At 39.8% G+C, this 144,179-nt stretch overlaps 4 protein-coding genes across 8 annotated transcripts; 3 read left to right on the top strand and 1 right to left on the bottom strand.

The window, feature by feature from the left end:
- The first annotated feature begins 69,856 nt into the window (after nucleotides 1-69,856).
- Nucleotides 69,857-74,174, top strand: LOC121192860 (aquaporin-4-like). Of its 2 annotated transcripts, none has more exons than XM_041054796.1 (5): nucleotides 69,857-69,933; nucleotides 70,567-70,984; nucleotides 71,070-71,234; nucleotides 72,142-72,222; nucleotides 73,074-74,174. In XM_041054796.1, the coding sequence occupies exons 1-5, from the start codon at nucleotides 69,860-69,862 to the stop codon at nucleotides 73,323-73,325; spliced, it is 990 nt and encodes a 329-aa protein (XP_040910730.1). In that variant the 5' UTR covers nucleotides 69,857-69,859; the 3' UTR covers nucleotides 73,326-74,174. The 2 variants fall into 2 exon arrangements, with proteins under 2 accessions (XP_040910730.1, XP_040910731.1); XM_041054797.1 differs by lacking the exon at nucleotides 69,857-69,933 and adding an exon at nucleotides 69,951-70,085.
- A 7,801-nt stretch (nucleotides 74,175-81,975) lies between these two features.
- Nucleotides 81,976-94,398, top strand: kctd1 (potassium channel tetramerization domain containing 1). Of its 2 annotated transcripts, none has more exons than XM_041054795.1 (5): nucleotides 81,976-82,246; nucleotides 88,065-88,243; nucleotides 89,293-89,437; nucleotides 90,610-90,915; nucleotides 93,221-94,398. In XM_041054795.1, exons 1-5 carry the CDS (start codon nucleotides 82,238-82,240, stop codon nucleotides 93,380-93,382), a joined length of 801 nt encoding a protein of 266 aa, XP_040910729.1. In that variant the 5' UTR covers nucleotides 81,976-82,237; the 3' UTR covers nucleotides 93,383-94,398. The 2 variants fall into 2 exon arrangements, with proteins under 2 accessions (XP_040910729.1, XP_040910728.1); XM_041054794.1 differs by lacking the exon at nucleotides 81,976-82,246 and adding an exon at nucleotides 86,396-87,211.
- A 20,742-nt stretch (nucleotides 94,399-115,140) lies between these two features.
- psma8 (proteasome 20S subunit alpha 8) lies at nucleotides 115,141-119,035 on the bottom strand. Its single transcript, XM_041054798.1, has 7 exons — nucleotides 118,830-119,035; nucleotides 117,228-117,354; nucleotides 116,871-116,995; nucleotides 116,555-116,677; nucleotides 116,328-116,447; nucleotides 115,709-115,771; nucleotides 115,141-115,624 (listed from the first exon to the last, which is right to left on the bottom strand). The coding sequence occupies exons 1-7, from the start codon at nucleotides 118,929-118,931 to the stop codon at nucleotides 115,529-115,531; spliced, it is 756 nt and encodes a 251-aa protein (XP_040910732.1). The 5' UTR covers nucleotides 118,932-119,035; the 3' UTR covers nucleotides 115,141-115,528.
- A 630-nt stretch (nucleotides 119,036-119,665) lies between these two features.
- ss18 (SS18 subunit of BAF chromatin remodeling complex) lies at nucleotides 119,666-129,102 on the top strand. 3 transcript variants are annotated; one of them, XM_041054789.1, is made up of 11 exons: nucleotides 119,666-119,828; nucleotides 120,342-120,418; nucleotides 120,513-120,597; nucleotides 121,168-121,324; nucleotides 121,969-122,199; nucleotides 122,321-122,491; nucleotides 122,809-122,886; nucleotides 124,470-124,592; nucleotides 126,660-126,790; nucleotides 127,241-127,303; nucleotides 128,123-128,259. In XM_041054789.1, exons 1-10 carry the CDS (start codon nucleotides 119,760-119,762, stop codon nucleotides 127,256-127,258), a joined length of 1,140 nt encoding a protein of 379 aa, XP_040910723.1. In that variant the 5' UTR covers nucleotides 119,666-119,759; the 3' UTR covers nucleotides 127,259-127,303; nucleotides 128,123-128,259. The 3 variants fall into 3 exon arrangements, with proteins under 3 accessions (XP_040910723.1, XP_040910722.1, XP_040910724.1); XM_041054788.1 differs by lacking the exon at nucleotides 127,241-127,303 and having other exon boundaries at nucleotides 128,123-129,102; XM_041054790.1 differs by lacking the exons at nucleotides 122,809-122,886; nucleotides 127,241-127,303 and having other exon boundaries at nucleotides 128,123-129,102.
- The last annotated feature ends 15,077 nt before the right edge of the window (nucleotides 129,103-144,179 follow it).

Raw genomic sequence — 144,179 nt, 5'->3', positions numbered from 1 at the left:
ATCATCATTGCTGGACTATTGGGCGCAACCTTATCAAGGACGACATTCATGTTTACACATTGGAAATTACCTCAGATGAATATCTGATATGGCTTTCTCTGGTGCATTACTCCATACGCTTCACTGATAATAAAGTGTTGCTGCTATAGATTACATCAGAGCACAGTTTCTTAAACATGTGACACAATGTCATGAGGAGAAAAGAGCATAGTGCATCATTTAAAATGATTTTAGTTATGACTGCATGTGAAAGCATACAAGATTTACTCAGTAAGATGGACTGTGCCAGGGACTTTGGCTGGAGCGTTAACTATCAGATGCATGCTGAGCTGAGATTCTTCTCAAAAAACATGCTTTTATATAGACTTTTTACATGCACCTTTTTCTTGCATGTGAGGGCTCTGCTTTGCTTAAAAATCTGAAAATTAGTTTGTTATTATTATTATTGTTGCCCCATTGTTGCTGTGATGTTTGAAAAGATCTGTAAATCTACTGATTGCGGTTTAGCTGGCTACAGTGCAATGCAAAGTAAGTTAGCTATAACTTTTCAGGGCTACAGCCCCCACTGTCCAGCTCAGGTGTTGCCCAGAGATTGTGTGTCTTCCACGTTAGTGTTGAAGTATCGCCATATGGTTTTCAATTGACCATATGGAGACACCCACACACTTTCAATGGAATGAAGTCTATCATGACAGGTCACTTATGTTGTTGATGCTAATGATGGCATACCATCAGGAACAAAGGGATCGTTTCAGCATATTTTAGACTGCCTTCAATTATGACTGTATAATAAGAATATGGCAGCAGCATTTAGTTGTTTGAATGGTTCAGGAAAACTTTAGTGTCCCTGTTGCTCTAGCTACAAAAGCTAACTGGCTAAATTTGGAACCAGTTGTTGAGCTTGCTGACTAAAAAGTAGACACCCCTGTCATCAAAAGCAAAATTATTGAATAAAAAAGCTACATTATGAGAAGTGACATTGTGAAATAAATTGTTTCTTGAACTGAAAAACTCACTCAAATTAATCAATTAAGTAAAAACGAACCCAAATGAAAATGATAAAATAACACTTTGTGATACAGAATTGACAGAAATGATAAGTGATTACTGAAATAATATCACAAGTTATTGGTTCATTTATACATTTTATGCAATTCAAACATTTATTTATTTCATATTAATTTCTTTATTTAGTGTTGAACACTTTGTTTGGGGCTCCATAAGAAGCATCAAGCATGACTGGACATGAAGCACCGGATACAGTCTATTTATCTAAATGGTGTAATTGATGTGAGAATATGACTGGCTACATTCTGCCTGTAACCCTGTAGTGTTTGGCAGGAAAAAGCCATTGTCTTCCAAGCACTTGACTTGAATCTTCCTCTGAGGTTTGATCATCCACCATATGAAGGAATGAGGCAGACTGGGGGGCCTTAAGCTGAGGCGGTTTTCTCTTTCTGCCAATACCAACACTCTGCATCTCTCAGCACCCAGGGACAGTATTAAGGTGAACATGTTTCTTTTGTGTTTCAGACACTGTGAGGGCTGGCAGGATTTGGAGGGACTGACTGGCAAAGAGAGGGGAACCTTTGGATGTGTGTGGGTAGGATACAGTGGGAAAACCAATAGGAGCTCCTTTTTCTTGAGAGGACACCCACAGACTCCAGTGGGAGATATTCTGACTGAGCTGCCTACAAAGCTGGAGGTGGAGAGAAGAAAAAAAAACAGCAAAGGAAAAAAAAATGTAAATTATTTGCCCAATCTACAGAGGACAAACTGTGGGATACTGGGTGTTAAAGAATCTGCTTATACCCTGCTTAGCGTTCTCAAAATAACCCAATTTAGATGATATTATACAGCATGAGGGAATTAGCTGTTCCCAGGGCCCTGCGGGCAAATTAGTGGGACACTTGTACCTGAATGGCAATGCTTGGAGGGATACAGCTCAGCATTTAGAGCACAGGGAAACGCATTAAACAAGTTAACAATTTGTGACATTGGTATAACTGCCAGTTTTTATACTTTGACGCAGCTTTCTTTATAACAAATGAAAAAAAGCCCTTTTTTTTGTCTGATTCATGAATATATTTCCTCGTTCTACTAATTATAAATTGCTCCTGGGTATGATATAATGCTCAAAATGTTTTATAATTTAATGCAGTGATAATTAGCAGCAATCATGGCACAATGTAATAAATATATAAACATTCCCAGGATTTAATATTGTAGATGCTTTAAACAATCATGTTGTGCTGTTAACACCTTGTTTATAGCCACAGAGAAAGACAACATAAACTATAAGGTTTATTATTTCCCGTACAAAAACAAAATATATACCTACTTTTCTGGTAGGATGTGTTAGAAAAGAGGGTCTCTCCTGCTTTATGAGGGCATTAATATTGCAGGTCTCTCTAAACCCGTATGTTTTTCTACAGGTGAGCAGAGAGGTGAAGAAGTCACTGACCCATTTCAGTAATGAGGAACGGTGAGATCCAACCAATAGCAAGCAAGGAAGGGGTTTGACCATCCCCCGTGCACAGTCTATATTTTATTCATATGGATATTAACACTGTGCTGGGGTGGAGATAAAGACAGTGATTAATATCAATATCTTGAAAAAGGAAGTGTCTCTAAAATGGTTGGCCAATTTGTGCTCTTCAGAAACACGTTTATAGAAAAGACAAAAAGCCGGGTGATTAGTTAGGGCTCATTGGTCTCGGAACTTGGAAACAAATTAGTTATGCTTTATACACCCTGTCCCCTTGTAAGCCCCCAACCCCACCACATACACACACCTTTCCATCCCACCCAAGAAGTGGTACCAGCGATTAGAGTGTCATTAGTTGAGCACAGGGGAGTTTCAGCTCTGGACTGCACCAGATTTATGATGGCGGGAGCCCACGCACCAGTGACCCTCTTCAAGCTGGCCCTTTGTAAGGTTCCACCATAGATACAGTTAATGGATGCACACAATGAGCCTCAATGGCCCTGCAGTGATGGATCTGGGGCATTGTGAAAAGCTCTACAGACAAACCAGGTATTGCAGATGCCTGTCACCCAAACTTAGAAGTGGGAGGAGTGGGAACAAAGCGCACACTGCAGAAATGTTGCTGGGAACATTTCGAGAAATATAATTGGGAAAGAGTACAGTATTCCTAAGCAGCATTTTAATTGTACATAGAGGGACCAGATTGGATTAAAATCTTGCCAAGGAACTGACCCAGAAGTGTCCATTGAATATGAACTTATATGCATACATGTAAAGACTGGTACACAGAATACACACACAGACACACACACACACACACACACACACACACACACACATTTTGAACAAGGGTGCATAATGTAGATTCAAGATACAGTACACTATTCTCAGTTACATTTAGACTTTGTCAGTGAGTGAAATACAGAAACAAACAGAAACAAAATGATTAATCTTTAAGTCATAGACACAATGCTGTTGTAGGATTAAATGTTTTATGAATTTTATGAATATGAATCATAATCAGGCTCATGTCATGATGTGATTTCTTAATTTGTGATGTTATTCATTGATTGATTTCAAGCTGGTGACTCCCTTCTTCAAAAAGCAGATAAGGTTTGTCCAAAAAGTTGCTAGATTTGTGCTTTTGTGGGCAAAAAGGGTCACTAAAAGGGTCTGAAAAGTCAGTAAATTTAGCAGCAAATGTGCTAAGTTGCCAGCACTGCCTCTAAACAAACCCCCATTTCCAATGATGTATTAGAAATTGTTTGTGCCAATTCATTTTGAAAGAGCAGTGGCCAATGGGGAAACATTTAGTGCCAATAAGAGAAATGATCAGAATTACTTGCTGTCTCGTGTCAATGCGGTTACAGAGCTGTTAATCAATTTTGGAGTAACAGCAAGCATCCATTGCTGTGTTTTTTATTTATTTTTCATTTGATTCAATATTGTTTTGCCTATAACATAACCATATAAGTCCAAACCCCAAATCAATGTGAGAGAAAAATATAGCACCAAAACATACTGTGGCTTGTGTAATGATCAGAAGAGCCTCGAGCTACAGTATTATGAGCAAGAAAGATGTCATCAGATAGTAGGATTGAAATCAGTGAGCATTATTTACAGCTTTACAGCACTATTTGGCTGACTCTAAATCACACCCACCTCACTACCTCCATTTAATTCTGCCACCCCATTACTCGTTTTTACTTGCCCTGTCCCCAGTCAGCTTCTCATCCCAATGGGCAGCCATTAAGCCTAATACAGGAGTCGTCTGCTGAACTTTGCCTCCACTCAGAGTCTAATGACAGTGCTTGGTGGGTATGGATATCACATGTCTTTCTCCCTCTACAGGGATGCAGCTCCTACCGGCAATGCTCTCTGCAGGGAAGAGATGTGGTAATTATGTGCAAGTAGGCAGATCGTGAACATGATACAGAATGGAGGTTGTTACCTTGTCAGTTTGATTACAATGTATGGTGATGACCGGACCTCACACTCCGACATGTGTTTTGTTGTTATTGTTGCTGCCTGTTGTCACACCTCAGGTAATACTATGATAACTGAAGAAGCAAAGGCTTCTCTTTAATTATGTGCAGTTACAGCTATCACGTCCTGGCTTGCTGTCAGTTTACACTGTGAGTCAGTGTATAGGCTGCAAAGCTATTGCTTGACATTAATATGGTGGTTATGATTAATGGATTGTAACTGCACCCCAATTCCATCCCCCGAACTGCAGTGTCAGAGAAACTTTGTGTTGAGGTGATCTGTTTCACTACAGTGCCCTCCCCCTGCCCCTCTCCAATCATTGTACACAGTGTTCTCTTCCACTCAGCAGCTTTGATCATGCTGAGATTGTTTGCTCAAGCCTGTCACTGCTCTCTTTTTTTTCCTTCCAATCATTCTCAACGCCAACAGTGTTGTCCCGAACTCTGGTGACATGGAGAAAAAGGAAATCAACAATGGGCCTCATTTGCCAAACAAGAGACACAGAAATGTGTACTGAGAGCCCTGCTAATAATGTGCAATCAAAAATAATTAAACTGCCAGTTAGACTGTGGCTAATCTTTACAAACATTTGGCAAGATGTTTTTGTGCTATGAATCTGTTTTGGCTTTGGATTCTGATGCCCGTCAAGGAACTGAACAAATGTTTGTCTTCCAAAACATTATGTAAACATAGATAAACTGGGTGCTGTAAAACAGTCTGAGTATCATTACATTACCTTGGGTATTACATTATTTATCATTTTTTGTTTCTGATCATTTAAAGCATGAGCTGTGAGACTTTCCAGAGAAACAATTTTAGCATGAATCAAATTTTGTCTTATCTGCTCTACATTTATTACATTTAGGGATGACAGGCTAAAGCAAAGAAATACTTCAAAAACTATATCCACATTTTCCAAACTGTAACTGCTCTCATATGCATGAGCAATGATAAGTGTATTTTTTAATTAGGTTAAGTAAACACCGGCAGCAATCAGCTCCTTCCTAGAAGCGTTTTCCAAATGTGCCAGTCCAAGACCGGATCAAGACACACTTTCTCTTTTGAGATTGCTCTTGTTTTTTGTCATCGAACACGAACGCTGCTGCTGCCAAGGACCTTTCCTAATCCAAGTTCATGGTCACTCTGTGCACACAGTCTGGGAAAAATACCAAAGCTTGGTACAACCGATAGTGAGATTCAAAGAGGAATGACAGACAGAAAGGTCACATTGACTCCACAGCTAATCTCCATCCTCTCCAGTCAAGTATACATAGTGACAGACAAATGAGCTCCTCTCTAATACATTAACACCATAAATAAATCCGCCATTATGCATCCCATTTCAACTCTCAGGTGCCACTGTAACCTCGTACGACAATATCTCTCCTTTGTATCCCACTGGGCAATCTCTCCATTAGCCCTGTGATTTGGAGTCTGATGAGTCTATCACAGGTGACAGTGACAAGGAGGTCCCTCATTATGTTTCATATACAACTGATATGAGCACAGCTGTGCATTTCAAAAGAATTCCTGGATGTCCTTTTTGCTGCTTTCAGTCACTTTATCATCCAGACACAATGACACCATGTGGCCAATGAATTACAAGCCAAGGCAGATAATATAAAAGTGTGTCTCATGAATTATTCTTCACATATATTTAGCCTAAAGAGGAGAAATTGTTCCATTTAACAAGGAAAATATTCCCTTCTTATCTTATGGGCCAAGGGAACTGGCTGCCAGAAACCAGAAAACAAAAATGGAATTTGTAATGTCAGAACAATTAAGTACCTGGAGCTAATGCAGATTCATAAGCTACACATGTCAACTTTAACATCTAGATGACCTTGAAATTGATGTAAGACCATTTTAAATGAGTGAAAAGCAAACCCTATTTTCCCTCCACATCACACAGCAGGTTTGCCTGCTGAAATTAAAACTACAGAGCACAGTGGATGTTCATATTTAAAAGCAGGAAATCAATCACATTTCCCCTAAATAACTGTGAGCGTGTGTGTGTGAGTTTGTGTGTCGAGTTGTGTTTGTATAACAAGAAGGATCTGGCACAGAACATATGGTTGCTCTGCCAGTCCTACTTTCACAGTTTGGTAGATGCCAGAGTAGTCAAACTGATTTCTAACACGCCATGTGTTCCAATTGTTCTCAATTTGCAGATAGTGAAACACAATGAGGAAAGTGAAAAGCAGGAAAAAAAAATATGTGGCCAGAATATTATCCTGTTCATCTATCTTTGCCTCACTCAGATTTGTTTAGCTAAGCAGCTTAAATTGCACGTAGGGAAAACGTGTCCGACAGCATGAGCTGTTTGGTACTGAGGTACTCTGACAATCCATCTCTCCCTCTCTCTCCATTTGGCTGCAGCATTGTGCTGACCTGATGCCTCTCCCTGTTGCATAGAGACCCAGTAGAGACAAACAGTAATTCTCTTCCAGTTCACTGGACCCACACTTAAATTAAACGGCTAATGTTTAAAAGAACTCAGTGGAGTTTCTGCCCTGCGGGGATCTTGAGAAACTCGTCGGCTCAACTTAACTTCTGTCAAGTCTATTGCTTTTTTTTTTGGGATTGATTTTTGTACCAGTGAGACACGGCTTCTGCCCTTTCCCCATATGACAAGTACTCCATTTTCAGTTATGTGTGTGAGACAGAGTGGTCTGTGAGCAAAGCAAAGTATAAAGCTGCACCGCGACAGAAGCGACGGGCGGCGGGCATTATGGGTGTTCTCAGGTGTGTGTGTATAAAGTATAAAGCTGCACCGCGACAGAAGCGACGGGCGGCGGGCATTGTGGGTGTTCTGAGGTGTGTGTGTATAAAGTATAAAGCTGCACCGCGACAGAAGGGACGGGCGGCGGGCATTGTGGGTGTTCTGAGGTGTGTGTGTATAAAGTATAAAGCTGCACCGCGACAGAAGGGACGGGCGGCGGGCATATTATTCTTTTATTTTCTTTATTATTCTAAAGTAATAAAATTAAATTGTTTTTATTTTATATTATTGTTATTCTCTTCTGTTGTTATGTGTGATTGTGTATATTTTTTATGTATATAGAGTATATTATATATATATAATTTCTGATAACTTTAATTTCTACCTTGTTTTGGTAGTGTTGGAGCTGGAGATTGTTATTATATAAATATTGTTACAACATGGCTGCTAAAGTTTGCCAGTGGACAATATGCTTATTTGCTTTCTTGCTGAGACCTAGATGAGAAGATTGATACCACTCATGGAGTGTATGGTGAAACTGAAAATATCAGCAGAGAGCCAGTTATCATAGATTAGCACAAAGACTAGGAACAGGGCGAAGCAGCTAGCATGGCTCGAACGCATGAGAATCTCTATAACTCACTTTTGAACACATTATATTTTCTTTATGTAGCTTGTACAAAAACTGAACTGTAAAAGCAACATGATTATTTAAGGGGTTTTGTACTAGACATATAAGCTGGGAAGCAGTAACTTCCTGGACTACTGATTTCAGTGCAACCTTAAGGTAACTGCTAGATTTTGTTACCTATGCACAGAACCAGGTTAAGTGTCCTTATTTTTAGTCTTTGTTCTAAGCTAAGTTAACCAGCTGTCGTTTCATAGTTACTGTGCAGACGTGCGTTTGCAGTCAGCAAGAAAGCAAGTGGGTGTTTTTCCTAAAATGTCTAAAGCTACTCTTTTGATGAGACTAATTCAAAGTTTTCTTTCCAAGCAGGAAACATATCACACAACTGGTTCATTTGACAATGAACTGTGTAAAAAATAATGACAAAGCTAATCTCAAGTGTACCCAATGTCAGCTCAGCTTCAAGAAGTTTTGAAGTGGTTTTTAGAGATGTGTGAAGCCAGCACATTGCTGCAGTGTGATAATACGGGAGTGCAGGCTAAGACCAGAGGATCACTGGCTGAGCGCTACGAGTGGCTATACTGTCTCTCTAGAAAGTGGTTGTGTGTGCACAGAATGACATTTTCCAGAAAATGAATGTGTATACAAAGGATAGTCAGGTCATATGAGAGTATTGCTGTACAGAGAGTTTCTATGTGTGCGTGAAAACAGTATTTGTGAGCTCCTTTGCGTGTCTATATAGTAGTTAGTGTATAGGTGCTTTTGCACAGAGGGGTATGCATAATGATCCTCTGTTTTTCGCTCTCTCTCTCCGGCTGCTCAGCGGAGATCAGCGGGGTGTCACAGGGGAAATAAACAGCAGCAGCTCAGCAGGATGGACCTAATTAAACACAACGCTTTAGCACGGCAGCCAGCAGACTACTGCAGCATGGACCAGTCTAGACATGACTGGCCCCGCCAAAGACCCAGCGTTGCCATGATCACCTGCTGCCACTGCAAGTCAATGCCGGGGAGGAGTAAGAGAAAGAGGAAGTGGACGGCACCTCTGAACCTCAGAACTTTGCTTTTTCATCATTTACGAATGGAAAAGAATCATTAAAAGTAGAAAGATAACTGATTTTTGGGTTGAGGAACATGACATGAGGCTTTGCCAAGTCTTTTAAAACTTATAGAACAGTTCTACTTTTTTAAAGCTGAAGAAATACAGTGATCACAGTGTTACAATGAACCATTTTTTTTTTTTTTACAATTTGTTATACTTTGTTAATATTTAGATGTTTTACTTAATCCCTTAAACCTACAAACTCACGTTGAAAAGCCAAATATTGTTCAAACGCACAGTGCTTTATATTAAATTCTATTGGAGATGACCCAGTTTCCAAAAATACCAAACACGTCAGGATGAATTTTGGAGAGATTTTTGACGCACAAAATCCATTCCAAAATGGATGATTGTGCCGCTTTTTACATGCTCTATATACTTTAGTTAATTTATTCTCTAGCAGTAAAACATATTTAATGACCTGATAAGTCTGCATGAGAAAAATTGATCAGCAAATTAACTTGTAATTGTAACTGTTACATAAATGTAAAAAACTATTTAGTAGCATAAAGTGAAAATCATCAAAGTACAGGTTCCTCAAAAATACAAGACCTTAGTAATTGTACTTCTGCTTTTGTGTAATACCTTTGAAATCAGGGGATTCTTTTTTATATCCACTACTTTAACAAGTAAAAAGCTATTATATCTGACAAAATGTTACATGGTGTAAGTCCCTCTTGTAGCACAGCACAAAGTTTGTGTAATACGTCATGAAACTGGAAGAGATGTTTCACAGACTACTTCCTCCCACTGGTCGATGAGCAGAGAAATGTTGAGCAAAAAATGAAATATCAGAGCTGCCCTCATGTGATTTACAGCACCAGCCTGCAGTGAGAGCTGTTCCTGACTGTGTTTTTTAAGATCTCACAGGAAATTACGACAAGCTTTTGTGAATGTTTGTGAGAAGGTGTGAATTGGATGGTTGAGAGTAAGCCAAGTCTTAGCTTAGTCCTAATGCAGCGTTTCTGTTGCAGAACTCAAAGAGCTGACTCAGGTTTCGGTTCTTCGCTGTTTCCCTGTTTCCCCCCTCCTTTATTGCACAGTACATAATAGAGGATGACAGCAGAGATGTTGGTGAGACAGAATAACATGCGGCATAGCTTTTGAATCAGAGCAAAACCCACAACATATCCTGGCATATACCTCAGTCATCTGATCCACTCAGCACCATATTTGTCAGTTCTAACCTTGTATATTTCATTTGACCTTTTGACTCTCATGGTGTCACTTAAAATAAGCAGCTCCATCTCTATTGCTATTCTTAAACCACTTATACAGCCAGAGAGGAGAGGGGGAGAAGGAGGAAGCTCATTCCCAGTGTGATGTTTATCTGACATTTTCCACTGGCCCGTGACTCAGTGTGCTGTGATTGCTAGCAGAACACATTGGGCTGGCAGGGGCTCTCCCAGCGTTAGCTACAGGGCACCACTTACCGGACGCTGCATTCCTGCATCCTCGCTCACTCAAGAGCCAGAAATGACAAAATGTTCAACCAGGATTCGGGCAATATCTTTGACCCATTAATGGTAGTTATTTCCTGCATCTGTGTTATTGTGTGTCTGTTTGTTTTGAGGACATTCATATGCATCTGTACTTTTATTGTCCTATTGAGAGCAATGTGAATGCTGTGGTATCTAAATCCAGGGCCAAAATGGTTGCTTTTCTGTTAATTAATAATCCCACATCGTCAACATCATCAAATGACTTTTTCTCCCCCCCAAAAAAGCTCTCTCTGAGTATCAGACAGTGATTAACATGCTGAAAAGATTATAGGAATCAGTAAATAATGAGGTGGTCATACAGTCCATCTATCTCCTCCACAGTAACCTGCCCTTGTGTGGAGAGATGCAGACAAGTCTGAGCTTCCACTGCGGAAACTTTAAAGTTACAGAACGATGATAATTATTCCAAGATTTTAGCTTTCATTCTAACTCTTCTGATCCTCTCACTGCCTGTCTGTTTAATGATGGGTAGTGAGAAGCTGTACAGCTCCCCTGAGATGATTCTTAATCAAACAAAATGTATAAAACTCTATTTTCCTTTTTTTTTTTTAAATTTTCAGCTACTGACTTGTGTTTCAATACAAAAAAAGAAGCATCTCCTCCTGTGCTGTATAATGAACATATCTCTGAAAATGGATTCTGGAGAATGTTATGTGCTTTATACTTAGTGCCTTAGTGATCTTAAATGGGAAATGAAGATATTCAGTCTGCAAGGACAGGTAAAGCACAGAAGCTGCCTTGAAGAAACTTGTTTGAGTAGCAGCAATGTGGCAGCGTAATGGCCAGGTGTCCTGAAACAGCAGGCACGGATGGCACTCCTCCATATTCATATTTCACATTCATTCATGTTTCACAGTGGAAGAGTGATTAGCATAGATATCGTGTCACCTCCACCTGCCAATTTATTTCAAGTTTTATAGTGCACAGGTTACTTTAATGACTCTTTCACCAAACCCTGAAAAAGTGAAATTTATTGATTCCAGATGTTGCACACTAATGTATTCAGTAACTGTATATCCTGTGTGGGTTTCAGAGCATCTTGATGACCATATTAAGATATATTAGAGCAGGCAGCACAGCAAATGCAAAATAAACATTTAGGGAAGGATATTCCCCTGTCCCTGATTCAGAACAGCTTTTAAGCAGTTAGGGTCATTGCTTTTCAAAACCACAAGGCCTCTTATAATCAGAGCCACATGTTTACCGCGGGCAGAGTCTGGTCACCAAAATCAGCAGTGTTAACAGCCCAAAGCATTAGCCTTGACACTTTTTCCATCAGCTTGCTCTAATTTTGTTTGTCTGCTTTCATAAGAATGTTCTCAGATGATTTTTCACAGCAACGAACAGAACACCCCCCACCATTCATTTCTATGGCTTGCTCTCTGTGGACGCAAATTACCTGACCACATCCGCACAGGGCTTCCTGCATGTACTCTGCGTCTGTGAATGTAAATTGTAGTGTGAGTCGATGATGAATAGACAATACAAATAACACGCTATATAGCTTATCTCTGCCGCAAAGAGTATACCAGCGGGTATGATCGAAAAGTAGTTGTGGACGCAGAATGGCCCGACCAGATGACAACAAAGAAATAATCACTTGCAAAAGTGAAGTAAGTGCTGAGGCTATTTTTATTTGAGAACATGATGAAACCACCAAAAAAGCTAAACATCTCTACAATCTGTAACTCAAGGAAAAAACTTGTTTATTACTAATTCTAATAATTCTGGTAATAAATTTATTTTGTTAGTCCTTTGATATGATATCACTTCCAGCACTGAATTCTCGTCCCTTCATCATCTAAATGAAACTAAACCACTTGTCATACATCTTTATATCCATTCTCAGTTCATTCACAAGCATTTTTCAGTCTCTGAGAAGCCATTTCAGTTTTGCAAATATAAATTGCATTTTTCTTTAAACCAGAAGAACAAAAGGTAAAATTAGTGAGCTTGAATTCCATTGATTAGTGCAATACCAGCTGCCTCTTGCTGCTCTCTCCATTAGCACAATTATCTAGGATTATTGCTGTCTGAATTTTTTTCTGTCACTTGCTTCTCAGGTCTAAGAGCATGCTCCTGTATGGACATTTTCAACCAACTCAATGCACTGAATGAGAAGCTTTTACTGTATAACTGCCTTTCATTGGTGATTTTCTGCCATTATCTTGAGCTGCTAGTATAAAAGGAAAATAATCAGCACACTTTCAAACTTTAGAAACAAATTAAACTGCTGAATGACACAAGTGTTTGCAGGTCTGCATTATTGTGTGTTTTTCAATGGTCTTTAAGACCTCATGTAATCTTTCTTCAGTGTCACTTGATCTGTCAGGATCCTTCTTTCAATAATATAACAAATTTCATCTAACATCAGTACTGTGTTTTCACTGAGTGTTGGGCTGCATTGCTTTCTAGCATCAAACTGTAAAATATGAGGAAGAGTATAAAGTGTCAAGTTTCATGACAGCAGCCTCGGTCTATGCTTTTAATGGATTAAACTAATAATTTATAGTTAGTAAAAGCAAGCATGAGCTCATAAAGCAGTGAAAAATTATGTATTTATTTAGTTTTCAATTATTGATGTTTGAGAAAATATAAGCTGAACATAAAGACGAGTGACAAATTAAAGAAAAACATGAATAAGTGAGTGAAGAAACATCATGAAAAGAAAAGTGAATAAAGCGACATCTGCATTCTACAGCTGTGGGAAAGACGCCAGTAAACAAGAAAGGTCGGAAATTGTGGTTGACAGCAGACATTTGATGACCATGATGCTCCTGCACTTGACAGTTTAGTGGTGCACAAACCACAGGCACTGGTTTACAGAGATGTGGGAAAAAAGTGATATAGTCAGATGAGTCATCTTTCACCATATTCTCCACAAGTGGGCGAGTGCATGTGTGGCATCCACCAAGAGAACAAGTACAGGCCTGAATACTTGACCCCAACGGTGAGGGGATCCGGTGGCTCTGTTGTGCTGTGAGGGACATTTTGCTGGCATGGTTTGGCATTGTTCTCCTATGACATTTGTTATCTCATCTTCTATGTTTAATTCAGTAAGAAGCAATGTGACCTGCCCATAGCTGAACCTCCACCACGACTTTTGTGGTGAATTTACATTTATTCATTCATCTGTTTGACACAGATTCACCTGTGGTCTTACTCTGCCTGGAATCTAATATCCAAATCATGAAAAATATGTTTTAGTAATTTCTTTGGATGTTGTAAAGCCATCTAGATTGGTAGAACTGATGTTATTTTGAGTTGCCATGTCATTGTAGAAGACACTAATGACATAAGACACGTTCAAGTGCCAAGTGCAGGAGACTCCACAAATTCAAAGTGTCCATTGTTGTGGACTGTTGTGGACATCTCAACAAACTGTACTCAGTTTCCTCCCATGCTGCCGAATGGTGTTCACAGTGTTATTATATTTTCATTTTCAGCTTTATTGATTTATTTGTTTTGGAGGCCACAATGACAGAAATTATCTGATATGATCAAAAAAGCACAGGGAAGTCCTGGCTCTTGCAGCATTAATCATAGTGGTGAGGGAGGTTTTTTTTTTTTTCTTTTTTTTGATTGCCTTTGTCCCCGGCTCTGGTGTAATCAAAGGGTCAGGCCTTGCTGTTCACAGTCTGACACAGCATTTAATGAGGATGTTGTGTACTGGCTCCCTCAGACACACTAACACTGTGCTGATTACAGACTTTTAGTTTCCAGTTTTCACAGACCTTTGATAGTAAGACCTCTTGTTGTTAGATGGCTAATTCCAAATATCTGAACATTTCTCACATGATGCAAGAGCGGGTATTTCAAAATGACTGTTAGTAAGTTTATGCTATATATACAACTTTATAACAAGAAAACTGAAAAATGTCCAAAATGTTAAACCTCTTGTGAATAAAGTGACCATTTTTTAAATAAAACCAGTAATTCAGAATCTTCTAGATCACAGCTTCTTGGTAAAGATACGTGTCTCGACTGTGGACAACATAAGGCTAACTGACAGACTGCAGAACATGATTGTGACTCATGGGAAATAAATATGCCTATAGCCACAGTAAATTGGTATTTTTCCAGAGTTGGAACAATTCCCATTCCTTCATGTTTTTTATATCAGTTGAAAAAAAGCCAGTTCAGGCAGACAACTTAAATTGCACACTGCTAGATGACTTACTCTACTGACTGAAATATACATCCAAAGCACCTTTTTGTATAGTGTGGTTTATTCCAGGTTTCAGGTAAAAGACTATTGGAACACTTGCCTCTACCATTACACCTCGTGTGGCTTTTCATTAAAAACCTTACCAGCTAAGAGCTCAATCATGTCGCTTCAGGGTAGCTTTGAGGAGAAATAACAGTGTTTGCACCTTGTTTGCCACTGCTGCTGTGTGGAGTTCCTCGACTGCATAGTGTTTGTTGTTCTTTCTATCGCTTCTCGACCTCAAAGATGCACTTCAAGCCGGAAGACGGTTTCCTCTCTGTGGTGTGGCAGTTTGAGATCAAATTCAACTACCAGATGGTTCTCTGCTGAGATGGCAGGGATCACTACTTCACCATCACCAAGCACATTTCAATTCACCAAACTGTCTCCTGCTTGTACTAACATGCATGTGTCATTGTCTTGGCTCCGTTCCAGTGTATGTGCTTGGCAATTATCAGTAACACACAAGGCTGCTGACACTGCTGACCGTGCTATGTACTGTAGGTCTGCTCCTAGGCGATGTCTCTGTGTATCCCAGCCTCTAGTTCTAGTTTCTACTTATATTGTACTCACGGCTACCTGCTTCTATTAACTACTAAATCCTACTAAAGTTAGGCTCCAAACTAGACAGCAGTTCTTCCTCTAAAATCCTTCAAAACAAACATTCCCACACTGAAAAAAATGTTTTGTTGAATTTACTCAATTTTAATATTGAAAGTGGTTGCATGCAATACATTCATCTAAATCTACACATATTTTTTTAAGTTGACTGTACTGGTAATTTCAAATAAGCACAGCTCCTGAACACAGCTCCAGATTGCAGCTCCTACCGTGGGCCCAAACTTTAAGGGTATAGCCAGAAAGGCAGTTTAGAGTGAATTCTTTTGTTGTGTATTATTTTGATTCTTCTTGAGAAGTGCTCTTGAGAATTTTTTTGTTCCCCTTTTTTGCTTACTTTTGTTTTTCTGGTTGGCCCAGTGTGCATTTTATACTGTGAAGTTTTTGAACAAGACTCTAATTTTGTCAAAAAAAATGGAATTGGGAATTGCTCCAGTCTGCCACAACTCATTGCTGTAGACCGGGTTTCTTAGCCACCCCCACATCTACATATGCATTTTGATTGTTTTAAATGAAATTGGGAATTGAATTAACATATGCAGAATAAAACAATTTCATTTAAAACACAATAACAAATTAGTTAACCACAATATATGAATTACATAATGAATTTAAGTAAATTAAACATGGGTTTAGTTAGAATTACTAAGGAAATCAGAGTAACAAATACTCAGAATTTTTGTGCTGAAACTGCTTACATAATTTATTTAAAATTACTCAAAAATATTAAGGACAGTCAGCTTAAAAAATATCTCTAGATTTAGATGAGTGTATTGCGTGAAACCACTTTCAACATTAAAATTGAGTAAATTCAACAAAACATTTTTTTCAGTGCACTTAATGTTTGAATACTGCCTGTCATTCTCATAACGGAAAGTGTCCATCCTCTTACCAGACTCCACTGCATCCACCCATCCATTCATTTTCTATACCAGGTTATCCTGTTTAGGGTACTAATAGGGGTGAATCCTGTCCCAGAATGCATTGGCCAAGAGTAGCGTATTCCCTGGAGAGGTCTGTCACAAGGCTCTAAAAATATACTGGTGAAAATGCAAAGTAAAACAGGACAACCAAAGTTCATCAAACAACAGCCATGGAAGTCTGACATACATACAGTGGGGCAAAAAAGTATTTAGTCAGCCATCGATTGTGCAAGTTCTCCTGCTTAAAATGATGACAGAGGTCTGTAATTTTCATCATAGGTACACTTCAACTGTGAGAGACAGAATGTGGAAAAAAAATCCAGGAAATCACATTGTAGGATTTTTAAAGAATTTATTTATAAATTCCTGCGTAAAATAAGTATTTGGTCACCTACAAGAAGCTCTTCTGTCCTCCACTCGTTACCTGTATTAATGGCACCTGTTTGAACTCGTTATCTGTATAAAAGACACCTGACCACAGTGTCAAACAGTTAAACTCCAAACTCCACCATGGCCAAGACCAAAGAGGTGTCGAAGGACACCAGGAACAAAATTGTAGACCTGCACATGGCTGGGAAGAGTGAATCTACAATAGGCAAGCAGCAGAGTGAATAAATCAACTGTGGGAGCAATTATTAGAAAATGGAAGACATACAAGGTCATTGATAATCTCCCTCGATCTGGGGCTCCACGCAAGATCTCATCCCGTGGGGTCAAACTGATCATGAGAACGGTGAACAAGAATCCCAGAACTACACGGGGGGGACCTGGTGAATGACCTGCAGAGAGCTGGGACCAAAGCAACAAAGGTTACCATCAGTAACACAGTACGCCGACAGGGAATCAAACCTCCTTCCATCAGCGAGAGCATTGAAGATGAGATGTGGCTGGGTCTTCCAGCATGACAATGATCCCAAACACACCGCCCGGTCAACGAAGGAATGGCTGCGTAAGAAGCATTTCAAGGTCCTGGAGTGGCCTAGCCAGTCTCCAGACCTCAACCCAATAGAAAATCTGTGGAGGGAGTTGAAAGTCTGTGTTGCCCAGCGACAGCCCCAAAGCTTCACTGCTCTAGAGGAGATCTGCATGGAAGAATGGGCCAAAATACCAGCTACAGTGTGTGCAAACCTGGTGAAGGCCTACAGGAAACATTTGACCTCTGTCATTGTCAACAAAGGTTATATTACAAAGTATTGAGTTGAACCTAGTTGTTATTGACCAAATACTTATTTTACGCAGGAATTTATAAATAAATTCTTCAAAAATCCTACAATGTGATTTCCTGGATTTTTTTTTTCCACATTCTGTCTCTCACAGTTGAAGTGTACCTATGATGAAAACTACAGACCTCTGTCATCACTTTAAGCGGGAGAACTTGCACAATCGGTGGCTGACTAAATACTTTTTTGCCCCACTGTACACTGACATTAACAATATGGCAAGCATACAGATTTTACATTATCCTGTTACACTTGGGCCACAGAGAGAGCTGCATTTATAGTTTTTGACATGCTTTTTTTGTTAAAGTAGTGATTTCCTTCCAGTGTGTTTTTTTTTTGTTTGTTTTTTTTGTTTTTTTTTGTTTTGCCTCTTGGCATTGGCAAATATTTCTGCAGATCCACTGAGTGATAGTAGTTGCTCTTCACTGTGTGTTGACCTTGCCATGTTAGATTAAAACCTAAGCCGTGGTACATTCAAAACAAGCTGTTGTTTGGACTGAGTAGCGGAAAAGGTGGTTTGTGGAGTAACCTTCCCCTGCTAAGAAAGTGGAAATTTTCTCATTTAAAGCTTGAAAAAAGAAGAAAACATCTTATCAGTAGGAGTTGCTCAAACTTTCACATTTCCATTCTGAAACACTCACCCATGACATTCCTTATGTGAACCATGACGATAATACAGAAATGCTGTGTTCAACTATTATAAGATACAGATTTATTGTTTACAATCACAACATGGGAAACGGATGACATGGCTTATTGCCTTGTGCAGGAATTAATGTGAATAACATACATTCCTTCAGGCATGGTCAGATAAACAATTATTTTAGATTTATGTGAAGTTGTTTTAAATTTATTTTTTCCATATCATTAAATGCACCATATGTTCACATGTGCATTTCATCCTGGACATCCTGGACAGGATGTAGGAGAAGATATTAAAGCTAATGAGTGTAATTATGATTGTAACGGCCTCACTATTGTACAGTATTATTAAAGGTTCAGTGTTCTATTAATTCTGACCTCTATTGCTCTCCGTCTTCCTTATTTCCTCTCTCTAAATCACCTCCTTCTGTTGCAGTCTGTGCAGACTGTGCACACACATACATGTTTCAGTAATGAACTTGTGCATACATATGTGTAGGTGGTTGGTGGGTGGATATGTAATCATTCCCAAGTTATACCCCTGGTGACCTGTCTTACTAATATGGCCATTAAGGAGAGTTATTGTGACCACATGACAGTGTAATGATTCGTGTGGAATGCAAATGTGTAATAAAGTAAGTGAGCAGCATCTTGAGTAAGACGTGGAAAATATTTCTTACACATTCAGACACACAAAACAATGCAAAGAAAAAAAACCAATAATCATCAGTGGCTTTAACACCACAACTGTTTAATTCAAGGGAATATAAATTGCAAATGATTAAACATTATAGACCATTTGAAGCTCTGTAAAGTGATATTTTTGATTACACTGATTCAAATGACTTTGCGCCTGTAATGTGAAGGGGTGGTTTGTACTACTGATCGCCTTAAAGTTAAAATCCAGGAACTGATGAAACATCGGGTGGCTTTTATTATGAAACATCCACAAGAAACACTCTCAGTTAAATCTGACTGTTATCTGTCATCTAAAATGTGTCTACAAAACTAGACAAAGGTTGTTTTTGTCATTTGTTTGGCTAAAAAACATTACAAGAATGAGAAGGGGCAGCCACAGCGATGAAGGGCTGCAGGCGATGCAGCCCTTCATCGCATCCAAACTCGACAGCAAGGTAACTCACTCTACTGTGCCGTGCTGTTGTGTGGAAAACCACTGGCTCTGTGTGCAGTGTTGCAATTATTATTGACTGACTTCTTCATTAAAACAATGTGAGTTTATTTGGTCTCACTGTAAGCAGACAAACCAGTTCTTCTGTTGTATTTCTGACAAAGCAGCTTCTCAAGGTGTGTGTTTGCTGCCCACAGAATTCTGTGACCTGTTGTATTAAACCGCTCATGCTAATACCAGAGTGACCACAGGTACCACCAAACTGATCTTGCCTGAAATCTTGAGGATAACAACTTTGAAAATCAACACCTGGCTCTCTAGCTTTTTGTAGCTTTCAATCATTTTATATCTAAGCATGTAGAAAGCCTAAGAAATCCACCTGTATTTTTTTTTTCTCAGGGGTTCATGGATCAAAATAGGTCTGAAATGTGAGAGAGTATAGGCTTACATTTGACAGGTAGACAGAAAAAAAAACTCCAGTGGGATGTCTGTGTTGCTCTGAGTTTGTTGGATGTGTAAGCAGCCATTTTCTATGAATACTTTAGCCCTAAGCACTTGATAAGCTGATGGTATAGAGCTCTGTTACTCTGCTGCTGAATATGTTTTCTTCTCTCTGGTGGTAAACACTTAATGCAGGCTTAAGGGACATTCATTAGCGTATGACGACTCATGACAGACTTTCCTGAGGGACATCTTATATGTACTCTTAAATTTCATGTTTAATTTATCGTTAGACTGGAGGCATTTTGCAAAAGCACTACTTCAACAGAATACTGTAACTATAAACAGATAAAATTGTAAGCAAAATTGTGTCATGTTCCTGAGAGCACTGCCGAAATCAAAACAGAGAAAAATGAAAACGCACCAAATGTTGGCTTTTATAAAGTGCACAAAAAATTCACGTGTCAGGACTCTTATGATTTATGAAGCCTTCACTGTATTGGTCCAGTATAGTTCATGACAGCTGACAAAGCCATTAATCATATGATGTGTATCTTGCACTTCCCATGGGGCTGATCTACTGTCATTGATCATTTTTATGTCAACAGCATCGGGCCTGAGACACAGCCTGGAGATATTAAACTTTAAATAAAGATGATGGGGACATTTCCTATCATGACTTAGTGGGACTGTTATGACTAATATGACTTGTGGCTTGGCCATCCTGTAACTCCACAGGCCCCTCTGAAGCTGAGTCACCTTAACTGTGAGTTTACTTCATGAGTGGTCACTCTCAGTCAGTGGAGATAATCCCTTCTTGGATTAACCTGGATGTTCACTGATGTAGTAAATATAAAAAGGCATCAGTTTGTGCTTTCATCTTAATTAAAGATGGGTGTTCTGATTTCAGGCAGATTAGATGGAGGTGACTCTTTGGAACACATCACATTTGTCACGTCCTTCTCCTCAGGTAACTTACTCGTATGTAGGACCTAGCAACTGACAGCACTGAGAAAAAAATATGATAAATACAAACAAATACAAAAAATAAAAACATGGTAAAAAGGCAGGCATAATAATAATAAGAACAATAATTGCTGCTGTTTGATGTGTTTATCAGTTTGTGGACAAGACTAACAATGTCATGCTTTGCAAACGGCACCACAGGTCTACATGTCCAAACCAAATATTAAATCCTTCTACATAGATGGGCACTTTGCAGCTCATGCATACATCAGTACTAATAATTATCAACATGCATAAATACATTGATCGCTTAATATCTTATGCAGTAAATAACCAAAAAAAGAGCTTCACCAAGACACAACACACTGTGTAGAACTCTCATATAGTGGTTTGTTACACACTGCAGTCATGTTTTTATTCAAAGGGGTTTTTCATTTTTCAAACTACATGCTCCAAATTTCACAGTTTTTCTTTCAGTGGTTGTACATACATGCATGTACCTGCTGGCTGCACAGTCCCATTGTGGGTGTGTTTAATTTGGGTCACTTAGGATGCTGGATGGTGCATGAAAGGTTAAGCAAGTTAAAGTACTGTAATAATAAGTAATGTAATCCTTTTTTCTTTTTTTTTTGATTCGTATGCGGAGGAATAATTTATAGTGCCAACCCTACTCAAATTAAATCATCCTCAATGTTGTCGGAACATTTTATTTTGTACACAAACTGCTCGTGACTGTCCTCCACCTCGACAGACCAGGTTCGTACAGCCTGACCGTGATTGAACTGAACATTTTGAGAACTGAATCTGTCGCCACAGACTGTTGCAGAACTCCTCACCGCCCTGCTAAAGTTCAAAGAATATCAATAACTCGGAGAAACATGGTAATCAAGTTTCACACTCTCACACAGTATAGACTGCAACCAATTTTCAGAGGAGATTGTGAGTAAAGCCTGCAGCGCTCGATGGCAATAGTGTTTTAATCACTCTGTCACAGACTTGAGGCCAGTTTTAAGAGCACAGTGAGACATGATGAATGATGGCTGTGGCCCTGCACAACTAGTGCAGTCTGCAGCATTGCTATGATGCTGCGATGGAAAAGGCTGATTAGCGGCATCTGGGGGGATGATTAATTGATGCAAACACATTTCAATTTAACGGCTCTTTGATCAATTATTAATGAACAGATCCTTCTATCCCCCCCCACCACCCCCACCCTTTACTCCCTCCTTCTTTTATTATGTACAACTTCAATTAACAGGTCCTCTGCTTTGACCTACCACTGACCTCTCCAGCAATTCTCAAACACTGGAACTCTGCAAGCAAGTATGTTTCAATGAGCAAAAACTTCATGCACATTTATACGTGAGAGAATAATCCTCTTACACATTGAGAGGACTTAAGATTGAAGGAGGATGACTGTAAATGAAGACTTTAGAACATGTACAGTACATTGCTGAGGGAGAGGAAGAGTCATCGAGTGCTGGTCAATTTCGCCCCTGTAATCTTTCCATGAAGCTGACGGCTTCTCCTCCAAATTAATGAAATGTAGCAAAGAGCTTGATTCCTCATTTCAGGACACTTATTTCTCACATTCTTTCCGAAGCTGTAAATTGGAGCACACATTTCTCTGAGGACTCCTAGGTGAGAGAGTGCTCATGAATGTGCTGCCGGTAAGTTGGAAATTGTTCCCCTCAAGGCATCGCTGCCTTCTTTCTTGTAATCTCGCTTGTCTTGCGGACTGATGGTGAAAAAAAAGAGAAAATCAAAAAAACACCTATTGAGGACTGTCCCTGGGGCCTTGCTGTTAAAATGCTTCCAGTAAAGTAAGGTTTTTGATTGGTGTTTTCCGATTGCCAGGTTGTCATGGCACTCATCTGAAACTGGGAGAAACCTGAAACCAGAGGAGCAATTTAATGACTATGTTTGCACTTACTCTACCATCGAGGTCAAACTGCATTAGAAAATGGAATATTTAAGAGGATTGAATCAATACAGTTTATGCAGCAGGCAGGATTATTACAGTTAAGATCAATCGTTTGGGCATCGTAAATTAATTGTGAGGGAGTTTGTAACAAAGGATCTTGCAATTCTTTTTGTTTAAGGTATCTACAGTTTCAGTCAGACCTCATGTGTTCTCCGAGAATCATGCTGCTCAAGAATTTGTCTGTTTTTGAAGTTCAAAAGTCATGTGCAACCTATAATACTTTGAAAGCCATTTTGGTAAAAGGGCAAATGATGCCTTCCATATCATTTTATTGCAGTCATCTCTCCTTTTACTGGTATGTTTACTCTGAGGGAAATGCTCTCTACCCCCTTCACTCTCCCCACTATAAATAATTCATTAAGGACCCAGGGATAACAAGGGTATAAAGAAAAATATATGTATTGGTAGGGATCTGGGAAAGAAGCCAAAGGATATATCAGACACAATTATGGGGAAAGGGGAGAATAATTCCTTCCATGTACTCTTTGGCCCCCACTTGTCCCTTTGGCTCTGTTCTCAGCTCCTCTAGCCAGTGTGGATGGGTACATTAAGACACACAGGTGGACTGATAGAGGTTGAAAGTGACCCTCTGCTCTCAACACCAGCGCAGAGCTGCAGAGCATCAGGCTAAGCCACTTTGACTCTCCCAGCTCTCTTAATTGCTCAGTGAACCTGGCTGCAGCATTGAGCTGCCTGACTTACTAGTCCCCTGGGAGTGTATTAGGAGTGCTCTGTCCAACTAATCGCCCCCTTTGTCCCCCATCATCCCCACACAGTTTGTCCACATGTAGTGACAGGCCAGTCATGATGATAGTAGCACCATCACCTCCTTCTTCTGCTCCCCAGGCCCCCAATCACTATCTTATTTCCTCAGTACACCATCACATGCAGATACAGCAGAGTGCAACCGATGAAAGGAAATTGTTTTTTCTCTTTTCTAAACTAATAAAAATATATCCTGCATGGATTCCTGTTGCAAATAAACACTTAAAGAACTCACTCACACTGGCAGTTTTTGCATTTATATGACATTCTTTCTTCTCTGTAAAAGCTACCATCAACATTCAAGGACACTGGGTAATTTGATTTATAAAGGCTTCTGTTGGTCAAAGTGCTTGTGTACAATATAAAGAGGATTCCATCTAAAAGGTGTGCTACATTTTTTTTTCTGTAACTTTACACAGCCTTTGGAAAAGAGATACACAGCGATGAATGCTCTAAAAGCAACTGAAATCAGAGAATGTGACAAATTGGAGCAAATGTTAATAACTTTAGGTGGTGAGAGCCAAAATGTCTCCACATTGTCATAAATATTTAAATGTTATCCCTTGATTCAAATCAAAATGCACAAGGTTGAAAATGGTTGTTTTCTGTTAGGTAGAATTCCGTCCTTTATTTACACAGCCGTCTTTCATTAAATTGTCTCTGATTCTGCAAAAGCGTCATGATAAAATAAACAAAATATCGATTGTTCAAGCTCCAACTGTTACAGTAAAATTTAGAGCGAAAACATACATAAATCAGTCACTCAAAGAAAAAAAAGCTACACCGCAAGAGCTAAAATCCAAACAAGACTAGGGGCAATGTTTTTGAAGTTATGATAAAACAATATTTTACAGTATGTTAAGCTGACTTTGCAAACTGAGCTTTTACATCCACAACAAGGAGGAGTAGAAAACACATATCCATTGAATATAGTTACACTTCATTGTCAATAAACCTTTCCATGGAGTGACCTCTGTTTGCTGTTTTATAATGGGATTATACTGTAGATTTGTATCCTTGCTTTAATGTTTTGTAAAATATTTTTTCATGTACTAATTCTGAAAAGAACTGTTTAATATTACAGTGATTTGAACCCTCTGGTTTGGATTAATCTTTAAAGAATCTGGTGGTGAAAAGGCAAAAAACCAGATCTGTGTTGTATGTGAGCTTTTGTTGTCCGTGTGGTTTTGTGTATGCAAACCCAACTGTAACAGCAAACATTCAGTACTAAATCGTTTTCTTAAGATGTAAATGTTTAGAGGGTTTAAATATTTATAGGACTCTTAATTATTTCTTCTGAAACATAAGAAGTGACTTGGTTGGATCAACAACTGACCTTTCACTAAACCCCTTCTCCAAACAGCTACTGTCCAGTCATAGCTTTGCAGCTGTAAGCTATTCATGCCTGTCAAGTACCGGACTTACTGAACTTAGTAAACAGTCATTTTTTTTAAAATTAGGACTAATAAATACTGTACAAAGCTGTGAGTTGAAATAGTTTATAATTCAAATCGGCTAGTTCCTTGAGCGTATACAGTATCACTCACTTTCTGCTTCAGGCAGAGTGAATCACCTCCAAGTGTCATTTCAAAGGCGATAACAGCAACATTTAAGTTAAAGTTACAGTTTGACAGTCTGTGTGAGACTGTTTACCTCTCTGTGTTGTACAAAGCACTATGGTAGAATGAAAAGCTTAAGAGCTGTGAATTATTTAAACAATTAAATAATCAGTGAACAAACAAGAACATATTTCACAGATTTCCCATGAATATGGATCATGCCTAGCATGAATAACATTTTACTGGTGGAACTCTAGAGTGAGAGAACCAAAGAATAAATAAAGTGCTTTGTTGTGTGTTGCAGATGAAAATGTAACTCAAATGTTTTGCTGGAATCAGGCTATGACCTGCTGCTAGCCACTGATCCACAGCGATGATGTATAGATGGATACAGATAAGATGCATGGATGGTTGGAAGATTACAGAACAGATAGTGCAAGGATGAAAGCTCCTCTGTGCAAATGACCTTAGCTGGGGCTTTATTCAAGAACATCTGCCCTTTTGTATGAGCTATGAATCAGTATTTGGGACATGACCTTTAAAAACAATGGGAAATTTACCCAAAGGAAGGTGTTGGCATATTATCACTGGTGAAGCAATGAAAATATCTCCATACAGTATTAGATTGACTGAGGGCATTACGAGGAGGATAATGATCATCTTTAAATGGTTAAATCTGATAATTATGATGCAAAGCCACCATGAAAAATTCTCATCTCTTGCTCTTTTATCTTTTCTCTATACATCAATAACTTTCTAGCCGTATCTCTCCTTACTGTGGATGTTTATGTGCACATAATTTATTCATCTGTGTTTATTCGGTTTAAAAAACGACCCCTCCCCCACTCAGACAAACACCCACCAAAAATACCACATTGACTGCGCCGACAGTAAAGAGCTGAAATTTTGCTTTTAATTGAACACGTTGTCAATGAAGGACAATGTTGTTAAAGATGAAATTGGGGAGCGATTACTGGCAGCTTTTATTTTACAATACGTGGTTGCCTCCTTTCATTCCCGCCTTTGTCTCGCTAAGAGCACTGTTGATAATGTCTGCCAATGTAAAGTGCTCTTTGTGCTTTTGAATGGGGCTGTGCTTTGTATCAACAGTGTTAATGAAGACTCTTTCCTGCACATTGCCACACATCAGTAATACATGGTTATGAGGGATTTGCCTCTCCCATCCTTGTGTGGCTTTCTGTCTGTCTCTTTGTGTTTCGTTCTTTCGTCTTTTCCCTCCCTTCCCCTCTCTTCCTCTCTCCTCCTCCTCCTCCTCCTCTCTCTCTCACCTCATCTTCCCCTCTTCCTCTTGTGCTCTCTCTCCCTCCGCTGGCATCAAAGAGATGCGTAACCTGAAATGAATGCATGTGTTAATCACCATCTCCTAAGAATTAAATGATCTCCAACCACTCTGACAATTCATGTGCAAAGGAGAGCTCTCAGAATTCATAAGCCCTGTGCTGAGCATTTACATGGATAACAGTGTCAAAACATTAAGTAGGAGGTTCAGAGAAAATGGCTCTTGCAGTAGATCAAAACCCTTCAGTGTTCTGCGTGAACTGGTTTCCCCCCATGTCTCTGTTGCAGTCTAGAAATGCATTTTGAAACCGAGATATGTTCATAAAAATGTACTGCTTATGTGAGTTTTTCAAATTGATTGTCTTTTCTTCTGCTTTTCTCAATCCAGTTACCTTGTATGAGTGACTCACAACAAACACTGACATCAAACATTAAAGATGATAACATTCACAACCTGAAGTGTTAAGAAGCTCAGAACAAAAATGCGTGGGCCTGCAAAAAACAAAATACCCCAAATGCGATCAGAACTTTAAAATTGCAATAAGTAATTGCTTGGGCACTTGGCAACAGCACTATTACCACTTTATAAGTTGTTAGCAAAATAAGGCACTCTTACACTGAAAACAGCAGCCTTCTGCTTCCAAAAACAACAATATGCAAGTGGTGAAAGTGAACCAAAACGTTACAGTTGCAGGCCCCAAAAACCAAAATAATATGCTGAAAGATGCCATTAAGCACTGAGAGCTTAATAGCAAGTTGTTAAACCTTTTTGAAATAATTTTTGTTAAACCTTTGCTTGTAGCTTCTTCAAGGTCTTCATCAAACCTTTATAATTTATTTTCAACTTAATGCTAAATTTGACTTTTTAAAGAATATGTTTTATTTTGCAATAAAAAGATTTGCTCATGGAGTAGCCTATTTAGCCTATTTAGCATGAGGAGGACATTAACATTATTTCTTTTGTTTTGATCTCCTTGTGAAATGATAGTGCTGCCCCAGACTTAGTACTTTTGGATATCCTGTGATCTGTAAGACAGAGAATCTTCACTGACTGTCATCTTGCTGTGTGCAGAGATACAAGGATGAATAAGTAAAGTCCTTAGAGTCATTTCTGTCTTTCTTTTTTGGAGGGGCTCAGGAGGAGATTCCCACCACAGGCGAAACTTGTGATCACAGAGTTATAATACAAAGCAATGAAACAGGTAACAAGTAAAAAATGGATAATGGGGATGTTCTTGCTGCTGGGTTTATACGTTCTTAGAAAGGCACATCATCTAGCAGTAGCAACAGTTGGTAAATGAGGAGGAAGTATTTTTCTGATTTATGTAAATAGTGTTGTGGAAAAAGCACATGTAACTGTGAAACAGTGAAAATGTTTGTACTTGTATGCTTTCAAATATTCAAAAGTATTTTGAACCCAAGAAACCCCAAAAATAATGTCTGTTGCAGATGAGTGTTCACGAGTGATTGAAAACATCATGTCAGTTCATGATTTAACATTAAGTCATCCTCTCTACATGGCTGAAGTGGTTTTATTTAGTCAAGGCAAGGATTTTTGTTATTGATAATTTTGTTCTTAAAAGGAGCAACAGCATCAAGAGAACTCAAGCAAGAGCCGTTAAAGCAATCAACATACTCTTCAGAACTGAGTGGAAGCACTGAAGTAGAGTTGGAAGAGAAAAAGGGCTCAAAAAGCTTCACTAAATTTGCTGGCAGATGCAAAGCTGGCACTAGAAGTTGCAGTACTGACTACTGACAAAAAAAAAAGCAATGAAGCATGAGTAGTTCTACGACACACTGGAAAGGAAACAGTAAAACTTCAAGGAGAGAGATGATAAGTGTAGGTGGATGTTGAAGACAGCAGAGCTCCTTTTAATTAGTGTGGAGGTAATTTAAGAATATGAAGCAAAGAAAGAGCAATGCCATACCCAACAAAGAGTGTTTAATAATTATACCAGTCATCATTTAAAGTCCATTTACCCTTTACTTTTGAAAGAGAGAGTGCAGATCCTAATGATTTTTGTCTCTGTATTTGAGGGTTTTCCTCTCATAATAGTAATAGCCATTTAACCTGTTTCTGTTCTAAAGCTAATCAGTATGCATTCTTGTTTTTCTTAAGATAACGATTCTCTCAAACTTCAAACATCCAAAGATGTGCACAAGACCTGAAAGGAAAGCATATACCATCATCCCACTATCCAAATCCGTTTTTTTAGATACAGACCAGACAGGTCTTACGTCTACTTATTGGCAGAACTTGTTTTGACCACCATTTTCCACAGGATGTCACCAAACCTACCAAACCAAACAAACAAAAAACAGAGTTTTTTAATGGGAAACAAAAACTCTTCATTGTGGCATGAAAGCTAGCTGTTAGACATGATTCATTAGTGGGCTGCAAACCCTCTAAGAGTTCTCCAAAAAGGCAGAAAACCTCAAATATCTATATAAAACATCTGTAGTATAATCCATTTCTTCTTGTTACTGTATGTCAGACTTGTCCAAACACTATCCATATTTTCCAAAAACTTCCATCATGACTACTGCATCATCAGCATATAACTCTCAAGGCAACCCTGCAGGAAAGCACAACAAGGGCAGCAAAAAAAAAAGGATATCAGTCTTGAAAACTATGGACATTCTTTTAATATCACCACAGCAGCCAATGGTCTATTATTCAAAAACTGGCCATGAAAAGGCTTCCTGAAAAACACCAAAAACATCAAGCAGATGTCTGTTGCGATGACAACGGAAAGGACTACTTGCAAAGAGCTGAACCAAATCCCACCATCAAATTAAAGAGCAGGAAACACCCTTTCATAACAGGTTTAGCATCTTAAATACGGATTTTATTTACATCATTAAAACACAGTGTCATCAAGAGTTAATCTAATTGCTATTCACATTTCTTTTCACATTTATTCCATCAAGTATTTTATTCTTAATATTTTTGACTTCTCCAGCAGTTTCACCCATTTCGAAGTAGAAATGGGTGAAATGACTGAAAAGGCTCACCCAGACTTCAGCATTGTTCTACTGTTACAAATGAGATGCATTTACACAGCTGTATTGCAGCTGCAGACAGAGACTGTTTTCAAAACTCTCCCTGGCGGGTGCATTCAAGGACTCTTCACTACTCAAGAAGAGGCTGTTGTCTGCCGAAAAACATTGCACTGATGAGCTATATTGTCAGAAAATCATCATCAATTTCAAAGTCCAAACAAGCAAACTCCAAACTGTTGTGAAAAATATGATGCGAATTTGGCTGTTTTTTTTTTTTTTTTTTTTTTTTTTTTTTTTGTTGTTGTTTTATGTCAAAAGATTTATGTTGAGCAGCTGACTTGGAAGACCGTAATATCAGTGCATCCTTCAACATATTAACAAGTAGAGCTGTCTGAACTGTTTCTGGTCCCTTCTGAAAAAAAAAAAAAAATTCATTACAATGGAGCAAAGCAAGTTTAAAATTTCTGAAACCCCATTTTCATGATTTAGTACAAAGTCAATCTCAAAACTGATATTTTTGGAAAATGGCTGGCAGTAATGTAAAACAAACAATTTTTAATTTTTGTAAAGAAATTCAAGGTTCAAAGACTCATTCATCACGTACTGTCATTTTCCTGTGAGATATTGTAATTGTAGTTGTCTACTACAGTTTTTACTACAGTAGTTTCTGAATAATGGGCGGCAAAATTTCACACAGCATCAGGCTCCTGAGGCAGTGTGTCTGTTTATTTCCCAGAGTGCAGTTTGTAAAGGAAATTGGTTTATACTTATGAGCCATTGATCCACAGAGAACAGTACAGTTTGTCATTCAGCAGGTCTCTCGGACAGAGGATGGAGAGATAAGCGAGAGTCCGGGGAGAGATAGATCCAGATAAGTTACTTCCGCCATCGCTATCAGCATAGTCTAGGAGGACATGCTGTTAGAGGGGATATGAATGGGTCACTGCTAAAAAGATTTACCAGCAATGCTAAATACATTGGTTTGGATGCTCCAAGGTCAGGGTCTTAACTACTTAGCAGACCAGACAGGCAGCAGGACATAGCTCTTTAAAAATTTTTTAGCAGCTTTTATTTGTCTAGATTGAGGATGACGAAAAAAAAAAGTAGGTTGTATTTTTTGCTGTAGACTCAGCAGTCCAGAATCAGACGTTACGAAGGCCTTTTGCATTTACAAAATGCCTCTGATGTAAATTTTATGAAAAGCTTTTGAAGCTCACTAGTTATGCAGATGAAGCCATTTAAAAGTTAGGCTCTTCTCTGCACACTTGCTGAACAAACGATTTTTCTGCACAAAAGAATTATTTAGCCATAAATATTAAAAAGCATGTTCTTACGACTGCTTTTGCTAAAAGACATTAGAAAACACTGTTTTGATGTGAAACACTCAGGTTTTACTTCATACCAGCCAGCAAAGGGGATATTTTGATGAAGCCATGATTATTTGGAGCATACTGAGCTCACTGATGGACAGTGGAGAATTGTACGATGCTGTAGGGGAGCTTTGAGACGATTATGTAACCTTTTTTTGATATATTTTCCACCGGAAAAACCTAGAAGCTATTGTAACGGATATAACGGACGTGAATTCAAGTTCACCATAACTGATCCTTAAAGGCAGAAACAACAAACTTTTTACTGCTGCCTTACTCGCCCACAAAGGGGTAAATATTTGATATTAAAAAGAGAGATTTTGGGCAGAGTAACTCTTTAAAACAAAAATAAATGTCACTATCCAAATCAAACTCTTCAAGGGCATCAAATTTCTGAAATTATGAATATAGAAAGAAAAGGACCGCCTGATGTGTTAGTCCTTCCTATAGAAAATCAAATACCACAACACCCAGTGGAGGCACAACATCTTGGCCAATACTGTATATAAATACATCAGTGATTAAAACAGAATGAACGTGAATATCTTTTCATGCTTGTAGAAGAGGCAGCTAGGAAATTGTATCCACCACTGCCTACATTTTCCCAAAAGGACAGTGGGATGTCTGCAGATATATTAGATTTTTGTGCTCTGATACTGATGAACTAACTCGATAAATGCATTATTTGCAGAGAGGCAGTGAAGCCTTTTGTCAGAGAAGATTGCAGAGCTTGTGATGCCCATGCGCCACTATCTGCATTCACAATATGTCATTACATACTCAAGCTTCACAAGAGCAATTCATGCTAATGGAAGTAATTACACAGAAATTATAACCTGTCTGAGTGAAAGACTACAAATGAACAGGCATGTGACTAAAATAGGCTCTTCTCATGCAATCAACACGTCTATCTGTGTATGACACACTTAACCACTGTGCTCTCTGTGTCAGTGTTCTTAACCACAGAGTTGAGAGGAAGGGAGAAGACTGACATTTCCATAATCTTACATGAACGCTGACTTTGACCTTGTGTTACTTAATACCCAGCACCGCTCAACACTTGAAAGAACTCTTATCTCCATTTTGATGAAGTTCAGAGGGGGGAAGTGGATTCATCCCTTTCTCCCTGTGGAAATCCTGAAGGTTAAAATCCACTCACTCGATATTTAATGTATGATAGTGAATTTGATGTCAGTGATAATAAAGCTATCCTTTTTGTAGTATTACTGAGCTCAGTCCATGTTTGAGGTAACAGAATTTGCTCCAGTGGTGCTGCATTAGTAAGGCTGAAATGATTACCCAAAGATTTTTCATTTAAAATCTAAAATTCTCTGCTTTAAATCTCTATTTCAGCCTGGAGCAGTTCTACAGTACATGGGCTGACACTGTATTGATTGTGTAAGCTGAAAACTGAGAGGGGGCAGAAAGAGGGAAGAGGAAAAAAAAAGAAGAGACAGGCAGTGAAGTGAAAAAAACAAAACAACAACAACACAAGAAACTGTCAAGGTTTTGGGAGCATTATGTGTTTAACGCATCTGTGGTGCTGCACAAGCAGCCACAGCGCTTGCTACATAAAACGGGCATTTGTCAGGGAAATACAAGTGCCGTGCCATTTATAAGAGGCGTTCTGTTACGCTTGTGGAACAGCAGCGACCAATAACTTTTTCTGGAGTAAATGACAAATATAGATGTCTATTATTGCTTCTAAAAGGACAGCATCATTTGTCAGGGTCTTTCAAAATGTGACTGTTTTCTGGTCTGTCACAGGTAAGCTTACTACTGTTAGTACTGTTAACTGTATTTGTACTGTATTTGAATTGGCTATTATATTTGCAATGAAACCAATAATTTTCACTGAAATGCAGCTGTGTCTCTACTTGCTGATTGACACTTTCACATATTCATACTTGATTACATGAATAATTATCAGGAAAACCTTAGTGATCTGAACAGATTTGCATGAAACTTAGTGGAGCAAATGGGGCAAGGGCCAGGGAAGACCCCAGTCAATTTTGGTTTTTTAATTTATTTATTTTTTAAATATTTGGCAATTTCCAAGGAAATGTTTTTTGGAAATGTTTGGATCTTGATGTAAAAAATCAGACACATTTATGGTGTTGAGATCTATGAGTTTGTACAGTTTGGAGCAGATCCTGATAATAATCCAAGTCTGGTGGAAGAACATACTCATCAGTTTTATTTACCATGTTTTATGCCAAATAAATAATTTCTGAAACTTTTTATTTTCCTATTATGAGAACCAGACAGACGTGTAGGATTGTTTGGCCCTGATGGCAGAATGTGCTCTACTGAGGGCCATTCTGACTCTTTTTATATCTGTTTGCACAAAAGCAATTAAGTCCCAACCAAATGTCTTTTGTTTCTATGTATGAAACAAGCAACAAATGAACAACAGCCTTCAAGATGAACATATATGTGTTTGTGTTTGTGTGTGTGTGTGTGTGTGTGTGTGTGTGTGTGTGTGTGTGTGTGTGTGTGTGTGTGTGTGTGTAAACCAGACTACACAGAAATGATTCCTGTGCCACCCAAATTTATTCATTTTAGTCCTTTGAATATTTGACAGGTTACTGTTTTAGGTCGTGAGGGGTTTTGGTATTTATACTGAGCACAAAAGACATATATCCATGTGGGATTTACCCATGCACAGAACTCATTATAATAAAGACAGATGCTTTCAATGCAATGTATATATCATGGCTAATTGGAGCTGAGGATACCTTTACTGTCAGTGGTTTCAACTGTGACCCTGGCATTTTCAAAGCGAACAATCTCTGAACTTAATCCTGGACCTTTTTGGTGGGGTTATGCTGCGTTTTAAAGAGCTTCATAATGAGTGGTTGGGTTTAAAAGCTGAGGGACCAGGGTACCACTGAACCCCCAACCCTGACTGATATAACACAGTTAAATTATTCATTTGAAGTAATAGTCTTGCTGATGAAATATTCATCATTCTGTAATGAGGGATGTATTGATTTAAATAGAAGCACTTTGTTGAAAGCCCCAGCTTTAGCCAAGGAAAAAAAACAGAGAGAATGAAAGGTATTCTGCAGATCATCTTTTTGTATTTTATCAGCACTGAGCACTTGTACTGATTACTAATTAGGCACTCTTGTGTGGAAACTATGTAGAGAAAATCACAGCACCTTCATACAGCAGATTAGGTATCAGCAGTTACTGATAATGAAAACACTGTTACTCTTAATTGCATCATTTTTATTGTGAACTTCATTTGCCCCAAGCATAAAATTGTGCAGACTACTCAATGACCACTTGTTGCAGTGAGTCTGTGTTATATTTTAAAATTAGGATTTTTTAATAATCACTTCAGAATAATTCATTGCTTAAAAGACGTATTTTTAAATTGTGACCAAGATGTTTCACTTGGGTTAAAAACGAAAGTGGTTATTTATATTTAGGTAAAATTACAGAACCATATATAGACTGATATTACAGCTAAATGTTTGGCCACGTTAATCTTCCATCCTGTTAATATTTGCTCTGTCTCTGGTTCACTTCAGCTGCATCCCATAAAACAGATTAATTCAAGCATGAGTTTCCTGTTTCGGTGGGAGTTCACTTCCGTTAAACTTTTAACAAAATGGTGAAGCCATTATTGTGGCAGTGTGCACACTGTAAAATATTTGTAAAATATTACACCAGACAAGAAACTGCAGCTTTGTTTTTACACTCTATTTACATTTTGTGCTCTTTTCAGTATTTACCAATTTCCAACACTGAAACCATGATAGAACATTCTAATGTCACCGTATAAAAGTTTTGATTTAGAAACTGAGAGGCAACGTGGAGATGAAGGACCCGGTAGAACATATTCAGTTCTGTTTATTATATGTTTGAGTTACAAACTCTCCTTGCCCTTTATTGTTTAAAATGTTATTTACCTGTGTGTGAATTCAGCGGTGAGGATGGGATAATTGCGTAATGAGCTGCACCTTGGGACAATTTGATGTTTCTAATCCAACCCAAGAGTAATCAGTGTTCTCTACCTTTAGAAGATAGCTCCCCTTTAAAACAGTTGTCTGTGGCATCAAACCAGTGTCTGGGACCTGGAGTCTTTTCTTGAGATTTTTAAAATGTAATACAAACAAAAGGAGATTTCTATCCACTGTTTTGGGGATCATATCATGATGGGTGCAGTTCAAGACTCGCCTGTTAAAAATGCTTTGTTTAGTGCTTGCATGTCTTGCTTTTTCATATCCCACTGTCTTGGTGACATTGTTGATATTTTGTTTTCTTTCTTTACCCTTTTCTGTAAGTGCGGGGCATTTCTGACATCTGCTCTTGAAAGGTGCAGTATAAGTAAATGTCTTGAGCGCCACATGGCTCTCTCCTTCCTGCTGAGAGACAGTCAAAATCAGCCAAGTCACACAACGTGTAGGTCTGCAGAGTCTGCAGCTTCTCCATGCACTTGAAGAAAATGGAGAAAATATAGGAAGATGGTGAGTAGTAGTAAGAGGAGAATGAGGATCTGTCCCCACACTTAGACGAACAAACTGCAGTAATCTGTGACAAAATCAAAAAATCCAAATATTGATAGAATACAAAATGTTGATCTAAAAATGAATGAAAATCTGTGTAATATAATCTACATGTATTGTTAAAAAAAAAAAAGGGATGCCATATGTGTCTCTAAAGCATGATGATGGTGCCTCTGTTAAACAGAGGACAAAAGGGTTTGATGAGACAATGAAAGGTTTGTCAGGAGACTCTCAACCGATGCACCTGAAAGTGTCCCTCTTGGGGAAACGGTCCACAGGGAATAAAAGAAGGAACAGAAAAACAATCATGAAGTGTGTGACTTGAAATCACAGTCTATTCAACTCACTAAATTCACTTACTTAGTCCTCAGCTTTTAATAGCATCACAGGTAAAATACAAAATATAAGAGATACATCTGTTGTCATTATAAAGAACCATTTTTTTTCCCCTACGAGGGAAAAGTAATAAACATCTCTCAATGAAACACACAACATGAAAAGCTTTTTCAGGTGCAGGAGCATAAACAGTGTTACTGTGAACTGAAGTCCTGATAGTAGCTTTGATCTTTATGCAGTATGGCTGTCATTGTAAGCAAGTCCTGTCAAGAAATTGCTGTTTGTGTGAAACATGAAATCGGACAGATTTTCATACACTTTATGGCAGGGAACAAATGCCTTAGGATAATTTTGTTTACGGCAGTGGAAAACATGGAACAGCATAGAGTGGCAGCCTTGTGTGCCAGACTTAAAGGATGTCATTTAAGGATGTAGGAGAGGTACCATTTGTCTTAGGTAAGCACCAGCCTACATCTTTTTCATGGCATAAACTGCTGATTAAACATGACATACTGAGGAGGTTAAACAGGGCTTTTGAGAATTATGGCACAATCATAAACAAGTAAGAAAACGTGTCCCTGCTGGCTAGAATTAATTAAAACACAATGCTGCTGCATTTCTTTTGTCAGCTGAATAGTGGACAAATTCCTAGTTGTATGCTTTTACAGGAGCAGGTGATAAAATATAATTATGGTGGGCTTAAATGCAGACGTGTGACCTTAACATTTGTATTTATTATCCTGGTCTCCCTTTTAAGTAAACTGAACTTCTTATAAAGTAGGATATCAGCAGTGAATGAAATAGCAAGTTTCTACCTTTACCAAAAATTATGCCAAAACGAACCAGGACTAAAAAAAAAAACAAAAAAAAAAAACAAAAAACTGAGAGCTCACTCGGTTTGTAACAAAGTACGAAAAGAAATCTGGCAGATAAAGGATACTTATTAACAGGAACCTATTTTTCATAGTTCACAGTTGGAGACAGATGCTGAATAAAAGTCAAGAGATGTACTCATTTTTAAATGCTGGTAAATGTTTTGAATGTAGTCCAACCTGACCCTCAGCTCTGGTAAATATAATGTTAAATCTACTTCACAACTATGCACGTGACTGTTTTGTGTGTACTGACCTGTGCCCCATCAGATGCCTATGCTTAACATGCAGCTTTAACTGTCGTAGTATACCATGGAAATAAAATGATAAATGCAATCACGCGAAATATAAGTGGATATTCATTTTGCTTTGCACCTCCTGTTTGAATGGAGGCTCCTCTTGAACCTACAATTCTACCACCACACAATTGGAAGAGAATACAGCAGACCCATCCACAACTGAGGCCCTTTACCTTCTGATTGGGAGAGAGCGTTTTACACAGTGAACATTTACTATGATAACCTGTGGTTCATGTCTTCCTCCCATGGCCATTACAGCAAGCTCAGGAAAATTATACTTCAGGAGGTGAAAAATTGGCTATTATATATTCCCTTCTCATACACCAATGAAAATGAAAGTTTAGAGAATTAGTATATCATGTCTTGGCATATTTCTTTTCCCTTCAGCTGACTGGAAATGCATGAGATTCAGTTTTGACCATGAGCATACGTAGCCAAAAAAAAAGTCAAACAGTAAAAATGTTATGTCTAGCCCTTAAGTCTGGTCTGATGACTATTTCCTTGTGTTGCCTTTTATGTTTGGTTCATGTCTTATTTTGAAATCTTTTCCTGCCTGTTTAGTTCTAGATTAATTTCCTGCCCTCAGGTGTTTTCCCTCCAATTCTGATTACCTGCACCGCCTTTATGGTTTTCACCTGTGTTTAATTGTTCTGCCCGCCCCCTAGTTTATTTAAGTCTTGCCTGCCCCTTTGTCTGTGCCAGATCGTCTTAGTCCATAGAGTCAAGCTTTCCAGCATTTGTTTTCCTTGTGTTACTCCTTGTGTGTTTTCAACCTAGTTTGTTCTTCTTACGGTTTTGCCTTTTGCCTCTCGATTTGGTTACCTCTGCCTGATTTTTGGACTGCCTTCTCGTGTACCAACACTGTTTGTATTAAAGACTAAGCCTTTGCCTTTTATCCCTGTGGTCTGGAGCCATGCATTTGAGTTCTTTTCTGAGCCTTCTCCCTGAAAAAAAGAGTCACAGGAAAAATAATTTCTAATTTTAGAAAGATAACCTTTTTTTGATATATTACATATGGCTACAACATTTTTGTTTTCAGGAACACTCATGCCTTTTTGAAAATAGAGGTGTCAGTGCACTCTGACATGGTAGTATTGTTCCACTTTTTGGGATGCTCCCTGCTGCTGCAACATAGCAAAGCAAGTAGCAAAACAGCAACAAAATGAAATATATGTGGAGGGCACTGCAAAAATCCACAAATGATAATAAACTTAGAAATAAAGAGACACCATACATGCATACAAAGGCTGGGATGGAGGAGGCTTCTGCCAATAGCATCTATTTGGACTTTTAAACAGGCACACCTTTGACATTAACAGCTTGTCAGGACCTTTATTGATGGCCAGTGGTGTAGTTGTGAAGTTGTTTTGTCTTGCACAGTTGTTCGCTCCATGTGGTAGAAGTGCCAGGGCTGAGAGTGTTTCTGTTTGCAAGTGATGCACGCAGATAGTCTGACTGCTAATTTGGTTGACATTTCAGCCAAAGTCTGTGGGGTGACTCGGGAACGGTTAAGGAGGAGAACAATCAGTTGATTGCTTGTGCGAAAGTAGAGGAGGCTGAGTTGAAGAGCCAAATGATGAAGCGTGCTGCGGACCAATTGATTGATATTCTGCAGTTAGAGATAATGTGGTTGCAGGACAGGACAGAAAAATAGCAGAGCAAATACAAGTCTCAGTAAGAGGGATGGGGGAGTGTACCAGGAGAGGCTGGTGTTTGGAGGGTTTAGCAGAACAAAGAGCTGATCCAGTTTTTTTATATTAGCACTAATGCCCCCCACCCCTCTATGAAGAGATATGTTTTAAAAGGTTATTATTTATGCCTGAATAGGTAACACAGTTACAGTTACAGTGAAAGACAAGTTACACTTGCTGAAAGGAACCGTAACTTAACAGTTCAAAATTAAATTAGTTGCATAGTGTATACAGTATATGGAGGCACTGAAGTGTGATGTGCAAGAAAAAAAATGAACAGAAAGAGATGTTATTCCTAACTGTTCTAGCATGAAATGAACCCTTCGCTGATTGTTCAGAGCTAAAAACAGAACAGATCTGTATGACCGACTCATTAATGAGTGCTGAAGGTAGCATCTCTTTTGAAGGTATGCAGCTGAGCCTCGATTCCAGTAAATCACATCATTTAATTTGTGAAAATGCCCAGTACCATAGAAAGATTATGAAACTTTTGAAAGAAATTCACCTTTTTATATATGAAAAGTAAAATTTGCAGTCATAAATTCTCCCTTCCTAAGTTCAGTTCACACAATGGTTTTGCAACCATCTGTCTTAACCAGTAGCTCATGTTGCCTATTATTAGCAAAATCTACTTTTAGCAAAGTTTAGATGTGCAGATATTGCTCTGTGAGGTACATAGTAAGTTGGCTGACATAATGCTTTTACATTTATGCAAAGGCCTTTTAGATAGATATACATAGAATGCCCTTTCTGAATTGCTAAATATCACCTTCTGATTGTTTTATACAAAATAATCTACTTTCACCCATGGCCATCTTTAATGATTTAAATATTTACTATGATATGCTAGTAAGTGAGTTCATTCAACATATGTATTTAAATATTCTGAAGAAAAGTGTCCTTGGAATGGAACAGTGTTTGGAATGATGCACTCTCTTATTTAAGCACTTGGGTTGTTGTATCTCTTCTGGAGCTTGATGACGAACACCAAGCAAAAGGTTTTGCTCATGTCAACAATCGTCAGCGATCCTTGATCATATATATTTTTACAGGTTGAGTGTGTAATTACCGTGTCTTATTCATGGCTTATGTTGTATGTTGTACATGTCTTGCAATTACCAACCACTCCTGGTACCATGGTATATGCAGTGCACAAAGCTCTTCTTTTTCTCACTAAATGTAATGTCATTCAGTGTGGATTAAAGATGCAAAACTCAAAACTCTTCTTTTATTTTTTTAATTTTTACATTTGGTCAATTAGAACTAACATTTGCTCATACCATAACAAATAAAACTCTGGGGCATTTGAAATAATATTTTCTGACCATGTATACAAGGTGCACATATTCTCTTCCAAAAGCAAAACAAAAGCAGGTCTGGTTGGAACCATGATAATTTATGCAGTGACTGAGGAGGTGCTGCAGACTGTGGCATGTATTCAGTGATACAACGTGGGTGGCTGTATCAAAAAAAAAAAAATTTACATTTGCTCTGTCCAGATGATTTACTAAGCTTAATATATCAGTTGAAACTGAGGTTTTGACTGTGGCTTGTTAGTTTGCTACATGCAGTAAATATAGAGACATTCAAATCCCCTTCCTAACATTCAAACCAAGACAAGTGTTTATTTTAAATCTTTTTTTTTTCCATCTCTAATACAGTACTGTCTTGGAAGCAGCTCTGTGTGGGCAGAGGACACAGCAGAAGTGCAAAATAGCATTTCATCTTTTTAACTGCTTGTGAAAAGTGAGGTGTTATCTAATGAAATCTAATGAAAATGAGAAACACTGTTCCCCCTGCAGAGTCTCTGCCAGAAGAATGTCAGAGCAACCGAGCTCTTGCCCCCACTTCCTTCTTTCATAATGAATTTAACAGGCTTCCATAACGAGGCTATTATAGACTCCAGCCTCCCAGCCGAACAGAGAATTAGATAAGAGGGCACCTGGACACTTCAGCAGCCATCAAAATAGATGCCAATCAAATTAGCTAAGGTCTGTGCTTCTCCCTTGTTTTTCTCTCGAAAGACAAGACTATACAATCGTCCCCAGAAGGTTTCTTCACCCTCTGATTTACTGTTTTCTGTTTTCATTTCTTTCATACAATATGCCTGTATTCAAACTGACCATGTTGTATTAGCACTTGTGCTGCTAATACAACAAGATACAGCAAGATTAATAAAAACATGGTCTCTACCCAGCTTAAGAGTCTGCAGCCATGGTAGCATCTCTGGGAGGCTGTACTTAGATCTACATGTTAATGCTGCCCTGGCAGCACGCTAACAATGACAATGCTAACATGCTGATGCTGAAAATCATAAATATCAGCTTCATGTTGGCGCTAGTGGAAAAGTCTGGGAATCATGAATGACATGTTAAGTCAGTGGATAGTTGATGAGAAATCACATTGCCATGCCTTTAGCATTGCCCCCTGATTAATCTATTCTTTACTACCTGCCCCCAGAAACAAATACTGAAAATTAGTAGGAGGAGGCAAATGAGGATTTGACTTTTCACCCAAAGGCTTTTGAGGTTAGAGAAGGAGAGTGAAAGAAAGAAAGGCGCCAATGTAAGATTTTGCCAGTAGGACAGTACAGGATCCTATAGTACAGTCAACAACAAACTGTCAAGTTTTAGACTTTCAGTTATAGGAAGTATAGATGGAAGACAGAGAGAAGCAGAAAAAAGGGAAAAGAGATAAGTAATAGAAGTACACCTCTTGACCTGGTTTGACACCGTATATTATTAAACACTGCTGTGATTCACTCTGTAATTAAGAAAGGAAATGGTCCACATGATAGCATGGTGCTTTGAAATGCCATTTCTAAGCCTACAACTCTCTGAACAGTATCTTATAGGGAATTGTTTCCTAAAGATTTAAGTCTGGCTGTGGTATTAAGTGGGCTTTATCTAAATGTCACTGCTAAAGTGATTGTTGATTATGTTGCCTGTATTGATCCCATATCTTACCTCTTCTTTGGGGTCCTTCACCGTTTGTCCTCACAAGCCCTGTATAGCCTCTGTATAGCCACCACCCACAGCTTAGTCAGAATCTCTGCAGCCTCTTTCATTTTTTTTCTATGTTCAGGAGGACTTGATTTCCTTCCTTAATGCTTTATAACCCTGCCACTGTCTCCAGGCAACTCAAAGGCTGTTGAGCTCGTTAAGTCTCTATCCCCTGAAGAGGCTGAGTTCCTTTAAGATTTTATGCAGTTCCAGAACCTCTGCATGTTTCTGTTGAAGATCAGATCATATTCACACACCAAGCACTTTGAGAATAATTAGAGCAGTAATAGTGTTAGGCAGCCCAAGCCCTCATTAAATTGCTGTTAATGTGGATATTTGAAGCAGTTGGTTTTGACTCTACTGTGATGTGTCAAAGAGACAAGAAGCAAGTGCAAGTGTATGACTGTTGAAAGCCACAGCCTTATATCCTTTTATATATTTAATATTTCTAAAAGAATATACTTTGAAGGGACATGTAAAGCCACCTGGAATAGGCATTCATTTTTCTCAAACACATGGTATCTTGTGTAGAACATTCATGCGGAACAAGTCCTCAGAATGTTAACTGCTCGGGTTTTTCAATATTTCATGTCCACTCATGGCAACCAAACCGTGGTTACGGTATGGCTGAGAGATCAGACAGATAACTCAACTGAAGCTTGTGGTGACGAACTAAAGCACAGTATGTAAAGATGGCTTTGATTAGGAGTCTAACAGTTTTTGGTTAAAGCTGCAAGAAGGTCAAAACAATAAACAACATAAATGCCATCTATATTTGTCATCCTACATTTTCACAAAATAATTTTCATCATACAGTGAATCAAAAATTCTGAACAACTGTGTGTCAACATAAATCTTAGGTTTGAAAACAAATAACCTGCGGAAACAGGCCCATTACTTGGTTAGTCATTTTCCAGTTGTGGTTAAAATAGAAACTTATCTGTTCCGGTCAGACGAATTTCAGCTAACCAATTGCAAAATGAGGCTAAAATGCGTCTTGTGTAGAGAACATGTAAAAAAACCCCATCAAATATTCAATCACTGCACTCAGAGCAGAGACAGTTATTTACAGGGAAGAGAAGATGCATCTATTTCAGAGGTAAGATGTAGTTGTATGTTGTGATCGTTTTCTGCCATTTACTGTAAAAAATTTTAAACAATTGATAACTTCTGGCAGTGTCTCCAGGCCAGTAGTTTTCATCCATCGAAGACTGGGAAGCAGTATAGGCTGCCCTTTAGCTGTAAAGCCCAGTTTCAAGCTCCAATGACAGCAAACATCCACCAGTGGAAGTGTCCTTGAGCTGGACCTGAATCTCTCTACTCAAGAGACTGTTGTTTACACTGTTTCCTGACCTCCCACTGGACAGGGGCAGGTCATAATTGAATTCTTAGGGGATCAATGCAGTGTAAAAAGAAAAAAAGTCAAGCACTATGGCTGCATGACTGTGGGAAATTGATAACAGAAGTGAGTGAACAGTGGCTAAATGCTTCCTCTTGCAGATACAGACAAATCGTAAGATTGAACGCTGAATAGTTACTCAAAGACAGAATAAACAAACACAGCCACTGTGAACAAGAATGTCATGCAAAACCGTCATGACAGAAATGTGATATGTTACTCAAGCTACCTACACACATTTATACATATCACAAAGATACTTTGAATTTAAGCTGATAGCTAGAAACAAATAATAATATGGTTAAAACAGTTAAAAGTTACCTCATTCCTAGCTTGTAATATTGTATCTAATTTTCATTCAGGAATTGAGGAGTTTGACAGTTCTCATGGGCCATTGTGAGTTGCCAAAATAATGGCGGAACGAGCTATGCTGGTATTTGGAAATATGTCACACATGTTTCACAAAAGATATTCATGTGCATGCTTTGATAGCTCAAATTACAAGTTTAATAAGCCACAAACCAGGGATCCTGGAATTGTTCTTCTTCTTCTTCTTTTTTTTATAAGATTCTAGGTTTCTTTTCAAAAGAAAATGTTCCATGGCATCTTTGAATAAATAATGAAACAGGCTGCTATTTTGATGTGGAGTGAATAATACTCAGCATTCAAAACCATGGACTGTGTCTGCCAATCCTCCATGTAAGCAAAGAAAATATGAAGCAAATGTTTCAGTTCTGTGGTCACTGACAAATAAAATGTGGTGCTATAAGCAGGATTAGGTCAACACCATGTCACTGCCAGGAGATTGGCACATTAATTAATGCTGTTGAGCATCACAGAATGAAACCATGGAAATCTGTTTTCTGAAAAGCAGCAACTGATCACAACCTTCCTTGAGTTACATTCCAAAAAATATTTGACTCTTTTCTTATCTTAGACACAGTCATCAGCATCTGTCAATAAAACAAATGAAACCCATTCAGTATTCATCTCGCCATGCATTGCAGGGTGAAAACTGAGCAGCTTCTAAAATCTCTTCACTTCTATACTGTATAAATTTGTATTGCAAAGGTTATGAGTACCAAAAGTAAAGTTTATACTTCATACTGCCCATATTTCTAGTAGAAAGCAACACTTTCGCTCATCTGGGACACATTATAGAACGATTCGACAATGTTTTCATGCATGTTTGACACATCCATTTTCATAAATAGAACTCCTCATTCTCACCTTAACAGCTGTGTCAGTTTTTGCTTTGTACTTACCAACATGGAATTTAAACATTCTCCGTCATAACCCTTCCTTTAATCTCACACAACAATGACAACAAAGTCACTTAGAATGCACTGTATATTTTTTAAAGTAGTATCCTTGTAGTTTTTCTGATGTTTGCCTGTTCAGTTTGTGTGCCGCTCCTGCAACATTACACAGAACATCAAATACTTCTGTGAGAGTCTATGGCCCACATTTGTTTACACAACTGAAAGAAATACAATAAAAAATATAAAAAAAAACTCATGGCAACACAAATGTCTCTGGCGGCTTCTGACAGCTCCAAAAAAAATCAAAGTTCATCCCAGATCATTCATATCAGAGATGTGTGAGTGGCATTGCTACTGAGATAATATACAATTTCACATAAAATTATTTTCCAAGCTAGACAGTCTACATCTGTTTCCCCAGAAGCGGTTGCATATTGTTCTGCATTTCAGTATCAGAATACAAGCCATTAGACAAGGGCAATTGAGTGGAGTTGTCATATTCAAGAAGATCTATGGTGTTCATGGAGACAGGTGCTTGGTGCTATTCCCAAAAGACGTAAGGAAGAAGCTAATCTGTTTCCTGCTTTACCCCTACAGCTTGGCGGTATTGGCAAGATATTATTTTAACAGTTTTGGTGATAACACAAAAGTGTGGGAATTAAACTTAATACTTCCAGATTTTCAGTATCTTCCCCTATAATCAATCACTTGTGACAGCAGAGAGTTTTGAGCAAACTTTTGCATTAACATTGAGAATAAAAATATGAGTCACTGCAGTGTTGTTATGTGGCCATATCTGAATTAACAGATATGCAAGTGATGCAGAATATACGTGGGGATGTCTTGAGATTGCACACGCATTGTTATTATTAAAGACATAACATGCAATCATTGTGGCTACATTGTCAGGGGACTGCTGGCATGGATCTTTTGTGACAACCTCACCAGTGCAATTCTGTTTGATTGCTTTCTATTCACATTCTAAATGTGCGCATTCAGAACTTATAGTGAAATGCATCTATTATGAAAAAATTGAAGATTATGATGAATTCAAACTACGAACAACACTCGATTCAGACTTTGATTATTAACCCTAATTAGATCATCAAATTCCCATGTCATGCAGAAAAAAGATTACTTGAGGGTCTTTCCCACAGCTTGGAAATGTTTTGAACACTTTCATATTTTATCACTAACACCAGAGTTAGAAACCCTCCTCAGGCAACTTGATGTGATTTTACAGCAAGCTTCTACTGTGTCAAACATATTTCTTTATAAAAAGCTGTCTGTCCCACACCTTTCCCAGGGCTGTGCAGTCTGTCACCCAAACGGAGCGTGTCCATCTGTCCCTTCCCATTTACGCTCTGTTGTTCTCACCGCGGCTGCGCCCGTCATGTAACGCAGGGATGGTTGACAGCTGTTTGTTGATTCAATGCCACGGCTTATTTCCTCTGTCTGTTTGTTTTGATGTCAGCATTCAATGGGATCAGTGGGTGAGTCAGCGTGCTTCTGTTTCAAGGCCTACTTCTGACATCAGGACACAGACACCACAAAGTAGTTGGTCTTTTTCTGGCATGTCAGACCAAGTTGAGATGACCATCATAGTAAATGAACAGGACTGCCTGTATGAGGTTATCATCGGGTTGATCAAAATCACTTTTAACATGGATGTTACAATAGCTAAATAGGGCTGGGAGGGTTTGCTAAATTTATGTAGCATCAAAACAGGCCATGCGATGACGTCTGTATGTGGGCAGATTTTTCTGGTACGTTTATCTTTAAATGTCTAGTGTTCTTGAGGAATGAAATAAGACAAGGAAGACACTTGCAGCTCTGTGAGGCAGCACCATAGCATCTACATGCATCAGCAACAGCAAGCTAAAATGCTGACAGTGAATACTAACATACTGATGTTTAGCAGGCACATTGTTAACCATATTCACCATCTTAGTAAGCATTCTAACAGCATTTTCTAATGAGCTCTAAATACAAACAGATGAACCTGAGGGCAACGTAATTAGTTTTGCAGGTATTTGGTCATGAACCACAGTACTGTTGAAATGTTGATGGTCCTGTCAAGGGTTTACCAAGTTAGAAAGATAAACACTGAATACTTGTATTTTCTGCCAGTTGATGTTGGAAATGTTGAGATATTCTTCTGGCTAAATAAAAACTTTGACCTGCTAATAGCAACTGGATTATTTTGATATCTGTAAGATATGTAAAAAAAAAAATGTTTTCATTGCTTATTTTGAACCTTTCAAGCTTAAAATCAAAATCTTTTTATTCAGCTTTTAATTTTGTAAGTCGACTCTGACATCAAAGACTAACAGAACTCCCAGATAATTTAAACATTTAAAAAGGTGGAGGCCCAAGGTAGCATTTTATTTATTTATTTATGATTGTTGTTCTCGGAAAGGATCTACCGCACACTTGCTATCCACTTTATTAAGTACACATTCTCATTTACACAAACAGCTTGCCCCTCCAGACAGTGAGTCATACTGTATATAAATAATGCATGAGTGTAAAGCATGCAAACAGGATTGGGAGGTTCAGTCACTGTTGGACTAAATGGTAGAATGAGCAGGATGTGATCTAAGCAACTTTGAATGGGGTATGATGTTTGATCCCAGATGTGCTAATGCCAACATAAACACATTCACTGTTTTGAGACATTCATTCACTACAGAGCCTTCAGTTTATTCGTAATGGTGCCATTAGCAAAAAATATGAGTCAGAGTCAGAGACAGGTCTGTGGACAAAAGCACCTTGTTTCCGGAGGATGTCACAGCAGAGCAACAAGCTTTGTTCAATCTGACAGTTGGCCCACAAAACTCTAAGTAACAGCCCAGAATCACAGGGATGTGCAGGAGGGCATCTTAAATCAGACAACTCGTCAAAACTTATAATGGGTGGACTACAGCAGCAAAACACCATGCCACGTTCCACTCTGTCAGGTCAAAACAAATGAGAAGAAGCCATAGTGGGAATGTCATCACGACTGCACAGTGGGAAGCTGTGGTTGGTCCAAAGGGATCAAGGTTTATGTTGCAACATGGTCACGGCAGGGAGACAATTTAGCATAAACTGCATGAATCACTGGGTCCATCCTGTTGGGAGGGTGCACAGGCTGCTCCTAGTGGTGTAAGATTTTTGTTGCACATCAGCTCCCTTAATGCCAACTGAGCATCATTTTAATGACACAGCATACCTAAACATTTCTGACAAAATAAGTCTTTCCATGTCCACAGCCTAACCCAACCTTTTTTTAGATGAATTCTTCCAGCAGGATAATGTGTCATATCATCTTAAGACAGTTCCACAAACATCACAGTGTTGCCAGTTCGGTCCCCAGATCTCAACCCAATAAACCATCTTTGGCGTGAGGTGAAATGGAATGTTTACAGCATGAATATTCCACAAAATTGTTTGTGTATTCAGACAGAACTGAAAACCCATCCAGTTTGAAGACGATCAAACTGTCAAACACAGATATAGATGAGAGTGTGCCTCAGTATAATGATTCAATCCTGCTGTAGTCCATCAAAATTCTATCACTTAATCCTGCCTTGTAAATACCTAATGTTTTACAACATATGCTGCGCATGTTGCATTTACAACTGGCTAAACTGTTTGTTTTTATAGACATTAATCGCAATGCTATGAAACCAATTCATTCTATGTTCTAAGACCATTAATTCGCCACTAACACTTGTTGATGTGGTTGTAAAAGAGCTTTTGTTTTGGGTTTCATCAGCGCAAAGAGCTTTAATTAAAAGGCTGTGGTTTGTGTGGTGACTCTTTGAAATTGTGGATATCCTCCTGAGACCCGGCAATTCATTTTTGTCCTCTGTGGGGGACATGAGTCTGAGACCCCTGGGTCAAAATATCATTTATAGAATCTGTCTGAATCATACTGTCCTTTTAAATGGACATCCTGGACATCCTGGACTTTCTTGTGATGCCTCAGTTGTGGGGTTGTGGCCAACACAGTAAATGGACTGTCTTTTCAAAGTGGCAGGAATTCCAACTTCCACATTTTATGGTAACAAGAGAGATGAGTCATTGATTTTTTTTTTGCAGATATTATGTTTCTGTTGCAAAAAACAAGTTTTTTCTTTAATATCAAATATATATATATATATATATATATATATATATATATATATATATATATATATATATATATATATATATATATATATGTGTGTGTGTATATATATATATATATATATATATATATATATCAAATAGATATATATCACATTGCTTGGGGTGTGCCACGACCCCCTCGACTCAGGCCTCCCCGAGAGGCCTGAGTGCTCTTATTCTACTGCATTCACAGTCAACAGCCACAAATTAAAAAAAAAAAAAAAAAACAGTGCCCTTTGGTCACGGGCCTGCTTTATCCAGTTATACACATAATGCAACGTGCCCTTCGGTCACGGGCCACCTTTATCCAGCTATACACATAATGCAACGGGCCCCTCGGTCAGGGGCCACCTTTATCCAGTGATACACATAATGCAACGTGCCCTTCGGTCACGGGCCACCTTTATCCAGCTATACACATAATGCAACGTGCCCTTCGGTCACGGGCCACGTCCACAGAACTTTTTGTTGTTGTTGTTTGCTATGCATAGAAAAGTTTCTTCTGGTTGATTTACTGTATTTTTCTTTTTATAAGACAATATATTTAGCTAGCTAGTTTGCTGACCTTGTTTTATTGAGTATTTCTTTTCAAAAATTCAAGAACAGTGTTGCAAAGAGAAAAAAGGCTTAGGCTCAAGTGGGTTGTATTTCAGGGTAATCTTCTATTCAGGTTGACATAGTTCTCCTCCACTTTATTAAATAGGGTAGGTACAGTATGTTCATTACTGAGGGATGAGATGTGTAGTCTTTGTAATTGTACAATTTCTTTTTTTCACTTTACGCTTCTAACATCTGTATTGCAGATACATACACCTTATATAACTGGAAGTAGGAAAAAAAGGCACTGTTCTCAAACTTCCTCCTTGCAGTGTTCGAAGTCATCCACATTCTAAAGAGATAGGTCAGTTATACCAGATGGAGGCCTCTTAAGTGCAGCCAAGAAGATTGCTTTGATTTCACTCCTCTCACAAATGGGGAGGGATCCTTTGGATCCACCAGCAATTCTGTGGACAATGTCTTAAAACCTATTGAGCTCAGGTCTTTTTCATTCCAAAGTGGTGGAGAGTAGGCTATAACTGGACAGATGGACAGAGAAACTGAACAAATGGAAGCAGACATGTAATGTAAGGAGAGACAAGAAAATAGATCCGTCAGTTTTTAATGGAATCTGTTCTCTGTGCAGATTAAATTACTGAAAAATCTATTCGTTACATTATACAAATAACCCCTTTTTTATTCTTAATCATGCGGCGCATTTGAAATATATAGTGCTAAGTGCTGTCTTAATTAAGTCATTACTTGTCCTTATGCTTCAAAGCCATTTGATTTACTGTCTTTTTACATATTACTCCAGTGCGTTTAGCTTCTTGTAATATTAATATGAATTTTATCAATGTTCTTTCTGTTACTCGGCTCATAAAGGCTATTGTATCCTGGTACCGTATCCTCACAAGCACAAAATGCTTGTAAATTACCTTATAGCCAATGACATGAGCACTGCATGTTAGCAGTATGACCTTCTCAATAAAAGCAGATCTTTAAATGTTCATATATGTTTAAAACTGGATGACTTCACAACCCCACTGTCAGAGAGTCTACATAGAGTCGGTTATGCAAAATTCATGCTAATGACATTCAAGTCAGTTCAACGCATGACAAAATGGTGCATGGATAGGATTGCTTAAAAGTGAAACATGAGCATGAGAGACATGAGCCAATGATGCACTTCTGAGAGAAGTATATGTTAAACTTTTATAAGACAAAGATGTAATGCAGACAGAAAGGCTGGTTTTTCAAAACATTTTTAATCTATGAGGAATGTAGATGGATTTCCTGTGGGTGGATTATGTCAGGGTTACGTAAGGCTAAGCAAGGGGACAAACATAATTAGATCACATGAATGTGAAAATCATTCCATCACGTGGGGACAGAAATATTTTGAAGAAATCGCAATAACCTGCAATGAAACCAGTTTCACCAATACATATGCCGCTTTATAACAAGCCAGCCATGGTGACAGTCATGAGCTGGAGGAGGATGAGGGTGCAGGCTGGAACTCAGGCTCTCAAAAGCTCTCTCTGAAGCTTCAAAACTGTCCATCATACAGTATGTCACGCCTGAAGAGGGAGGGAGTCCCAGGAGAACAGCAATGTGAAGCATAAAGATGGGATGAGTACTGGCCACTGCCATTGTCTGGGTTATATTTTGTTTTGAACTGCAATTATAGAACTGCTCTTGTGTCAATAGAATGCAGGAGTGGGATGAATCAACACCATGGTTCATCAGTCAGTTCAGGGATGCCCTGAACTGATGAGGGGTGCACAAAAACTAAATCACACACAAAGAGTTCCTCTTGGATTAATGACATTTTGGATTTTTGGGGGTTTTTAAGTGCCAGTGCCGTGTGATTAGAATGTCAAGGACTTGAGTAATGTCTCTGCCTAAACTCAAGAAGAAATATTACACACTCAGGTTGCACAAGGTATTTACTTTAGATAGAGTTCCAGAGGGCCTCTTACTGCTTGTATAGTACAACTTGGTGGTAAATGTCAATTTTGATGCCAAACCATTTTCTAAAAAGATATTAGTTATACCACAGTGCAAAAAATATAATACAAATTTGTGAACTCCACATGTTTCTGTCTATTTGTGTATTGGCAATATCAAGAGCAAATCTATACCTGCACTACAGGCTTGTGAAATATGTACTATTGTAATAAAATATCTATTAACATATTATTGAGTGGCATCTATACAGTATCTATCTAAACACAGTTAGCTTGTGTCTATTTAAGATAATCTATGTAGGTTTAAGCAGTTCTGGCATTGTTGCTGGACTTTTTGCAAACCTTATTGATTCACTTCACAGCCTGGGGGAAACCTCCACTTTTATGTGATTAAAATACCATATAATCGTATAATTTCACCTGCTCATTGCAGACAAAAATGAATTACTGATTTGTAGTACATAATATGCCAAGTACAATCTGTAGCCACTGGCCATTGTTGTGCATGAAGCAGAAAGAGCGCCATGATGCACATATTGATTTTGCTGTAAAGTACACACTCAGAGGGAGTATTCAAACAAAAGGTCAGGAAAAATGAGATGGAACTTTCATATTATAATACTGACAATCCCCATTACTTTCAGAATCATGAACTGAAGCCTTAGTCACCACTACTCCCTAGAGAGTAATGCAACACTTTCAGTTCATAAGTGCTTGTTGCTGAAGGACACTCTATCCTACTCACTTGTGAACTGAGGTTGTTATTGCTACAATTACAATATGATCATACAATGTACCAGGTGGGAAACTCAAATGGATAGGTATGAATACAAGGTGAGAGAAGCTCTGCCTTATAGTTTAAAAGCAGAAAAAGTTGTAAAGATAAAAGAAGTTATTGGTGCCTGCTTAGTGAGACTGCATTTAGGAATATAAATACAGAATATGCTCTTCCCTTGATGAGGATAATTATACTGCTTTTTCTTCAGTCAGCTTTCCAGTTCAGCATGGGACCCATGAGTCTAACTTGGATAAATTTTTCAAAGCCTTTCAACATCATTCGGTTCCAGCCAGTGGGAAACTGACATAAGAGGAACAGGATACTTAGCTAACCCAAATAAACAGCATCTCTGTGCACAACCCAACAGGAGGACAGAGTATATGATGTGGCTCTCTGATACTGGAGACAGGATCCCTACTCTAACCATTTGGTGCCATGGCAACACGTCTGCTTGCTTCATTTGTGATCCTTTTTTCCTCTTCTCTCACTCTGCTATCTGTTAACAAGTTGTCAAATTACCTGAGGAAAGAGTGAAATTAGTTACTAGATGCTGCTACAGCCAAACGGGAGAAAAGTAAAACTCCACCTTGAAATTCTTCAGCTCTCTCTGACACTGTCAGTATACGTTCCCAGAAACACCACGTGCAAACTATTTAAAGTTACAAAATATATTTACAGGTGAGTCACTATGGACTACAATACCAGGAAAAAAACTGCACTATTAAACTGATAATAGCATCTTCAGTGGAAGAGGGTTTTTTTTTTCCACGGTCACATAATGCTTCAACATTCAACAGCAATCCATCAAAATAGATGCAGACACTATGAACCACTGAAACGTAAGACAGTACATACAGGTCAAACTGCCACAGTGGGGAATACCATCCACTGAGCTCCATAGATTTGGCATTAGTAGTCAGTGGATTTGCAAAACTGAAAAAAGGCCCAAAAGCTCTTTGTAAGGTCAGGTGTGCAATACAAAGACTTGTCAGCCATGTCAAATTTCAAACTGGCAGACCCTATTGCTTTTTCCACCTCAAGAAAGTGGCTACATGATAGCAGCTAACTTGGAAGTAAGCTAACGTAATTTCAGGAGATAATTGGGGATTTTCATCTTACATTTGCATCACTTTGTTATCAATATCTAAACTAAGAAAAACACTTGGCATTAAGTTAACCCTCACTTCCACTGTGTGGGATCCATTTTTAAAGTACTGTGCCGAGTTTTAAATGTTCAGTTTGTTGATGCAGACTATTGAAAAAATCCTGAAATTCACGCTAGCAAAATAGTGTAAGCTATGTGTGATACTGAGAAAACTGTGATACAAAAAAGTAATTAAAACTCATCGCAAACATGGGTATTTAACATTACAGCTTGGTCAGATGTGTAGATTTTGTATGGTATGAGTCAAAGGTATGATGATAATGAGAACATGCTATTAATCAGGGTTTGTGCACTGAATTCACATTGGATAATAGTAACTTTAACAAATAAATGGTAAAAAAAAAAAAACATGCACATGAATTTTCCATGTATATTTTGTAGGGTACATTAAAAAGTCTTAAAACACAATTTTTCCTTCAGTATTAATTTACTCATCTAAGCAAGCAACATGTCTTACATAGGATGTTTCTCATCATCAGCACACGTTATACTTATTGTTTAATGGAACTTTCTGTTTTTGTTTGAAGTGTGGTCTATTTCATTTTGTTGTAACAAAAAAAAGGTTTATCAGACCACTGCGCACAACGACTGTCATTTGTTTTGACATTATTCCTTGTACTATGTATAGAACTGAGAGTGTTGCCATAATGTGTTGCCATGTGGGAAGCGTCATAAAGCCAGGGGCTAACAGTGAAGCCAGTCAAAGCCAAAGTCAGAGCCATGTCCGCCCTTCACATGCACTCCCCAATACACACATTAACAAGCCTACAGTACATTTCATCCACTGATTTTCATTGCAAATGACTGTTCTCTGAATGTTTCCAGGCTACGTACATTCCTCACAGAAAAAGGGGTTTACATCATGTATTTTACAGATTTATTAAAAGTACTGAAAGCTGTGATCTATATGCTCATCATTCCCTCTCTGTTTTTTGCCAGAGAAGCAGGTTTTAGCCCATAAATTTGAGTCTATATACAGTAGCTTATGCCTATGGTGCATGAAGAGGAGGGTTTACTCCTACAGGGACCAGCCCTTGGCAGGCACACTAATGGGATATGGTCCACAGCTCCACCTGTTCCAATGAATTTCTCTCCTTGGATCAGCTAGACAGCATCACGTGAGAGGCTGCAATAGGGAGGTAATGGGGAGGTAGTGGTTTGAGAGACAGCAATGATCATCCCTGATTTCATGGATATTATTCCAGCAGCCATTTAAAAATCAAACATCACCACTACTCTCTCCGGAGGGAGGAAGCAAGAAGTTGAAAAATGACAAAAGGCTTCAAGGACAAGAACCAAGCAAAAGAGCTCTGACAGCCCAACTTGTCGTGGTTTTCCAGAGGATGCAGAAGTGTCAAATATGATTTTTTTTTTTTTTTGACCGCAACAGAGTGACAGTGTGGAAAATTTCTCTGGCTATTCTATTCCAGAAGGGTATCTCAGCACATTAAGTAACCTATATTATGTATAAACAGTGTTTGACAGGTAATTATTTTAGACAATAAAATGGAAAGGAAAAGTTGCATGCATGCAAGCGCAAAGGCCGAGTCAAGCCTGCAGTGTGCCTTTCACCCCCGGTTGACGCTCATTTGGAACATAGATCATTTTTATTTCAACAGCGATCTCCCCTTATCTTTTCAAATACACTGTGCATTCATGGCAGTGTGTATGATTTAGTGCAAATCCATCTTGATAATTGTCATATGCCAAATGGAGTGTGGACAGAGTGAAACATGGTCACGCATCACCTAACATCTATTAAGAAGAAAGTTTTGTGTCATCTGCATTCACAACCTCTGTGTACTGTAAATCATGTAAAATGAAAATGTGCTCTTTTGAGCAATGATATTGCAGACTGTAGTGACAATAATCTAGAGAATGGGATCATTAAAATGAGCATTAATATTGAATGGGACTGTCAATCTACTCTTGTCTTATCCTTCACCATATTTATTGTCTTCCTCCTCTCCATTTACGGCTTCTTTCATTCATTCGCATATTGATTTTGTGTGTGCGTGTGTGTGTGCGTGTATTTGTGTTTGACTGTGCATGAATACGTGTGTGTGTGTGTGTATGTGTGTTACCCCGGGGTGCTTGTTCGCTAATAGAGTTCTTTAGTCACAGATCTGTGTGACAGGTGGCCCTGCTGGCCTCTAGTGTGTGCTCAGTACAAGTGCTCTCCTGGGTGAGAAGCTGTCACATCCACTTTCACAAGGGAACAATACCTCAGTCTCCATTCCTTTAAACACAACTACCTTCTATCTTCCAAAAACACCCCACTTTTACAGTTTTGCCATTTCAAATTCAAAATTCAGCCTCTCCCCCATCTCGGAGCAGCATGCAAGTACATACACCACAGTCTACTGTGTCCACGAATATCCCCAACAAAATATCAATACCCTGTAAAGTTCACTGGGGAGTCTGCTACTGGAGAGTATTGAAATTTGCTAAAAAAAAAAATAACTGTCAAAGATGGGTGTCTCCATGTTGGAGTCTGGTGGATATTTTGGCTTTTACCATTTGACCAAAATACACACACACCGAGTAGCCTACAATACACTATATGCATGTCTATGTTGTAGAAAACTGTTTGAAGACCTTTCTGTGTTATGGTCCATGCTGCGAGAGCTGCCTCAGCAGAGAAAAGTTCTTTTCTGTGCTTTATACTTGGCAGTTGAATCATGTGGGGAAGAAAATGTCATTTTTGTTCTGCATCAAATATATGTCACCATAGGGAAATATTCCTCCTATGCATGCTTTCCAAACTCTCACTGTAGGCTACCAATTATGCAGTTTGAAGTCAGGCATAAAGGGGAAAAGACCCATTTGAATTTATGAGTTTCTGTAGCCAAATACAGTATTACGTCGCATGATTAAACACAAGAAAAACATTTTATTTAAGGAATAGTGGTAGCGGTGCCTATATTGAACAGAAATTTTCACAGTTGTTTCAATGACATTAAAAGATTAGTTTGACATTCTGCAAAATACGCTCATTTGCTTTCTTAGCATTAGATTAGAAAATTTATACCACCCTTATGTCTGTACAGTAAGTATGAAGCTACCGCTAGCAGATGGTAACCTTCGCTTAGTACTAAGACTGGAAACAGAGAGAGAGAGAAACAGCTAGCCTGGCGGTATCTCTATCCAAAGATAAGAAAATCCACCTAGCAGCACTCCTAAAGCTCACAAATTATTTACATCTCATTTGTTTAGTCCTTGGGCAAAGAAAAACAGAAATATGAAAAAAAACATGTGCGTCATTTGGGGGTTATGCTCTGGATTACTTCTTGGCCAGATATAGCCCAATAACACCACAATGTGGCATTTTAGGCCACTTTTGTTACCTTTGTACAGAGCCAGGCTAGCTATTTCCCCTTGTGTTCAGTCTTTGTACTAAGCTAACTAGCTGTTGGCTTTGGCTTTATACTTTCCCTACAGACGTGGGACTGGTATTGATCTTCAAATATAGAAGAAAGCTAATGTGTATTTCACAAAATGTTAAACTACTTCTTTAATGCAGCCTGTACTTTATTCACCACGGTGTGATGGTGCTTGTTTGCCCAGTGCTAAAACTATTTGGCTTGCAACAAACTGTGTTGGCCTTGGATGGATGGTGAAAGGAAAAGTTGATTTCAATTTTAATGCTTTCCAGTTAGCTGCCTGACAATGCCCCCAAACCAGCTGCTTGTTAGATTAACACTGAGCTGACTTTTTTTTTTTTAAAGCAATCATGTGGGTTTAGATTGAATGTACACTAAGGCCAAAGACATGTTTGGAGACTGTGCTATGCAATTAGTACATGGATGCATACCCATGTTACTTCTCAAGCCAAGGTTTTATGCCCATAATTTGTGTATACATCAACCATGTCAAATTGCACAAGAAGAGACTTTGACACAACTGCAAAGCTGCTGCAGTAATTTCATAAGCAAGCTTTTTTTTTTCTTTTACTAAGCTATCATCCTGTTAATAGAGGGATAAGACTGATAGAAATATGAATAGCCACAGAAGGTTGGCAGGGAGCTCATACTGTGACAGTACATCCACTATTAAGTTAATATTATATAATGCCACTAGGGTTGTCACTCAGAATGTAGAAATGTGGGTCTGTGAGGAATCTGTAGGTGGCAGACGTCTCTGCGTTTCAAAGCACACTGGCACCATCCTGAGGAACCACACAGCACCTGCATCATTAAAAAAAAAAAAAGACTACCCGGGTTATTCTTCAGGCATCTTGTAGACTGAAAGGGGTGGGGGTGGGTGGATGGATGTTCAAACGTTTAGATGGGAGCTAATTAAAACACCTCATTTGTGTTACACTCGTTGATTATTCTGATATATTATCATTTGAACATAGTCTACAGTTATTCCATTCATACTGGCTCTGTATGTGAGATTATTTAACTGTTCTCTGATTGAATTCTACAGCCAATGCCAAGGTATTTGTAATATATGTAATAAATGATTTTGAAAGCTTTGTCTCATGTATCACGTAGTTTGTGTTTTTATCTCATTATGAATAAGTATTTAATCCTGGTTTTAAGGCATTCCTCTTGGCATTTTTTTCCAGGCATGGCCTTTATTTAAACATTATTATCATCGAGGCAGATAGATTAAAAAAACTTGGCTTGTATCTTTGTATATTTGTATTTTGTATATTTTTTTGTTTGTTTGTTTTTTTAAGAATGTGTGGTGAGAAACTTCACACATACTGCAGACCATGTGCACAGTTTTCTTAAGTGTAATATAGTGAGGTGGAAATGAAGAATAAGGTGATACATGAATTCTAAAATTCTCAATTTTTTGTGAGCCAGCTTAACTGTGTCTGTGTATTTTTTAACACCATTTATACACAAACTATACATCTATTTATAGTGTCCAGAATTGTACTTACTGTATAGCTACACATTATTTTAAAAGACTACTCCAATATTTTAGGTTTGCGCGTCCATAAAGATGGAAAGATGAGGGACAAAGTGATCAAAAACGTAGCAGAAGTCAACCTATCCTTAATTTTAAGTCACATGTATGGGTCAAGTTCTAAAATCCCCGGGTCCTACACAACTGCTTACACAAATTCAGCACTCTGCCCTCTGATGAGTAAACTAATCTTTGTGTGTAAAATTGGTGGAATGCCGCTTTGATGATGTTTCAACTTTCTTAAACTTTTTGTTTAGTTCTGCTTTTGCTTTCTGTTGCTTCACCATTGGTTTGACTGTTTGGGACCCAGGACATCAGTTGCTCCTTGGGCAGTCTGTACATAGACTTTAATCTGCTTGTCTCGGCCTGGCTGCACTTTTAGACCACCAGGCGGCTCTCCGTTCTGTCAACAAGTTAAGAGATGAAATGAGTAAGTGATATGTTTCTTTCTGTAGGCACAACTCCAGCGCCAGTCTGTTTTTGGAAAATGAAGAGGTATACAATGTTTCCAGGACTGAGCTGGTGGGTGAGTGTCCATCTAAGAGTGGGTGTGCAAACAGAGTGCAATGAAAAGGACGTGCTTGGCACTGAGGCCAAAGAGGCAACGTTCAATTGCTCTCCACCAGAGGCTAATTTATTAGTGGAACTAGACTAACAAAGGGCTGCATCAATGAATATTATGCACAGTGAATCCAAATGTTTCATTTAATTAGTGGGAACAGGGACTACCAGACAAGTAAAAATGTGCTCTACACCCGTCTTGTTTGGGAGACATTATGATGAAATACAGACAGGAGAACCACCTTTAAAGCAAAAGCAGCACAATGAAGACAAAAGCCTCCATCACTGAAAACACATTGTCTGGAGCACATGGCCTTTTTATTGCCCTTCAACCTGTTCTGATTTTCATTTTTCCTGATCATGCTATCACTTTTTCTGATTTTTCTCAACCTGCTCCTAGGAGCTGCCCTTCTTGGAAACCCAGTAACAAGCCAATAACTAACTAAATAAATAAATAAAATAAAATTAATTTATGAATTAGCTCTCAAACAAGAAGCCAATGTTTTTTTTTTTTTTTAAAGGGGTTCCCTTTACCCCAGTGACCATCCCAGCAGGACAGAGCAGAGAGGGTGGATGATACTAAAGGGTGTTTGACGTTTCCTCTGTCTGCTGGCTTTGGTAATCTAAGAGCTAGTGTGACATTTCAGACTCAAAGTCGGTGAAGAGGAATAAAGGAAGTCTTTGGGGCTCTGGCAGAGTGCTATCTCCCAACACTCCTGCTGTAAATAAATGATTCTATTCCTTCTTTGCTTTGATGTCTTAAAGATGTTTTGCACAGCGACAAGTTTTAGAGTTTCACTTGCTACTCGCACTCTGATGAGGGCAGCGTGCTGTAGAGTTAAATATTAAGTACATGTGAAATGTGTTATGAATATACTGTATTATAAACATTGCTAATATCTAGTTGGTTGACATGTTAAACTTTGGGTGATTTATTATGATTCATGCTTCTGAATAATCATTAGCTTGACCTGAACACACAACTCTTGCTTTTCTATTGCCACATCTCCACATTATTCACAGTCATTTGTATGTGATTCATTGGCTGACCTTGGTCTAAACAAGAGCATCTTGACATCTGGATCAATATTCATAGTGAGGCAAGCTCTATAGCACATGATAATAACATATTGATCATAGTGGTCAATGAAGGAGTTGTCAGTGGAAGTCTTGGTGGAATTCCCTCTCTCTCATACTCTTTACTTTTACAATAAATGTAGCACAGATGATGGTTTTTTTTCATCAATGATGAATAGCGGCAATGCAAACTGTTAGCTGGGCTATTGAGACATTGAAATTTCTTGCTCTGAGTTCAGCCATATTAGTGAGATAGTTAAATCTCTCCACTGACAGCACTGACAGCAGATTGTAAACTCAAACTGAACCCAATGGACTAACACCTTGTGGAAGACTTGGTTTATAATCAAAAATTCAGTTTGAATGCTTTCCCCGTAAATATTTTCTTTTCCCTCTAATGCTGATGCTAGCAGACATCCTATTTTCTTCGCTTTGGGAGTTAAGGCTGATGGTTTGCAGCATCTGCAGTAGGATCCTGTGGGTTTCAACTTGACAGCTTGTCTCCATGAAGGCTTGGTAATGAGAAAGACTGTGTTCATTCTGTCTACATGTGTCAGAATGACACATACACAAGTGTTTGGAGCTTGTGTACACTGTGGTTTTCCTTTAACATTGCTTGACAAGTATAGCAACCAAACACCAGTAACGACATTCAGACATTTATCTACACCATCTATTTGTCTAAGTTTGAAGTTATGATCGGCAGCTTTTTGAGTGTTTCTGGTGTAGGTTCCATCCACATGTGACAAACGTGTAGTAGAAATGCTAAGCAACAACTCTTTTGGGGGCTGTTTTCCAATTCTGTTTTCACACTCCCCAGAGCTGGTCCTAGATTAAAGTTAAAGGCAGAAAATACAGTGATGGTGAGCTATGCATGTGGAGAACCAAGAAATTTTAAAGGTCGACTTTGTTCATTAAAACTTGCACTGATTGTTTTTTTTTTTTTTGCTCACTTGGTGGCAACAGAACAGCCTGTAAACATAATACTTATTTATTACCACCTTATTCAACTCATTAAAACTGATATGGAGAGCATCTTGGCAAACAGATGCCTACAGTAGTTATTCATGCAAAAGACATGGAGAAATATCAGAATTCATTTGGAGCCATGATTCTGTCCACCTGGTGACAGAAAGTTGAGTTAACATACTCTTTTTTTGTTTTGGTCTTCGCCAACTCCTGAGAGAAATATTTTTCTGTAGCAACCAAATGTTCACCCGCTAATTTTGTCACGTCATGTCATGTCATCATCTGCCGCTTATCTGGGTCCAATCCCAGGTCGCGGGGGCAACAGTACAGAGAATTATTTTTCACAATTTAGTGTAACAAAGTTCTATTTAGCATCAGTTTGTAAGTCATTACTGATTTCAATGTCAGACAGGAATAGAGTATGTAGAAGAATAGGCGACATGAGGCAAATTCTATATTTTCTTGATGTTTGAAGTGAAAAGAAGTAAACACCACCAGTGCAGCAAACACACATAAATATGCCTCTCTTCAAATGTTAATGCTCTGTTACTTTTTATCTAATTAATCTAAAGCAACAGAAAAAGAATTAAAAAGTAATTGTGCCATTTACCAAAGTTTGGACACCACACTAAATCAATATTCCTAATATTAGTATTATCTGAAAGTTGGGCTTCCAGATCTTGTCTTGACTTCTACAGCTCCCCTTAAGTGCCATTTCTTCATGTCATTTTGAACAGTGATAATCTCAAACTGGAAGCAGTTTGACATCTTTTTTTATAGCCTCCCCTGATTTGTAGGCATCAGTTAGCTTCATTTTGACATTTGGTGCCCAAACTTTTGACATAAAATTGTCAAACTTTGCTTTTTTAAGTTCATGAAATAAAAATAATAATAATAATTGTAACAGAAATAATAACACTAACATTAAATAATAACATTTGAAGAAACAATTTTTTAATGTCTATGCGCTGCAGGGGTTGTATTTACATCAAATATGTAATTTAACGAAGGTATCCAAACTTTTGCAAACAACCTTGTAGGTTTTTTTTTTACAGGCCTTGACATGAAGGACAAAAAAAAAAAACAGTTGAGATGTGATGGCACAGACTACAGAATTTGGACAGGCAGGCAGGACTGGTACAAATAGCTTGAGGTTGTGTGGCAAGAAATTCTGCAAAGTGTGTTTGCAAGCACAAAAAGCAGCAGATTTTTTTGTTGTTGTGGTTGAGCTTGTCACTCAGAACTATAGCCACAGGTCTTTATGTGACTTCCACAGTGCCTCTCTACTACAATTTTCTTTAGCAGTTTTTCTGTCAAAACTACATTTTGTGTTGGTTTTTTGAAAATCTGAAAAAAAAAGTTTGTTTGTTTTTGCCATCAGTAACCAAAAAAAAAAAAAAAAAAAGTGTTAGCATCCTCATATACCAAGCTATATTTAAGTGGTCTAATTATGACACCTGAAAATTGTGAACCCAATGATGAAACATGGACTTAATGTCACCAGTTGTGACATGTTGTATTTCAGTAATAAACATCAATCATAGTAAGTGTCAGACTGGAAGCTTAGAAGCTCAAATTCCTCGGTGGGATGTAACAAGAGGCTGGAAGCTCTATGATACCGTCTCTGAGACTGTCTGTGGACACTGTCTGAAAGCCCTACAGTATCAGTGTTTACTCACACTGGCCCTCCCACAACACAGAACAATTTGTTCCCCTCTAATGCACTTGCCCTAGACTGATATCATAAAAGGGAAAGATGCAGACAAAGTCACTCAACAGTTCTAAGTTGCTGTGAAAGCAAGATATTTATGATCTTTGCTCACTGGGTGGGGAGATCACAAACTGATCTTGAGAGAACAGGGACATGCTTGGTGAGACTGGTTTTTCCAGGAAGAGCAGGGGCCAAACGGCACTCTCACTTCACAGGTGCACTGGAATGAAGACTGATGTAGACAGATCATCCTTCAGTTTAAAATGACTCTGGAATGCAAGTCTGTCAGACAGGGTATTAAAAACTTTGAATGCTGCTGTGTGTGTTTGTCACATCTTGTGAAATATGCAACACAGGAGTGAAACTCAGAGTGAAAGTGTGTGAATTTGTGTGTGTGTGTGTGTGTGTGTGTGTGTGTGTGTGTGTGTGTGTGTGTGTGTGTGTGTGTGTGTGTGTGTGTGTGTGTGTTAGAGAGACAGCTTTGTTTGCCATTTTCCAAATGAGTGATCATGCTGAAATATTGCTGTGCTTCTGAGTGGTTGGAGATCTGTTGATGATTTTCACATATTTGTAGCCTTTCATTTGTTGTCTTAATGTTTATATGCATGTTTTCTTTCTGTTACTCTATAACAGTATTAGCCATGGAAAATTCTTATCGAGCCACTGAATCTCTTTGAAGTGAACAGAATTGAGTGAGACAGAAAGTGAGACAGTGAGAGAAAGAGAAAGAGAAAGGGGGTCTTAAAATTAAATCCCCAGCAGGTGATGATGACTTATGCTGAAGATGATGCGATTTTTCCTGTAAAGGCCCCTCATGGCATGAGGAGGCATAGTCACATGACATGAGTGTGGATTGTGTCCAGGTTGAGTGATTTGTCAGATGAATGCCATGACTGAGAATCCCAAAAAAATATTTAATACTTTGGATCTTATTTTCCCTAGATGCACTTGGTTCTGCTTCACTTATATTGCAGTTCCTAAAATTATACCTCAGCTGAATTCCACCAGGGACATTGTGTAATTTTGTATCAAGCTAAAACATTTCCTGTCCTGCATATCCACTAAGACGCTGGACAGATGACGGTAGTTATCTGTTCTCTGTAGCATTGTGATTACAGTCAGAGCCCCCTAAGCCATCCATAGTAGCATGTGCATGTGAAGTTTGCATGCTGATAGTCTGAAAATGAGGTTGAGCCTGTCACGTCAAGGCTTAAATTTGATTCAATTTAAGCCTTTTTGTTGTGATCCTGTTTTATTGTGTAGCTCTAACCCTCTGTCTCGTTTCAGATTTACTTCTTGTCCACCTGTGTTTCCCATCTGCTTGATTACCTGGCTCCACCCTAATGTGTTGCACCTGTTTCCCATTGTCTCTCCACCCCCTCATGTATTTAAGTTGTCTTCCCCTTTGTTCTCTGCCAGTTTGTCTTTGTCCTTTGAGTCAAGTGTTCTAGCAGTTTTCCCTAGTGTGTTTTTCTTTTGATAATTGATCTAGCTTTCCCCTTGTGTTTTCTCAAGTTTGCCTATCAATTTGGATACCTTTGCCTGATTCTGCTGACAACAGTGTACCGACCCTTGCCTGATATTAAACCTCCCTTTACTTACCTGAGTTTGCGTTGAGTTGTGCATTTGAGTCCCTGGTCCGAGCCCCTGGTACCATATGATGGCCTCCCCTATCAAACGGTACAATGGTCACAGTGTTTCTCATCTGCTAAGAATTAAGTGATCAGTGAGTGGCAGGAAGATTTAGGAACAGGGTCGTTCACTATGGGGGACTTCCTAGCACTGTGGTGAAGTCACAGATGGCAAAATTGGTGCCCTCGCTTAAAGGAAAACCAATATATGTGTTTTTTTTTTAAGGTTAAAAAAAAAACAAAAAAACACTAGACTGGACTAAAACAAAAAGATACATTGGTTTTTAGCTCTACATTTCTACCCGAGCAATGTTGCCTTTTGCTCAAGTTAGCCCAAGTAGAAAATGTGAGTATACTCTCTGGATGATTGAATAGGAGTAATGAAGCTTACATGGAATGTGCCCTCTCCCCACAGCAGAAAACACTGGGATCTTGTCAAGTTGTTTTTGTCCAACAGCACCATAATCTCAAGGTCCTTTGAGTGCTTGTGAGAGAGACAGAGAGAAAGAGAAAGAGAAAGGGGAGAGGCAAAAAAACAGAAAAGGAGGAGAAAATGTGTGTGTTTATCAGACCATAGGATTTATACAGACGGCCAGCAGCTGGAACTAATTACAGTTTGGTCAACCGACACAGATGGGAAAGTTTTATTGATATGTGAAAATGAATAAGTGCAGTTAATGTTTAGCACGTCATCACTTCCTGCAGCATACTATCTAAGCCTGTGCACAGGGGTATTGGGAGTGACTATAACAAAATCTTCCCCCACAGGGAAACTAGAATCAGAGCCTGGAGGTGGGGTTGATTAAATACTAGGCAGCAGCAACGATGATGCAGTGATGCTTACAGTGTGCAGTGTAGCTGCAGCAGCATAGGCAGAGAAAAAGAGTGTGCAGAGCCTTAAAGAGATTAATACCTTATTTCAAAGAAGGCATTGATTATGTGTTACAGTGAGTTGTTTCTCTCTCATGTGAGTGTCGCAAGTAAGGTTTTCTTAATGAACCGGTTCCCACGTTTTGCTGCATCACCTTCAATCGCAGTTTTTCAATTGAAAAAAGAGAAACAAAAACCATAATCACTCTCTCACAAAAGGTCATAAACTGCCATACAGTTTGTTTGTTTGTTTTCCAGAAAATCCACTGGAAATTGATTGTGGGCTACAGTGATTTTGATAAAGCACTGTAAGATCCCAGTGGGACTAATTAATGTTCTTCTGCCTTTCCCTGCTATAAGATGAAAATTATTTATTTATTATTAAGATTTATTTTGTTTGTAACTTTGTTAACTTCCCCCACTGATGTTCCCTGTAATGACAGAGACAGCTGAGGGAATGGTACCGCATAGTTTAATAATGTGTGTGATTTTGTGTTTTGGTGGGAATATGTACAAAACATGATACATTGCATTTTGCTGTTAGTAATAAGTTATCTTTTTTAGTGATTAGAAATTCATTTAGCTCAGCAAAGTGATGTGCTATAAGAGAGAACAGTGTGATGTATTACATCTTCTGTCAGTTATGTTTTCTATTTTCTTTTACCCTACATTCAGCCCATACACAGGATGTGAAAAACTTAATGAAAACTTAACACACTTGAGGTGAGCATATCACCTCTGTGCACAAATATGAGAGTTACATAAATGGTGCAACTCTAGTTTTATAACCAAGCATGAAGACCTTTAATTGGACTGTATAAGCCATGGATCCATATACTTACACATTGCATGTATATGTATCATGAGCCCATTCAGACCAACGGTTCTGCTATTAGAGAAGGACAGCAACAACCCTTTTAAATCTGCAGTGACTACACTGTTATGGCCGAGTGACTCACTTTAACATATTCCAGGGGAGGTAAGAGAAGGAACAGCCAGAGTGAACTGGATAAAAGAGGGGATACAGACAATGGGAACTTTATTGCAGTTTAATCACTGGTTCACTCCCTGTGCATTGCAGGAAAGAAACCATCCCTTGGAAAGCCAATTTAGTTGCTGGATGCATGCAAGCTGTACCATCCTCTTGCATGAATGCATGATTACCAGACCTTACAGTTAACAGCTTGTTTTTCTCTCTGTGTCAAAGGTCAAGCGAACTTTCACAGGCAGATTGTGCCTATTTGCTTCATTTAGTTCAATAAGAATCAACCCTTTGACAAGTGCTGTCTTTCAAGAAGAGGTCACTGATTTGGCTCCCTGTCAAGCCTATAGATTATATAACAGTGTTAGGATTCTCTTCACTGTGGTATGTAGAAAACTTGGCATGGTGCAGTGCTAACAAAAGCGGTAGCTTGTGTCTAATGAAGCATGGCAGTATTACTCAGCAAGGAAAACATGTTTGTTACCAGAGACAGTGTGCTTGTGCTGCCTTTGTTAAATCTCTAGGGTTGCAGCTGAGACTGAATATTGAAAAAATAGTATACTTGATAACCTGGGTGTGGATTAGAGCTGTATTGTTTGAACATTTGTCATGATTAATTTACATTTTTATATGTTATAAAACCTAGTGATAAACTGATAGCCTCCCACAATGGCTCTAAAAAGGTGAGCAGTGCGAAATGAACACATTACTCATTAAGAATTCCCTTTTAACAAATTACTTCACTTTAAACTAAACAACCTAATCTGGAGGACAGTTCATTAATCAAACAGAACTCATACAGTATCAACAAACATTAATTGACTCAACTGTAATTTAAACACATGCAAAACTGAAGAATTAAGGCAAGCTTTTAATTAGTAAAGAAGAGGCTCCTCTGATGTGTGTGAAAATGCCTGGAGGAAGTATAGAAACAGGATCCAGGAAAAGAACTCCACACGACACTGAGTAACTGTTTAATAACGATTTATGTAGATCATTAATATTCATGTTTGTATAGCGTGCAGATTTAAATTTCAGTGTAAAGTGAGCAAGCCTAGTGGCCATATTTACTATTGTAAATAAAACTGTACTGCATGCATAATTGTCACATTATGCATATGGCACAGGTTGTATTTAATTGTATGGTAAATGCAAGGTGCTAGTGTTAGCTGTCTTCGCCATGGTGTTGAATTTTTTTTTTTTCTTAATTGGAAATTCAAATTTTTTTCAAGAGAAATTTTCGGTCTGAGTTTCTGATTTGTGTGAAATAAACTTTTTACTTTTCAAGTTGTGTCCAAAAGTGAAGAAGAATTATTGAAGATGGCTTTTTTTTTTTTTTTTTAGGGTAGCAAAAAAAGAGATCCTCCTGTCATGAAAACTGTGCCACTCTACACGCTTGTTTTTGACTTGACATGCAAGAGGATACGAGTTGGCATTGGTGAAGAGTGAAGAGTGAAGACGATATATATCTTCCTCCTCTTCCACAGTAGCATGTCTTTACTTCCAAATTGAGACTGCAGAATCTCTTCTGTAAGTGGCAAAAATATTTCACTTCTGTAATTTATGGTGTCACTGGATGGATCATGTTACTCTGACACTGATGTGCAGTTGTTTGCAGTATGCATCCATGATATCCTCACAGCACCTCTACATGTTGAAATTCAAGAAGTTACCATCTATGACCTTCATGCCCATGCCATGTGTCGAGACCAAAGGGTAAGTATTGGCCAACTTTTGGTCTCGCACCATAGCAAATCAGTCATCCGTTTGTTCAAAAATTGCAATTAAGATTTTCCTCATTATTGCATACATGTTTGATGTGTGTGTGTGTGTGTAGGTGTGTGTGAGTATTTTTGTACTTACATGGAGGACAAATGTAGGTCACCATATTTTATTCACGTCACTATATTCAACTTCTGACTTCAAACTAGAGACTGGTACCTCAATGTCATGTTAACACAGATAAGGAAGGAAGGAAGGAAGAAAGAAAAAGAAAGAAAGAAAGAAAGAAAGGCTCTCCCTTTTAGATAAAAGAGATGTCATTTCAACAAAAGGGTGTCTTGACTTAATAAATAATGTGAGATATGTCGACAAAAGCCCAGTTGGGGCATTTTTCTTTTCTTTCTTTTAAATTTTGTTTTCATGTTACACTTGGCCTCATGTTATCTCAAAATCGACTTCACCTTCCTCTTGACCTTCCTGTTGCTTGATGGGGAGCATAACTGTTGGGTTGGCCTAAGGGAGCATGAAGGATCCTTAAAATAAATATTAACACATGAGATATATTAACGCATGAAAAGTCCAGAGAAATGTCCTTTCAGAGTAAAGTCACTTACGTGGTCAGTGAATGCATCATTAAGTTTGGTCACACAAAATTACCATAAGTTACATGTATCATTTGTATTTGTGAATCATTGCACATGTGCAGTCATGGTCACTGACTATTTACATGTAAACAGGGTTTAAAGGATCACATACATTTACATGTATTTTGTCAGTATCACAGGCATCTGGTGTGCAAATGAGACCAAAACATATCCTAGACCATTATGAGGTAGGATTTTAGATTTGTCATGAGTCATCTTTTGTTTTTTTCTTACTCAATGATTTTATTTATTTAAAGTGCCCTGTTTGCACCACAGTAAGTAATCCAGAACTCTATCTTATATTTGAGAAAGATGAAGATGTGTTAAATGTTCAGCACTATTTTGATTTTAATGTGGTGCGATCTACTAGATAATCAATTTTATGATAAACGAAATACCACTTTTTGACAGCCGTAACACACAGCACTAAGTCTTCTGATGATAACTTTAATGTCATTTTTTTTTTTTTTTAATCACAACAAGATGCCAAAACAATAAACATTCAGCATGTCCTCTGAGTGTCCAGTACATACTGTGTTTATTATTTCAGGAAATTGTTTAGTCTGTGTTCATGTAAATCAAGCAAGTCATCATAAGTCCAGCTTTCAAAGAATCTCTTGGTCAGATTATCTGATTAAAAAAAAACAACGAATCAGTTCACTTGGTGTTTTTTTTTCTTTGATTCTTGATTGGAAGAAAAAGCTACAGCACAATGTTACCATGGGTTTTACCAGTTATGAAACTTTCAATGTAGATTTGGCCAGACAAAATATCCTCTGCGCTGCTTATTTGTTGTTGTGACAAATATCTGCAGACAAAGAAGATTAAAGTAGGATTATAACTAGAAACTGAACGAAATAAAACAACAATATTTATGTAATTTTAGGTATAGTGGATATAATGTATTTTCTCATCTATTTTTACAAACACTGCTCAATTTATGATGTGAGAATGCAACAGAAATGCCAGACTCCTAAAGGACGTCACAGTAAGCTCAAAAGGAATGCAGGTGAAAACTCGTAAATGTTACACAGAAAGGAGTGTCTTTACTCACAGTGATCTCTGTATCCATCCTACAAGGATACTGTAAGCTTGATCACAGTGAAGATAACATGTTTATCTTTCCATTCATTCCAAAAAGTCCCTGTTTCTTACTGGAAGCTTATCATGGAACAAATGATGAAGAAAAAATCATGTGTGCACATGTGTATGCGCGTGTGTTTGCTAACCCTGAAGTACCTGATCCAGATAAAACAGAAATGTGGAATTCTCTTTCTTAACACAGAAGTACACTCATGGTTTATATTTGTTTCAGAGCTGTTACGCATCTCCTAAACCTGAAACCATGGATGACTCCATATCAATAAATTGCTAAACCAGGTCTTTGTTGAGGCAGATAATTATAATATTATTGCCAGTAGTAGAAGAAGATCCTATTCTTATGTAAAAACAGCAGTATCGCAATTCATTTAACATTTTACATGAGTAAAAAGTTTAGGAACAAAACTTAGATCATAAGAAGTGAAAGTAGTCGCTATGCAGCATCGTCCCTTTAAGAAGTTTATGTTATTATATATTAAATTATCACATTGTCATTGTTGATAGATTAACATCAAGTAGCATCTTAATGTTGCAGCTGGTCGAGCTGGAGCAACTGTTCACTTCTGTAACAATGCATCATTATTTATAAGACAATAATATGTTTTGTGGGAAAATTTGTAAAAAATGTATTTGTAAAGTGTGTCAAATAAATGCCATCAAATGAAAAAGTACAATATTTCCCTCTGAAATGTAGAGGTGCATTGGTACCATAATATGGAAACTTTCCACCACTGATTTTTAGCACATCTTATGTTTCATGTCCTATAATAACACATAATACTCTGTTGTTCTAAAAAATAAATTATGAGTAGGGCAAGTTGAAATGCTCAGTAACTTTTTACACTGGCAAATAAGTTCACTGACATGATGATAATTTAATGTGTAATCTTCCAAATATGAGTGGTTTTGTGAATATTGTGCTTACTCCAGCATGTTTTCAAAGCTCTGATATGGGTAAGATGCTGAGGCTGACTCAGTCTCTGTGCGGTTGCATTTGTGCAAAAGTGCTACTGTTTGCTCAGCAAGCAAATCTCATGACTCCTCCCCTCCCAGAGCAGGCTGTTTAATTCCTGTGAGGTGATGCCCGCTTGGTAACGTAATAAAGTTGCTGGATGCAATCCCAGAGGCACAATGTGTGGATCATGTTCATCTGACAGACCTGCTCTCTGCTCCACTCCTGCGCTCACACAGCCTGCTGCTCTTCTGTAAGTACTGCAGGTCACAGCCATCTCAGCTTTTAGATGTGATGAAGGGAGAGATGTCTCTGCTGGTTGAATAACTCACCAGGACTTATGAATGAAAACACATCACACACAACATCGGGGACAGGGAGAGGGAGAGCATGTTATTGCATTTGGTAAGTTTTCGCCCTTTAATCTGGGAAAAGAGACGACTGAAGTTATCACACTGCAGCTGTGTTGCCTTCAAGGTCTGCTGAACACTGTGTGATGATATTTAATTTGAATTTTCAACAATTTTTAAAAATGTACAGTAACTTACATGTTTTAATTAATGTAGCTCATGTTCTCTTCAGCATTAGTAGTCAAAAGAGACACATTTGTTCTGCATTGGTTCTGGTTAAGGTTCAGTGAGTGACAACAATTAAACATTGTATGCTTTGACTTTAGGTGTGATAATTTGCCCCTATACACAATGTTTAAAGAATGCTCTGTATGGCATTTTGTGATGGAAAGTCACTAGCTTAAATCCCTAGTGGAGTTATAAATGTTGTGCCCAGAGGCAGCCATCCTGATAGGGTTCAGTACTTTTTCAGCCACATGCACGCACCAGGAATACATAAGTAGGCTAATCATTTTGCTCATTATTCTTTTTGCCAGGAGGTTCCTGTCCTGGTGTAACTGTCAGAACATAATGGTGGCATTTAAAGGGATCTGGACCAAGGACTTCTGGAGGGCTGTGTCTGGAGAGTACCTGGCCACTCTCATCTTTGTCCTTCTCGGTCTGGGCTCCACCATCAACTGGGCTGCAGGGGAGGAGAAGCCTCCCCCAGCCGACCTAGTCCTTATCTCGCTGTGCTTTGGCCTCAGCATCGCCACCATGGTGCAATGTTTCGGCCACATCAGCGGTGGACACATAAACCCAGCTGTCACTGCAGCTATGGTTGTAACTAGAAAGCTGAGCCTGGCAAAGGCGTTGTTCTATGTGGTGGCTCAGTGCCTGGGGGCTATTACAGGAGCCGGGATTCTCTACCTAGTCACACCTGCTGCTGTTAGAGGGTCCCTCGGTGTGACCACAGTAAGAATCAGACCATAGTCATTTACAGTTGTCTGTTTGATGAGTTTTCTTGCAGTTTTGTAAGGGAAAATCTTGTGTTTCCAAGGTGAACTCCAACATCTCCCTTGGACATGCTCTTCTTGTGGAGCTTCTTATCACATTTGAACTGGTCTTCACCGTCTTCGCCACCTGTGATCCCAAACGTACAGACCTGGGCGGCTCTTCTGGCTTGGCCATTGGCTTTGCTGTAGCAATTGGTCACTTATTTGCAGTAAGTACCTTCCTTTAAGATAGGTAAGAGATAGATTTGAAATGACAGGAGAATATTTATGGCAGGGAGTTCTCTGAAGAAGCCTCTTGGGCAAGAGTTGAAATGTTTTCAAGACCTACAACCAAGTCCAGTAGCCCTCAAGTCAACTTATCTTGGACAGCCATGACCAAGATGACTGAGAATCTTTACAGACCTGTTTCGCTGTTGTTATTTTCTAAAATTCTCATGACTCCAGCAACAAGGTGGTCAACTAGATTATGTAGAAAGAATGGTGTATTTACAGTAAATATGTATTTAGACATTTATATACAAAGTCTAAATACAACACAACAACCTCAGGAATATTTTACAACTCCATCTTCATATCAGCTGACTCCTTCTGTGCCAGCTTCAACAGTGAAACAGTAATTTAAAGATTAATCTCAAAATCATATTAAATTTAACACGCCCCATGAAAGAATTGCAAACCTCTTTAGCATGTACTGAAGGCTGGAGCAGTGATATGTCTTGAGAAAAAGCAGGTGCATCAAAGCATCTATTGTTCAATGTGTAATATTGTACACTTTTTAATGATTCACACCCACGTGCCCATCTTTATTGGAGGCTGCCATCGCATGGCAACCAGTCTCTGGGGGCTCCTTGAACCCTGCAGAGCAAATGAATGCACTGGGAAATAGATGGTACCTCTCGCACTGCTCAACTGATTTCTCCCTTGTCCTATTTTAGCAAATGCACAAATACATTTACTGTATTACGTACATATTTTGACTTGTATAAGATATGTTCTTCAGAATAAGACATATTCTGTCAGTCAAACAGACAGCCTTATACCTAAAACATATCTCAGATGATAACTATGATGTTTCATGATTTAGACTAAAAGCGATGCTTTTGCGTGTGTTTCTAGATTCCTTATACAGGAGCCAGCATGAACCCCGCTCGTTCCTTTGGCCCTGCAATGGTCACGCTTAACTTCGAGAACCACTGGGTAAGAGATACTTCCCTAAGAGGATAATCTTTCTTTGAGGAGTTTGCATGGCCAAAGTATTACCCTGACTCCAGTTAATGAACATGTGCCACTCACTTCTGTGTAAATAATAATGCTTAAGAGTCTGTTTCAAGTATTCTGCGGTGGTGTCATGTCAAAATGCTCTGAAATAATTTGAAGTAGTTAGTGATGATTATATTTTACTGTCCTGAAGAGGGCAAGCTCAAACGACAGTAGGCCAGAATGGCATGTTGAAACCTGGTAAGGTCACAATTTCAGCACTATTGCCAGGACAGTAAAAACAGGTGTGACCTAAAGACAAAATCAAAGACCAGTCTTCCACTCATATCTGTAAATGCCAACAGAAAGCTATAGAAGTGAGCTGGTTTTTCAATGCTTACTAAAAACCTTACACATGACCCTTTCTTCAAAACTTCATCCAACAAAAGAATCACAAATTTGCAGCTTTTCACCTCTAGCTACATAATGAGATGTCACTGAACGAGGTGTAAAATAACATTAGCTCTGAATTTATGTATCCAGGAAATTATTTCCACTGAGCTATTTGCAGACAGCATGGCGTCATGTTGTGTGTGTGTGTGTGTGTGTACTGGGTGATGCACAGATTGTCAGAGTTGCTGGTGTCATATTCACAAGTGTCTTCTCTTGGTTGCACATGCTTGATATCACACACGCTGAGCTACCTGCCTCTGAGGTTGACCCTCTTTTCCAAACAGTTTTCATATCAATGTCAGTGCTACATTGTGTTGACAGTAAAAAAAAACATCTCTGACAGATTATTTGATTAGCCAGGTGGCTAAGAAAGGTGTTTCTCTTATTGTTTATGGTAGGTGTACTGGGTGGGACCCATTCTTGGGGGCATACTGGCTGCTGGCCTGTATGAGTACCTGTACTGCCCTGACCCTGAGGTAAAGAAGAGGCTCAAACAGGTCTTTCAGAAGGACCAATCAGGGAAATACAGGGAGGTGGAGACAGAGGACATTGCCATCAAGCCAGGTACCATTGGCACCATCGACCTGGGGAAAACTGAGAAAAAAGATCCTTTCCAGGACTCGACGGGAGAACCATTGTCCTCTGTATGACTATCACGTGCACTGGAAATGGAGACCAATCTGTAGACTAGACTGACAATCAAACTTTGGAGTATTAATCTTGAGTCTGCCCCCCTGCCCAAAAGACTTTGTCCCCAGTAGCAGAATTCTGTCCATGAAACTTTACAGCAGGGCTGAATCACTTTCATTGTCATAAAGCTAATATGATGTTATGGCTCAATCCCACAAATGTCTACAGCCTGTATAATACTACTCCTGAGGCCCTGAATGATTTTGTAGCAGTGGCATGTGGTGCACCTTGCACACTGCAGAATAACAGCCAGCAATACATTGTGTCAAAGAGATACAGTATGTGTAGGGTCAGCCAGTTAGGTTGGGTCATCACGCTGAACTGGAGAAGTGAAGAAGAAAATGCGGCCTTGTTATTTTTGGATTAGTGTCACATTTGGTCCATGTACCGTATATATAATAACAGGAGAGATTTTCCTTGTGATCATTAAGCACATTACAGGTCCCAAGTAATGTAAGACAGCTCTGACAAGCTTTATTATCAGAGTTATATTACAGTGCTCTCTATTTTCAGTGCATTAGTCAGGGAAACAACCAGTTCATCCTTATGGAGACAATCTTTTTCTGTAAAGATTTATCCCAACAAAACTAGATGTTTATCATCATCATCATCATTTGTCTATTGTGATATAATGATTTGATTTTGTTTCTATTTTCATAAAATTGTCATTCTTAGATGTTTTTATTTTGTAGATCTAGATTTGGTTCTTGTAACACATTTTTTATTTCTGTATGATCTATGCTCTATTTCACACTTGAATTTATAATTTATTGGTATAAGATATTTGGCTGATCTGTCTTTGCAATTGTGTGCTCAGATATTTCTCAATTATGTTCACAAACTGGAAGTGCTACAAGATGTAAAAGATATTCTTAAAAAGTTGTAAAAATATATATTTTTTTCTAATTTCTAAGACATGAAAAGTCTCTTTTTCGCTTGACATTTCTGAAATATGCAAACAAAATAGCTGCACAAATTCCCTGGAACTTCCACAAATTTATATGAAATCGAGTGACCATACCTACAAGGTTTTTCACTTGAGTCACTTGTTTCAGGTGGTGGGAGCGGAGCACTGGGGAGAGGAGAGGTCCAGATCAATGATGGATTGACTCATCTACCTTTTGATTATGTCTCCCTGTGGCCAGATGAATGTCCATAACGTGTGTTCTTTGTGAGTTAAGTCTCTGAGAATAGCTTCATATAATCTCATTCCATCAGCAGAGAGCACAGAAAATGATACCATTTTATGATACGAAATAGAGGTGATCTGTTATGTCTACACTTTATTTCCTTTGCTAAAAGAACAGGTGCAATTCAATCTTTTTTTCTGTAATGTGGAGGAAATGATCACTGATCGTACTGCATCAACTGAAGTTGTTACATGGTGCAACTATATTGCGTTTGCAAGGCTAGAATGCCAGTGTAATTCAGATACTAAATCAAAACTATTTTTACTCCTACATGGACAGTGGCGGTTTTTGGCACGGGCGAACCGGACAGCCGCCTGGGGCGGCATCACATGCGGGGCGGCACAACCACGTGAAAAGAAAATCATCTGGGCCGCTAAGCTGTTTTCTATTATCTATCATATTACTGTGTGGGGAAATTGGCCAATTGGCGCCGCCCCCATCTCCCAGCATGCACCACCAGCATATGCATGTAGAAACGGCACCCCTGGTGGTTAGGTTGGAAGACTGTGGGAGTCCGAAACATGCGCGGTAGCTCATGAGGCAGTTGTATTGAACCACTGTACCGAGGTGTGGTTTGAAGCACTTGAGTGACGTTTGAAGCAGGGGAGTGCTTCGGACGTCATACGAATCACCTGATTGTTTCGGTTTGTCATGTGAATCACGTGGCGGGATCGAGTGTGTTCAGAGATAGAATTGCTCTGTATAGTGGCGGTCATTTGAATTTTTCTTTGCAGAGTATGTCGGTTTGTTGCGTTTGTTAGGTGTTTTGAGAGTTAGTGTTGACAGTGTATTTTTGGAGAATCAGTGTATATAGAGCAATAGATATATAATATATAAATTAGATAGATATAAAGAGTTATATAGATAGGTATATAGATATATAATCCTAAAAAACATCAGATATAGATAAGACATATAGATTCATTACATATAAATAATCTGTGCCATCTGAACAGGTTTTTTTCCAAGGCTGGGGAAATAGTTTGTAAAAGAAGAAACCGACTGAGTCTAAAAACTATAGAAAAACTGTTATTTCTTCATAAAAACTCAGTTACAAATAAACAGTTACACAAGCACACCCACTGCCCTGTTCTTCAAACACACCCTCTTTACCCACATACACATAAACCTCTTTACCAACGAATCAGTCTGTATTTGTAGAGCACTCTACAAATACACTCTCATGAATGTACCAGCACCATTTCAATGTTTCACAACACAAAATATTTGTATATTATTCTTTTATTTTCTTTATTATTCTAAAATAATAAATTATATTGTTTATATCTTATATTATTGTTATTCTCTGCTGTTGTTATGTGATTTGGGGGGGGCGCTTGGAGGGGGAATCTCCCAGGGAGTAGTTCAATGTAGAACCGCCACTGTACATGGACTACCTCCCTCCATCTCACCTTCCTCCCAAACATTGTGCAATTTTCTTATGTTACAGCAGCATCACCTACTGGCCACTGTGTGAATAGCATACTGTGCAAAAATGCTCCCATTTGTATTTCTCCAGGGGAGGGCAGCCACGAGCCTTGGATGTCCAGGTTGCTCTGCAGACACAAGTCGGTTTTATTCATAAGTCTGAGCCACATTTCATTTGAAATTGGTCCAGACCATTAATTCAGAACTACACAGGAGCATTAACTGTTGCACAGCCTTGTAACAGGGACCCAGTACACAAGCGAGAGCCCAAGCAAGTTATATACTAAATTACTTTTTTGTCAACCTTTGTATTCCTAGCATTTTTACAATTTTGTGAGAGCATGAGAAATGCTTATTTTCACTTGAGCTGCTAAAATTGAATTGCATTCCCCAAACTTTTCTCCATTTAACATTAAACTCCTGAACACCAGTGCTGTGAGATTGTTGTGATGTTAACAAATGCTGTTCTTCAAGGCCTAGTGGAGTTGAAAATGGACAGCACTGAATTTCTCAGCAGCACCATGCTTTACCTGCAGGCATGCTGCCTGTATCCCTTAGGGCTTCAGTGGCTCGAGGCCAGCACCCTCTCAGCTCCCCTTAATAATCTTTATAACTCAAATAAATGAGTACATAAATCTGATGTTTCATGCATTGACTATTTCCTCTTGGGACAGTGGACGGGAAATGGGCTCACTCAGATTTGATTTATTGGCCTTTGCTCATCTTAAGATTAAATAGAGGAAGACAGGTGAGGATAGCAGTCCCTCATTGAATTGGGAATTTGGTTTTGTTATGAATTTCATATTGGTGATGGAGAGCAAGATGTTAAAAAGCCTTTAGTGTGTGTAGCTTCTGTGCACATGCAGAGCAAGACATTGTTGAAATTCCTTTCAGTACATTTTTGAACTACTACATGAGCCAACACTGTAAAGTGTCAATCACTCCTGAGATCTCATTAGAAAAATGTCCTCTCTGTGTGCTGACAAACCTCCAAAAGATTGCTGCAGACACCTCAATCAGCAAAAAGCTAATAAAAAGTGACTGCAAATAATAGACCAACGCTTTTTCAGCTGTTTGTTGACATCGTGAATAGCTTATCAGCAAGATGTTGAGCAGAAAACTGATAATACATGGACAGCCTTCATAGTGGCTTACTCCATAATTCATTAATATACATTCCCATATGATGCAAATACCAACAATGGTTATATGATGGTAATATTATTATAACCAGAGCTTCATTTGCACATCATACAGATGCCAGCAAAATATATCTCAAAGTGCATCTTATGTTTATCTAACTGAGAACAGACAGATTTCTTGCGACTTGAAAATTCAGATTCTCAATTCCCAGCATACAACAGAAGGGGCAAAAGATAAAACACACACCTTAAAGATCATTAGCAATTAATATTTGGGGATTCATGAAGAAAAACAGCGTTAAACACTTGTTTAATAATTCATACTATAAACAAGAAAGTCTCCCACTTCCTTAATAATTTAGACGTAAGCTAATGTTGATTTATTCAGGAAGGTCTCTGCCACCAGCACTGCCTGGAGTGCCCAAATTTGAATTAAAGTAGGACAGTAGCAGGCGAGTCTGTAATAACATTTGTATAATTTTATTATTGCTCTGGGCTCAGTTCATTTCCTCCTCCAGTAGCTGCGTGAAATTGTTTGATTCTGGAAACTGCCTTGAGTCTGCGGCTCTGGGGTTGGAGGGTGGTACAGGAACAGGAAGGCATGCGACACTCTCTCTCTGTCTGATGCTGTCAGACACATAAACACAGAAACACACACACACACAACTCCGTGTACACACACACACACATACATACACACGAAGAGAGAGAGAGATAAATAACTTTATTATTCTGGGTTTTGTAATACTGTTACATTGGCTCACTTAATAACTCAAGCTGTCTTGAGAATATGATTGATATTCCCACTCACCTTGTCACTTGTGATAAATATTTTACTGCATTCATGTGAGATAGCTAAGAAACCAAATAACTCATTCATTACATTATCAAATCACATAAATATGAGAGCTTGCATTCACGTCTTTTTCCCTTAATATTAGTCAGAGAAAGTCACTTCCACTGTTTCTGTGCAAAGAGTTTGTTTGTAAAGAAGCTGATCTGATGAAATTCTAGCTTTTTCTAACTTTACTACTAAGAAATATTTCATTTCATTTGGCCCACAAGGAAGAATTAAAGTTCATAATCATTTGGAGGTTTACTAAGCTATCAAGTCTTATCGTGTGATTTCTAGTTTGTGGTGTTCCTCTACTATATTGTGATTTTGTTTACCAATGATAGGACTATCATTTCCAAAATGGTAATTTACAAAACTCTGATTACTCTAACACAAACAATCAAGTTTGGGAGGTATTAGCTCATGTAACACACACCTGAGACCCCGGTGGCTTTGACACAGGAAGGGAGGGTGGAGAAGTTCTGATTGGTTTCCTCGGGGCTCTGCTTCCAACTTCCCACCCGCACACATTCCCTCACTCCTCCTCCCCCCTTCAATTCCTTTATGCAGAGCAGCCCAAACTGCAGTTTGATGAAACACATTTGTTTGACTTAACTCTTGCTGCGCCATCATGGCTAAATCTCGAAGGCCTGTCGGTGTAATGTGGCCCAACAGCAATTGGGTTAATGAGAGGATATATGTGCAAGTGTGGGACTTGACCGGAGGAGCTGTTTTCCATTTGGGTTTGGTCTGCTTGTGTTATTAGGGAAACCTTTATTATTGTTGCCCTCTAGTGGGAACCATATAATAGGATTACATTTTATTAGAGCCTCCCAGCATTACCCAAGCAGCCCCCTCCTCTTGTCTCTCTTCCCCTCACAGTAGTGTCACTGACTCCTCTGTCCACTGTGGGTGGGATGGGTACATTTGGGGCTGAGAGGGAAGCCAACGAGTTGGGCTGTAAGTGATACCATACAACAGGGATCCTCATCTTTTCTTAGCTGCTGAAAAAGCGACTTGTTAAGGTGAATTTTTGATTTTTGATCACTTTTGTCAAAGAGCAAACTGAAACCCTTTTCATAAGCAGAACAGACTCTGTCATGTGTTCCATGTTTGCTTTGTAAAGTCGAATAACTCAGTAGAAGTGTGGCGGGAACTTCCAATATGCAAACTCGGTGGAGTTTGCGCATAGGAAGTTACTGATAAAGAGCAAGAAGCAAGACACAATTATAGTACACAGGCTTGTTGGTTGTCTTTACCGTTTGCTTTAAGTAACTGAACATGACTGCTCTTGTGTCAGAAAATTACCATTGTTAATGTTTAACCTTCCTGGGCAATACCTGATGGTATGACTTGGACTGCATTGTAGCCACAGAGACATTCTCCAAAGCTAAATTTCATTGTGCCAAAGATAATATTTGATGAACAGTTCTGGCCCAAAACTGTGCAACCCTGCAGGGCAGATTGAGTCAGGCTCTGGAGCAGCTTCAGCACTTTCCCTTATCCATCCCACTCCCTTACATAACCACAGGCCATTAGAGGGGTGTGGTGAGTATAGCAGCAGTTATTAATATGGTCTGAGGCTAAACCAACATCTCTCTCAGTCCATTGCAAGGACCGGGTAGCCCAGAGTCATTCAATAGGTACAATGGTTGTTTACCAAGTTTAGCCACTTATATAGTATCTAACACTAGATATAATGGTTATAAAGGTGCTTTAAGAAAAGCAGTATCTTCATTCCTAGACAATAAAATAGACATCCATATGCTGAAAAGTCTAGACTATGTCACTGCTGAATTAGTGCTGATAAAACGGAGCCTTCCTTTCAGTGTTACAATGGTGGTCAAAGTCCAGCTTTAAAGTGAAATCTTGTAACTTTTGATAAACAGTTGCAGCTTTGGCCACAAATGATAACTGAATAATAGCAAATGCTTAAATGCAGTGTAACAATAGCACAAGTAAAAAAGAGACATACAGTCAGCAAACCGACGCAGAGATGTCCATTATACGATTTTATTTAAAGTTTGCCAGCATGAGCAAACATGACCACAGGCTACCAGCCATACCACACAAAGTTAGGTGGTAGCTGGAAAAGTGCTGAGTGTATTGACTTGTGAAAAGGTGTGTTTTTTGGTTTATGAATTTCAGGTTTCATTTGTAAGAGGAGTATATAGTGGACAATTTCTGCAGTCAGTTTCACAACAGTCCCTCAAACCAAATTAGTTTTCCAGGATTCCTCTCTCCTTTCTCCTGTGTATGCATTTACAATCCTATGATGTCATTCGGGTTAGGCAGTTTCTGTTTGGGGCAAAAGCACATCTGAAACCAATCTGGATAATTTGTCCACCAAAATATGGCGCGGCCAGCCAGGGCTCGCCTGCTGTTGCTGCTGTAGCAGTTAGATCCAAGGAAAATACTACTCCTCCACAGCAGCATTAGAACAATGGCTTTGTTTTTTTGGCATCAAACATCACATGCATTCAGAGATCTCCACTGATTAGTTTCAATAACATCTGATGCATGTTTTAAATACTGAAATGAGAGGATCTGATCAGTATTTTCCATTTGTGTGGAAAATGTATAAAGTATGGGATTTTAAGGCCTGGGGTGTTCTCCAGTCACTATAAGTTTGTCAGATTAATGGCATATAAATGTGTGCGTGAATTCTTGGTTGTTGAGACTTTGTGAATAGCGTAACCCCTGGGGCAAATAACTTCATTGTAAAACACTTTAATCCTGTGTTTGTTTTCCTTTGGGACATGTTGGTCAAAAAGTGGAAAGTTTAATGATCCCTGGATGGGATGGGCAAGGGATAGCTGGCCCTTCCTCAAGAGCAATTCTGCTTATCATCTACAAAAGATGCTCTGAGAAGGGAACTCTTTTGATGAAGAGAACTGGAAAATGCTTTTGTTTGTATGCTTGCATCCTTCAGTCGCTGGTCCCTAGACGAGGCATTCTTTTTCCACTGTTGCTGGAACATCAAAACAAACTTGGATTCAGCTTTCTCCCCGGATCAACCATTGAAAGGCTCAGCCTGTTTGTAAACATTTGTGCCAAATGGATGTTTTCTCTGTTATTTTCTCGTGTTTTTCTGCTTCTTGAGTTGGGTAATGTTACAGTTACATGGCTAAAAAAACAGTTGCTTTCATAGCTGCAGTGTCGATGCTCTCAACAGTAGGGGGCGCAAGAGCGGATATTTCAACCTTATTCTATTGCAGAAAGGCGTGGGGATAACTATTGGGAATGTAAAGAAATAACTGTGTCAATTCTATGTCCAGATGGGCACAAAATAAAACTCCTGACACTTGAGAAAGAATAATTATGCATGTTCACATGAAGGGATTTTACAAAAGGAATGTCTTTAAACGAGTAATTCCTTCACTGTCTGCATCCCCCAAGTAATTCTAAAAGCCTCAGAAGTGCCTCAATCTTCCTGAAATCATGCATGGTTGAACATTTGAAATGAGCTCGCACATCACCCTCAGGCACTGATTCAGACTTGATTGGGGCAAGGCAAGCTGCAAGTGCTTATTTATACAACTACGTCATTTGGAGGTTGTCCAAAGGGAGGAAAGAGACTGAAAAGATTACAAAGGAGAAACTACAGAGTGAGAATTTCATTAACCACATTCCATTAATTTAATAAGTTGATTCCAGGCTAATCAACAAGTTGTCCAATGCACGTGCAGTGTGTATGGCATGCATTAAAGAAACAGACTAGATAGGTTAGATGTTTGAGAGGTAGGGGGGAGGTAGAAAAAAAATCAAAAAGCACCACCAACAATCTATATAATTATCATCATCTGCTGCTTTTCCTCCCTGGCAAAGAAACACTCCATCCATTTGTAGAAATCGCCCGGGGGAACGTTACATCAAAACTAATCATAACGATTAAAATCAGCTTCTCTGCGAGAGGGAGGCAATAGGCAAGTTGGAGGCAGGAGGAGTGAGGGTGTTGTAAATGCAGAAAAAAAAAAAAGATTTCTTTATTTGATTTTATAAAAACATAAACTCAACAAAGACTGAGGCACTGCTGCTGTGATCTCTTTGCTCGCAGTTTTATTCTGCAGATTGGTTTAGACTGGGGCAGAGACATGAGCTAATTGTATCCTGATCTTTGCCTTCAGGGGTTTCGGAGCCCTGGAGCAAGTATTCTCTGTATTTTGTTCTGTCTACCTTAGCCAAGCTATTGCATTTCTCACTGGTGTAGGAAGAGCAGCAGATCGTGGGCCAAATCGGAGGGAAAAGGTGCACAAAAAGATACTTTATGCCGCTCTATGTTTCAGGTAAGCGGAGATTTATTTGGTTTGCTATTATTTCCGAGGCTGGATGGACTGGGACATTGAGGCGCAGCAGCTTTTACGCATGTGCCAAGCGATTCAAGCGGTACAGTTCTTAAAAAATATTTAACCACTTCCTGGCTATTGTTCCTTAGTTACTGTACAAATGTATGCGCGTGACTACAATATACGAGGCTCTAAAACATCTCGTCTGAACGAACAGCGGATTAGACTGCGATCTTGTCGAGCAAACACTCTACTTATCCACCGTGTGAATTTGCTCCTGGCGCGTTTCAGCTCCGAACACATCACCGTCTCCGTGTCGCTGTTGCTGTATAAGTTGCTGATAACTTACTCAAACCTGCGTTCGTCGTTTCCATGAAGATTTTTTTTTATGAAGACAGTTTTGTCATGAAACAGTTCTGCTTCCTGGCTGCCCCAGATCTTCTAATGAAAGACGCCATTGTGGAGTAATTTTGCCGCAGGCGTTTTTCTTTTTCTCTAAAACAGGATGTACCTTTTACACACGTCAATGCAGAATCTGTGAATCATCCTTTAATACGAGCCGTGGCCGTGTTAAAAGAGTCATATTTATTTAAACGAATACAAAACCGGAGTGAATTCTGTCTTCTCCTTTCCAGTCTTGGCTCTCTGACCGCGCCGTGCGTAATCAACTCCAAGGTCCGGATGCGAATCGGCAAATGTAGTTTACTAAGTGATATACTGGACCTTTTTAGCCCATGGGGCCACGAGATTGCGTAAACAAACACGGATTTCCCTTCATAAAGTGTAGACTTTTAAAATGTATGTTGTTCGTGTATTGTGATTGTGTATTTTGTTACTTAAACATTTCTCATTATACCAGTGAGGGTAAGACTTTTAATGACAGATTTTAAATGAAACATTATAAACAAAATCCTCTCAAGTTTAGGTCACCTGTAGTAAAAGCCAGTAGTCGGTTATACCTGTTTCAGAGGGCGCATGAATAAACAGAGTGAGACTGAGATGGTGGATTATCAGGACCGATCACTTGATGGCGCTGTAGTAACAAAACCATACTACTTTACTGTATGTACAGCATCTGTACATCTGTTTCCCATTAAAATTACATTTAACAAACAGACTGATCTTGTAGGAGACACATATTTAGAAGGCAGATCAGTTAGTCTACATTACATTAGTCAGACTACACCATCAGCTCTAAGATAGAGGTGTTCAACTAAATTGGAACTCCTAGGAGAGAAATAGTGTTATTATATTTTATATTATGGCTCTGCCACTCCTGTGCCCTGGGACACTAAAGTCTGTGCCAGTGAACATGCACCACTGTCTCCAACACCCTGCGGCAACACAGTGCTGATCACACTTCCTTATTTGTGATGTCACTGCTACAATAGCACCACAAAGAGCTAGTAGCCCTACTTGTGATAAAAGTCAGGGGATAATGATGTGCTTGTGTTTGGTAAACACTGGAGTACTGCTGTAATATGTAAGTTGCTTGGATGTAAACTGTGAAACTTTGTGTGAGTTCAAATCGCCTTTTATTCCTTGTTAACAAAGTGGCTGAAGTTCTGTGCCATTGCTGATTCTATGGATTCTCAAAGACAGATTGGATCAACTTGATCCAGAGGCACTGCAAATGATTATTTCCCTCATATGCCACCTCTACTTTCCAGAGATAAAATGCGGTTTATCCAGATATCATATTTTCACTTTAAGGAGCAGGTCAGCATATTTACACTTAACTTTTTTTTTCTTCCAGTCAACCTCTTCATCCTTTCGCTTAACGGCAAAGTATTTTTTTTACACTCAACACATTTCTGCATTTGTCAGCCTCTTGCTGAGGAATAAGCCTTTAAGAAATACAACCAGCTTTAAGTTGTGAGTTATGAGTTTGACATGTCATGTCACAGTGACAAGAAAAAACATGGTGCCAATGTCTGAAGTTTTATTGGAAGTTTAAACAATTACATTAGTAAACTGAGGAATTGCTCTTCAGCTGTGATTAGTCGCCTTCAAATCACTAATGTCCATCTCTATGCAAAGTTATACACACCTGATCAGACCATCTACAATATTTATCCAGGCCTTTTTGTTATGGCAGTCTCTCTACCTGTTGTTTTTGTTCTGTTTTGTTTTTTTTCCTTTCCAGTCGGCAGCGACTGAAGTTAACCCAAAGTCTGTAGTTGTCTGTGTGTGGACATTTGAAACAAATGGCCACGGGCACTAAAGCAGAGACAACCCATCCAGATTATGTAAATACCAGTCTGCCTGCCTCAAACTGAATGTTAATGCCCTGATCTGAAATGCTAATTGTGTCTTGTGTGATATGTCGAAACACTGAAGAGCTGCATTGTGGGATGGAAAATTGAAAGCTAGTTCGTTGTATGTGCTGATCCCAACAGGCCCCTTGACTATTGCAATAGCAGACAGGTACTCGCTTCTTATGGGAGCATTAGCGGGTCATAGCCTGAGCTATACTAGACAGTGAATAAGAGCTATGATGTTTGTTTGTTAGAATATACAGGACGGAAATGATGATTTTGCATAACAGGCATGCCACTGAAAGACCACTGGTGGAAAACAACAGGAGTAACTGGAACAGCCTAAGTACTCCATGCTTTGATGCCCTGTGTCTGTTTTAGATTTGTTTGTGCATACTGTGGTGCAACAAAATTACACAAGCTGAGTAAACGAGCAAATGCCCTAAACACATATATTTCAACTTGTTTCACAAAAGCTGGAAACTCTGGGCACACGTCTATAAACACTGTCACGTGAGAGACTCGGAGATCTGTGCCAAATTCAAAATGGCAACAGGTAGCAAAAGAGTTGATGTGGAAGATCTGCAGTGCACCTCTGATGGCTGATACATGCATGAGCATCAATGGTCAATATGACATCACAGGTTTCCTGATGGATTCTGATGATGCAGTGACCTTTGAACTGTCCTTGAGATGTAAAAGTTGTAAAGGGCAACAATATGATGCAGACATTAGTCCACAACACATGTTATCTTTACTTCCACCAACTTAGAGTGATTTTGTGATACAAGAGCACATTCCCACAAACTGCCCCCCCAACACCTCCCACCCACCCGTTCTCTTTCACTCTCTCTTCTCTCTCCCCTGCAATTTTCCATAATGCCTTACAGATTTTACACTCAATCCACCTTTGCGATGACAAGGCTTTGAGGAAATCCAATTCCACCAAGCTGTTTTCAGAACTTACTCTCCACAGGCACACACTCACTCATACACACACACATACACACACACACACACACACACCACCACCATCTCCACAAATTAGTCAGGGAACAAATTACCTGCATTCTGAGTGTGATCCCACGCACTTTGCCGGCTGCCTTACACAGGTCCCCTTTTGAAGAGCAGCCATGTGATTTCTCTCTCTTTTGCCCTGCAGGCCCCTTTGCCTTCTGCGAGGGATTCTGGAGTTGAATTTTAAAACTATGTATGGCTGCTGCCTGCGCTTATCAGCGCGTGCACAAGCGGCATGCAAATCAGACCAGGATCACACACCGCATTGGAGGCCTACACTCAAAGGCAAGCTTAATTGCTAATTGGGTATCTAGGTGTGAAACTCACACTGCCAATGAGAAGCGGGAATGTGGATGTTTTAAGGCCAGTGGTTGAACTAATTAATTTTAATCTGAATGTTATTAAAAATTGTGGATTCCCTGCATTTTCTATGAAAAACAGCCCAGGAGAGTGCTGTGGCAGTACTTTTAACAGCAATTGGACATGTTGTGGTCTGGTTTCGTACTCCATGATGACATTAATGTGGTGGTTTTGCTATGCTGATGTGGTCATCAGTTCTTATACAGTAACTCTGACATTTGCTGAGAATAAAACTAATGAGAAGCTGATCCAGAAGATGTTTTAAGTGTCTCTGTCTGCTCTGGGGGACAGATGTTTTGGAGGGATGTGATCTGGTTCTTTAGATGTGATGTTTCTTTGCACATTGAAATGGCACATGAGTTATTAATATTCTGTTTGAATGACGAAAAGAGTGTTTTTGCCTTTCAACATTTTTAATAACAGTACACTGGGGCAACTGAAAATGCTATTATTGGGTGCTTTTGTGTGATTGGAAAGATCATGATCAGTCAGGTGGCTTATGATTATGTGTGTGTGTGTGTGTGTGTTTGTGGGTGGATGGTGTAAGGGGCATTTTTTATTTATTTATTTATTTATTTATTTATTTTTGCTTGAGTGGGTTAGCCACCGTTTCGGTTTTGTCAGTGACTGAACTTTGGACTTTGTGGGGCTGCTGTGTTCAAGGAGGGTTTGACCTCCTGAACAAAACGGCTGCTGAACAATGGGGCTGCAGTATCAGTAAGGAGGGCGACCGCGCTCAGAAACACTGCTCCAAAAAGGGCAAAGGCCAACTGTGGAAGGTCCAGGTGTGCGCGTTGACCCGGCTGGCACAACCAGACGATCACATTTTGTGAGGCAGCATTTGTTTTATTCTGAAAATGCGACACGCATACCTGCCACTGAAACAGCGACAGCCCAAAAGAGCCGCGGGCGCTACAATGCTAATGTTGTCGGGGGCTTTGACTTCTCCCAGCCATTGCAAAGACGCTGCTCTGTGTGACAGCCACGGCGCCGCTCTTCCCCCGGTGTTCGCTATCCCTCTCTCCACATTTGGCAGGTGTGTTGGAAAAAGCCCGACCGCGTCCTATCAGTTAACCTTAAAGTCTGCGCAGTAATGGACGAAACGGATATCATGGACTTAACGCATCAGAAAGCGAGAAAGCGACCGCGTCCAATCAGTTCTGCGGATGAGTCCGTGCACGCTTCCCTCAAACGGCTCCCGATCCGAGCAGCGGAGTGCAGGGAGCCCTCACTGATGTTCGCAGTCAGGGGAGAGCCTGTTCCCGCAGCATCTCTCAAGCAAAATGACCATTCGGTGACTTCATCTCCAACCACAGTGATGCCGGCGCAGGTAAAGTCTGATATTGTTTGAGGAAAAAAAAAAAGAAGAAGAAGAAAAAAAAATCTGAAATAACTGGAAGACTGGGGTCGACCTGTCACTTCTGCTGGCGGAGTGAAGTGAATGCACTTAGGTTTTATTGAATGCTGTGTGAATAGATTGTCTTCCTGCTGTGCTTTAATGTAGAGTGCGCACTTAATTGTCACGTTATTTCAATATCACGCACGCACAGTCCTCTGTTTGCCGCTTTCCTACTTTAATTTACTGCTAAGTCTTTTTTTAAATGGTTTTTAGCAAATGTTTGTAACATTCAAATCTAGTCATCCTCAGCAAATGAGATGTTAGAGACACTAATTTCCCCCCATCTTCACTAGAGGTCTGAAACTTTCGGGGGTTAAAAGTAATTTTCTTCTGAGAGCTTAACAGAAATTGTCTGCTAATGGTGTTTGTAGGTTAACAGGAGACAGTTTCTCCAAATCCTATTACAGTTTTCAAATCAAGAGTCATTATTGCTCATTTCCAAGACTGTGAGATTGATGCTCCAAATTAATTTGGTTTTGGAGATTATGGCCCACAGGAGTGGATGCCTGTGCTTTGTGGCAACATTCAGGTCAAGGTCAGGCTGCTGTAACTTGCAGTGAAAAATCTTCCCTTGTACTCCTGACTGTGAAGTGTGTTACACGGCAGGATTGTTTTGACTTAGACTTGTGTCTAATAATTATTTGTAAATCTGCAGATTTGTTGGTTGTTGTAATGGTGTCTTTTGCATCTTTGATTTGCAGCAGAAAAACAGATTTCGATGCACCTTCTATCAATCTTACCTACATGTGTCATAATATTTTCTCCCTTGTGTTGTTTGAAACAGGATAATCGCTCCAGCATGTCCAGGCCCATGATCACACGGTCACCAGTGTCTCCCTTGAGTAACCAGGGCATCCCCACACCTGCACAGCTCACCAAGTCCAACGCCCCTGTGCACATCGATGTGGGCGGACACATGTACACCAGCAGTCTGGCCACCTTAACAAAATTCCCAGAATCCCGGTGAGTCTCCTGTACTATGCTTCTGTATTTTAAGTGTGTTATAGAAATAAAGTTGGGCGTTTTTGGCCACAAGTGAATGCTTGTGTCTAGTATTTAGCTTGTATCAGGAAGTGAACTTGTGAAATATTCTGTGTTTTATAGGGAGTTTATTCAGTTCAAGTCAGACGTGTTTGTAAGCATCAGAATTTCTTCACTGTTTAGTGCCATCCTGTTTGATGTTTAATGTCAACTCGGTGACATTAAACAGTCAAATGTCACATCTCTTCAAATCACAAAAATATCCCATGGATGCACTTGGTAGAAAATACTGAGTTTTGACAAAATGTTTGCTCCACAGAGCTTCTTTATCAGCTGCTTTGGGATTTATCAGGTAGTATCACAAAATGTCTCCTTCTCAAATAAAGCCCACAGTTATTTTGAGCGGTAAACAATTTGTAGGAGCTTCAAGTGCAGAATGCAGCGCGTAGACAAAAGCAGCTTGGTTATTCTGACAGATGTCACAGCAGCAGTAAAGGGCCAAAGGGCATGGGGCCATCTGGAGGCCAGGAGGCTGCACTGTCGCTCTGAGCCCAGGCCTGGGGGTGACTGGCAGCCTGCCTAGGGCAACCAACTACCAGCTGGCCCTGACCTCTCCAGACCACCTCTGTTTTTAATCTTTTCCTTTCTTACTGTCTGTCTTTTTTCCTTCTGTCTGTCTTTCTATCCTTCCTCCTTTCTGGTTGATGCGTGTATTGAGCTTGGTAATGTGTGCATCACTGTGCAAAGGTGTGAAAAACATTTCAGAACTTGAGAAAATTGAGTGAGTCACAACCCTTTGCACATGCTTCACCGTGTCATCTTTGACTCTTTCTTTTTTCTATCCCATCTCTCCCACTGCACAAGGTGCAGGGAACAGACGCATAAGCTCCAGAGCAGTACTCTAGATTATCTTTAAATAATGTTATGAATAATGTTATGAACTTTTGTTAATGTTGACATGTGGTCTCTCTCCCTCCCTCCTTCCCTCCCTTTCTGCCTAACCTGGCCCCCTCCCCCATCTCTGTGGGTAGAATTGGTCGTCTCTTTGATGGCACAGAGCCTATAGTCCTGGACAGCCTGAAGCAGCACTACTTCATTGACAGGGATGGACACATGTTCCGCTACATCCTCAACTTCCTCAGGACGTCCAAGCTCCTCATCCCAGATGACTTCAAAGTGAGTGGATGTCCATCCTAGAAACTGTAAATTCCCATCAGCCAGTCAGCAGTCCTACAACTTAGCACACACAATGAATGCTAAGGCCATGGAATGCCTTTGGTCACCACTGGTCCTCCTTGAATTGAAGAAAACGGTTCCCATGCTGGAGAAAAAAATCATGTGGGTCCTTTCAAACAAAGCTCAATCATGACGCATTTACTCATCATGGGATGCAGTTTGGTCCCCTCCAGCCAAAGATTCTTCGAGATATGTTAATAAAACAATAAGCTTTCATCAAGCCAAATAAACAAATGCTGTGGCGCCCATGACCACATAACATGTGCTAGATTTCACCATTGCTCTATGTTCTTGTGGCACTTGTCCATCCAGGGTGAGTCTCGCAGTATGACACATTAGCATTCCTTCTTTTTTACTCTTATGTGTCATTTAGCCTGTAATTACTTAGCTTGCCTTAGGAGAAAACAAATAACCGCATTATCTGATGGACTGTCCACAGTGTGACTCAATCAGTGGAAAGTATGTCAGCTAAAATAAGCAAAGACAAAAGACAGGCTCAAGTTCAGACTAAGGCCACTTTCACATTGCGGAGTTTTTGAGAGGAGCATGAGAAAACTTGAATGTGGTGCGATTTTAGGCCCTGCAGTCCTGCGGGTAAAGGATCTCCTCCTCTGCCCCACGCAACCCTGTGTTACATGTCGCACTACATCTCCTCTACTCAGTATCTTTTGTAATTTTTGCTGAATGGTGTCTTGGCTAGGGTTCATTGCTCGTTCATGTAGAACAGTTGTTTCAAACTTCCCCGTTGTTTCCTTTTTGGTTTGTATGCACATTAGAAAGAAAATCACAACCTCAAACAAATTAGGTTATTCTGTTTTTGGTTATTTTGTTCTGTGGTATAGCAAGATGTACTGCATAGTACATTTAGCTAGCAGCTTCCAGCTCCAAGTCAGTGCAGTCTACCTTGATATCCCGGAGATGTATAGTTTAACAATGCTTGTATAAACAAAAATGTTATTGTAGGAAAGTTTGAAGGAGTATCTGAGCTTTTTTGTCAACAAAATCATTCTACATATTTCATATGATGTATTGATTGCAAGTAATATATTTAATATAATATAGTATTTTCTAGTTTTCAGCAGATACTCACACATTTCTTTTCCCTCTTCCAGGACTACAGTCTGCTGTTTGAGGAGGCCCGGTACTTCCAGCTGCAGCCCATGCTTGCAGAGCTGGAGCGTTGGCGCCAGGACCAGGAGCTGGGCCGGGTGTCACGCCCCTGCGAATGCTTGGTGGTGCGCGTTGCACCTGACCTGGGCGAGAGAATCACGCTCAGCGGTGACAAGGCCCTGATTGAAGACGTGTTTCCAGAGATTGGTGACGTCATGTGCAACTCCGTCAATGCTGGCTGGAACCATGACTCCACGCACGTCATCCGTTTCCCACTCAATGGGTACTGTCACCTCAACTCTGTCCAGGTAATAGGAAATTTTGGCCTCCGAGGGTGTATGGTCATTTATTCTGAGTAATTTATTTCTCAATAAGTATAAACACTCAAAGGTTAGATGATGTAGTGTTTTTCTATGTTTTTCCATTCGATTATATGCCCAAGGAATTGACTGAGGTGATGATCTGTTCATTGAGCTTCTTTTCATCTGCTGTTATACTGTAGACTTAAAATTTTACTGATGTGTGATTGCAAAATCTTATCTTTTTTTAATCTAATCAAATCACAAGAACAGCCTTGCAGAAAAATAAGCTCTTTGATGAGTTCATCAAAAGCATCAGTTTAGCAAGCCATCATTACGCAAGTCTACCACTATCTTTACTTTTCTGTGATCTGACTGGAATAATGATTTTCACTTTGGCTCTGGTTTTGGAGAATTGTCAGCTACAGTAGTTTCTTATGTATGCCTTTGAAATACTCTTAATACGGTCCTCACATCTTCCCCAACTTTCTGTGTTCCACAAAAAAGAGTTACAATTAAATCCTTAAGTAATTTTGAGTGTTTTAAACTTTCAATGGAAAGTGGGTATCAATGCCAGTGCCTGCTAAAAATGGATAGTAAAGTGGCTAATTGTAGACTTCATCCCATCAAGTGAGGGAATATTGGACATCTTAAATCATGATGGAGAGTCACATGAATGCGCAAACCAAGGTGGTGGCGGAGGTCTGGCTGACAGCAAGAGGAAGTAGGCAATTCAGGATGCAGTGAAACACTTAAGTAGACATAAGATGAGATGATGCCCCTGAGTGTCTGAGGGGGCTGTTGGATCAATGCTCAATTTAAAATTAAAATCAAGCCAAGCAACTCCATGTATTTTTCCAAGAAATCCAAGAAACAAATCAGTGGAACACATTTTTCGTAAGATTTCTTACCAAATAGTAGTTCAAAGAAAGAGTTGCACAGATCCACAACACTCCTGATGCACCAATACACAAATACCAGCAATTTCTATGCGCCAAAACAAAGCAGAGTTAGAAAAGTAGTCTTGCCATATCTTGATTAACGTTAAGTTACATTAAGTGTTGGGAAAGTTGTGATTTCGAGGGGGAACAAAATTATAACCTAATGTCTTTTACTATGCAAAGATGGATCTGTAGCTCAGTTTCTTTTAAGAACTAAAGGCCAGTGCACTCTGGACACGTGCTGTTACATTTATACTGTATAGACAGGATTTAATAGTATCTTTTCTTAGGCATGAGTTCTAGGCCATACTTCCAAGACTAAAATATGACTGTAAAACAAAAGCTTCTACATTCAGCAAAATGTGTTAAATTCATCTTTTATATTCAGCATGTATTTGGCAATATTGTATTTCTCTAATTATATATTGATATCCACTAATTCATTGATGGTAAAATCCTCAGATATGTATCAATAAATGATGGAAGAGAGGCATATTTTAAAAGATTTCACAATGATTTGGACTGTGTCTCTGTCTGAGGAAGTCAAATCTCCATCTCCTTTCCAAAAACACACAAACAAACCCCTCTCTGAAGTGTGCGAGTCGTGGAGAGCGAGCAAGAGAGTGAGCATGCTCCCTGGCAGGTTGTCCCCAGGCAGGGCCCATAATCCTGTTTGGTTATTAAAGCACGCCGGCGGTGGATGCTGTATCTGCGGCTAATGGAGGCAGGGCGGGGGTTTTGAGAGAAGGAAGGGGGGCATAGAGAGCTGCCAGCAGTAGGGGGACCTTTGTAGTTTTGGCGGAGGCTTGGGCCTGGGGCTGGGGAGAAATGGGGAGAGGGGGTTTTGCTGAGCAGCCCACACTGAGCCAAGTGGCAGAGAGAAAGCCTCACTGCTCCCTGGGGCCTCTTCGATGGAATGTGATCCTACAGCCCCCCTGGACACGTCTGTAGATGTCTGTAAGGCTGCGAGATCAGGAACAGCTACACACAAACATACACACGCAGTCAGACAAACACACACATACACCAGAAAACAATGAAAATGAGGCATTGGGCAAAAAATGAGGCTCTTGGTTTTGTGGAAGTCTCATCCAAATTCCCGTCACAGGCCGTATGTCGCTGCAGCTTACTCCCAAAGCTGTTTCCAATGCTAGACTTAGCACTAACTCGGCAGCATGTAAGTGGAGGAGTTTCAGATTGTTCAGTGTTTTCCAGTTTTGCAGTAATAAACAAAAGGTTAGAAGTTTGTGGTGATTTGGTATCTGGCATCTGAAGTGCTTATAAAGGGTGCTATTGATGGTTTCTTCTCCTGTAACTGATGTCCTGTATTGCTGCTTACACTTTCCTCCGTCTTTACATTCTATCTTTTTTAGGTTCTAGAGCGTCTCCAACAACGTGGCTTCGAGATTGCTGGCTCCTGCGGTGGAGGCGTGGACTCATCCCAATTCAGCGAGTACGTCCTGAGGAGGGAACTGAGGAGGACAGGTCAGCGAGGACCCAATTCAAACAGGATAAAGCAGGAGCAGCTGGACTAGAATCCTCCCGACCATTAGGAGGTGCTAGACTTTTCTGTGGCAGCCAAACGCTCGATGCTGCAGAGCTCTGTGGACTCTGTTTTTCTTTGTTTCCTTGTTGTTTTTGTTTTCTTAAACTTGAGAACCATCTAGAGAATAAAAAAAAGGTGCAACAGGAGATTTTTGCCATAAGAAGATACAAGATATTTGGTAAGTTTGAGATTGCAAGGACATTTGTGATTGTCTAGCCCCAATAAACCAATTTAAAAAGGATTTATATACGCTGGATCCCCAAACAAAGTTTGTTTTAAAACTTGGAGCCTACATTAGGTTGAATATGATTTCTATTATACCCATATAAATTAAAAAGGCTTTTATCGCTTATGTAGTACGTTGCATAGCTTGTCACCAGTGACTTGATTTTGTTGTCTCACTGGCAAATTGGCCAAGTTTGTTTTTATCCCTCGCTGTAAAAAGGTCACTCATGTGTTGCTTACAGTACAGAATGTCTCAGTTGTCATATACAGTTAGTTTCAACAAAGCATCTTTTTTTCACAATAAACATGATGTTGAATATTGTGATACAAATGAAGTGTTTTTTTTTACTTTAATGGAAGTTATGTTATTGGATTATGCCATAAAATATAGTTGACATTAGTATCACCAAAATTTAACATCAAAGACCATTCTATACGCAGTAAAGTAAATAATTTAGTAAATTATTATGTCACACCATTTGCCTCATTTGGGAGTATGAACTACTAACCCCCATGTGCTACGTTGGGAATTATTTAATTGGATCATAATGTTCCTCTCAGTGACGACCTGTAAATTTTTTCATTGTATATGTGTTTGTGTTTTTTACATTGAATCTTTTTAAAGCAAATTTGTTGCCTCAGACATGGCTGAACAGATTAAAAGCTTATTGTACTACCCACTCCAAGATCACTTTTACTTGTAGCACATATTGATATGAAGTTGGATATAAAGTATTTCTAAGATGACTGACCCACCTACGCTCCCTAGATTTGAGTAAAGAGGAATGTAGCAAAAAAAATGTGAAATAAATCTCAACTAAAGTTGTCATGGTGTCTGTTCGCTGTTTTTACATTGCTGCAGGGACTGCTTTCACATTTGCTATGTCTGCCCAGTGCTGCATTTGAAGCACAGTGGTTAGATAGTACTTCCTTAAACTTGAATTTACTGCATCTGTCCTACCTCTGACGATTCCTTCAGTGGCGGTGGCAAACAAGAAGCAAAATCTTCTACATTATGTAGTGTTTTAGCTTTCTACAACCAGAGAGGTGAAGCTAACTTTACCAAGGCAATATTGTACCTTGGAGGATTTATGCTGGTGCATCAGTGACTACTTGGGGCATTCTTTACTTAGTTATATTGAATAGAGCCGACTTCTCCACGCAAGTCCTGTCAGTTGTGCTTCCTCGTATCCCTGCAGGGCCAAAATCCAAAGTGAAATCCCACACGGAGCCCTGTCGTCTTGTCTTCATCCCTTTTGGCAGAATCTCCACTTTCTTTGGCTATCTGCGGTTTGTGCTATATGTCTCCCTTTCAGGCCTTTTTGCCCTAGATTCCCTTTTGACTGACTGTTATTCTCATAAGCTAGAGGTGCAACTGTGATGTGAGTGGTACACAGCAATGCTTTGCTCTCAATCATAAATTCAAAAATTTCTTTGCCTGTGTAATTAACAAGTATTCATGGAGCAGGTGTCAAACACATCAACTCTCAACTAAAACCATTAGAGTTGGAATAATTAAGTGAAGTGCAAATTTCAAGTGTTTAGGGCAATACAATGAACTTTAATCATATCACTATCAAACCCACATATTCTCAGTCTTTATCATTTCAGATGAGCAAAGTACTACCTGATACGTATCTAAAACATGTCACATTAAATAATTTTCTGGAATTTTTAGAAGCATAAATACAACAGGCCGTGGTTTAAACGATTATGTGCCAGACTCTTACTTGGGCACGTGCAGTGGCTTCCTGGACTAAACGCAGCCAAGCTAACTGTTTCCCCTGTTTCCAGTTTTTGTGTTCAGATAATCTAACTTGCTGCTGGCTTTAGCTACATATTTATTGTACAGACAGCACCAACTTTTTCCTCACACCCAGCAAGAAAGTGAATAAGGCTGTTTCCCAACATTCCATTCATACATACAAGCAAAGAGTTTTTAGAATGAAAATCATTGACATACTGTAGAAATCTGGCCACTAAGTTTTGTTAGCTTGGCGAACAACAATGGATGACCATTAAAAAAAAATCAGTGTTTTCCTAAAATAAAAATATTGTTAAAGATGGCAGAGAAAGAAAATTAACACGTGCTTAGTTTAAAATTCAGCAGTACTTTTTGTGCACCCTATGTGATTTTCAAGTTTGGTACCTGTGGGGCAGCCTGAGTATAATGAGACCCTGTCCAGCCCTATTTTCTCTCACTTCCTGGATTCAGACTAACTTGAAAAGGAATTAGAGATATCCTTCTCTCAGGACACAGCCTGTTGGAGAAAAGATGAATGGTATTAAGAAACTGACTTCCAGTCCTTTAGAGGACAGGGGTTTTGAGGAGAATAAAGTAATTTGAGATCCTCCTCTTTTCTGTGGTGTGTCTGTGATCGTGTCTCTTTCACTCTCTTTCTCTCTAGTGATTATTTCCAGTCATCAAAAGGCAGAGTAGGGCCTGGAGAAAGTGGCTTTGGCCATCTTTCCCTCGCTCCCCAGGCTCTGCTTACTCACCACTAGTGAAGGTCAGTGGATGGACTCATTCACCTCATCTTCAAATCACCAGCCCTCACAGTGCTCAGTTCCATAGCCCAGTGCAAGCAGTGGCAACTGTTCCTAATGAATGTCCTGACTAAATACATTTAATAGAAGATATACTTTGTACTCTGAATTTAGTCTTATTCTATCTGCAGTCTTCTTTCTCTCTTTCTCTGTGTTGATCTGTAGGTAATATTCTGCACTGTAGGTGCCTCCTACCTTTATTGAAAAAGCCTCCTGGCCATTTTATGCCAGCACGATAATTATAAATGTAACCTGTGGCAAAAAAGCAAAACACAACTCCCACATCTCTCCCTTGCCATTTCTCTCTCTCTCTCTCTCTCTCTCTCTCCCTCTCTCCCTCCCTCTCTCTCTCTCTCTCTCTCTCTCTCTCCCTCCCCTCCTCCCCCACCCTCAGCCTCAGGAGCTGATTTCAAATTTTCAAAGATATCTCATAGCAAGGCTGTGAGACTGAAGTCTCATAAATACCTTTATTATAATATAATGGCCACATATTTCTAGCCATTATTTCTAGTGGAAAAATTAGTTCATCTGTGTGATGAATGCCTCCACGGTCTTTGGGGCTTTAACTGTTCTTAGATGGACAATCACTGGTAGGATAATATCTCAAATGGACACTCGCTAGTAGAATAATATGTCACAGTGGCTTTGCTTGAGTTATAGAAATTCAAGACATAGTGTAAAATGAGGCCAGTCTACATACAAAAAAAGAAAAAGAAAAAAAAGCTCAGCACCTGCTGAGTTCTTCAAATCCTTGTTACTTTTGTTTCTGCTGGACCATATTAACATATCATCCTTAATGTCCTCCAAGTTTTCTATTTTGTAGGAGCCAAAGGCAACTTGTAACGATCCACTTTTAATGTATTGCAGATTGTAACCCAGTAAGCTTTGATAACCTCCAGTCAACCCAGCCATACCAGATATTTTGACACGAGGACAGTTTCTTGGATAGTGGAGCTAGAGTGGAGGTGGATGGCTAGCAGCAGCATGCAGTGACTCTTACACAGAGGCAAGTAGAGCATGGAAGCATTTTAAATCTGTCTTTGCATTTTATTTTGGTCACAGTATGTTTTAATAATAGTGCTTGTGATATCTCACATGTGGCTCTGACTTGCAACTGAACATTTAGCCCACTTCGTAGAAAATACAGAGATATTTATTGTGTATTGCCATTCAGCCTAAAAATATCAAGATATTTTTACATTTTTGGTCCATATTGCCCAGATCTAATCCACCCTACTGTTGATTATAAATTTCAGTCTGGACCAAAGCAGTGAGCCAACCACCACTGTTTGAGCCATGCTGCTTGCACGGCTAAAAAATTTATTGTCCCCGAGCCCAGGCTCCGAAAGTGATGTCACTCGAGTAATTTTGTCAGACATGACAAAGTTTCTCCAGAGTCAGAGTAGACATTATACAACTGTTCTGTTAGGCTATGTAGTACTCTTCTTGACTACTAAATTGACTTAGACAAGTAAAATCTGTGGAGTGCCCCTTGAAGAAAACAGAAAGTGAAAGGGAATCACCCTATTGCTTAAAATAATACCCTCTGTTGACTCGTTGAATCGTTAAATATAAAACTTTACTCTTGATAATGAGTCATTAACATTTCTGTAGATTTGTTGTACTGTTACATGTATCCTGTGCCATGCTACAGAAAGACGATACTTTCTTTGCTGAAACAGTAGATTTTATATTCCAATCTTCATTGGACATGGTGATTGGGCTGTAATATGTGACAGTGCTCCAAGTGGAGGATTTGAGGTAATGCTCCACAACATGCTGCACTTTCCATTGTTTATTTATCAGTCAGGCCTTGAGTTATGGTACGCTTGCAGTGAGGAATTTTAGACCGGACTATGGTCGCTGCAGGCCCCCTGGCATACACTGTACACTGAGAGGGAATCATTTATATTCTACTCCAGAGGTAACAGAAGAACATGAGATTGGGAAACAGCTCAAACACCACTCTGCTTGTGAGGCTTAAGGCACAGAAAAGTCAAGCTGTTTTTTTGGGGGGGGGGGGGGGAGGGGGGGGTGCTGCAGAGTATATTCAAGCAAGTTCTGTTTTTCTTTTCAGTTTTTTTTTTTTTTAATAGTTTTTCCAAAAACCTCATAATATATATACGGTGCTTAGTTATGCCTACGTGGTCACACATTTTACGCTGAAACTATATGGCTCGCTGGAGGTGTGATGGAATTCTGGCTTTGGTGAAATTTTCAGCAGCAATAAAATCTGACCAGTGAAGCTACCTGTAAATGCTTAAGGTTTCTGCATTCTAACCTGTATTTAAAAAGCCTGGAGGGCGTTTTGAGCCACTGAGATAATTGCAAATGTATCCTTTGGCAAAAACAGCAGCAAACTTGCCCCCTCCCTCAATCCTTTTCTCTTCTCTCTCCCTCCCTCCCTCTCTTGGTTAAGAATTAATAATTAAATGATTAAAAGGTTTCAACTGTACTGTATTGCTCACCGGTAGCTCCCTGCACCAGCCTTATACATGGGTAGACCTGCATGTTAGGAGTGCTCTAATGATTCTGGAGCTTGCCATTCGAGGGCCACCCATCCATCATAGTGGTAAGGCCAGCGGCTTTATTATAATACAGAGGACAGACGTGCTCTGAGGCTATGTGGGACACAATAGAGGTCTTTCAACAGACCTATAAATACATGATCTGTCAGAGTTGCTGTCCTGAGGGCGCTCTCAGCCAGGCTCTAGCCCTCCGGTTGGCCATCACTTATGCTAAGATATGCGCCAGCCCCCAGGCTAAGGCTAAGGCTCAGTTCATTTCAGCCCCTCATCAACTACCACACTCTACCTCCAGCCAGGAGAATAAATAAGAACAAGATGAAAAAAGTGATTCATTATGATGGAGAGCAAAACCTTAACAAAACAAACAAATGGAGGGAGTGAAAACAAACAGTGATAGCCTACTATTGACTCCTTGGCAGCAGCATCTGAAAAGCTGTTGCTGAAAGAACACAAGGAGATTTTGATGCAACAACACACTTCAATTTGAAGAAAAGGCTGGCCGCACGGGCTACACACTGAGACATTTGTTTTGCTATCTCACTAGAATGAACAACTATATTCAAAATTCTGACAAACAACACTGCACCTGCAAGTGTGTGCGCTGAATAAAAGACATGTCTCTAGGATTGGTGTGAGTTTAGAGGAAGAAGTGGAAAATCACTGTCTCCCATCAGCTTTTCCTCCAGTATTATGTTTTTGAAAGTAAATTTTAAGTGATATAAGCAGCTCCTCCTCCTCCTCCTGCTCCTCTCCTCACCTTATCTCAGGTGAGAATCTCCTTTCACTGTTGCCTCCAAGCCAAGATCAGCAATCTGGGAGTTGGGTGTGTTCTTTTGGAGATTAGTTTGGATGGAGGCTGTTGCATGTTAGAATAATAAACAGGTGAACACTTTAACTCTGCATAATTCTCTATCTCTGGGCCACCTTAATGTATTAAAATCATATTCTTCCTCGGGGCAGAAAACCAGCAGCAGATTATGTCCAGGGCATGGTGAGTGGAAACCCAATGACAAATCCCACCACCCGCACAACAATGATCACCTGGGTAGGAGGTTGCTATTTATCATGCTTTTCACCAAATCCTGCCATTTAACGGTGTGATTCTAGGTGTTTGAATTGTAAGTATTGCTAATGTGTCTGGTGATGTGGTAATGCCATGTTTACACTGGGACTCACTTTGCTGTATCTACAAACAACACCTTACTCAAAACACATGTTCCTGTACGCACCCCCCAAGTTCTTCGTGTTCCCATCCAGAACATACCCACTCCACGAGCCCCCTCTTTTGACTACTCCAAGGGTTATTCCGGTCCCCTTGACAGCCAAGCCAGGTAGGGGGTAGTGTTCATAATGGCTGGTGTTCTCAGCTTTAGATTTTAGTTGCCCCCTCCTTTCACACACAAATGCACACAACAACGCCCCCTGCACCAGTCTCATCCACCCCCCAGCGCTCCCTCCCTAACTCACTCTTCTTCTTCTTCTTCTGCTTCCCCCAGATCTCTCTTTGCCACAGCTGCTGCCTCCTGGCCTCGCCCAGAGCCTTCAGGAGGCTTCCCAGCTCCCTCTCCTTTCCCCTGCAGTCAAGAAGGAAAAGCAGGCAAAGGAGAAAAATAAAACTTCAGGCACACCACGCAAGGCCATCTGGGTAATCTTGTTCAAAAGGCTTGAGGTGATAGCTGCAATTTACACAGGCAAAAAAAAAAAGAAAAAAGAAAAGAAAAAAAACAGACCTCATTTCCATACCTACCAGCCTCAAGGAGATGAAATTGAATAAACTAAGAATTAGAAAAGAATTACAGTAAAACCAATACGGAATATTCAACATTAGTTCATTTTGTCCTTGCAACACCCCCTCCTTGCACACACATCTCCTGATTTCCTAAGAAAGGGAACAGTTGGGCTGACATGAAGGTGCCATGGACCACTAACAGAAGAACACAAGTGTACACACTCACATACACCAGCACTGCTCCACTCAAATACACGTGCAGGCACACACAGCCGTGGGGGGAAACAATATTTGCGATGAAAGCAAATCAAACTGAAATCCAACATGTTAAAGTCAAGTTGATTAGTGTGAAAATGTAAAAGCATCTTCAACTGGCATATCCCACAGTCATAAAGATATGTTAATTCGCAACTTAATGGCTGAAAGCATTTTTTTGCTTATATAAACCTTGAAACATGCTGCATTTCTGAAATGTGCCTTAATTTAATGAAGTAAGCACCACCACAAAACAATAAATGCCCCAATTAAAGAACAGGCATGAAGAGAAGTGTCTATTTCCCATTTTGCCCCCGCGGACATATGTACCCAAGCGTGTCTGTGCATTTACCCACACGCAGAAGCATATGCATCGTGTGCAGCTCATAAACATCATGCCTTCACGTTTCACATTAGCATATGTGCTGTGTTGTTTAAGATGTAGGTTATCTGGTGTGAGATCCAGGCTACATGTTTATGGCGTTATCACTGAGCATACATGCATGTACGTGTTTGTGTGAGTGTCTGTTGGGGGTAGGGGTGTGTGTGCTTGCACGCCTCAGAATATGTGAATGTATGTAAGTGTATGTCTGTGATGGTATGGTGTTACTGTATAATTAGTACATAATGTAGTCAGGTTTTCCATTCCTAATTGCGTGCATATTATTGTAACATATTGCACATTAAAGGCAGGATGTGCCATCCTCTATTCTTTCTTCCTTCTTTGCCTGCCCCTGTGTCTGTATGTCATCTGGCCTGCTTCGCACCCCTGGGGGGCATATCCCATCAGGCTCGCTGTGCTCCAATGTGTCCCGACAGACCTGATGTGATCTGAGTGGCTGACGGGTTTGTCCCTGCTGCCCGCTGTCTTTTCTTTTCCCTGCTTCACTCACACATGTGCCTAAGAAACACACAACTTGATGCAGACTGACTGGATTTTGCACCTCCGGTGGAAATCCTCCAATCAGTCCATGTGTAATTATCTGCTGCGTGTGCAGCCACCAAAATATGTTCAGCATGTAGGAGTCGTGCATACCTCACACAATAATCTTGACTATAATCTTGAGTTTCAGTTTTGCCATGGATAATTCAAGTGTGGAACATGGTTACGTGCTTCACTTCTACTTTTAGTATCCATTTGAATGAGTGCATAAATGTGAACGTTCAATTATGAAACCCCGCTGGAGAGAAACAATGCCCTCTTGGTTCAGTAGCCATCTTACACACACACACTCATACACACACACAGAAGCCTGAGGGGATGCAGAAAGAGTGGGGGTTGGATACCACGAGTCTAGGGCATCAAACTGGGGCTTAGAGACAGAGATATACCAACTGGAACCTTATACCTACAGGGTGTGTGTCTGTATCTATGTGTGTGTCTGCTCACATCCTTGTGTTAACACAAACTCACACATATGGAGGAAGCAAGTGTCATACTGAGGAAGGGAGAATGCTGCATAGGAGGAATACAGTTTGTGGAGTATGTGTGTGTGAGTGTGTATGTGTGTTTGAATATAATCTAATTGCTTACTAGTGGAGGACAAAATTGTTATGCCTGCAGGTATAAGTAGGATGGTGCTGATGAGAACTGGTCTGATATCTCAATCAACCAATCAGCTATGCAGGGCAACCCCACAGCCTACCTCTTAAAATCATGTCCTTCGTGTATGAATACTGTGTATGTGAGCATAACATTTTTTTGCTTATAAAATATTGTTATTTGATCTTAATTGTTTCATAAAATGGACATCGAAAATGAGGGCAGTTTAAAGTCTCCATTCAACAGCAACAGGGAGCATCAGGCTTTTAGCCTTTAATTAAAAAAGAGATCAGGGGGATTTTTATTGATATTTTTCTGTGCACTTTAGGCACAAGACGACAATGCCCCCAAGTCCACAGTAATGTTTTTTTGATCAATGATTGACTATCTTAGTCGGGATCTTAGATCACCTTTAGGTGCTCCTCACAAGCTTGTTTGTCTTGTGGCTAAAATGAACCACAACATGGAGGAAATGGCTGCAGAAATGGCTTAGGGAGGACAGTGACGAAGCAATGTTATTATCCTGCTTGTGTCCATTCAAGCAGCACGACTCAAGTATTTGCTTGAACTCAAGGTAAAGGTCCAGCAAGACAGGTGCTTTCTATCACTAAATTTGCTCTCAGTGACTATTGTAGAAATGATGGATGGCTTGCTTAGTTTTACTGTAGTGCTCAAACTTTTTCCACATGAATAATATTGCAGCTGTACTGCTTTAAGATGACACATAAGGTTGACCCTTTCTGACATGATGTTTTGACACTGTCAACTTGGAAAATTCTCCCTTTAAAAGCCCAAGGACATAACCGCCATTTTGGGGGGGCACATGTGACCCTTACGCTGTCTGTGATCATTCTAACCGGCTCGCCGACAGGAGGGGAGGGGTTGCAGGAGGTCTGGCAGGTCAGGAGTCACTTGAGTCATGTGACAACCCTAGGGCTTTGTTGGGAGTGACAGCGAGACCAAGATTCAGAGCTGTGGTGTAGCTCCAAGCCCACGGGTGAAAAGGAGGTCAGTGGCCACAGGAAGTGGTGCAAAAGTGCCCAGAGCTACTGTCCTTAATGAGAGAACATCCCCTGGGGTGTATATCCCAGCAGCCTAACTGCCACATGAAAAACTCCAATCTATATAGAGCGCTGTAGGCACAAGAGAGCAGCCATTTTCATGGTCCATTCCCTGAGCCAGGAGCCATCTTGTGAGGTAAACAAACCCAAGTACAAAGATGTGCACCTTGGTACAGGGCCAGTGCTGTTCCATCATTCACACTGTGCTCTCTGAGTCCTTGTCTTATCATTTGTTTGGTTTGAAAGATCTTGACTGCTAGAGTTTCAACAGGGGCCTCCTCCAAAACATAGTAAATTGATTTATTAATAAAGTTTGTGTGCTGCTGAGGAACAGAGGCTAATAAAACAGGAGCCCTATAGGGTGAGTGGGGGAAATACATTTGAAAATAAACTTTGAGTAACTCATTAGATTAAGAAAATTATAAGAATAATATCCCTGAGCACTGCCTGGGGAGGGAAATCTCATTAACAGGTTTTTCGATTCCTCCTTTCAATACATTTGTTAAAAGTGCCAGGGAGTGTTCAATTATCACCCGCCCTCTCACCTCCAAGACATAGGGTGACAAGAAACCCCAGAGAAACCTGCAGGGCCAGGGAGGGGCCATGCACACAATAACACACACACACATATATATATATAACCAAACGTGCACAAAGGGTTTCACTTCATTCCCCCCTGAGTAATGGGCTTTCTGACCATTTGTTTAATACTGTCAACAAACAAGACAGGAGCTGGAGGGCTACTCAGGCAATGCAATCCCACTCTTGAATGAGTGTGAGCACATGAAACACACACATGTAAACTCTCAGGCCCGTACATGTCCAAGTGTTCGTACACAAAAAAGGAATCTTTAGCCTATTGAGTCTTTTTAACAAAAAAAATTCTTACTTTCTAAAGAAAATGCTTTCATCCAGCTGGCTTTCATAAGCGAAACCAAGAGCCCCACCTAAGTTTCTTTCTTTCATCTGTTTCCAATCTTCATATTGGCCTTTGGGCTACATCCTTGAGGCAGGAGGTTTGGAAGGCTATATTTGCTCTGGAACCATTTACTGTGCTCTCCTCCTTCTCGAGACATGGCAGAGCGCCCGAGGGGGGTGCAACTCGGCCCACCTGGAGTGCTGTGTCTCCACCTAACCCCCCTCTGGTGGTAGTCACCAACACTGTGCAGCATTAGTTTGTGCCTCGCAGGCCTCAAACTACAGCAACTGCTTGGAAAGACATCACAATCTGGAGATCAAGATTGAATAATGTCGGCTTCCAAACATCAGTTTGAATTGTATAAAGCTGAGAGAATGGATTTGAAGCATATGTGGCCAACTGAAAGCTTGACCACAGCTATGTTATGGCAGCGCCCATCACTGTTTACAAGATAGATTTTTTAAAAGCTGAGATGAGATGCTGGGTAAAAAGAGAGTTGAACTGTATTCTCACAGTGCACACTGTACTATTTCCATGTTTATTTCTGGTACCAACTGGCTAACAGTTAGCTTCACTACAGCAACACCTGGAGCTAACACCTCTTGCCAGTTAATATTCCTTAAAATAACCTCAAAGATCCATGCAAAGAAGGCGTAAAATGGACTTGTAATCATAAAAACTAAGACAGCTAAGTAGCTTCCTAATTAAAAAGTAAGACTTAAGTTGAGCCATATGTGGTTAATCTGCCTATAAGTGCCAAATTCTGGATATTTTGCATGCAGGCTAAAAACTATTTGTGTTTTACCAGAAAAAAAAAAAAAGAAATTTCAATATTTTTTTTTACGCCTGCTAAACTATATATTTTTGACTAATAAAAATGTGTGAATCGGGGAATACACCTCTTTGGTCATGTTGACCATTGGGCATTATGTGTGTGATTTACTTTGTCTGGCTCTGATAAAACAAAACTACCCACATGGAGGCTGTTGTGCACTTTGGAATATGTGGTGCTTTTAAGGTTATGATCCTCCAGAATGGGCAGATCAACCAAATCTCGCTCAAATAACACTTGCAATGTGACTGAATAATACATTGTAGACACACATATGGTGACTATTTGGTACATTTACACACAGAGTATACATGTGTCTGTTCTTTTGTAAAGAGGCAAGGTGATTTGCAGATAGGTAAAAATATAAAAAAAAAGATATTCCCTCGGCTGGAGGCAAGAGAGAAGTCATTTCTTTTCCAGCCCTCTAGCAGCAAACCTGGCATCATTCATTTCCATTTTTCTGTTGCCTACACCACTGTTGAAACAGCAGCATGTGCTTGCCTTGTTTCATTTTATATCCAATGGATTGGCATTTAGTGTGACAGAGGAGAAAAGAATAAGTGGGAAAAAAATCAATCCTTTGAAAATGGGTTTTCATCAGCTACAGTGTCTGATGTTGAGGTGAGTTAATGAACAAGGGCATTGATGCAAAGCTCCAGAAACCAGGACCAGACAACATCATCCAACTACAAAGCTGCAATGACGACAGTTTCAAACCTGGAGTACTAACCCGGTCTGTACCACCTATCAGCAAGGAAACCAACAGCACTTTTTTAAGCTGCAGTTGTAGATGATGCACTCAGTAGGCTGCTATAATAGGAAAAGCACAACTGTTACTATTAACATTAATGAAGGCTCTGTTTTATTCAAGTGTCCCAGTAAGTCAGGCTAACGTTATGTTTTATAGCCACACACTAAATTAAATTTCTATTTAAATGTATTTTGCCATGACTAGCCCCTAAGGGGGCTGTTTTCGGAACCCTTTTGTTATGTTCTGAACTCTTGTTAAGTTTGTTAAGTTTTGTTTGTTGTTCCTGTTTTATTGTGTCACTGCCCAGTGTATCTTGTCTTTTTCTTCTTGTCTTTGTCTCATTTCCCTCCATTTGTGATTGTCTGCCCCGCCCTAATTGGTTTCACCTGTTGCCCATTGCCTTGTGTATTTAAGTCTCGTCATTCCTGTGTTCTTGTCGGTTTATCTGTTTCCATGTCTGTATCCATGCTTGAGTCTGTGCCATGTCAAGTCCCTGTGTTTGTTCATGTTCCTGTGTCTTTTGTTTTCCCCTTCATGGACTTACCTCGGTTTCTTTTGTTTCAAATAAGGACTTTTGTATTTTTGTTTAGTTTTGTTTCTTAGTGTTTTTCTCCCAAGTGGATGATTTTGGTTGTTTGAGTTTTGTTCCCTTGCCCTGGACTCTTCCCGTGATTTTAGTTTATTAAAAGACTTTTAATTCACTCCTTTTGCTTGCATTTGGGGTTTTTGCGTTTGGGTCCAAGTCCTTGCCTCCCCCCTTTGTGACATATTTAGAGTATTTGACAGATGTTGGAGGTTAGTGTGAGACAGTGTTGAAGTTTACCAACTATTTTATTTTAGCCCATAAGTGGAAAAGAAAGGTAATAGTTGCTATACAGAAAAAATAAAGAAAAGGAAAAAAAAGCTACAACACTCATCGACTGTAGGTGGTGCAAATGTAAAACTATATGCATTTCTTTGGTTTTAAGTGGCGACATCAATGTGTCTACATGTAGGTGGCACAGAATGGCCTGTGTAAAACTGGCCTGACAGTGACTGAACAGCTCCCTTTGGAGCACACTGAACACGAGTTTGTGAGCGAGACAGATGCAATTTTAATTGTGCGATTCACAAAACTTTAAAAAAAAAAAAAAAAAAAGACAAATGATGACCTGACAAACTAGTGTTGGCTCACAAACATTTATTCCATGTCTAAAAATAAGAAGTTCTTGTACAGAATATAAGGTAAAAATCAAAGACTAAACCGAATGAGTAGTGGTGCATTCATGAGAGAATGTAGAGCAAAAAAACGCAGGCATTCACATACACACACACACACACACAAGCACAGTCAAAGTTTTAGTGCTTAGTTTTGATTCAGCTCTTCATTAGCCACAGGGCCCAACTCCGGTTAGCTCCAGTATTAGGCTCAATTAGAACAAGATCCAATTAGAGGGCTCCTTTCCCCTGGGGCAAGGAGAGGCAGGAAATGGAGACTGAGAAATGTATAAGTCGACAACATGCGGACACAGCCAACATAAACAAACTTACTTTGTTGATCTCTGCTGTTGCTACGCAGGAGTCCTCTGGGAGTTAAAGCCCTGCTAGTCTAAGCTATGAGATAAAACAAAATAAAAAAAAGCCCCGCAGCAAAACATGAACTCTGTGAACACAAGGGCTCCGACACCATGAAGGGAACGTCTGGGCCCAGAAAATGAAAAGCCCACAGGCGTTTTCCATTTACAGCTAAAAATCCAGCACTAGCTTCTAGCCAGGGTTAGTATCAGACTCTCAAAATGAACACTTACACTACGGGGGGAACAAATGAGTATCTTTCTATTGTCACTCTATTAAATCTGTCGGTTAATGGACATATACCTTACTACTGACAGAAATCAATAACGTACAATAAGATAAAGGGCAGGAGAGAAAAAAAGAAAAAAGAGAGAAAGGTATAATTGGTGAAAGGTAGAAAAAAGGAGAAAGACAGAGATCCAACTGTGTGATTCTGAGCGCAGTATTTCCGCCTATCCGTGTGGTTTGAGGTGGTGATGGCGGCAATGTTGTGTGAGCTGTTTGGGCTTGCCCTTGCCTCAGGCCACCAGTGTTCCTCCCCCAGGCGGCATGTGAGGGAAATGGTGTGTGGTGCGAGGGTAAACCTTGACCTGCCTGCCAGGAGGCTGCACACGGAATGAAATGAGCACAAACAAAGCGGGGGAAAGAGAGGAGGAGGAAGAGGAGGAGGAGGAGGAGGAGGGGTGTCAGGCAGCAGTGGAGGAGGTATATGGCTTTACTTGTGTCACCGCAACACCCCTTTTTGTTGCTGTCTGATCTGACTCTGAGTGGCAGGATACACATCGTGCATCCGTGGAAGGACACACACATCTTGCTCATTTGGGAGTGCTCAGGTGTTGTGGGTGGCATCCTGGTATGTGGTGAAGATGGAAAGTGAAATGTTGCATTTCCCTTCATGCTCTGCCAAGTTGTGTTTCAGGGAAAGATGGAAATCCCATTATGTCACATGCCTAACTTGGCCCTACAAACTCTGAAACTCATTTGTGAAATTGGGTTCAGATCTTAATGAGTTGCAAAGTGGATCTGGTCTTATAAGTCTGGAGAGGATATATTTGTTGAAACATGGCTGAAAGTGTGGCTATGCCTCAGACCTGATTTAGAGTTTACTTACAAGTGACTTACAACCTAGCAACCTAAAGTTACAGGTATATTCTGTTCTTTTGTGTCTCCTGGTTCTGCTTACAGAAGGTGTTTGAAGATTTGACAATTTGTTCATCTTTATCCGGTGAGAATTAAATAAATTTAAAAGGTATAATCACTGTAAACCAGCGTGTTGACAAAAGTGTGTACGCCATATCACCCTGCTTACCTGTGAAAAGCCCAGTGAAATCCATTACATACTTTAGAGACGACTCATGAATGGAATAATTAGCACAGCATGCTTTCCGCCCGGCTGGAAGTCTCTCTCGATAATGAACAAAGGAAAGGAAATTAGCTTTTGTCTCATAAAGTCACAACTTCAAAGATCCCTGCCATTGCGTTAATACAGCCATAGCCTGCAGCAGCATGGAAGAGAATAAAATAAGCACTCTCACTCAGACCCCATTCCTATCAAGGTCTTTCTCAGGACAAATACCAGGAGCTTGGCTCTTATAGACCACACACACTGGACTGGATCAGTAAGAGAAATTAGGAGAGAAAAAGGTATGCAAAGCCATCCAAGCCAGTTCTCATAAAACAGTAAAATGGCCAATTTCCTTTGTGGATTCTGACACAAAACATGGTTTACATTAGTAAAACAAATCTCCAGGTGTAACACTATTTCCACGTATTATCCCTCCATGCAGCTGGATGTACACTTAATCACATCAGGTCAACACTTTACCCCCGGGGTTCCCAGCTGTGGCCTGGGCGACCTGCGACGGCCGTCTCGCCTAACTGCTGTTCCAGTCAGCTGCCCTCAGGAGTGTGAGTGGTACACTGATCTGGTGCTGGGTCATCCGGCCTGGCACTACTACATTACAGCACATTAAAAAAGACCTAAACAGCCCAGTGTTTGTGGTCAAGCTGACACGATTGATGGTGACAGATACAGTTTAGGTCACAAATTGAATCAATGTGTGGGGGTTTTCCAAATACTGTGCAGTGTAAAACATATCTATGTCAAGTGAAAGCAAGTTGTGGACAAACTGAATTAAATATGCAGCTTTTTTTAAAGATAATATTATTCAAAAAAGCAAGTACGGCTACAAAATGTTCAGTCTTTCTCACTGTATGCTTAACCTCCTCATCATTAGCAACACTTCGTCCTAACAGTTGTTATCGTCTTTGTCTCAAAGCTAAAGGCAGCAGCACTGAAGACCAGGGCGAGGCAAGTATTGTCCAAGGCTCTCTCTCTTCGCCTATCTGCTCCTTTATCTGCCAGGATCAGTTGTTAGTGCTGGCAGTTTTCCTCTACTGTCCTCTGGAGAGAGGTGGCTCTCAGCTGGAGAGAGGCGCCAGAGGCTATGCACTGTCTCCATTGTGTGGAGAGACACACGGAGGACTTGAGAGACTCAGTGCAGGTGCAGAGAGGAAGAGTGAGAGGGAACACACCTGAGGGGGTTGATTTTTTTTTTTTTTCCTCACAAAAGTCAGGCTTGTTTTTTTTGAGGGGCCTTTTTAGTGCAGGGACATTTGTTGTCGGGAGGACAGATTTACTGGAGGTACACTATACTGGAGGGAGGGAAAGGGCCCTCAGTTAGAATGCTTCCTCTCTAACTGCCAGAGACATTTGGTTACAGACGCAGACTGCCAGAATAAATAAAAATTTCAGCATTGAGGACAAGATGCAGGACAGTGCTATCACTGCCAAGCTACCAAAACAATCTTTACGATTCAAAGCAGCAGTTAGTTTGAATGTGTATTGCAGTGAGATGAGGGGTGACAATGGTCCACGTGTGAGGTCATATTCCTTACTTAAGTCACAGGGTGGGTCTTTCTGTATGGACAGGACACAACAAACTAAAGCTGATAACCTCACCTCCAACTGGGAGGTTTCCTGTGAAAGTGATCCTTTTGCTAACTGTTTGTTTAAAAGCTGACAGGCTACAAGAGTCTCTGACAGCATCTATTCATCTCAGGGTGTCAGACGGAGAGAAAGAAGGAACGAGGGAGGGCTAAAGAAACTGAGAGAGAGAGAGGAGGCGGATGAAGAGAGATGGTGAGAGAAAGCCCAGAGAAGAGTAAATGGGAGACTGGTGTGCTTTAACAATAGGCTAGATTTACCTTTAGCTTTGAAACATCTTCAGATCATCCTAGTAGCAATTTCAAAAATTCGTCTGGCGAGTGACTGAATGAGTGCTGATGTTTTCATCACTTTGGTTTTAATTATATGTCTCATTCAGCACAGTCTTCCTTCTACTCGGCTAATTTAGATTGAGATCCTTCCAGGCTTTCCCCTATCTTTCATTTCCCTCCCCTCCTTCTCTCCTCTCTGCATCCCATCAGCCCCTTTGTAGAAAAAAAGAGGAAGGAAAAAAACCTTCATGTCTGTGACTTTCTTGCCCTCCAGCGTATGAAGCCCTCTTTTATTTTGATCATCGCAGCACAATGGATTCATGCCATTCTGGCAACTTTATTCAGTATCAGCCCAAATTTACATACTGCTTAACAAGTTTGTGCGTGACTGTTGATGCCTCTGATCAAAGTGCTTTTGGAAATCTTTCTCATCTGATTTTTTTCCCGTCCTTCATTTCAAATGCATGCTGCAGACAGGCATCTTTAACTCAGGGGCAAAGAAAGGTAACCTTAGTGCTGCACAAGCCCAAATGTCATCCAACAAGGAGGGCTCATGTCCTGGGGATAAAGATAATGTAATCTAAGCAGTATACAGTGTGTGACTGTGTGTCTTTGAGTGTGTGTGAGTGTGTGTATCTATGCTAGCCTCAGTGTTTGTTGGAGGCTTGGTTTTGGGGGCGGAGGGAGACAGGGGATGACAAAAGTCAAAGCAGTCATGTGTCATTTTCGGTGCTGAAGGGCTGGGACCTGCCTCCAGGGCTGTCCTCTCTGTCAGACACACTCAGATATCTGCGCTGAACTCTCTCGCTGTCTCTTTTTCTTTTGCTCTCTCCATCCTACTCTCTGTCTTTATCTAATGCACGCGCATGCAGCTGCTGCAACTAACGCAACAATTCTGTGCTCTGAGAGGCATACAGCAAGATAGATTTCAAAAATAGAGATCTAAAACAGAAGATTTTCAACCATAAACCACTGCTTTGTATACAACATGCAATGATTCCTTTCACATTTCTAAATGATTGTATCCTGACCGCATCTGCCACAGGAGAAAGACTGGAAGGGACATGATTTGCTCTATGACCAGTGATACATGTATCCCACAACACTGCAAGGGTGCATCAGGACAAATGGGGAGACATTTTTGACAAAGATCAGGTTGTAAATCAAGATATCAGAGGCCACACGGCAAACCAATGGCCCATAAAATTCCCATGGGGATAGAAGAGGAGGCTGCACAGAAAATATACTGTAGCAACCCATTGCAGGAGCACAGCAGCCTCCATTTACAATAATAACAGTACATGTGTAAATATATGTGGCTACCAGAGCAAACAACAGAATTGAAAACATTAAATAAATGAGAAAGAAAAATGGATTCAAAAATACAATGAAAAGAGGGTGTGGGTGGAAAGAGAGGAATCGTGGGAATGCAAGATTGCACCTCCCTCAGGCAATCGAATTATCCTATGGGCCGATGGTTCCTCCTTATGCGTCGGCTGACATTTTCCTGTAACCCCATCCCGAGTAATGCTATGTGATGTGTGTGACTGGCTTCTGCCATGGCCCTGAGAGGCCACGAAGCCCCAGGGCCATTTGCTTTTGGCCTGCAGCATCTTGGGAATTGTTTATTTTAGCTCTGTCTGCTCCTTTTTGCCTCTCCCTCTCATTTTGCTCTCTCCTTCCTTGTCTCTCCTGTTCTCCCCGTTTCTCTTTCTATCTGGCCCAGTGGTGTCTACTTTCAATTAGAGGAGGATGCACTTGTATTCTTCTATGAGACAAAACCCCCTGACAGGTGACTCTTGAGGGGTAACTCAAAACCATGCCTTTAGTCTCCTCACACAAACTGTTAGTATTCCAGCACCTTTCAGAGGACACAAAGGTAAACGACAACCGAAGCTGACGGCGGTATCTGTTACTCAACTGTATATGTTGCTCTGTGTGATGATGATAAGAGTGGAGGGTGTGTTCAAGAAGAAAACAGTTGAAAATCAAGATCTGCTCTGTGTTGTGCATGTGTGCGAGAGAGGGAGGGAGAGAGGAAAGAGATTTAAGGACAGAGAAGATGAGATGTGTGATATGAGATAATAGAATGATATTCAAAATGTACCCCTGGAGCTAGAAGTTAAAAGAGAACATTAAAAGGGAACATATTTTGATTGCTTATGGGTATGTAAGCCAGCACACCAATATGCCCAAACTTTACTTCATACTGCAGAGCCCTAAAGGACATAAGTGGAGGCGGGCTGATCCGCCATACACAAATCGTGTATGTGTGTAACTGTCGACATGTGACAAGCAGAAAAGGGACAGTGTTGAGAACGTAGCCTTTTATGACCCAACACACTTTGACAGCTTGGCCATCGCTTGAGGCCACAAGCAATGTTGCTTTTTCATCTGACAATTTTAAGCAAAACAAGTCTCCCTCGATGGATCCAATTGTTCAGAGAGCCTTTGTGGCTGTGTGTTAAAGTACAGAGACAAAAACATGTCAGTAGCCCGTACATTCTGCTCGCTGTTAGCTAGAGGAGTCATACTGTCAATCTGTAGGACAAAAAGTGAGATGAAAGTGAAAGCGATATGATGAAAACACTGCTTTTATGCAACACTGCACTCTGCTGGTACAGAAAGTGATAACACCTTGAGTAATTCAGTAGCAGTAGTGAGACAGTCTTAACAGAGAACTAATGTAACCTTAGCTCCCCAGGGATGCAAGTGTCTGTGTGCTTCTACCCTTGAAGCAGTTGCCTTATTTGGACCTAAGGACATTATGCACTGACAAATTTTAAACATCCCAGGAGGAGCATACTTTGAAATATGGCCACAGGGTGGCACATTAGAATGACAAAAATGTAGATCCTCAAAGTGAAATAAGCCTGTGACTTGGAAATAAGCTAGAGAGGAGAGTAATGGATATTGTTAGAAAAGGGTCAGACTATTGATGTTAGATACAACCAAATACTTAAATGAGATGTGAACATGAGGAATGTTTTTTTCCCAGTATTTGTTCTATATTAACTACAACATGAGAACACACTTCGCCTAAAGTGAATGTGCATGACAGATCAAGAGAAAAAGAGATGGGGGCACTGTTTAAAAAATCTGTTGTGTGTTCACATAATACAGTCTTTGCTATGCGTATGTGCAATTGGCCTGTAAGCTGTGTGTGTGTGCATACAAACAATGCACTCAGTCGACAGCCCGCAGCAGTGTGCATTCTTGCTTGGAGAGTACATGTCCTCGGGCCTCGTTCCTCCGTCGATGACCTCTGGTGAAGCCATTATTTTCTGCATTAATGATGAGCAGCAGCCAGTGATGAGAGAGATGGACTTTGTCCTGAGGCAGAGTAGCGCTGATTATGGGCAACAACAATGCCAGCAAAAAAAAAAAAAAAGAAAAAATAAATAAAGAAAAGAAAGAAAGAAAAAGAAAACTCTTCCCACAAGCAGTTCAAAAGCCTAGGAGTCTTAGCGGCAACACAGAATAAGCTGCTCTTGCTCTATTGACAAGATGGATCTGATAACCTCTGTAGCTAGAGGATTACCTAGAGTAAACTTTAAGAAAGGTTAATTATAGCATCCAGTGGATTCAGTACCTCTGTCTGCAAACTGAGCACCAACACACAAGTGGCCGTGACAACATCATTATCTTATCATATTCAGACCTGAAATACATCAGTGTGTGGCAATTGGTGTATGGATGAAAGGGGCTAAGGGTGAGTCATTCAAACTTTATTGCCCTCCTAGCATCTCATGACATCATGTTTGGGAAGCAATATGAAGAGGCCTAATTGATCCTCCAACATCAGCCCAAACACCAACCTATAAGACTCACAAACAAGACAAATTGCAGACAAAGTGCAATTGCTCTAGTCAAGGCAGCCAGGGCACCCACTCAGGAAATCCTGGCTTGGGGAGATGACTCTAAATGAAGGACTTTACCATTCACCATTATGTCTTTGGTGAGAGTCAGAGGGAACCCCCGGGGCTCTTCAGCACAGCACGGCACAACTTTTCAAAGGGCTCCAGATTAAAGTCACTGAAAGTTCCCACTGGGGTCTGAGGCCAGGATCCCATTAAGCAGCCCTACCACACCGCCGGCCATAATTGTGTCGTTGAGAATTCAGAGCAGTGGTTGCTTGATAAGCGAATTTAGGGTGAAATAAAAAAGGAAAGGCAAAAAAGGGGTCTCGTTGGGCCACCATTAGACACTTCATTCGCTCATTGCTAATTTGCTTTAAATGACTGAGGGAGAGGTGAGCACTTTATAAAGCATTCTGAGCTTACCCCCCCAACCCATTTCCAGGTCTGTGCCGCAGAATGCTGATAAATGAAAAACATTGCCGTTTATAGCCACACGCTACACTGCCGCTAGTGGTGTTTTAAACTGTAGTTATCTTTATCGCAGTACTTGCTTTGCAGTTGGATAATCAATAAGTCCCTCTACTCTCATCCTAAAGAAACTGGTCACTGCACCACTAGTAATGACAATTACCACTCAGTCTTATGAGCACACACCATCTTGTGAAGCCATTCGGCACAACAGATTGTTTACAACTACTTTTAAAAAAATACCATAAAAACATGCTACAAACAAGTCAGGTTTATTGAGTATTTAGTTTCATTATGGTCCTGAATGTTACAAATGCTTTGTTTCAACATCTGAGATTTGTCACCATCAAAGCGGTTTGGTGAATGATATAAAAACATCCTGTAAGATCTAAACCCTAACTTGAGATCTATGGATGTGCTTTTACACATCAGTGAATTCAAAAGCTGGAAGTATAGGAGCTACTTATTTTTTACAACTGGTACAGTATCACTCACTGCGTGCAAAACATCAACAGATCTCAAGTTACAATTCAGCTCTACAATAACATAAATGAGAGTATACCCTCTGAAACATACTAATATTTGCAACCCAAATATGCTGTTGTCATCCAAGTGCAATAAAGAAAAACTCTTAATTAACTGCTTCAGGTGGATTTTTTCTGCTTCTTCTTCTCTGCCTCTTCCTCTTTCTCCTTTTCAATCTCAGCAACCAGGGTCTCAATTTCCTTGGATTCCAAAATCTGCAAACAGCCAAGAAAAGCAATTATTAGCCCATAAAAAAGGTAGAAAATGAAATAAAAGAAATGTAATTTGCAGCAAATCACCTTCAGTGGCTGATTCCGTCTGATAACAGCAAGTTCAATATTCTTTCCTCCTGACTGGACAACCTATAACAAAACACATAATGTGACAAATCCCAGTGAAACTGCATATAAATGCCAACTGTAGCCTCTGACTCAGATCCATGTTGAGAGGCTATGACACAAAGTTTTGAGAGTATTTAAGTGCAACTACAATAAGACATACAGCAAAATAAGTCCTTGACTTCTGTGAGTAATTCTGGAATAATTCATTGTAAGAGCTGATTAAGAGTTTGAAAGGCCCTTTTACAAGCGAAATTTTTATGGCAATTAATTTAAATCACATCAAACATGATGATGCACAACAAGTCACACGTGGCAACGATTACGGCGGCTCACTTTATGGTTCATGTCTGGCAGCAGGTGGTGCTCTTTGATAAAGTCAGGACTGTTAAATTCACACTTTTGTCCTCTGTATTTGTGGCATGTTCTATGTAAAATTGTCTTAAATAAAAATATTTGTATGGCAGCAGGATAATTTTATTTTAAAACAGTTTAGTAAATATTCAGGGTCAATGTATGTAGTTAATAACAAAATGTGCAAATTCATATATGTCAATGCAAATACGAAATTTAATCTTACCTCAAGCAAAGCTTTGATAGCCAACTTTATTGCCTCATTGTCCCCAGCAATGGCTTCATCTGTGTAATTCTTCTCCAAGAACTCCCTCACAGTTTTTGCGCTACGGCCAATTGCATTTGCCTGATTTAAGTAACAAAACAATTATTAATCAGTTTCATGCTAATAAGGTACTTGTTGTACAGGTGTAAGAAGAGAACAAGCAATATACAAAGAGCAAATTCACTGACCTTCCAGGCATGGTAGGTTCCTGATGGATCTGTCTGGTACAGCCTTGGAGTTCCATCGTAGTCAAAGCCGACAATTAACGCAGAGATGCCAAATGGCCTGCGCCCATTGCTTTGAGTGTAGCGCTAAAAATATTACAGATGTACAGACTGATGTGACTGGTCATTCTTCAAAATATCTCTTATAGATAAATTAGCCAGCAACCAGGGAGTAGAGCACAAAAGCTAAAACTGATGTTCCCACTGACTGTGCAATCTTACAGACTCCTTTTAGTAAATGAATAGTAAGCAACAAATTAACGGTAAGATGGTTAAATACCTGTTTCAGTGTAGCTATGTAGCGTGTGATGTATTCCACTGTGACTGGGTCCTCAACAGTTAGCCTGTGGCTCTGGCACTCAACCCGAGCTCTGTTTATCACGATACGGGCATCAGCTGTCAGACCTTAAAAACATCCAAAGAGGTTAAATGGCTATACAACATAAAAGGAAAATAATACAGGATATTCAATTAAAAACAAAAACAGAATATCCGCAAAGTGACAATGGTCTTTTGAGTTCTCTGTCACAACAAATTGAGCTGTGACAAAACATAGTACTAGGTGTAGTCTATGATGAAATGTTACATAATGAATGCATTATCCAGTTATTGAAAAAGACTGTGCTGTCTGAGGTACCTGCAAATGCCATGCAGACATGCTCATCCAGGGCACATATCTTGCGGACAGTCCTTTCTTCCTGCAGCTTTGCTACAGATTTCTTCTCAACACCAAGGACAACAATGTCTTTACCTCTTATTCCCACCTGCACAGAAAAAGAAAAATCAACTTAGTTAATTTCTGAGCATTGGCAACAGACATTATTTCACTCGCATGGGCTGGCAATTTTTGGACATTAAGTAGAAAAGACCAAATATCCAGATTCAAATTAACTGATGTAACAGACTGAAGCCCTGTTGTAATAAAGAGATCACAGATCTCAAAACAGGTCTTTTTACTTCAGTTCAGTAGTTCAGTTTGATATCTGAGGGGGCCTTGGGTTTGTCAGAATTTCCCCACATAACTCAAAAAAACCTGTTTTCTTTGGACATGTTTGAGGAACTCTAACAGCCTCAGAACTGCCTTCTACAAGGAAAAGAGTGACACAATTCAGTTTATCACTATGATAAGTAGGTAGTATTGGGAGTATAAACCGATCAGCAACTTCAACACCAAATTGATCAGCTGAGCAGTAAGACCACAGTATTCACATCCGCTGCTCTTAAGAGAGAAGTATTTAGATAGATGGATAGATAGATAAACTTTATTAATCCCAGAGGGGAAGTTAGTTTGTCATAGCAGCACATATTGCTATAACACACAGAACAATACGATTATAAATAGATTAACAACCCAAATAAAATTACACAAAACTACTTCAGGCTTTAAGTTTGGAAGAAGGTATTCTGATCTATCAAAATACCTTCAAACAGTTAAACACACTCATTTCTGTCAGGTCACAGCATTATATAAAAATTTTATTCAACAAATTTGACTTGCTATTAATGAAATTACTGTCAAACAATTACATTCAAGTTATAACTGGTACCATATGTGATTAGGGGTTTGAGATATTGACATAACGCAAGATTCAACAGACTTGAACGCAGTTCTAAAGTCAGATGTAATTCTTCCTGAACTTCCCATACAAGTTATTTACACTTACTACTACAGAGATTATCTGTATCCAGGTTAACTGCAACTACAATGACTTAGTGAGTATATGACTAACTTAGTTAACAGAACTGCCTCAGAATTTAGCGCACTTGTGGTACCGCTTAGTATGTAGAAATTATCATGGAAGCTAAAAGTACGTATAACCTTATGTCACTGTTACCTTGTAAATGTTTGTATTTTAATGCCTCTATACTGCGTTATAATAGATATAAAATTTGCAGAGCAATGTTCAACAAAGAAATACTGTTTCTGGCTTTAGTTGACAGTATCACATTGAAACTGAAACTACTGGGAGAGTGACACAGCGACAAAATGTTCGCTAACGGTATCTCAATCTTTTTGTTATAAGCAGCTGATGAATAATTCATTGCATACAGAAGTTGCACACCAGTAGACCAACGAGATCGTAAAAATCACAACACTTGAGAGTATTACACTCAATGAAACAACTACATCAGCTATTTACATGAGTAATAAAAATGCCTGCTACTCGCTAGCTTAGCCTTTTAGCTAACTAGCGTTTGCGAAAGTTAGCTTGAGCATGAGTTTCATTTTAGGACTTACCGCTGTGGAACCTTTTTTTACAGCTTCTTGTGCATACTCCACTTGAAAGAGATGCCCATCGGGGGAAAAGACAGTAATAGCTCTGTCATATCTTGCCGCCATTGCACTGCAAGACACGTAAATTCACAAAAAGGGGAGACTTCGACCAAATGATTCAGCTGGTTAGCAACAAGCCGCTCACCCTGTGAAGCTATCGTGTGTTGAAAACGGCGCATGCCCGTGACCTCTGCACTCGGGCGATACCAAAACCAGAGGACAGCTGCGATTAACAACCATACTAAAAACACAGTAAAATGCTCTCAATGTAAGTTATACAAATGCTCCGGGAAAGACTTTTTACTTTGAAAGTAAAAATACAAAAAGATTCAAGATCAGTATCTCAATACTAAGCTTTATTTGCTCGGTTCATTTAGTGAAGGTTCGGCAATGTTGAATTTTAGTGCACTGTGGACGGACTTTTAAACACATAAAACTAGAAATAGTAAACATTATTATCAATATTGCCTAAGACTGCTTGCAACATTATTGATATTTTATTGTAATATATTAAAGCTCTGACTGTGTTTCCCCTTTTTGTTGAGCAGTCCATTTCCCGTGGCCTTTCGGACTAGATTTAGACTGGTCCACTTTATGAAAAATAGGTGGGATTGTAATTCAATCAAGCCAAAATGTAGATGATTTAAACTAAAATAATGAGTGTGTGTTGAAATTTTACCAATTATGCGTACATAATCGGGACATCACGTATTTCCGTTTGATCAAAATAAATAATATTTGTAAACTATATTTTCAAATGTGCAGTATCCCCCCCAAAATGGACCACTGCATTACAAAATTGCATCCTATTCTGAACTGTTTGATCTGAGTTCTCTCGATTTGTTAAGTGTGTTATTTATGTTCTAGCTCACTTTTATTTCATAGAGTATCACCATGTCGGTGGCGTTTGCACCTCACAGGCAGCGTGGGAAAGCTGATATAACACCCGCTGGAATACAAAAGGTAATTCATCTTTTTTAGCGCGTCGCAGAATGGAGGCTATGGCATCAGGCGCTGCTAGCCGTGGAGCTAATCAATGTAGCAGTGCCCATCCAAGTCCAACTGTGAACAGATCGGAAACAATGTTGCAGGGTCAAAGCGCGGTGAATATGAACCTCTCTGGAGTCAGGACGCCATGTGTAGACAAAAGGCCTTAGGTCGATTTATCGGACTAACGTAGAAGTGTATTTTAAATGAATGAAGGCCTGCGGTTTTGTTAGCTAGGTACAGCTAGCTAGCAAGACGCGTCTTTTGTTAGCTAGTAACGCACACTCATATTTAACAATAAACGGCGCTCATCCACACCGTTGTATTCAGATTACGACAGAATAACTATCAGCAAACAAAGGATTTACCATATGAAATTAATCAGTGTCAGTAGTTTTGCATTATGTGTTCTTATACATACATATGTATATGTTTGTATGCATATATAAAATAAGTATGTGGTATAAATCTACGCATTTACTTTTGCAGTTACTTGACGAAAACAACCAGCTGATCCAGTGTATAATGGACTTCCAGAGTAAAGGCAAAACTGCTGAGTGTTCACAGTAAGCTATGAAAAATCCATCTTGCCTCCACGTTACAATAATTTGAACCTTACATTGACTCAAAACCCATATTGATGACTCTCCGTCTGCCTAGGTATCAACAGATGCTGCACAGAAATTTAGTGTACCTTGCCACGATAGCAGACTCCAATCAGAACATGCAGTCTCTTCTCCCTGCTGTGAGTATTGGTCTTTGCTGATTGTTTTGAGTGAGTGAATTGTAAATATCAGTGTGAATTCCCTTCCTCATGAATTATATCATGTCCAACACATTTCACTTGGGTATTAGTTCAGGTAAGCAACCTGAGCCAATAATTCTCTTGCAAGTCTCACAACTTAATGGAATTTAAACAACTACAAATTTCCACTTCAGTTTATTAAAGGAAAAACTTTGCTTAGACAGCTTTTGTTTTTAGAAGTGTCACCCTGTCATATCACATGCCATGTGTAAAGCTGTAACAAACATCTTTGTTGGCTCTCAAGGCTGCTCAACTTAACTGAGCACACTTTATTCAGTGAAATTGTGACAATGTATTTGAATATGCGACTATTTTTTTCTATTTTTCTAAATATGCAGTATCTTTTGAAGTTTTACTAATCCTTGATTGATTACGATACGTCACACCTAAACTGAATTATAATATTTTGCGCAGAGATGTTGATGCTTATCTCCTTTCTGCTTTGAGTGGCACAGATGTGTTTCTAGTCAGCTGATGTGCGGTTTCTCTGTCTGTGTTGTGCTCCTCCAGCCGCCCACTCAAAACATGCCCATGGGACCTGGTGGGATGAACCAAAGTGGACCCCCCCCTCAGCCTCCTCACGGTCACAACATGCCCTCTGAGGGTATGGTCAGTGGTGGCCCTCCAGCCCCGCACATGCAGAACCAGATGAATGGACAGATGCCTGGTAAGTTCACCCCCCACCCCCCCAGAACTTCCCTCCCTCATCTTTATCCCTTTTCTCTTTCCCCTTCTTCCTCTCCCTCAGTCCCTGTCTCACTTGGGTTGCCTAGCAACACCACAGAACCGTGAGGCAGGTCGCTGTGCTGAAGGATGATGTCACCCATTTGCCAGCTCTGGTGGTCTTGGACTTTTACTCCATTTGATTATGCTTATACTCTTCTCCTTAGGCATTATGGTTTGTTTTAATATGTGCTTTGTTTGGTGTTAATTTGCAAAATAAAATATATGATCTAAAAACTTAGGCATAGCTTGAAATAGTGTTATTTTTTAAGGCACTGGTTGCTTTACAACAAAATTATTGTTATTTCTAAAAGCTAAAAGTCTAGGGCACTATATTAGAAACCACAAGGAGGAAAAGAGGATGCAAACACAAATTAAGTGATTAGACAGAAGTTTAAGCCGTTAATTACAGTTACATGCGGTTTGGGTGAATCCTGAATTTCCAACATATCAAGGTAGGTGATTTTGTTTTTCATATGCTATTCCATTCTTGTTGTATGGAAATACAGCCTTAGGTTAAAGTTGTCCACAGAGCAGCTTTTTTCCCCCCAAAGGGACTCAGGAATCATCTCTGCTGTTATTTTCTAGGGCCTAATCACATGCCCATGCAAGGTCCCGGTCCAGGCCCCAACCAGCCCCCAAACATGCCCAGTGGCTCTATGAACATGCCCCCCAGCAGCCATGGCTCAATGGGTGGCTACAATCACACCGTTCCTTCCTCCCAGGGCATGCCAGCTCAGAGCCAAATGAACATGACCCAGGGCCAGCCCATGGGAAACTATGGGCCACGGCCAACCATGAACATGCAGCCCAATCAAGGTAAAATATGTCACTTTTTAGTTGCTACTTGGTTGGATTGATGTCCAGTGCCTTATCACCTTGCTGCACCTCATTCGTCAGCATTTGATAAAGCATGTCCTGCTTATATGGGTTTTCACAGGCCCCATGATGCACCAGCAGCCTCCCTCCCAGCAGTATAACATGCCTCCTGGTGGTGGTGGACAACACTACCAAGGACAACAGAACCCAATGGGTATGATGGGCCAGGTCAACCAAGGGAACCATGTCATGGGGCAGAGGCCAATGCCACCCTATAGACCTCCACAGCAAGGTATACCCCTCAGAGTGTGCCTGTTAAGTGTGCAAGTTGTGAGTGTTGCTTTTTCTTCTCCCTAACCCTCCCTCCTGCATTTCTTACTGTTGTTCCTCTCAGCTTCCTTTATTTCCACTTCTGTAGCCCACAGACATCTTGATGACTAAAGATGTAATCTCAAGCCTCCAATTATAAAATTAGTCAAGTGACCAAAAGAAAGCTTTCTAACAAGAACTAGCGGCAAGGAATCCATCCTCTCTGCTCTTCCCCTCACACAACCGATCCAACAACACCTTGAATCTACTTGTGTGTATGTTGTGTGTATGTGTATGTAGGACCCCCTCAGCAGTACCCAGGGCAGGAAGACTACTATGGGGACCAGTACAGTCACGCAGGACAGGGAGCCTCAGAAGGTAGGAGAACCCTCCAGTCACTTGGAGAAAACCTAAAAAATAAAAATAATAAACCCAGGAGTTGTGTTAAAACACAAAAATGATGCAAAGAGACTGTGATCAAGGCAAAATTTCAGTTTCTTCATTATTTTCTGGGAAATCAAAGTGACTTTGGGCTCTAACAAAGAAAAAGTATGGTATCTAATTATGAGGATACATTCACCTGCCAGAGCGCACCCTATTCCAGAAGGTGCTGCAGTCTGTGGATAAGTTAGCCCCCAGTCTTGTAATCACACCTCCCACTCACTCTTACTGTGGGTGTGAAAGAAAAGTCAGGGACAGTGTTTTGTGTGAGTCTTAATGGTCAAAGCTGTACCAAAGTTGTATAAAAGTATAATGCTCACCCTTCAGATTGCCACATGTAATGCTTTTATAACTACATACATGTACATGTAAGCATTTTTGGAATATTAGCCTATGAGTGTAGTACTATTATTTTTTTGTTATTTCTTTTTTTTTTCGGGGGGGGGGGGGGTAAATATGCTACCACTGCATTGTCCTCTAAATTTAACAGCTGACATACTGCCAATTTCCTCCATCTTACTGTGTCTCGGGGTGATATTACACAGTAGCCACACTGATTTCAGATTCATATTAAACAACTCCTTTTCTTTCTTTGTCCAATTAACATTTACTTTTTTGTTGTTTGTTTTTTCCCCTCTACTGACTACACTGTTTTCCTTTTGACCTTTCAAACACAAGTGGTTTCATTTTTTGAAATGAAAACAATGCAGCTGTTTTGGGAGGGGAAAAAAACCCAGTTGTCTCAAAAACTGCTGCCATCAAGACACTACAGCATGGTTTGCAATCGCTGAACACTTCAATAATACAATCAATTTCATCTTATCCTTCTGAGATTATCTTTCTTATTTTAAATGCCCAGTAGATCCTGAATAATTTGAATGTGTTAATTTAGCCTTAAGTCTCCATGTTGAGCTGATATACAGTTTGCAACAACCATATCCTGATCAAGGCAGTGGTAGGTCTTATGTGAATTCATCACATCATTGCTATCATGGAAAGGATGTGTTTTCATGACAACGCTGACATGGTTGTTTTTGTTTTGTTTTTTTAAATTGATCTAGATCATGATGCTTTTCTTGCTATCATTTGCTTTTGAAAAGTATAGAGTATTAACTGAAAACCAAGTATCTAAATGGTCAGTATCCTAATATCTTAGGCTTTATACATTGCCTGATACTTGAAGTGCTGCTGGACAGTGACTGGGAGTTAAGCAGTCAAAGCTTTCCGAGATGTGCGAATCAAGATTCCTTTCTTTGCTGTTACTTGTCTTCAATGCTACAGTGTGTATCATTTGTTGTTGGGTAGTAGCCAATTCCATTATACTTCTGCTGCTAGTATCTTATTAGACAGTGCTGTTGTGTTTTTTGATGGCTGTATATGCCAGCCTGTGTTGTGTTGCAGTTATAGGAACATCTTAAGAGAACCATTCAAAACCTCTTAAGTAATAGCATAGAAATAATCCTTTATTCAGTGTCTACCTCTGTCAACATGTTGCTCACAATTACTGTTGCCCCCTGAAGGTAATGCCCAGTATGGCCAACAGCAGGAAGCATACCAGCAAGGCCCTCCCCAGCAACAGGGCTACCCTCCTCAACAGCAGTACCCAGGTCAACAGGGCTACCCACCACAGCAGCAGGGTTACGGTGAGTTACTTTCTGCCAAATAGGGACAGATACTTGCCCTGTAGGAGGCACTATCAGCTTTCTTGGGCTATGTTTTTTTTTTTAACTGCTGAATAATAATTCCTCCTGAGTGAGTTGGTAGTTACTGCCCTTTGGAAATGTAGCTGTGCCAAAAGAATGTCAGGACATCATCAAGAGCAAGGAATTAAAGGACCACCTTAATGAATGGTTAGGGGATTGGAGCTTGGTGAAAGAGAAATTTAATCAGTAGTGGTGACTGGCACCACATTAGCATTTCTTCCAGTGGTTCAGTTTGATATGACACATTGTTCTGAGGGAGTGGGAGAGGAGCTGTGGCTGATGGCTACAGACTATGAGCAAAGTGTGTGTCAACTGCCAGCCAAACTTTTTTGAACTCCTTGCATTTTTTTTATTTTGGGTAAATAGCTAAGCAGTGTGTTGATAAATGCTTGCAACTGTTTTTTTTTTAATGGCTTAGCATTTCACCTTTGTGGAAGACAGTTGGCTCTAACCACATTTGGAGCTCATGACAGAAAAAGCAAGCTACAAATTGTAGTAAACACTGGAGAAAAAAGCAGAGACAGATATTTCTTAACTGACTTTTCATGACCTTTCTTTTTCAACTTTAGGGTATTGAGGTCATGGCTTTGAGATTTAACAGTTTAACCACAATTAATAAAGTGCAGAATGGCTGGGAAATGTTTTGTATTAGAGTTCTTACAGCTCTTTTTTTTTCCTCATCCCATTTTTCACTGGAACTTTCCATCACTCACCCTCTGTCTGAGCCAGAGCTCATGTCACTAATGAGCTAGCAGAGAGGCAGAGGCTGTGAGGTGAGATCCATCTGGCAAACGCACATGCTTTCACTTGCAAGCCCCCACAAGGTTATGCTCAACAGCATAAGGCATTATGAGCTCCTAACGATGCTGCGTGGGCCTCATTTGACTCCAGCCCCACTCAACCTTTGTGCGGTCTTTCACTGTGCTTGCATAGATAGCTACAGTGTGTGGTGGCTGATGAAGTGATTTTTTTTTTCTTTTTTTAATGAAGCCTGCTCCTCTAATGAAGACCAACAAAATCTCCTTGATGTCTCCTTGCATTAGGGAACCACTGCCTGGCTCCAACCTGACTCACTCATTCTCATTCATTACTGAGTCAGGCATTGTGGAGGCAGCCTAAACAAATGGGTCTGACATATCCACCATCCTCTCTTTGTCATCTATCAGCTTTTTATTGCAACCCATTAGTGATAGTAAGCTAACAGGGATTCCCCAGAGTTCTCAGAGTAACAAGTAGGAAATGGAAGCTCTTAATGAGCAAAACTTGGGCCATTTTCACACTGGGTCCCTTTGTTTGAGATTAAACCTGAGTTCAAATGTCCCACCTCTTTCTAAGCAGGTTGTAAGACTTCTGTTGAAAAAAGAAATGCACAAGGGGGCAGCTCTTTCAGTACTGTGTGATATCGAGTTGGGCTAGTATGAAGCCTTGTTTTCATCTGCTCCCTTTTGCCTTGTTAAAGTTACTGCAATACGCTGTTGATACAAACTCAACATTTCCTTGAATCATTTCACATTAAATGTCTAGCATTTCATTGGACAGAAACCCTTCATTTCTTAACAGGGCTTGTTTTGTGAAACATTTGCAGGCGTACCATATGCAACAGTGGAACAGAATGAACAAATCAAAAGCCACCATTGTGTCACTTTGAACCCTGTGAAACATACCGGCTACATTTATCGGAAATATTCTCTGAAAACAAAGTGTTTAACAGTAGGTTACTATTTTTGAAGAGCTGGCTAACAGTACCAGTAACTGCCATTTAAAAGTGTGTCCTTAAAAGTTTCCCAACGTGTATGTAGTAAATCTACACATAGGATCAATCTAACTTGTGTGTGGTGTAACTAGTCACGTACCAGACGGTAAATATGGCACAACATAAAAACGAATTAAATCTGAGGTACTCCAGTGTGAACAGTACACATGTACATAATTTTCAAATGTTTTTAGGATTACTCCAAGCTCTCAAGCGTACACAGTTTTACATTGGGTTCTCAATGTTTGTCGTAGGTCCCTCCCAAAGTGGCCCAGGACAGTATCCCAACTATCCTCAGGGGCAGGGACAACAGTATGGGGGCTATCGCCCTCCTCAGCCTGGCCCCCCACAGGGCCAGCAGCAACGCCCTTACGGTTATGACCAGGTGAGTATACCCACAACATTGGACAGTCACAGAGACTTGTCTATACGTGGGTCTTAGCTTCTCCGTTATAATGTAAATTGCCAGACTTAGTTTTGTATTTTGTGTAGTTCTCAGTGAGACCAGACATTAATGTGAGTGAAGTTAGAAGGTAAACATTAAAAGGTAGGATGTTATGCATGCTGTCATCGTATTGGGGGTTAATTCTGTTCTTCCCAAAAAGAAGGTATGTTACTATTGTCTTTCACTTGTTAACCTGAGTCTTAGTTACATATCCTGGCTAATGTGGTATGCCATTCCATTGAAATATGAGGGCTTTAAGAAGATTCTTCCTTAAACTTGATGCAGACTGCTCTATTGTTTAAAGGGAGATCTATTTGTTGCCCTGTATTTCCTGTGGTCTTATGTGGGGACCACAGCTACACTTTGATATCTTTATCTTTGAATATTCAGGGGCACATGAGGAAATAAAGACCCGGGGATTTGAACCCCTGACTAGCTCTGTAAGAAGCAAAGGTAATGGTTGCTGTGAAGACCTCAACGTCCAATCTAGACGTTTGACCACCTAGCCTTAATTTGCATTTATGTTTCTTCTGTCTCTTTTGTCTCTACCCTTCTTCCATCTTTCTCTTCTTTTTTAAGTTTTTTTCTTTTCTTTCCTCCTTTTTTCCCTGTTTTTTTTTCTGTTTTGTTTTGTTTTGTTTGCTTTTTTTGATTTGTTATTAACCAGGGGTCGAATTGTAAGTCATGAGGTCCAGAAACACAGCATGCTTAATCTGCAGTGAGATAGCCAAAAGCTTATCTGCTTTGGCTGTGTCCTTAATCTCTGCAATTTACTACACTGGTTTTGATGACTTTTTCTTTTTTTCTTTTTTTTTGCTTATGATAAAATTCTCAAATATATTTGAAAGAAGATGTTATGATATATCAGACTGTGAAATCATAGTTTGTTTCCAAATTTGTTTCCATTGTATTTTCTATTAATGTCAAACACATACTTCGACCCCTGTTTAGAAATGCATCAATTACTACTGTTCTCACACTGAATTTGTTTCACTTGAAACTAGTGTCCACTACTTAATATGGTATACTGTCCTCAGCCATGCTGCTGCCGAAACATGAGGTATCAAGTTAGAATTTAGAGCTCACGAGTTGTGAGGCCATGCTGCCACCTGCTGGTCAATACCAGCAAATGCAGCTATAAATCATGGTTTGCAGTATATGGTTGAAACCACAGATGTCTGTTTGCACCCTACTGAGATTTGTGAATATAAGCTTTACTTTGCACTTATGGAGAAGGCAAGTAACACGTGTCTGTCACATTACTCTCCACAGGGCCAGTATGGAAATTACCAGCAATGAGAGATGGTCACAGCAACCCACACAGCTCTGCTCTGATCTCTGTCTGAGCTTTGACCTCTGGTCAACCGCTCAGCAGACTTTAATGATGGTTGCAGCTCACTGAGATTCTCTCAGACACGAACATACAACACTCAAAAATACAAAATATGTTTCCCCCTCTCTTTAGGCTCTTGTCCTTGCCTGTAAAATGTATTCTGTTTATCATGTACATTGACTTGATAATGTCAAAAGTCCATGACACCCTCTGGTCCAGTGTCTCTCAAAGCAGCAATGCCTTAAAAATGGAACTGCCTTATCCTTCAGCATTGCAGATTGTGAAACGAGCTAACAAAATTTTGGATATCAGAGATGATTTAAATGTACAGTTTCAATCTACTGTGGTACATTGTTTCTCTATCATTCAGCTCCCTCTTCATAAGAAGCAATAATGCCAGCAGTAGGGAAATGTGTGGGGGCTTAAAGATGAAATAATGCACCAGACAAACTCCCCGCTAGGCCATGGTACATGTCTTGATGTGTGTGATGATGTAAAAATATATTTTATGCTTTTTAGACCAAGCTAACTTTGTATAAGACATTGGAAACTAGTACTAAAGCTGTGTTGTTTTTTTCATAAAGTGTATGTGTCAATGTTTTTTTTTTTTTTTTTTTTTTTTGTCTGTTTTTTTTATGATCTTTAAAGATGATCCCATCCAGCACATTTTTTTTTTTTATTTCGCTGTTGTGTTGAATTGTATAACTATCAAATTGGATCTGCTGCTTCAGTGACATGGACACTCTACAAATGTTGTGAGTAAGAGCGAAAAATGACATGCAGAAAAAATCCTTGAAGGACACACACCAACATCATACCTGGATTTAGAGAATGTTTAATGTCTGAAATCATGTAACAGTTGCTATAGTCTGTGTTGAGCTGTGTTTTTAAGTCAGTGAAAATATATATATAAAATTTGGATCATGAATAGTTTTTTTTTTTTTTCAACCACATTACCTAACAGAATAATGGCCATTGGTCCTCATCTAACATGCGTGGTCAAAAAGGTGATATGTAGCAGGTGCCACTGCAAATTGTAAGATAATGCTCCTTTTCTTTTCTATACAAGCACCTCAGTCTTGTCCACTGACTGCAAATTGGTGAATGGGAAAGATGAAACTTGGTATAATAAATATTTCTAACAAGTAGTTTGTTTTGTTAGTCTTGACAATGCTGGAATCCCTTCTCCCCTTTGAATAAATGTTTAAGTTGATGTCATTCAAATAGTGTTGTGTGTGAATAATAAAGATTGTTACTGTCAAATATGTAACATAAGATGTGAAAATAATGTTCCTTAATTTCACAGTAAAGACTGGTTGTGCAGTTTTATATCACTGGCTTGATATCTGTTTTATGGTGCATACTTTATTGATCCCATATGTACAGCAACATAAAAAAAAAGAGGAATTCCATGTCCTCTTGTATTGTTTATATATGGCTGTTTTAATATTTTGCATTCTGCACCCCATCCAAGTGGTGGTCACATTTGTGTCATGGCAATGTATAACTGTACATTATAATAAATTGGAAGAATCTTTAATATACTTTGACTTGTGTTTTTCATAGCATTTGACCTATTCAAATGCTGTTAAATACAAAAATTGTTCATCGTGACGACAGCATAAACAAGATGTGCGCTATTGGTGCCGTCATAATGTGACAGTATGATATAATTGTTTTGTCTTCATCTGCTATCTGGTAGTCAGTTTCCAACTGATAATGACCCTGCCCCACTCAGCAGCATGTCTGCTTTGTCCAGATGCATCCAGAGAGGTCCAGAGCACATTTACACCCAAAATTACCTTCCGTGTCCCTCTTTCCCCTTCTGCTCTCTCCAGAGAGAGAGAGGGACTACCTGTCACATCGGGGGGAGTGATACAGATGGTACACCAGATGTGTGGCCGAAGCACGTGATGGGAGAGTGGTGCTGGTGTTAAGAGGGCCACAGACTGCTTGGGTTGCCTTGGTGCCAGTGATGAGTGCTTGTGTGTGTGTAAATGTGAGTGAGTGCCGCAGAAGTGCCTTAAGAAAAGGAGGAAGTTTAAACTTTTCTGAGTGTGCCCATGTATAAAAATTTGTGTATGCTTGTGTGTGCATTTGTGTATACTGCTCAGGTTTAGTGGCATCTCCTAGTCACCCCACCATCCTGCTGCTCCACAGCTGGCCGCCCCACCCTTCCCAGCTGCCACTGGGGCTCCCCCTGGCCCCTCTGCTTGGCAGAGCTGGCGTTTTGGGCGCTCCCCCACCAGTCGTCCCTGGCAGCTGCTGCCCTCAGCTGTGCTCTTGCAGACGGTATTGGGGTCGGACAAAGTCACTCCTCCTGTGACTGTGTCTGGGGCCGTTGGGGGAGGATGAAGAGGTGGCAAGGAGACTCTTACCTCCTATGTAAGATCTCCTTTAAATGCTCATGAATTTAAATTGATAGACACATAACTTAAAATGAGGTGAGGTGAAGTGAGGAATTTTAGTTGAGTATAAATACATCTGTGGTCATTTATTAATGACACTTAAGTAGCTCAGTATTACAACATGAGGTCTAACAAAAAAAGATGTCTTTGGCTGCGTAGTTTTAAATGAGTTATCAAGAAAGCTTACAGGAGTGCATTACTCCATGCATGTTCTATGATGGTAAGGCAAATAGTGTGAAAAAGTGGCAGCATCATTTAAAAGGATGATTATCTTGTTCAATATTTTGATAATTATAATTCAGGGCACCTTTCAGAGGAGGCTTCTAAGCACTGAGGGGAAAATGACATTGTGATCATAGCTGGCAGGCAAGATGTGATCTCTCTCTCTCTCTCTCTCTCTCTCTCTCTCTCTCTCTCTCTCTCTCTCTCTCTCTCTCTCTCTCTCTCTCCCTCTGTCTCTCTCTCACTAACTCTCCCTTTCACTCTCTCATACCCACACTCTCAGTGTGACAGAAAGTCTATGGGGAGGTATAAGAGGTAGTTATGGGGGGAATGCAGCAGCCTCCACAGTTTAATTGGAGATGTGTCACACTAAATAAATGGTGCAAAAACAAGCGCTGACTGGAGGCTTGAGGGAGGGGCCCTGGGGATGCAGCCTGTTTTATTGGGCAGGAGCTTTGCACCGCTCCAGGGTGAAACGGGGCTACGCACTGCTGAGATACCCTCCAACCACCAAACCACCAGGCCTTCCAAAGACTACTGTGGAGGAAAAGACAAAGGCATTCACTTCGCTCCGCAGAAAAGCATCTTATTGGTGCTGAGGAGAAGGTGTCGGTGAACCTGGTGACCCGATTGTTCTTCCTCCAATAAAGGGCACATCATTGTCCTCATCTGCAATTTCAATTTCTGCACGCTGGCGAACAAATCCATAATTGTAAAATCTTGAGGAAGTGCTGTCTGCCTCACTTGCTCCCAGATCTTATGTATGTCAATTTATGTTTTGAGAAGATGCCAGCCAACAGCCTCCAGCCAATCCCATTTTCCTGTGTAATCCATACATGACCTCTAAGTTACCAGGAGAATGTGTTTTCCAATATTCTATCAATGTTGATATAACTGTTGTCTTCGCTTTACTTATGCAGCATGTGTGTGTGTTTGTCTTTGTGTGTATGTGCACGCACCTTAGATTCCAGAGTTCATGGCACGAGTTTTGATTTACCTCTACAGTGTGCCGCAGTAATTGGATGTGACACCATTCTCTCTGCTCTCCCTGGGGGATATAACAGGAATCTGACTATTATAGCCCCAGTCATGAATATGTCACGACAGCTGCAAACAAAGGCCTGTGATTTGGATAAGACTCCTCTGTATGTTGTCTCTGCGCTGATATATGAGATAAATGCTTCAAGGGTAAATTAGTTTTCTGTAAAGCAATTTGCAGTGTTTACAAAGAATGATTAATTGTCATTGTTTGGAAAAAACTATGGCAGAGACGATGTTCAATATTATATGTTCATCATTATGCCTCCCAGATATACACTTGCCTCACAGACATTTGTGAAAGCTATTTTATCTAGTTTCAAAACAACGGGAAAATATTTTTTGGACCTGACATATACAAACAGGGTGATCCCCTAGAAAGGCATTGTTTTGCATGCATCTGACGTGCAGTGCTTTGTTTAAATCCCATCGTTTGTTGAGGGTTTAGCCATCAAATCAAATTGAGTGTGATGTTTTGTATGTGTTCTAGCCTCATAAAAGTAGTCTCTGGGTGAAATAGCAGGTATGCTGATATCAGTATTCCCACAGCCTGCATAATTGCTGTAATTTGCTTTCCCTTTGGGTAATCTGTAAACATGGCTGTTTTGATGTTTTTGGCATCCTCCATTGGCTGAGCTCTCTACTCCTCCAGTGGAGCCCCCATCCCAGCCCAGGGTGACACAAATAGATCCTTCCCCAGAAGGCGCACGTAGTTCCACATGGGCACAATCAATACAGCCCAGTCATCACTGGAACTGTGGCGATATTAAAAGCACCCCGTGAGTTGGTTCTCACCACGCCAGTGTTTTAGGGAAATAAAGCTATTGATCCTCCTGGGCCTCTGGCAGAGCATTAACCTGGGCCCACAAATTAGAACGTGCTCATCTGGACACATCTGCCTGCAATGTTCCCAAAAAGCCAGTCCCAGGGAGAGAAAAGCAGGGCTGTGAGGCCTGCTGGTTCCAATGATGAGTAGAGCGCAACTTGACGCCTGTGTCGGAGCAGGGGAGGCGTCTGGATGCCCAGGACTTCCATTAGAGGCCCAGGATGGTGGCATGGGTCGATGTGGTAAGGTTTGGTTGGGGGTACTCCATCTCAGATCAGTGTGGTTCCTTCCCCCTGATGTAGAGAGAGAGGGGGCTGACCCACAGTAAACCTGAGCTCCTGACTGGAAGGACAATGGAAGAAAGGGCTGATTGTTCCAGCAGTGTCAAAGACGCTGCTTCTTTGCCTCTTTTGTACAATTTTATATCGAAAACCAGAATATTCTGTCATATTTCACAGATATATCCAGAAGAACTGTGCAAATGTACATGCATTTTCATGCAGATTCAGTCTCAGACACACTGCAAACAGTAAACATTCACTGATTTATCCCCTTCTTTGAAGTATTATATAGCACAGTTCTTGGATTTTGTACAACAAACTGCAATTTCCCATTTTGAGGTTGCATTTTTATTTGTCTGAAAAACCTGGAACTACACTTCACTCTGGACACCATGGGGCTATATGAGCCGCTGATTCAAATGTGTCACTTGCTGGGATGTCAAACAATTCAGTAATTATGTTTGACAAGGAGATCAGAGCCTGGATACACAGACATAGAAACACAAACACTGTTATGTACGTCTACGTGTACATACATAGTATTAATAAAGACCTGCTGACTCTTATTCCTTCATTTTTACCATGTCTCCCTGAATGCAATCCACCTGTATGACAGGTGACCTCAATCTGACCTCTTCCCTGTTTATTTTGACGCAAAAAATATGATTCAAGTGTGAATTTTCCAGTTTTATTTCACCTCCAGATTTAAATGTCATGGATGCAGGAGAGCTGTTCTATGCTTTTGAAAAATTTGCATGATTAGTGTTTACCGGTCAAGAAAATCCATGTCCCTCTCTTAACAACACATTTCACCAGCTACGCAGACACCGACAGACAGAGACACTTTGGAAACTTTCCCTCTTTTTTCTCAGCCTGCCCTAACAGTGGGAAGCTTGGAAGTTCTCTGCCCCAGTTCTCCATGTCCTTGAGAGTTGTGCCTTCAGGCCGGGGCTGGTGGGGTCCCGTGGAGCACAATGTGTGCTTCTCACTCAGGCTCCCGCTGTACTCCGCCGCCCCTGCATGGCTCTGGAGAGTTGCCAAGCTCTGAGGGGTTGTCCGTGCGAGTGGGGGAGCATGCATGTTACCACAGAACCGCTCCAAACATCTCACTTCCTTTCCCCATGACAGTCGACCGGATATAAATCACTTTCCTGGATTGGCTTACTACAATGGGATGCTTGGGAAGACGTTGTTATGAATAATCAGACTAATTGCAATAAACAGTGTGAAGTGATGTGCAAATGACTGAGGATCTTGTTTTTCCACATTCTGCTGTTGCAAAGGTTAAACCATAGGGTAGACAGTGTGATGCCAACTTAGTGAAGTCAACTAAAGCCTATGTGGTATGACATGAAATATGAAGAAAATCAAATTCATCTTGATAGTATGTTTAGCATTATTTTACTGCTGTTTAGCGACTGAATTAACATCATAAGAAAGGGCAATTGTAGACGGTGGTCATAATTTGTAGCTGTATGTGTTTGACAAATCTCTTTATATTTTATTCAGTAGATATGCATTGTTTTTTTTCTTTTTTTGTAATTAATATGGATATTGGCCGAGAGCAAAGATAAAGATCCATTTTCTAATATTTTGTCCTTGGATTGTGCACTCAGGGAATTCACTCCCCTTTTTCTCTTTCGTTTCCCTGGCTAAGGCATGGGGAATTGGTGGGATGAGAGGCTATTCCCTAAATAGCCCATGGCAAGAGGTATCCTGATTAGCATGCTGCCTGTTCTCTGGCAGCAGTCCTCCAGGCCACCAGCGCTATCACTTACGTGCTGTTTGTATTTGTAGTTGATAGTGTGTGCTGTTATAATTGGAATGAGCTCAGGAACCTCGTTTGCTTTTGATCCGCTGCCAGCCACTCAGAGTGCTACTGGGCCACAGCTCTCACCTCAACACTCCCAGTGGATTGTGGGAAACTGCAACGCTTATGTTCTAAAAAGCGCCTGACAGCATCTCACTCAAGGTCGAACAATACAATGGTAAATGTAGGGAGTAGAACAAAAAAAGATGGAGGAAAAAGTTGAAGATATTTGATGTAACACTGGGTATTGGGTCGGGAAGTGGGAAAACAGTATTTCAGACTCATGAAAGACTAAGAGGCAAATATCAAAGTAACTGTATGATTGTTTGGGGTAGTTTCAATAACACACAAGGATATGTGGAATTACAACCCTCAGAAGACCTTAGCACAAATCTGCATTTTCGTGTACAACAAGGTGATGAAGAGATTTGTAGCTAGTGATGTACTGGGTGAATCTGTGCTGGCAAACAGATAAAGACAACATAGAGCATTTCCACAACAGACAGTTTGACTTCTCATTGATGGAAAAGCACAGGCGTTCAATAATCAATGACACCAATGTTATAATGATTTCAGTTTCAGTGGTTGATTTAGTGACACCTATGGTTACTGGTGGTAACAGCAAATGCATTTTGATGCTACAGCAAATACTACTTGAGCCGCAGCTTTGAAAGAAATACAACAGTTTAAAGAGCAACCAAACAAATTCATGTTGTTTTAATAGAGGTCAGAGAAAAAAAATCACACCCCGCAACAGCAACAAGGTGAAGGGTTTTTTTACCTTGATGTGGAGTTGGAGGTATCTGTCATTGTCAGTACTAGCATCAGGAACAAATACATTGTGTTTCCTGTGATTGCCTCACAATAAAAGGCACCCTGTGTTTGGCGAGTTAAATGCTTTTAATGTGAAGCAACAGTAGAAGGAAGTTTTTTATTTGGTTAAGCAGTAACCCAACAGATGATACAGCTGTGGGAGAGTGAACAGCAACAGCAAGGCTGATTGTAATGAGATCAAATCACAAACAGTAACACCAAATTACATGCAACATAGTTTCCTGTGAATCCCTCATGTGGTAATTTTAATTTGAATCCAACGCCAGAATGGCAGACTTGCCACTAAAAAAACTACTATAATAAGAGAGTTACAGAATGTAAACGTGCTGAATGCTCATTGCTGAAAAACAGTATCAAAAAACTGGCTATGGTTTCATGAAAATCTTATTATTACTACAACTTTTCCATGAAGCTATGACAGTGTGACAGTGAGCCAACATGCACAATACCAGGACCCTAAAACTGAAGCCGTTTCAGAAATTCAGCCATCGTTGATTTTATTATTTATACCTGTGCTTGTCCTACTGTGACATGTTCGAATTTCTTCAGAGAAAAGATGTATTACCTCAAGTCCCAGTTCTGTCCTTTACTGGTGTAACTTATCATGCAACACTGAACACATCATAATTCTGAGATGACTCAACAGGCATGATCCAAGTTTACTTTCCACAGTATCACTCATCTGGACCTCATCAAAAACTATAATGTCAGATGTGAAGAAGACTCTCTAATGATTTATGCTTGTGGTTCATTTCCTTTTGCTCCATGACATTTCTACAGTCTGATCTGCTGTCTCAGCACTTTTCCAAAGTGGACCAACTCCAGAGACTTATGGGAGTTTGATGCTCCCTTGCTGCCAAATGCCAGCAGGCCAATGAAAAAAGATATCTGAAACTCCTAAGTTCAATATTTAATCAAGCACTGGGTTACATTTGCTGTATGATTAGGTAAGAGAATTCCACCTCCCAGAGTCTGTGATTGCTTTGAAAACATTTGGCCAAAAAATTAATACTCCTCTTTGAACTGCGTGTTCTCAGCACTAATATCTCAGCATCAGTAACACTTTATAATTGTCATGGTAACATTTGTATTCTGTTATGGAGGCACCAAGTTATTATTTTTCTTTTTCCTCTACTTTTCTCTTCTTAGAATATTCGTACTATTGATATTATTGTTTGTATTATTATCATTATTGTTGATGTTGCTGTTTTTAGCATTGCTTTTGATGTCCTATTCAGCAGCCTCATTATTACCCATGTTTTTTGACCATAAGTCCATCTTGTCGCATCATAATCACCCAGGACGGCAGAGAGTCACCTGAGAATAGCCCTGATGAGCTTTTTCCAGGAGGGCATTACCACTGGTTAAGTACAAACACCTGCTAAAATATTGGCAATTAGGACATAATTAGCTGCTAATGTATTTCTAATCCGAAGCGGGCCATAGATTTGTCTTTTTTTGCGTAGACTCCCTTTTTTAATGTTCTCCGTTGTTATTGTTTTCCTCAGGTATTTGTATCCCGAGAACATTGACTAAGTGCCCTAGTTCATCATATGCAAATGGCTTATTAATTACACATGCATTATGCCCGTATTCAGAAGACATCAAAGGGCCTGCGAGTCTTCAGATGGTCCCCCTCTGTACCACACTCAGGTTACAAATGCCTGCGTGTGCACTTTCCTGCATGCCTTTTCAGGCAGAATAACTACATCCTCAATTAAAAATTTTCACAGGAACCTCTCTCTTCTTGCCTCCTAATATTTGAGAAACACCTCCGGTGGTCTGTGGTTGTTTGGTAACCGCAAATTGCAGATAATCATTTGAGCCTAGATTACATAGCATTATTAGAAAGCAGTGAGACTGTGAGTGTATCTTTGTAGCAAAGCCAAACCAATATTTGCTTTACTAAATGAAAAAATGTCTGTAGTCGTGTACGGCCTAGATAAGTTGTTCCAGATCTTTCCATTGATCAGCTCCTTGATGACCATAATAGCGATTTGGTATCAATGCTTTAGCCTGAGCTTCAGACCTTTCTGTTCTGTGTTTGCATGTTTGCTCTGTTTATTCCTCCCTGGTGAGTTCTCTGTTAACAACCCATACAGCAGGTGTCAGAGTGTGATTTATACAACCTATAATGCCTCACATTGATTAGCAATACTGCTCTAATGGGATGCCAGCTCTCAAACTCAAGATACAAAGAAAAACAAGACATTGCGCACCACACCATCATAGTGGTGTTCTATATCACTATGCATCCTATTTTCGCTTGAAAATCAGCAAGGCAACCTGTCCAATGTGGTGGCATAGAGGGAGTTGGTGTGTGCAATCACTGTAACCCTGGGCAGTCCTCTTATCAGTCTCTGGTGAGCTGCTCTGACTGGGTGCTGCTAGCATAATTAGCACAGCACTCACTTTGATGATAAAATGGGTAATAGAGCATTCCTTCCCTCCCCTGCCTACCTGATTTATCATCGTTTATTGATCTAATTAAAATAATTCAGCTGTTAATGGTGTAGTTTTTGTTGTGGAAAGGAAGTTTTGATTAAAGATATTTAAGAAGATGATGTCTGTGACTGTGTCTACTGATATTAACAAAACACAAACTCAAAAGACAGTTCAGTTCATTTAAAGGTAGTTTTTTTTTCTTTGTATCTGTTCTTTTAATGCTATGAAAATAAATTTCTTCTGATGCCACACCTGAGCTGATAAAACATATTTTAACTACCCAAGGCAAATCAAAAAGATGTCATTGAAGATACTGCAATAATACAGAAGTGCTGTGGAATACTGATACTAATGTAGAGCAATTTTTCCTCCTCATGTATAGGAGCATAAAGTGTAGATCAAAGCCACCAGGTGGGGCTGATTCTTTCACAAATGACTCCCACTTTTGGTACTTCTTCTTTTTTAAATCACAGTAGAAAATGTGTAAGTGAAATCTTATTCTATGGCATTTTTGTATGGCACCTCCAAAACTATCATTTCTCATTAGGAGACCAAACTGTTTGTGGTTGTCCTCATTACTAAAAAGGTAGAGCTCTACCCCCAAAGGTAACTTCATCAACACCAGAGACAAATCTATCTTAGGTGCTCTATTTATATTTCTGACTCACTGCCACAAAGATTTATTCTGCACTCCTGTCAATCCATCTCTCTAATGGGCAATGGCATCCTTTTTAGTTTAGATGGCTGGTGTGTGTGTGTGTGTGTGTGTGTGTGTGTGTGTATACACGCATGCGTGCACATTCTTTAGAAACAGGATTTTTTTTTTTTTTTTTTTGTCAGAAGTGCACACAAAAACAAGTACCTCGAAGTCACAGAGCTCGTCTCATCTCTAAAGAGAGTCATCTTTAGATAGAGAGCTCAGATGTCATGTAATTAAGATGATAAAAAAAAAGCCCATTTGCACTTCCATGGGTTATTAATGTGGACTAATGATGCTCAGATCAACTATAAGATGTCTGCTAGTTATGGGGTTAATCTCCTCATTCTGGCAAAAGCCGTAAAGATAAACATCTTTATGCAGAAATGGGCTCATGAAAATCCCCAGAGAACTGCATCCCAACTTCATAAGAAAGTTTGAAGGACCAAAAATAAAACTGCTGTGCAGACTAGCATGGTCATTTTTGCAAAATCTTCAAACAAAGCTAAGCAACCCAAGCACTGCTAATAAAAATAAGTAACTGAATCTTTTTTTTTTTGTAATATAGCATCCATTAAGAAATATATCATGTTTCAAATTATATACTTATATCACAAAAACACTAATGTAAAAATTATAAATATTTATAGTATGCAATCAGACTTTCTTCTGAACATACTGAGAGTCTGCTGAACACAGTCAAAATATAGAGTAGATATAACTGGGATTTTAGGGCAACAAATTAAAGAGAAAGCTGTTTTGAGATGTTTACAAAGTATAGTAGAACTTGCTTTATGTCACAATAGAGCAATGAGAAGCAGACTTTCTATTTGTAATTGAGCTTAATGCATTTTATTTAATAATTTATTTTTTAGTGCATTTTCAAGGGGCTTCATCAGAGCAAGACGTCAGATAACTATTTATTACCTTCATGGGATCTTGTAATTCTAACACAGGGCTCACTAAAACTGGAAATGCAAAGTTTTCATCTAAGAAGTGAAAAATATCATAAGCTGTTTGCTGTCACTGAGGGTCATTGTTATAAACTCTAAATTAAAATCTTTAATGACTTGTGGGGTTCTCAAATGGATAAATTCATGAGAAGGAACCTGGGGTTCACCTGAGTGTATGGGTGGTAGATACTCCTAAGACATCGAATGTGTAAATGTCATGCCTTCTGATGACTTTATCATGAATGCTCTGATCATTACATTGTCATTAGTTAGCAGACATGGTTGCACCTCGTTAATGCACGCAAACAATCTGAGGAGCAGCAGATAATGTTGTGTGGTGGTGGTGTTTAATGAGGGTCCACATTTGCATACTGGCCTCCACCCCCACTTGCATTCCCACCCCACTCTCATTTATAAAAATAAATCACATTAGAACATCACCAGCTAATAAACTCGACTCCGGCCCACATCCCACATCCCAGTGATAGCCAAGTCTCAGTGCAGGAAATACACAAAGCAGTCTCTCAGGATTAGAGAAAACCTATTATAGAAAATTCTCATATGGCACTGGAACATTCTTCATATTAACACTGTGCTGCTGAAGTAAATTATGCCAGTTGTTGTGCAAGCTACAATCAAATAATCCATCAAGGAATCTCCTCTGGAAGTTGGAGCAAATGTTGAAAGTCAGCCTATCAAATAATGCAACCACTTAGAAAAGTCAGATTTAATTACATATCCTATCACTGAAAATAGAAGTAAAATAGGAGTGTGTTTGATTTTGAAGTAGTTTGTAATCTTGATTGCACATAATTGTACAGGATACCACCTGAGGCGAGCTAGTTTCACTGCCATTTCTGCATTATTGAAAGGCTTTGATTTTGTGAAGAAAAGATTGCGCTTTGATTGTGAAACAAATGCAATTAATAGCAGAGCTTACATTTTGAAGTCAAATAGCTAAGCCTGCTTAATATGCCTCCCTGATACCATGTAGCGCTGACTATGAACATCACTACCCAAACTAGAGAGGTCAAGAGCTACAACCTTGTAAGAGCTCTTTGTCTTGTGTCGGTGTGTCTGTCCAAGTGTGCACACATTTGTGCCCCCAAGTCAAAGCCCGCTAAATAAACAGTGTGTTTCCTGATGCCTAACGGTGTGCACGGCCTATGCACTGCTGATGTCAATCCACCCAGGACTACCAGTGGCCCCACTTCGCTCACTTACTTACTCTTTGGCTCACTCCATCCTTCCTTCATGCTCAAATTGACACTTGGTGCAGAGGCAGGCAGACAGGGGGCCTCTCCGCCCTGCGCCTCCAGAGATGTGGCCCAGCTGTCAGCCGTCTAATCCAGTCCAACCTCCCCCTGAGCCAGGCAGGAACTCCAGGCTGCTCCCCCTCATCCTCACGCCTAGAGGCACAGCAAACAACTCAGCCCTCGTCAACACTACACACAGCGGGCCGGGAGGGGAGCTCTTTGCCAGTCAAATCAGTCTTACCCATTCTTCATAAATCAAGCACAACCATGTGACGGCACACTCCAAAAGCCGTGTGATTGTGTAGGAAAGACAACAGGTTATTGATCATCTCCCTTTGTATCATTGAATTGGATTCAATTCAATTTTATTTTATTTTATTTTATTTTATTTTATTTATATAGCACCTTCCACAATCAAATTTGTCTCAAAGCGCTTTACAAAGACCCAGAGCCTGACCCCAGAGCAAGCACTTAAGCACTGGTGTCATTGTTGGAGCTGTTACTGTGCTGACAACTGTACAGAGAAAATTTTGGTTAGATATAGTAGCACAGACATGAAAGAGACACTATCCAATACACTGCTGTCTTTTATACACACAATAATTTGACCTGACTTTGCAACCATGCATCAATGTAGACATATGTATTACATCATTTCATATCATAGACAATTTGATAATGCATAAAAACAGCATTTCAGAAATCTGTCTTCATGTTTGTGTGGTTTGTGAGTGCTCATGGCACAGTTGTGGGCATGTGTGTTTTCAGGAGTATGCTTGTACCTTTCGTTCAGCTCCCCATGGCATTCCCAATATCAGTATTCCTGTAGATGTGTTTGATGTGTTTGAAGCCACGTAGCATACCTTGGAACATGACAGTAAACATGGCAGAGGCTCTCCCTCAGTGGAGCAGTGATGCACGTCACCCCTCAGAAGTGTGTGACGGGTGTACAAACCAAACCCACCGGGCCACGTCGTCTCCTGGGATTCTCCCTTACTATGCTGTTTCTCTGACTGGCTGCATTTTGCTCAATGCTACGCTGTTCAGAATAATTCCACCCTCAGCCTGGAAGACAAAAGAGCAAACAAAAATGGGAGAGAAACAAAGAAGAGAAATGCAAAACATGGACTTGTGACAAGTTATGGAACTCACTTAACTGGTTATCTGACCCAGCAGCAGTAGATGTCATGATATATCCTGTTCTAATGTTTTCACTGTGTTTCATCCCTGGAAAATCACTAGTGTATGTTTCCTGCATGCATCCCTGGGGAAATTAAGAGGCACACTATGTATCTCGGGAGGATTCCCCCAAGAATGAGAATAAAGCAGGCAGCATGAAAGAGTAGTGTTGGTGTGAGGGAGTTATTGGTCTGGCAAAGGGATTGCCAACACATCAAAATAGCATGGGTGTTGAACAAGACAGAAACTTGCACCATTTACACCTGCCACAGACAGGGAGAGTGAGAGAGAGAAAGAGAGAGAGAGTGCCATCCTGACATGGAAAATTTTCATAGCCACATACGCACCGCATGATGTGAGGTGCAAGAGTTGACGCTTCATGTCAGACTGAATTTCATGAAGTGACATGTACAACATGTTCACATGACAGAGGTGCTTTGAATGTTGTTTTTGGCTTGGTAAGATAAGTCATTTGTATACAGCAGCAGTTTTATAATGTCACACAGGCAAAGCTTTGAAAAGAGGATCCTATGATCTATGACAGAAAAAAAATGGAGTGCATCAGCAGTTTGACAAAATAGTCAGTCGTCTGAGATATTATCAGGCTTTTCTCACTGTGTCTGACGTTGAATACCAACAGTACCTAGAGTGAAATAAGACTTTACTACTCACAATAGTGCAAAATTGTCACTTAGGACACACCACACACTGATTTGATAACATCAATCCACAGAAACAGTAGAAGACCTGCTTTCCAGAGGTGAATATTTATAAAGCAAGAAAATGGATTTGTCTGTAAACAAAAAAGAGAAATGAATGAATGAATCCACTGTGACAGATTAACAGCCTGACAGCAGCCCGATACGCAAGCGCCACAAAGTTTGAACAACCACCCACATTAGCTTTCCTGCTAAAGTCTCGTTTTTATCCATCTTACAAACACAGACACACCTCTTGTCCAAACATCCACCAGGGAAAAGTGCACTATTAACATCCGTTTGAAGGGTAGATAGCTAAGCTGCTCAGCTACAGCACATTAAACAGAATATAAACTCAGCTGCAAATGTCACTTTGGTCCATTTAGATGCTGGTGTGGTCCTTACTCTTCAAGACCACTGCAAAAAACATACTGTCTGTCCGTGGCTTGTAGTAGTAGTGCACGTTTATTTACCGTGACTTTGTGAACCCCTGCCAGGGCCAGGAGCTGAGAGAAAAAGGAACATTTCTAACATTTCTCCAAAGACTTTTTTCTAATGTTTATTATTATTATTATTATTATTATTATTATTATTATTATTATTATATATTATGAAAAAATATCAGAAATTTCAACACTAACATTAGTTTTTATGGGAGGAGGACCAGATGGGATTTCAGTTGGATTTCAACTACTTTTCCTAAGTCATGAATGAACTTTCATGCTAAAAAAAAAAAGAGAGCTGGCATTTATACTTAAGCATCATTCACAAGGAGACTAAAAAAGACAAATGAATTACAAGGTTTAAATCTCTCAAGTGTTTCTTTGACAAGCTGTATCCTGAATCCACAATGCATATTTACTGTATACAGTGTGTAACTGATTCTAATCTTTGTTCGAAAATCGAGTTTTGTAGTTTGCATAGTGAATGTTTTGGGCATATTTTATTTAGTCACTTTTTAGTATGACCACAGTACATACTCAAAACCAGCTTATGATTAGTAACATGGCCTTGAGTCACAGCTACAGTTTTTGTTGTTATTGTTTACAGTGGTAAATTCTATTTTCAAGATGACTCAATATTTTCAGCATTAACAGGATCGCCAAGAAAAAGTGAGCGCAAAAGAGAAGGCCAGACAGGGCGACGTGAAGGGATGGAGACTGCAGTGTTGGAGGAGGAGGAGGGCAGTTCATTGAGGTCAGGATGACAGTAAAGAACAGATGAGATAGGGCGGCTGAGAAGTGGTTTGTAGGTGGGATGCTGTAGCAGTGGGGTGGGAGGGGGCGGAGGGGAGTTGGTGGAGAGGGGGGACTGGGGGTGGGCGGGGAAACTAGGCCAGTGTCCTGACT

This window comes from Toxotes jaculatrix, chromosome 14, assembly GCF_017976425.1.
Source record: "Toxotes jaculatrix isolate fToxJac2 chromosome 14, fToxJac2.pri, whole genome shotgun sequence".
NCBI lineage: Eukaryota > Metazoa > Chordata > Actinopteri > Toxotidae > Toxotes > Toxotes jaculatrix.
The sequence above is the reverse complement of the archived record's forward strand: the minus strand, read 5'-3'. Positions and strand labels throughout refer to the sequence as shown.

Coding starts and splice junctions, on each gene's coding strand:
- kctd1 (XM_041054794.1), top strand. CDS start 86,975: ATGGACGAAACGGATATCATGGACTTAACGCATCAGAAAGCGAGAAAG. Junction 88,244..89,292: donor ACAAAATTCCCAGAATCCCG/GTGAGTCTCCTG, acceptor CTCTGTGGGTAG/AATTGGTCGTCTCTTTGATG. Junction 90,916..93,220: donor GTCACCTCAACTCTGTCCAG/GTAATAGGAAAT, acceptor TATCTTTTTTAG/GTTCTAGAGCGTCTCCAACA.
- LOC121192860 (XM_041054796.1), top strand. CDS start 69,860: ATGTGTGGATCATGTTCATCTGACAGACCTGCTCTCTGCTCCACTCCT. Junction 69,934..70,566: donor ACACAGCCTGCTGCTCTTCT/GTAAGTACTGCA, acceptor TCTTTTTGCCAG/GAGGTTCCTGTCCTGGTGTA. Junction 72,223..73,073: donor TTAACTTCGAGAACCACTGG/GTAAGAGATACT, acceptor TGTTTATGGTAG/GTGTACTGGGTGGGACCCAT.
- psma8 (XM_041054798.1), bottom strand. CDS start 118,931: ATGGCGGCAAGATATGACAGAGCTATTACTGTCTTTTCCCCCGATGGG. Junction 116,996..117,227: donor TGTCTGCATGGCATTTGCAG/GTACCTCAGACA, acceptor GATGTTTTTAAG/GTCTGACAGCTGATGCCCGT. Junction 116,678..116,870: donor ACATAGCTACACTGAAACAG/GTATTTAACCAT, acceptor TAATATTTTTAG/CGCTACACTCAAAGCAATGG.
- ss18 (XM_041054788.1), top strand. CDS start 119,760: ATGTCGGTGGCGTTTGCACCTCACAGGCAGCGTGGGAAAGCTGATATA. Junction 122,492..122,808: donor CTATAGACCTCCACAGCAAG/GTATACCCCTCA, acceptor ATGTGTATGTAG/GACCCCCTCAGCAGTACCCA. Junction 126,791..128,122: donor GCCCTTACGGTTATGACCAG/GTGAGTATACCC, acceptor TACTCTCCACAG/GGCCAGTATGGAAATTACCA.